Source organism: Crocodylus siamensis, chromosome 1 (genome assembly GCF_052110815.1).
Source record: "Crocodylus siamensis isolate JL-2025a chromosome 1, ASM5211081v1, whole genome shotgun sequence".
NCBI lineage: Eukaryota > Metazoa > Chordata > Crocodylia > Crocodylidae > Crocodylus > Crocodylus siamensis.
In genome coordinates, this window is record NC_143395.1 from 45,464,047 (window position 1) to 45,608,225 (window position 144,179).

Sequence of the window (144,179 nt, forward strand, 5' to 3'; positions counted from 1 at the left end):
ATAACACATGATTTATCAGAATCTGCAGGTCATGTGACTGCAGAGGAGCCAGTAACAGATGCTACTTTGTAATTCTCAAATGGTTCATTTGTAATTCAAGTACCACTTGACAATATTTTTACTATGCACAGTTGAATGTAAGAACAGAAAAGTCACTACAGATTGGAAAAAACTACATTTAAATGGTTCTGGCTTCAGCGGAATCACATTTAGAATGAATGACTATTCAGGATAAATGTTTAAAAACATGTTATTGGGATCATCAGCACAGAGACCTATGGGTAAAAAACTAAAATCATCTTTGTCTGCTGCAAAACTTATTGACCTAAATTAGTATTCCAAGAATTAGGTGCCAGGAAAAAGAACAGAAGAAATATTGACAGGGAATACTACAATTAGTCCTACTTCAAGTTAGACAAGTGAGATTACAAATCAAAAGCAGCTAACAGCCTACAAAAGTAGCAACTGTATGTTAGCACCAGTGTAACATAATTTGGGAGGAAAAAACTAAAATTATTTTTGTCTGCATCAAAACTTATTGACCTAAATTAGTATTCTAAGAATTAGGTGCCAAGAAAAAGAATAGAAGAAATATTGACAGGGAATACCACAATTAGGCCTACTTCAGGTTAGATATGTTAGATTACAAATAAAAAGCAGCTAACAGCTTACAAAAGTAGCAACTGTATGTTAGCACCAGTGTAGCATAATTTAGGGATTGCCATTGTATGATACAGTTATACAGCACTTAACATGACCCCCAAATTTGGTTGGGGGTTTTATAAAAGTTATTAAATAATGTACCTTATATAGCCACAATATGGGACAATTCTGCAAAAGAAAAAAAAGACATTCAAGCAAAGCCAAAGGACACAGTGATTGTTTCCTACAGATATTTTAGCTATCTGACAGAGTTTGCACGTGGACAGCGGCTACCTAGGAACTAGTAGTAAAGTAGAGGAGGTACAGCAAACACAGGCTGAAGATGGGAAATCAGCTTCAGCATCCAAAGAGGCAACTGCAGAAACAATTATTTTGAGAACATGATTAGATAACCAGCCTTCTTCAGGAATAGAATTTACCGCTAGACGTTCAGTAAAGAGGCTGAAAAATTATCATATTGATTGGTGTCATCCATCTCAACATCCATTTATTAATGTATCATTATGTAGCTCTTGTTTTCAGTCAATATTCTGTTTTATATGGATTTGATTTTTACAAAATGGTGCAACACTGGAATATAATCTCAATTTACACAGGGTGATGCAGCTAAGAAATAAAAGTTCAGGTCTTCTAGAAATAAACTGAAGTCCCTTAATTATGCATACAGTTGTATTATTATCTGGATGTAATATTAGCTCTATGATTAACATAAAGATGATCTGACTGATAAAAAAGAAATTAATTTAATAGAAATATAGTACTTTTTACTCTTTTTGTGTTTAGATCTTTGAGATTCTGGACAGCCAGTGCTGACATATCCCCTTTCCCTCCTAAACCCTAGTCTGTAAAGATGAAGAAAGCTTCAGGCTATTAAAACTTGATAAAGCTCCCTACTGAATCCCAAATAGGAATAAAATAATCTTAGTGATTTTCTCACAAAAATGTTACATAAATATCTTTAAAACTTACGGAAATGTGAGAAGTGTTATATTAGCTACTATAGAAAGAAGGTGTTTTAAAACGCAAAGGGACGTGTATACTTTTTTGGCACATATGAAAATATTGTTTGTCAACTGTTCCTTCACTGCAAGACACTAAAATCTTTTAAGAAATTTCTGGAACATTTTGTTTCATCCTTCCTTTTTCTGACCCAAGTTTTAATAGTTAATAGAGAGTTGTATAACCTGAATATACATTGCATATGGTTCTGCTAAATATTATGCCTTTAAAGTAATAAAAAGAAAATAATTTTGCAACAAATGTCTCTAGTAAAAGATGTGAAATACAGCAAAGGCTACCCACATTGTCACATTCTTTTTCTTTCTGGCTTTATAAAAATACAAATTTGATATTCTATTACTCTGTGGCTCAGAATCAAAAACCATGAGATAATAAACTAGTATTACAAGTTTATTATATCTTCAAATATAGAAATATATTCCAACAGCAAATTTTAAAGAATAATATAATATTCAGTTTCTTGTTCTTAAAATGGTACACCATTATTCAAAATATATTACTTAATGTACCCAAAATTCAGTTTCCATCAAATTCTATTTAGAATAAATTGGATTTAAAACAACATAATCATCTACCTCATCCATAAACAAACCCAAAATTTTTCTGAAGGAATTACTTTTGCAATTTAAGTGCAATTATCTAATGGCCCAAACAGTAATTTACTGGAGAAATTTCATGAATATACATTATTATATGTACATTACAATTAGGCATAGGTATGGAAGCAAATTAAGTATAAAATAATAATTGACATGTAATGATTTGAGGAAATATTTGAATGAAAAAAACCTTTCAGTTTTTCAAAAAGTAAATGGACATTTAACAAAAAACTTAAGGAAATTTTCCAACAGTAAGATAAAATAAATTAATTTGTGGAAAGGAAGGAAGGAAGACAAAAAAACAAAAATGCACACCCACACACATGCACACACATAATCACTGGTTCTGTGGGCTATGTGTTAAATAACCACAGCAAAACTGGATTTACTTGAACAGACATAATATGGTATGAACTGGATGTTTCCTAGTAATTTAAATAACACTCTAAGAACTTTTTTAATATAGTAGTTTTTCTATTGAGCTGATTCATGATAAAGCCTATAAAATAATGAATGGTGTCAAGAAGGCAGATTAGTAGCTTCTATTGTCCCTATCTTATAACACTAAAAAATGACACATTAATAAAATGAAAAGGTGGTAATTTCAAAAACTATAAATGGAAAAAAAATATCATACAATGTGTAATTGTGAAACTGTTACAGGATGTTGCATGCAAAAAGTAAGCAAGATTCAAAAACGGACTTCATAGTTATATAAGTAGTAAGAATATACCAGTTACGATAGTTCACTCTAAACAAATTAGGAACAACTGTTAAATCTCATACCTCTGGGTTTTAAACTGCTCTCTAACTACAGTAGACCCCTGATTTACACGAATCCGACTTATGCGTGTCTCACGTTTACTTGATTTTTTATTAGTGTCTGGACTGGAAAATGCCCCTCAAGATGTGCAAGATTTGCATATATATGCATATATATGCAAATGCATCACAAGATTTGCAGGCAGAGTCAAACAGAGCTGTGCTTCCATTGTGCTGCCATTGTGGTAGCAGCATCTGAAGATGCATAAGTGAGACACTAGATGCGCCTCCTACAGGCGATTCCACCAAGAAAAGGGGAAAAAAAGCTACAACTAAGGTATTTCTGGGGTATGCAACCTCTCACTATTCTATTATTTCCTATGGGGAAAGTCGTCCCGACTTATGTTAATTCGACTTGCACAAAATGCTCCCGGAATGCAATACTCGCATAAATTGGGGGTCTACTGTAGTAGAAATCATACCAGGAAGAAAAACTATCCCACAACGGCCTAATGGCAACAGGGGCTTTATTCAACTTCCTGTGAAACATCTGAGGCCATTAGCAAAGATAAATTACTAGGGCTAGGAAGACAAACATTCAAAAAGCCTGAGCCTGAATTGATTCAGTCTTTGCAAGTCAGTTTACCTATCTGGCCAGGCTAAATCACTTTGTAATTTCACATATATCTCAGACATGCAGGCACATGCCTGCAGTGGCTCAGGCTAGAAGCTGGGGGGCACTACAGCAGCCTTCCTTTCCCTTCCCTTCACAGAGCTGAGCTGAGGGGGCATGGCCAAGCCTCAGCACGATTAGGGAGAGCACCCCACCCCTTGATAACGGAGCATTTATAAGCTCTGTTATCAGCATTTATCACCCCATCAGAAAATAAACAGCCTCTATCATTATTTCAAGTTTTTCTTAAACAAAGGAAGGGAAGGAGATTACCAGCTGAGCTGTTTATTAACTTCAAAAAGCCCTAAGCTGACACTGCTGTCTGCCACACCATGGACTGTAGCCAGCATGTGGTCTGCTAGGTAATGCTGAGGTGTTTGTGTAAGGCAGAAGGGACAGGGGATCTCTGCTTAGCAGGGAGTGGTGAGGGGAGGGGGAGAGCAGAAGAAAGCCAGACAGATGCTGCTGTGCCTGCAAGTCTCTACCAGAGCTCCAGCCAGGGAGCAGAGGGGAGGGGCCAGCCCTGCTGGGGAGCAGAGAGCCCCACCAAGCCCAGAGAGTGTGACTGGATGCTGGGGGTTTCTGATTTAACTTAAACCAGTAGGGGTTTTGGACAGACATTGCATAAACCAATTTGAGCCAAATCGGTTACATATGATACTACATTCAACCAGGTTTATCTCAAACTGGTTTTAGCCATTTTCAACCCAGTTTATGTGCACTAAACATTTGTTCTGCTACAGGTTTAAACCTGTTTCTGATCACTTAAACTGGTTTATGTGTAATGTCAGTTGCTAGCCTAGATGAATGGATATGTTTTTGGCCTCAGCTGATGTAGGACATCAGTATGTTTTCTATCTTTCTAAATGTCTCTCAGGGCACCAAATTAGTAAACTCAGCAAGAAAGGGGATCTAAAAAGAACCAATTCCTTCATGACTATTCTCCTTTACATCTTACACATACAGTGACTCTTACCTGTATTGTAGGGTGACTCACATGTTTCTTTATTTTGTGCCATTGTTAAGTAAGAAAATATCTGTTGTGTTACATATAATAGGTCAACATGATGTCTTTGAGGTAAGAAGGTTATACTTCAGCTTTTTCTACTGTTGACTTCGAAAGTTATAGATAAAGGCTATCCACAGAACTCCTGAAGCTTTGAGCCTTTTGCAAAATTACAGCCTGCAAGCCAAGAAGTAACATGCTCCTCCAGTTGCACTGATTTTGTTAAAGAAAATAGTTATAAGAATTATATGCAGTCTTCCAGTTCCTATGTTCTATCTGCCATTTGTTTATTCAAACACTGTTCAACATTTCACTTTATCTAATAGAGCAGAACTTCTATAATAAAAATTATGTTTAGTCAAGCATTCTATTTAGGTTTCTTTTTTCTCTGTGACTTTTCTAAATAAATATCCCACCATAGTTTTCATTGGCACAACTTAACCAAATGTATTCAATTTCCTTTAACAATATAAAACAGTCACAAGAGTTCTGGAGTTTCTAACTTTAAAAAAAACACTATACAAAGGTTTTCCCTTAAAACATTGCAATGGAATGAAATAGATCCCAGCATGATCAATTGAAAATATGCTTTGGAAGTTCTACTGCATAAGTAAGGTGACTCATAAAATAAACTGTTTTGAAATTTTGCTCATACAAAAGAAACTATATACCTTTAAATAAATAAAAGCTACTATATACATTAAACTGTACATTTAAATGAGAGATGACATGAAATTGAATAAGTTTAGGGCTGGCTTTTCAGCAGCAAGGATGATATCCTGACTTTACTATAATTCTGAATAAACTCTGGTTTTGACTTTTTTTTTCATTCTAGTGGCAGCCACATGAACGAACCACCATATTTCTGTATTTTTTCAAAATAACATTAGAACTGTCATCAAAGTAAAGCACTGAGATTGCATTCAGTTTTGTAGGTGCACAGCAGGGCTTGGGTACATGATCAGGAAACATCAGATGAACCTGAAAAATAAGAAAAAACAGCTCATATATCAAATAGAAAGGTGCTGTGCCAAAATCCATGCAAAATCTCTCTCTCTCAACTATCAGCATTTTAAAGTTTTAGTTATAGCTATTTTCATACAATGCTTACCTCCAAGAATGCTCCACTGATTTCAAAAGTGCAGTGAGAGCCATGCAATAACAGGAGATGGAGGGATAAGTTAGGAGGATCAGCCAAGAGACAAATTTGCTTTTCATATGATATTTGAAAAGAGTTGGAGTTAGACTCAGGAAGCATTTAAACATATGGGTAATGCCATCTCTACTCAGGACAGCACTTGCATGCTTAACCCTGAACCACGTGCTTAAGTCCCTGACTTAAATAGGACTTAAGCACATGCTAAAGTACTTTCCTGAAAGAGATGCTTTCTTGAATCAAAGCCTTGATAAAGGAAGAACATATGAAATTTATTTCAGACAGCAAATGCCATGGAAGTGAAGGTTCTCACACACAGGCTAAGCACAGACACTCAAAAACCCTGAGGTGAAGCAATCTAAGTTTTGCACTTTACTCTAAGCACCTGCGGTTAGGTCAGAAGTGAACAGAACAGATGTTTGCCCTTCAATGGGGGAAGGAAGCTTGCAAACTGCCTGTACTGGCCAAAGCCAGAAGGCTGGGGGTGCTTCTGCACACTGCTCAACAGGCTGTTGGGAAATGCCAAAGCCAACTGAGAAGCCAAGCACCTGGTTGGCCAGCGTGGCCCCTCTCCCCAGCCCTGCCACCCCTGCCAACAGCCAGGTGTCAGTGGCAGCAGGGGCAGGAGCAGAGGCCTCTGCCCCAGCCCCTTCCACAGACCCAAACTAGCACAGCTGAGGGGTGAGGGGGCTGCACCAGGGGCCTCCATTTCCCCATCCATTCTGCCTCCCCTGTCACAGGCAGGATGTGGGGCTGGGGACAGAGGAGGCAGGGCCAGCTAAGTTTTTCGCAGGAGCAGCTGAACATGAGCCAAGTTCCAGCACACTGCTGTGCAAGGGGTCGAAGGAAGAGGGGACCGCAAATGTACCTGGGATGCCAGTGGACTGCAACCCAACTTGAGTCACTAGGGGACCTAGTACAGAGGTTTGATAGACCAGTCTAACATAAATCATTTAAGTCTGACACCACATTGATCCAGGTGTATCTTAGACCAGGTTCTACCATTTTTAAACCAGTCTACATGCATTGAACTTTGTTCAGTTACAGGTATTAACTGGTTTCTGAGCACCTATACCAGCTTATGTGTAATGTCTGTACCTGGCCAGAGTGTCTTGATTCTGAAAAGGGACTAAGAACAAGATTCTTCTTCAGCATCTTTACCATGTTATCTTGCTAATTATGGTCCTAATTCTGCTCTCATTAAAGCCCAGAGCATTTTTTTCACTGATTTTAGAAGGAGCAGAGTCAAGTCATGAAATGGGTGCAAGATGTAGGGATAGATGGATAATGCTTTCTATGAGTTAGGCTGGAGTAGGTCAACAGGAGGTTAAACAGAAAGAAAGCAGTTTGGAACAGTATCCCAGCACTAACACAGATCTAGTGGAAATATCTGAGAATGGGGAAAACAAGTTCTTTGTACTTGAAAGAAGATTGGAAGTAATATTTTGCACAAGCTAAAGGGCTGATAACTGGGGAGGCCAGAAAGAAGGGAATTATAATAGAAAGGGCAAGAGATTATTGAGGCATGGGTGAAGACTTCAACAGTAATAGGTTTCATTTGTATGTTAGGTCTTTCTAAATCTGTTATAGCCATCTGCCTAGCAGTGATATAAGCCTGTAGTCTTTGCCAAACAACAGAGAACAGTCAATCAGGAAACAAATTTTATATAACTGTTACCATGAGAAGATTTTTTAAAATAAGCAATAATAAATCCTGAAGCAGCAGTTTAGGAAGGGCTTAAACACATATATTTCAAAATTGCTTAACAAATGAAAGCAAAATATTGACAGAAGAGAGATTTTTCCTCTTCTAAGCAGACTTTCACTCTGCATAATCCTCTGGATTCTACTAACCCCACACCCACGAGCTCTCCAGTTTTAGGAACCATATATATTTGTCAGGGATACATTCAGTTTTTACAAAGTACAATTTCCAGCCCTCTCTATAATGAGGACAGGTTTACACATACAAACTATGCACAAGAATTCTCTGTCTCCCCTCATTCCCTCCTCAGACCCATGCCTAGAGCCCTTTAATCATGTAGCTGACATTTCCATTACTTTTTAGGAGATGTGCTATTGCTGATAGCTAAGATGCTAGGGCCTCTATAAGCTGTGTCCTGGATATTTGCCAGTGAGACTGCTCCTCTTCTAAACAGCTTTTATAGATTCTGACCAGTCTGGGTCACAGGATCAAGTTGACAGCTCAGTGATATGAGGAGCAGCTGGATGTGGTGGATTAAGTCACATGGGAGCTCCTGAAGCTGAATCCCGGTTTTAACACTGACTCTATCTGTGATCTCAGTCAAGTCACATGATCATTCTGCCAAAACAAATCCTTAGATCCAAACACACCTGCACTCCATGAAGTGCTGATAAAATTTTTACAGTCTCTAATAAATGTGATACTAGCATATGGAAATAGGTTGAGATTTTCAAAATCCTTCTGCATCAGCCTACCTCTGGTTTCCCAGAAATCAGTGGGAGTGTATCCATTTACTCACTGACTTCAGTAAAAAAGATACATCTATTCAAATTATTTTATTTGGGAAAGTTTTTACTATTGTAGGCAACTTAGATCTATTTCCCAGGAAAAAACAAGTGGTGGACCAAAGGCTTCCCCCATGCTTCTTTTAAAAAGGCAGGTAAATTTGAAGAGGTACTGAGGAAATAGCACTTCCCAACCCAAAGAGGAGTCCTTTTCAAAATGATGTAATCACCATGGGTGGGGATTGATTACATTTGTGTTTGGGTGGGGTGCATGAATAACTATTTCCCAAACCATCCCCATATGCACACCTTGAGTAATTCTAGATTTTGTAAAATTAAAAACAGAAAGCTTTCAGCTACTGTTATCCCAACTAATTTATGTGCAGTTAAAATTCCATTAGGCGCATGGACTTTTGGCTACACAATGGGATGCATGTGTAGAACAGGCAAAGGGGTATACAGTTCCTAAAAGGCCACAAAAAGGAGGGAAAATTAAAGCATCTGATTTTAAACAAAGAAATCTGAAAAAAGATTCTACAAAGTAAGTCTGGTAGATTCTTGAAAAAATTAAATGCCCAAAAGAAAGAAGCCTTGTATGGCTGTATCTTATATGATACATGATTATATAAGAGACATTTTACCTAAGGTCTCGTTGGCTTTGGTAGGTTTTCTGGGCAATGTTTACATAATGATAAATGGTTATTGACCTACTTCTCTTCAGTTATTTATTGCAGATATATGATTATCTTCAGCATCATAAACCCATTGGTATATTCCTTGCCAAGTAATACACACTTTCACGTCTTTTACACCACACCTCTTGCTTATTTCTAACCTGTGTCTTCTTCCCTTCTTCTACCCTCCCTCCCTGTGTTTCAGTTCTTGCTCAACTGACTGTCAGGATGGAGGATACAAGATCAGTGAAGTTTTGGCTGGGGCTCACTGAGGTTGAATGGGAGGAAGGGGAAATAAGACATTTTAAGCATTTTTCTGATAACAGCTGAAAACAGTCACTGTACATTAATATAATGTATTCATGTTAATAAGGAAGTCAAAAGTTGTATAAAATACTTGGAAATTGGATGGGAATACTCTTTTGCTTCTTGCTATGACAGTATTTTCATGTATTATTGTATTTTAAATGGAATGTAAACCTATCGCACGGCATTCTGGACATTTCATCCACTTGCCATTGCAATCATTGAAGCATGTCTTTGTAATGGGTTGTAATTTAAACAAAAATAATCCAAACCTAATACTTATAAACAAAGAAGAAGATGCAGCCATTGCACAAGGATTCTATGTGCTCAAAAAATGATATAACATAGACATAAACATACCAAAGTCTGAACAATGGCATGGTTGGTAGCATTCATGTGGGCATTGAGGGGGAAAGAACATTCTCCATCACAATAAAAGGCAGCATAACCCTCTGGAGCAATAATCCAATCCTGAGAGAGAGAGGAGAGAGATGAAGTAGATGAAAAAGCACTTAATCCTTTCTAATTCAAATGTGTATCAACCAAAATTAGGTCTGTGTATCATATGGTCCAGGAAAAAAATGAACCTTAATATAAGGTATATATATTTTTTCAGAAATAGTCCTAATCTCCTTTCCTAGAAAACAAAAATAAAAATTATGTTAAATCTAGAATTATATATTGAATATTCTGGGTAACCAAACTCTGAGGGAGTTCAGGGAACTGTATGTACAAACAAGCCTTTAAAACATGTTTCCTCCTTCAAATTCTTGCACACTTTCTGGTTGAGTGTAAATATGCAAAATCCACCACTTTCCACCATACCCAATATCATTGATGCTATGATTTGCATAAAACTAAAAATATTTATGGTCACTGAAACTGCATGTGACCATACACATTAGGGATATCACAGGATAAACCATTCTGATGCCTTTACTGAACCAGAAAGCATCTGAGAATTATTCACAGAGAATGAAAAGTATTTTATTAGTTTAGTTATTCTCCCTTAGCCTGGCAGAGGTGATGGTGGTTTGGGGACAGAGTATTAAGTACAGATTGTTGAGGTTAACCCTATTTTCACTTTAGCCAGATTCAGTTTTAGTTTCACTGATCTAATTCTGAACAGTTTTACTTAGTTAAGTGTTCACATTAAGAAAGATTATGCCATATTACATTGCCAAGACTTTCAGAATGCCTTACAAAACTATGGGCCAGATTCTATCTATGAGTAGAAAAACCTAGAGAACTGAAGGTACTTGGGAAACTTTGCCTAGTAAAAAAAATGGTGACATGGTTAGGGCTTGAGATAGGGAAATCTGAATTCAAGTCTCTGACCTGCAACAGATAGTTGTATGATTTAAGAAAGCCATTTATTCTTTCTGTGCCTCAGAATCTCTTCCTTGCCTCACTGAAGGATTGTGAGGGTAAATACATAAAATATAAGATATTACAGTATTTCATAAGGCAATATGAGTAGCTAAAATAGAAAATGTAGAATTCTTGAGAGACCACTGAGAGAGTTACACTTTAACTCTGTAGAGTAAGCAGGGAGCTCTAGTCCTGCAGATGCCCCATAATCTACATACAAACTATGCAGGAAACCATAGAAAACAGAGGCGGTTGGGCAAGTGCCTACTACACCATCTCTGCTACCTGAACACAGAGTAAAACAGCTTTCATTGGCTGGGAATGACCTAATCATTATTCCTGAAAATAAAGATGTTCCTCTACTGAGCTTTTCTTCCCTCTGATAAAAGTAAAATTGAGGCTTTCCTGGGCTTTGTTGCCTTCATGGCTACATTTTACAATCAGGCATGTTGAGTTCATTTTGGAATATATCAATGCCACTTATCCGGAAAAAGGGGTTGCAGCTGGATAGCATGGACCATCCTGTGTGCCTCTGTATCTCTAAGAGTAAGTCCCCACAATATCCTGTTCACAGCTGTCATTATGTGGCACTTGTAGAGGGCCAAATTCAGATTTCAAACATTCCTGTACCTTTGAGATGATCAGAGCTGGAATTGTGGTTTCTCAAATACTGAAAAAGGCTTGAATGGCACTACTGATGAACCCCAAAACAAAATACAGAGGATGTTCTAATCTAGTATAATGGGAGCCCATCTCTAATGAAATGTATGTTTTTTTCCAGGCTGTTAATGTTTGAAGGATTTGTCACATACCAGTCAATCATTTCCTTGCAGAGATCTATGAGCTAGAAAAAAGTAAACAGTTCTAGAGCTATTGCCAAAGGCAAACATATAGTTTAACAGATAACTGCAAAATGATTGCTCCACCTGCCCCTTTTAATTTAGTTCCAGTTATCATCAGGAAAAATCCCAGTACAACTACTGGATGAGTCTAAAAAGAAATAGCACAAATTAAAATGTATAGCCTTTGTTTTCATACCTGCCATCCCAAGTCACGGAAGCTCACGTACAGTTCATGTTTTTTACAGGCTTGTTTTTGTTCACTTGTGTTATAATCTACAGAAAACAAAAGCAAAAAAAAACCCAACACGTTTAGCAATACTGACTTAAGTATTAGTTATGTTAAGTTTTCAGCAAAACCATAAAGAGGAATGGAACAGAAAAAAATGTCTATTATTTTGTTAAAGATGATTAAAAAAATCAACATAAAACTTTGAGGTTCAGAATCCCACATCTCAGGCTGGTATGATTTCAGGATATAGTAGAAACTATACCTCTAGTACTATCAGAAAATTTTTACCCACTACCTACTTACTGAGTAGCTTTGTAGGTCTGATAATATTGCAGAATTAATTCTACAAGCTGGAAGATGGACATAAGGGGCCTGATCAAAACTTACTGAACTCAAGTGCATTGATTTAATTAGCTTTTGCCCTCAAATGCCAGACAAATAGACTGGAAGCCCAATTTCAAATTAAAAATAAAATGTTTTCAAAATTGTTTTTAAGTAATACAGGTTTATTAATTACAGTTATTTAAATATTGCTGCATTTTGTAGTGTTATATTTTAAACATTTTCTAATTTACATAAATAGATATATTTTCACCAAGAACCTTCAATTGTTAACAAGGTAAACAAGTAGCAAAACAGATGCTTTTCAAAGACTTGAATCACTGCCAGAGATTTCGAAGGCTGGAGGAAAACAGAAAGCTTTCTCTGAACTCCCTTGTTAGGGAAGAGCATACTTTCTAGGGAAGTGAGAAGACTGCTTCTCTATTGCCTCCAACAGGATGAGAAGACAGAGAGGTAGGACAAATGACCTCATGCTATCCAGGCACCACCTGTGGAGTTCATAGGATCATAGGATAGTAAATGCTGGAAGAGACCTTATAAGGTCATGTAGTCCAGCCCCATGCTCCCTGACTAAACTATTTCAGACAACTGCCTGCTCTAGCTCTGCAGTTGTCATTCCTGTTAATACAACCCAGTGTGCTGTTAGCTCATACACAGTTTATGGTCTACTATAAACCCCAGGTTCTTCTTTGCAGTGCTGCAGCCTAAGCCAGCCATTCCCCAATCTGTATTTGTGCATGCAATTATTGCATCCCAAGTACAGGACTTTGCACTTGTCCATGCTGAATCTCATCTCATTGATTGGAAACTATTTTTCTATTCTATCCTGGTTATTCTGGATCCTAGCCCTTCCCTCCAGAGTGTGCATCTAAAGCTATCTAAAGCAGTGTTATCCATTAATTTGCTATGCGTGTACTCAATCCATTATCATTAATAAATCATGAATTAAAATGCTGAACAATACAGGCCCCAGGATAGACCACTGTGGTACCTCATTTGGTAACTCCTCCCAACTAGGAATTATGTTTAAAAATCATTTAAAAAAACTCAAAGAAAAACAGAAACTGAAAAGCAAAAGTGTGTGTGTGTGTGTAAATTTTAAGTTTTTAAAAAGAGTTTTGGTTTTCTTATTCTAATTTCTAAAGTTCTTATTCTGCTTTATAAGCTGATTTCTAGGTTTTGTTATTTAAAAAAAAGTTTCAAAAAACAGTTTCAAAAAAAGTTTGCTTGGAAAATTTAGAGGTGGATTTTTGTTCAACTTTTGATGAAAAATAATTGGCATTTTTCTGTTAGTACTCTCCAAATATTGTAAAATGAAGTGAACAGCTTTTTATGTTGCCTCTGGAACATACAGTAAGTTCCTTAGAGAAATTGTCACTGGCAGTTCTTGTTAGAAGTTGGACCTTCATCCTACAAGCTTTCTTCAGCTCATTATAGGAAAATTCTGAAATATGTGCCTAACTTTTGTTAAAAACGTAACAACATAAATAAATAATTTCATCATTATCTTAAATTTTTGAACAAAGAAATCAGAGAAATACAGACCATCTAGTTTTTTCCTTTGCTGTGAGATCAAATTAAGTGTACTTAGTTCATCTCTGACAAGACACAGACTTTTGTCAAATCTATTCTTAAAACTTCTGAGGAAGGGAATTCAACAACTTTCGCAAATACCTAAAGTAAATCTTCTAAGTTAATTACTTTTTGTCCCACCCCAGTGGATATGGAGAACAATAGATCATTGTTCTCTTTATAAACATTTGACTTATTTGAAGATAGTTATCCTCTTGCTCCCTAAGTCTTCTCCTGATCAGACTAAACAAACTCCATTCTTTCAACCTTCCTAATACGTCATGCTCTCCAAACCTCTTATTTTTGCCCTGCTCCTTTGGACTCTCTCCAAGGTATCTGGATTGTTTTTAAAGCATGGTACCCAAAACTAGACGATGTATTCCACCTGAGGCATCACCAGCACCAAGTATAATGGAAAATTCCTTCCAATGTCTTGTATATGAGAATTCTGTTAATTCAGTCTCAAATGAGATCTGCTTTTTTTTTCTTATCATACTACTACATTGCTGATTCATATTTCATTTGTTATCCACTATAACCCCTGAATCCTTTCAAACCATATTGCTGCTCAGCCAGTTATTTCCCATGTTGTACTTGTGAATTTGATTTCCATTTTCTAAATATAGTACTCTGAATTTGTCACAACTGAATTTTATTTTATTGATATTGGACCGCTTCTTCAATTTATCAAGATTGTTAGGAATGCTAGTCCTCTCTTCCAGAGTACTTGTTATCTCTCCCAGTTTGATATCATCTGCAAATGCTATATGTGTAGTCTCTAATTCATTATCCAAATAATGAATGGAAATATTGAAGGACTTTACTTGAAATGGTAGTGTTGAGGTGATATTGTTGGCATGATGGTCCAAGAAATATGTGACAGTCAAGAATTTTTGTGGAAGATATTTTTTATTGGAACAACGGTGTCGTCAATTAGGGTATAAAATAGGCAAGCTTCTGCGTATCATAACACCCTTCCTCAGGCCTTCTCAATTTGACAGTAAATCATTTATAATGCTTCTCTAATGACAGCTTTTTCAATCCCATTTGTGCCTCTATCTTATAATAATTTCAGATAGGTCATATTTCCCTAGGTTGCTTATAAAAGCTTCATATGAGAAAGTGCTAAAATCTTTACAGCCACCCAGATATATTGCATTTACTACTTCTCCTTTATCTTCTAGACAAGTTTACCCTGCCAAAGAAAAACTAAATTGGTTTGACATGACTGTCCCTGCTGAATCAATGGTGGCTTTCTTATGACCTTATGAACCATATTCTTTCATAATTTACTTCAGTGTATTCCTGGGTATTTAAGGTAATGAACAGAAATAACAATTGTATCAATATTATACAATACCTATGTAGGCAGTTACAGCCTAACTATTAGGGCTGTGTATTTTTGTAGCAACACAAGTATAGCAACACCATTGTAACTTTAACCTTGTTTCTTCAGGGTTAAAATTACAGTAATCTGACTAACATGTATAACTACAGGGGTATGTAGATGTAACAGTTACATCATAACAGCTGATTTGCACTCCCAAGTTGAAGTTTTCCTTCCTTTTTTAAAGACATTAAAAGATATGTTTGCCCTATGGCCAAAGTTAGGGTAACTAGTTTATCATTCCCTAGATCCTCCTTTCCCCCTTCTTAAACACCGATATTATGTTTGCCCTTCTTCAGTCCTCTGAAACGTCCCTTCTCCTCCAGGAGTTTATGACAATAATTGTTAATAGTGCAGAAATTGCTTGGGCTACTTGCCTTTAAGTACCTTAGAGTGAATTTCATCAGACCCTGCCAACCTGAGTACATTCAAATCATCCAAATATTCCTTAACCTGTTCTTTTCCTATTCTGGCCTGTGGCCCATTCTACCTTTTAAATGAAAAATATTACATTTCTTGTCCCAGTTAAACATTTTTTTTCTAAAGACTGAAGAAAAAAGCCCGCTGCATACTTCAGCCTTCTCTCTGTCCGTGATCTGCTCCTCCATCCCATTAAATAATGAACTACATTATTTTTTATCATCATTTTATTTCTAACATATTTATAGGACTTGCTCAATTATTTTGCTGCAGTGGGCTTTAGAATCCACCACTGTGCAATACTGAATCCTTAGTTAATAATGCTTACAAGCCAAGTACTATATTTTAACTTCTTAAAAGTTTTCTTTGCTAATTTTACATGAATATTAATGTGCTTGACTTCTACCAGCATTGATTCTCACTGAGAGTAAATTTTGAACTCATGTGCGCCGGCTCCCAAAGTAAATTCTAAATGAATATTCTATGAAAATATACACAAGATTGGTTATATGAATAACAGTCACAAAGTGAAGAAATGGAAACAATGCCAAAAGTCATTTCAAATTTTGGTCACAGAGTTTAGAGTAAGAAGTTATAGCATAAACAAGGTTTATGGAATATATTCCCAAGAAAAACACAATCACAAAGCAGTGAAATTTGAAGTATAAATTGTTCTTTATCAAGTTTTTCCTCAGCCAATAGCTTTTTACTTTTAGATACAAACAGAACATTTTTATCACCAAAAATATAACAGAATGGGCATGAGGCTTGTGGAAGTATATATATTTGGAACCATAAGGCTCATGCCCATTCTGTTATAGTTTTGGTTATAAAGGGTGTGTGTTTTACAGAAAGGTATGTATCCAGTGCATAACCTTACATAAATAACCTAGGATAACACAGTTTTAATACATTTTTCAAATAATTTCCAGGATATTCAGCCATACTTATACATATTTACGTATACATACATATATATACATATATACACATGCATATATATATATACGTACACATATACATATATATGTGTGTGTATGTGTGTGTGTATACACACACATACACACACACACATATATACATGGCTGAATATATTATTTGAAATTATATTAAACCTGTGTTATCCTACATTATTGTTATGATGTTATGCATTGGATACATATCTTTTGGTAAAACAGCTAAACCACACACCTATTTAGAATGCTAAATAACTAAAGCAAATCCATATTCCTTCTCAAAATTCTGCCATTTATATGAGACAAGTGTTGTGTATAATGTAACATTGCATAAAAGTGTCCAGGGTGACATTTACAATAAGATCTGATGCCAAGGATTGCATTTCGCATAGTGTAGCTTCAAGGTCCATATGCTTATTTTGTCAGGAATCAAAACCATGGGATATTGTGACTAAATAAACTTTCTACTTAAGCCATTCAGGGATTGCAGTTAAGTTCCAAATCCATATGTGACAGAAAAGTCTTTGGAAAAAGGGCAAGAAAATCAAATGTGTTATTCATAAAAAATGCAGGGCAGTCAGGAAGATTTTTTTTTCAAGGAGATAGGCTCAATTATATTTACTTCTGCCTGAATGTGCAATCACAAAGCACTATATGTTCAGTTAATTAGTGTGCCATCCACCAATAAAATCTAGGAAAGGCACAGTTAAGTTTCCTATTCTTATAATGTTGTAAACAAAATGTCCACAGCCATGCTTTGGACTTTCTGGGTATAAGAATTTTTTCAAGATTTAATTACACATCTTGTTTTAAGCTGTTTATTCTTTTTTTGTCTTTTCTGACAAGATTCAGTAGAATTTAATGCTGGCCGCTTTATACCAAAAAAACCCCCTTTTTATCCATTTCAGTGACATCTTTAAAAACCAAAAGTAACCTTTTCTGTGACGAAAATGGGAACAGTGGCTAAGTAGAAACAAACAAGTACTACATATTCCAAGCCATTGTGTATACTTGCAAATGGGTACTAAAAGGATAAATTCAGGACTCTGCAAAATCAAAGCCCTAAAACTGGGAGGTGTCAAAACTGACCTGTCAACATTATGAAAAACATTTGACCAACTACTACAGTAACTAATATATAAATATTTTTTGTTCTTAATCACATTAGAAATGTTTGTGTGCATGTGCTTGCCTTTAAAAAAAATGTAATTCCTAGTTTTAATTTGCTAGAAGGGAGAAAAAAACAGCATGACACATGACAAGGGGGAATGTCCTAATCTGGTGAGGATGAAATTAAGTTTGTTTCACTTGTGGGAATATATACACAAAACAACAAAAAAGAGAAAAGAATGCTTGGATTCGAGTCAGGATAGGAAGTTCCCACACTAATTTCTTCTGCAACAGAAAGAAAGAAGTTCCTAAATCCTGCAAAGAACTGACCATATCACCTTACAGAACAGTACACCCAACCTAACCTATTGGAAATCAAGACTTTACTCTGAATGCATTAGATCCAGAGTTACTCAGGAGGTCATGAGACAGTGGACCAACCTGCAATGACTTACAACCTTTACAATACCATATCTTACAATGGTAATTCACAGAGGTTATAACTAAGAATATAATTTAGCCTGCTGATGTGACATTATTGCCTGCAAAATCCTTTGCTATTTATGACCAGAATAATTTTTGTATGTGATTTATTTATTAAAGGACTTAATTGTAGTTTTTAGCTCCTAGCCATTGCTAGCAGCTTCACCTTTGCATTCTAAGAAAATGTGCTGCCTTCTATACCCCCTGGAAAGTGGTATAGCATATAGCTTCTGAATATGCAAAGGTGGCCGCTGAATAGGAGAGGGGGGGAAGTTATCCTGCCTAGATCAGCTGGGCAGAACCTAGTCCTGAGGTGGTAGCTATTGGCATCTTCATTTGTTGACTTTGATAATTACATTTGTTAAAATAAAAACTTCTTGAAATATTTATACTGTACAAACCACGTCACTGATCCTTAGCAACATCCAAGTACCATAGACTAGTTTACTTACCCAAGAAATGGATGACTATTGCAGCAAGGAGCAAAGCAATGGTATGGCAAGTTGGCTTGCTGTAGTTAAGTAGGTGGCAATGCTCACACCTCTGAACATTTTAGCCAGATTCAGACATGCAGGCACATGCTTTTTGTGGCATTGCAAACCTTTTTGTGGCACTCTAAACCATACACCCAGCAGGTTAAACTGTGCTAGGCACTGCTAATTTGCAGCACCAAGGTGAAATTTGCTAGTGGGATTTCCTAGTAGGGAACAACAACAAAAAACCCTGAATAAAAAAAGAGACTCAAAGCTACCAAAGTGACATGTGCTGGGACAAACACTGAGGAGGGGGAGCAAGCAGCCCAGGGCTGCCTACTACTCAAACTCTGTGCACGACGGAGCCCCCTACTGAGGCACCCTGTGCTCCAGCGGGCTTTTCTAGCTGGTGGGGGTGCAGTGTGCCTCAAGACAGGGGAGCAGGCACCTCTGGGCTCACTGTTCCCCTGTCTCTGTGTGCCTTAGTGTGCAGGCTTCACTGTGGAGCCCGCACACTGAAGCACATGGAGCCCCTGTCTCAAACCTTACTGTGCCCCAGCTAGCCCCCACTTCAGCACATGAAACAGCAGGGCAATGTCCCCCACTGCAAAGCCCACACGCAGGGACATGCACTGCAGCACAAAGTAGAAGCCCAAATTTGTGCCCCTACTATTTGTGCTGCTGCAAACACATGTCCCTGCTTATGTGGATGCAACCTTTGTTGTGGATGGCACCATTTTATTCTCTATCTTACCGCACTACTTAACATGTGACAGCAAATTCCAGAGAACTTGTTTTGCTTGTCAGCAGCTTAAGGTGCCGTTTCCCAGAAACCCCTGCATCTATCCCCTTGAAACATGGTAGGCTTTTTGGCTTCAGCAAGAGCTACCACCCCTGCAGTTTTCTCCCCACTGTAGCTTAACACAGACACGTGACATGAGTTTTGCTTTCAGGACTTTGAGGTGCAGTTTACCAGAAACCCCTGCACCTATCATCTTAAAACTTGGCAGGCTTCATGCCCTCAGTAGTGGCTAACAGCTCTGAACTACTCATCTGGTAAAAAACAACAAATTTATATATAGTTAATTGATTTCCCATTATACCCTACGGCCGAATCTCCGAATCACCAAATCTTTTCCGACTCGATTCAGCCAAATCAGTTCAGAAAAGTGATTTGAATCTCCAAATCAAATTGGCCAAATCCAAATCAGCCAAATCTGAATTGAATAAGCTGACTATTCACCCAGGCCTAGTGTTCATCCCTGTTTGTTAAATTGGTTTTACTATGACTTCACTGCTGTGGGGCACACACACAATATACTTGTGCTCTGAGATTGAGCAGAAGAATTGTTTTTAGATGCCTGGCTGGTGTGTCTTTTCTTGCTGGCATTCTCAGGTTTGTATTCATCACCAGGTTTAAAGGGATTTTATTTTAGTCTCCAGAGGACTGGAATCATTGCAAACAGAAGTTGAATACAGAGACTATCTAATGAAACTAAGGTTATGGATAGGCATTCATATCTAGCACTGCACATTTCTGGGACATTTCTGGAAACTTGGAAGCACTAGAAATCTTAGTAAGGGAGGAATGTAGAGGCATCCCAGCCTGCACCCATGCATTTCCCCCTGTTCCCCACATTCCCAGATGGGGTGACTGGTAAAGGTTGCTCCACTCAGCAGAGACCTCTGCTCCCCCCATATTTCCCAGACCTGTCTGACATTTTTCTACTGTTTTTACCACTGCCTTCTCCCTAACAGGGGTCACCCTGGCCTGAGGAACTTGGGTGGGGGGTATTTCCCTAAGAGTTGGGGAGGAGCAGAAATGTACAGGTATTCACTCCTGAGCAAGAAACTTAGATACAGGCAATATTTTCCTTGTTGAGGAAGGAAGATCTTTATCCCGGATCTAGCCTGTTTCCTTCAGGAGAAATTGCACAAATGCCTCTGTGCTACCCATTTCTACTGTAGTTTCTTATTGGAAAGTGCAATAGGATCCTACTTAACAGAACTATTGAGCTTTTTAATTTTACGTACTATTCAAACCAGGCTTGGGTAGTGATTTATACGGTGTATAAAATAATGCTGCCTACTGTTTAATCAGTACAAAATGTACTACATTCAGTATTTAAAGTAGCTTTCTTAAAGTTACTAAAACAACCACAGAATGTTCACTGCTGCAGCAATTTGAAACAAGCTTGGGATGTTAGTCAAAAAAAAACAAAACACCAGGCAAAGTATACAATGTTATAGCTTCCTTTTCACCATTACAATTCTAGTCAGCCTACCTCTAATTATAAACTTAGTTTCTTCAGAGAGGGGCCTGGGATTGAAATACATAATTACAGGGGAATGGAATTAGCTGCATTTACCTGCATGCCTAGAATATCACTGTCAGAATCAGTGGAGGATTTGTAGGAAATATGCAATTGTGGTTTTTATATGTAATTTATGCAAGGAAAATATTCAGCCTAAAGATCAGAGATTGTTCTTTTGGAGGCAATCCAGTGAATGTGTCTGAGTGTGTTTCCTTAAAAAGAAAAAACAAAAAAAGACTATTATACCACCTAATTCAAAGCCATTTTATAAAAAAGAAAATGCATCTTTCATTGGCAGACATTATGCAAGGAAAAAAAATGTTCTTTAGACCCAGTCTTGGTTGTTTAACAATTAAAAGCACTTTCAGGCATGGCAATCAGTTGCGATTTTTCAACCAAAGGCAATGACTTTGACAAAATCAGATGCGGTGTAAGCAGTCACATTGACATTGACTTTGACACACAGAGTTTACACTTGAATTAGAACATGCATAGAAGATTTTAAATATCAATATAGTTCTCCTTTTTTAAATTCTAAGAGCATTTAGATCCTTAATTAAGAATGATTTCTTAAGAAGAGTCATGTTTGAAGCAATCAAACAGGATTTTCTGGTATAAAGTAACTATGACTTGCTTTTTTTTTTTTTTCCACTAGTAATGATTTTAACTGTCCAGTATGACTTATATTATTATCATTGTTCCCCTGCCTAATTCCTTGTTGTGTTATAAAGTGCTCTTGTAGGTGAGTTGTTCTAGGGATCAGTCAAACAGTAAATGAGGGAATTTTACAATGCCCAAAAGAGACAGGTAAAAGAGCAATTATAAGGAAAGTACCACTGCTTCTAACAACTTGCAGGTGCTTTTCAATATATATACAGCAAGCTTTTTAAAGGCTGTGTTTTGGAGACTACAGCCCCCAACAGCAATGGAAAAATATGTTTGGTATCTCTGATGCTTGGCTCATGGGATAATTTGTGCTACATTTCTCAGTACTGAGTGGGACACAGAAGAATGGCTATGATTTTGGTTTTTTTTAAATCATACATATACATTATATGTAAATCTCAGCCACCATGACTTAAATGTATTAATAATAGTTCTATTTATTGCATTTTTTTCTTTCTGTTCCTTTTTCTGGAATTTTCTGAGTTTTCATATTTATTTTTACCCTAAAAGCAGAGCTTTGCCACAGATTATCAGATAAATTCTCAAAAACCATGTAATTCTCTCTCATAGACAGACTACAGTAGATGATTCAAAAAGACCATCACTTTGTGTATCAATTTAGTAGTAATTCATCCTTACTAAGGATGAAATTACCATATTTTCTTGCATACAATATGAATCTTTTCCCCAAAAAAACAGCTGCAAGAAATTGAAGCACACCTATGAGAGAAATACAGCAAGAGCAAATTCAGCCACTTACTGGGTGAAACCAAAAGTAAAACCTGCAGTGATCCACAGGAACAGAACAACAAGCCGGCAATGAGCTGCTGCTACTCAGTTACTTACCACAAGGAATGATCATTTTTACCCTCATCCTGCCTTTCAAAAATAAGATATGTACTATATTGTTATACATGAAAAAAATTAGTAATCCCTGTGCAGAATGCTAGCACAATGTTTTACACTGTTTAAGACCCATTTAAGCTGCTATTTTGTGGTTTTGAATAGGATTTCATAAGTCTTAAAATACTAGTTCTCCACAAATAGCTGGTATTAACCAAAAGTTGAATTCTGTTTACAACAGGACATTCAGACGGCATTAATTATTTAATTCCTGATGCACTAGAAGTGTAAACAACCGTAGCATTTTCTAACAGTATGTATATTTATATACAAGTGTGCTCTCTCCAGAAATAAGAAAAGCCTGTTCAAAAATGGAATTCAAACAAATTCTTCATACTTCTTGATGTCAAAGAAATAATTCTGAACACAATGAATTGAAGTCACTGAAACCAACAACCACTACAAGCATCTTCATATATATTAACACTCAGCTATACACATTTTTAAAGACATTTCAGATGACTAAGAGTTCAGGTTGCAGAAGGCACACAGTCAAGGATAAAATATGGAAACAGGGCTCCTTGCAGGCTGAATCTGGACCAGGGGCTATTTGCAGGCTGGATTCAGAAAGATCAATGGTGATGAGTACAATGGCAATAGCAACAATAGCCAATGCGTGCCCCCCACTGCCAGCACAAGTCACCAGTGGGGCTCCATGCCCCAGGTTTAAGCAGCAGACACCAAATGGTTAGCCCTTCTCACAACAAAACTCTGTAGACCAGATACAGCTTACACATGGTACATTTGATACCCATAGCTTACTCTTTTGGATTGACTGATGCTGACTCTCCAGACTTCCATGAAGCTTAAAAACATCTTTTGCTAAAATTCCAGCTGGGTAGGTATTCTGGGGTTACTGATTTACTCTACAGGAAAATGTGATAGATGTAAACAAACAAACACATAGCAACAGGATATGCACAAAGTTTCTGAAGACACCATTAGTCCTCCCTTAATGATACAATAATTATACATATGTTAAAAAAACATACTAAATTGTGCGTACATTTCCCTATATCAGTTTTCTCGTCATTCTGGGGGATTCCTAGGCTGGGACCTTACAGACTTGTCCAGGATTTTTCTAGGTCAAACCTCTGTATTTTCAACCCACCCTGCCTTGTGTGAATTAGGTAGATCACTACACTGGGCCTTCTAATCTGAAAGCCTATTCATCACTTCTCATCTCTTGACACCACTTCTCATTTTCTGTCTCTTGTCCCAACCTTTTATGTGATGACTTGTGATACTTTATATATATTCCCTTACTAGCACATTTTGTTTTTTATTGTGTCTTTCTAAACTGGAGCACCCTGTAAAAAGGTAAGTGAAAACTGGTTCTTCTGTGCAGAAGCTCTTTTTTATGCCAGCTGTTTTCATCTCAATAGCTGCTCATTAAGAGTTAATGACAGACTATTACCCCTGATATGACAGAGACAAGAGGCCTTGTCATTGCTAAAGAGACGTTCTCAATACGGCAATTTTCATAGTAACCTCGGCATAACTTCATAATATCACCCAGAATTCATAAGCCAGACAAAGGTTTCCCAATTCCCAACAAGGGTTTTCTTTTCTTTGAAGGGTAAGAAATAGAAAACATATTTCAGTTAGAGCATTTAAATGCTGTCAGTATTTATGAAAGCAATCGAATTCACCGTACTTAGAATAAGAAGTGTTGCAATTATCTGCATACCAGGTGCATTGCTGTTTTGAAAACCGGGTGTTTGAACCACAGTATTAAAAGCATTGAAAAAGTATCTGTGCTAAGTTATCTGATTACCCCTTAACATATTAAAGGTGCATACTGTCCAGTATATACTTATTCCAGAAGAACAAGTACATTAGTCCTAGCCAACAATTGTATTTTGTTTTCTCACTTCAGACAATTTCATTTTTTTGAATGAGATTTCTCCAGTTTTGTATCAAAAGGCATGGCTGAACCAATTAGCAACCAGGAAAATGGAGACTGCTGAATAATCACTGCATTATTCTATAGATCAAATAATCTAAGCATACAGAAAAAAAATATTCACAGCATCTGACCTTTATTATGTGCAAAATTAAATATGTGTTTATTCATGGATTACAGGTGTATCTATTACAGCATTGCTTCATCTTACTTACCCCCAGCACTGGGCATCCTGGAAGAATCTTGATGGCTACCAGATTTGTTGCGATTCTGATTTTTCTTTTTATTGTTGGCTGCTCGGACAGATCGAAAAAGCACTTCACTCGCCTTGAAGAATGCAACCATGAATGGCTGCTTTGATTGAGGCCCATGTCTTCCTATCAGACCAGCTGATTTAACATTGATACTCCGACCTATGAAGTAATGCAAACATTCTATTATACCATAAATTAAATACATGAGGTGAATGAAGGCACTAATGAAGTCAATGGGAGTTTTGCCACTGCCTTTCTAATATTATAACTCCATAACCCTGGAGTTACAATATTAGAAATCCTAACCTAGTTTTGTTCCTGTAACTTAAAAGGCAGATAATTCCAGATTCATTTGCAAAGCTTTCAACAACTTTACAAGCTGTCTTCCACAGCATGAAAACTCTATCTTCATATGCTACAGCCTTATACAAATTACTGATAGAACAGGCTAGTGTTATGTATGTATTTATAGCAAAGAAATTAAATCAATCTCACTAAGCTCTGTACACTATGGAAAATATAACACAATGTAGTCATCTTATTCTGTATCACAAGAATGTTAAATCTGAAACCCTATATCCCCAAAAGCAAATCAAGAGCAATGAGAAGTGTAGGCAATAAATAAATTTATGTTTTAAATAATAAATAATGTAAAACATTACTCAAAGCTCATGTGAAGTTCCTTCTACAGGTATGGGGGCACTCAGTCTTTCAAACAAAATATATAATAGAGTTTGAAATATGTACATTATTGACTCTGGTTCTGTTCCTAAGGGATGTACATATTTCTTTAAAGTATTTGTTCAGTCAGGACTGCATATAACCTCACTATATTATAGCATCTGACCCTCCTAGAAGAAAAGAATGTAAAACAAGTCACTGAAACTGAATCAGTGACATTTTAACAAATAAACCCTTACTCTTAACAGAATTTATTTTGGCAGCATAAACACTTCTGTGTGTACATGTATTATGCAGAGCCCTTCAACCGTCAGAAAATGAGACAGTGTCATGTGAAGCTATGCAGCTGTGCAAGAGTGAAGGGACACAGAGGTCCTCTAAATGGGAAGGTATTGGTGATGAAATGGTGTAGGTTGTAATCTGGGCAGCATAAGGGTGCTTACTTATTGTTCTAATACACACTGGGAAAATGTGTGAACAAGGACAACAAAGGAGCATCTGCCTCCTCAAATGCAGAATGCCACTAAATTTGATCTTAGGAGAAAAGAACTTACAAATAATCATAGGAGTAAACCCTTAAACAAATAAGCATATAGGTTTTCCTTTTAAATGCAAACTTACAGTGGCTGCATGCCAGAGTCTATATTTCTTAGAAAAACTCTATCACTGGCATAAATGAAAGAGGCAGTTTGATTTGTGGTTAAAGCAGTTTCCATTCTACTTCCACTGTAACAAATGTATTAATTCAGCTCAGACTTCCTCCTTCTGGCAGCCCTTTTGCAGTAAAAGAGAAATTAGAAGTTCCAGCCAAATACCATACCTTGAACTGACCCACTTCAATACATAAACACTTTTACAACATGTTTATTCAGGTGTAGCACTTTAAATTGGTTTAAGATGTTTCCAGTGACAGAGAGCCTAGCAGAGGCAAAAAGAAGAGCTGAGAAAGTTAGCAGTTATGGAGCAGAGTAATTGGCAACATATTATGAACAATTTTCATAATTACTTTTTTGACTGCAAGGGAAAAATATATTTGTTGAAGCTTCTGATTTCATTTTTAAATGGCTTGTTAATCTAGTGTTTATCTAATGCTTTTCATATATTTATTTTAATTACTATTAAATAATACAGTAAAATTAATTTCCCAATGTTTAAATCCTCTCTAGAAAGTCAGATACAAAACAGTGTAAAGACTATTCTCTTCTGTATTCACTGTACCATGCCACTTACCAAAGTCTCAAGTTTCCCTTAGCTTTCTAAAGGGGTAAGTGGCTTAAATGTATAGATAATGAAAATTCTGTAAGTCATTGGAATATATATATATTCCATATCTATCTATCTATCTATCTATCCTGAAAGTCATTATATTAGACTAGATAGATAGATAGATAGATAGATAGATAGATAGAGGGAATATAATGACTTTCAGGATTCTCATTTTATCTGTAAAAGATTAATACCTTACTGGCAGATCTTTTAAGAATCTTGCTAGATTTATGTACTGAGGGCTATAAAGATGTGCATAGGTTCTCTGAATTTTAAATCTAGGTTTTCTGAATTTACAAAGGTGGATATTGTGTGAGCTGCAAAATACCCTTCAAACCAATGTGAACTCCCTTTAAAATAACTTTTAATATTATTAAGTTTCCTTTTGGTTTCCTTTAAACTTCAGCAATGAGATGACTATTAAGATTCCACAAGTTAAGGTTTACTTAGTTATTCAAAGTATAGCGATATACCATAAAAAATTAAACCCATAAACCACACTCTCTTCAGATACAGAAGCAGTTTCTGTAGCTTTATACTTTCTGTTTACTTGATCTTTTAACCAGCCAAACTATATTTTTTTAGAAAAAAAATTCTGCTCTCACGTAGGATAAGGGCCCAATTCTGTCTCAACTGAAGTGAGCAGTAAATCTCCCATTGACTTACTCTCTAGCAGTTACAAATTTTATACATAAACTGCTATAAGGAATCAGAAACCAATCTAAATCCATAACAGAACAGAAGTTTGGGGCACATAGCCTGGTTTAAAAATGTCAGAATCTCTTCTAAGACAGGCCTGGACTGATATGGTATCAGACATAATCAGTTTAGGTTAGACCAGTCTATTGAATTTCTGTACCAGATTCCCTCCCGACTCCACTTAGGTCATTGTCCGCCAGCATCTCAGGCTGTTTTGTAGAATAACCCAATGGAAAATGGCTCACGGTCTACTGCTCCAACCCAGCATCTAGCTGGCCCTTCCCCAAGGCTCCCAAAAAGCCAGGACTGCACAGCCACTCTGCCTAGCCACAGCTCCTGGCTCCAGGTTCTTGGCTCCCAGCTACCTACTCCTGGCTTCAGCCAAGATTCAGCTGGGAGCAGGAAGGGGAATGGGGGAGATCACAGAGGCTTCTTCCATGGTCCTGTCCCTGCATTGTTCTCACAGAAGCAGGACCACACAGAATCCCTGCGCAGCCCTAGCTCCCAGCTCCCGGCTCTGCCTGTTTGGGCTGCCAGCTTACTGGCTGCCGTACTAAATTACCTTTCATAGATGCACAGATTCATAGACGAAGGGTCAGAAAGGACCTTGTAGATCATCAAGTCCTACCCCCTGACCTGGGCAGAAGAGAAAACCGGGTTCAAATGACCCCAGTCAGGTAGATGTCAAGCCTCCTCTTAAAGACCCCCAGGGTAGGAGCCATCACCACTTCCCTTGGAAGTTGGTTCCAGATCCTAGCCACCCTGACTGCGAAGTAGGGCCTTCGGATGTGTAATCTAAACCTAATAACTTGTGGCTGTTATTCCTTGTTACCCTGGGGAGTGCTAGGGGGAACAAAGTCTCTCCAAACCCCTGCTGATCCGTCCTAGTGAGTTTATAGATGGCCACCAGGTCCCCCCTCAGCCTTCTTTTGTGAAGGCTGAACAGGTTCAGGTCCCGTAGCCTCTCTTCATAGGGTCTGCCCTGCTGCCCCCTGATCATGCAGGTGGCCCTCCTCTGGACCCTCTCAAAGCTGTCCATATCCCTCCTGAAGTGCAGTGCCCAGCACTGAACACAGTACTCCAACTGCAGCCTGACCAATCTCACACAGAGGGGGACGATCACCTCCTTGGCCCTGCTTGAGATGCATCTGTGGATGCATGACAAGGTACGGTTAGCCCTACTGACCATGACCTCACATTGTCGGCCCACGTTCATCTTGGAGTCAACCATGACTCCAAGATCTCTTTCTGTCACTGTGTTGCCACATTGTTAGGTCCCTTCCAGCCCCACTTTCTAGGATTTTCTAGGGTCCACAGAAAGCATCCATTAGCCTTTAGGAGCCTATTATGAATACTGGTTTACAAAAATGCTAAAGCTTTATTATAATTTTCAGAAAATGATAATATCTAAATGTTCATAGAATGTATATAGAAAATGCCAGATTTTCATTTTTACATGTTCTTTTTTTTACTACAGAAAAATAATACAGCAATTATTTTGTTGCAAAGAGCTCAGAAATTGTATGGCAGGCCAGCATATTTTTAACACTAGGAATTAGTATTGGAAATCTCTGAGTTTATCCTGTGAATCATTTGTACATCTAAAAGTTTTAACATTGCCTTGAAATGATTTCAAAGCACTACAGGGTGCTGCTGTACCTTGGTTGACTGTAGGCTCTAAGTTATGTGTCATTCTGTCTTGATTTTAGGTATAAAAAGGACTGGAAAAATCTGAGTTGGCATTTACAGAGATTCCGCAAGACTGTACAAGAAGAAGGATCCCCTTTAGACCAAGGACCAGTAGTGTGTCCCTGAACCTATGAACTCTTCAAAGCCTGTGGATTCTCTATGGGTCTTAATTGCCTTCAGCTCACAGCCTCTGCAAAATCCTTTTTATCACAAAGTCTTAAAGGGCTGGTGACTATTGTGCCACTCCTCGCAGCCAAAGTGTATGTTTTTCATCTATTTTTAACACAACTTCCTTTTGACTTCAGTGAGAGGACTGCAATTTCAGATTCTTTTAATACACAATGTTCTATGTTGTGGTATAAAAACTACTGCATCACTCATCCTGACTTGGTTATTTTCATTAGCTTTTTCAGGTTCATAAGCCAGCACAGTTTGCAGAACAGCCGAGTATATTTGTCCAGAAACTATTAAGCTGGGTTCTATTGGTCTTCAGAGGTGTGCATCAGAGCAGAATGTGGTCATATATAGTTCCATTTCTATCATGCCTTTTAATCCTGAAGGATTTTAAAGCACATTTCTTCTGTATTAGAAGTACACACAAAATCAATAAAATGCCATAATCAGTGAAGTTAGAAGACAGTGGGCAGACAGACATGCTGGGCATATCTACAGAAGATACTACTGCATGATGGATACTACGCATTTATTTAGTACTTGAATAGTTAAGTACTAAATAAATGCATATGTATAGTAACCAGAGTTACTGCATAGTAGTGCCAGCAAATGTCTTTTTAGTGACACTACTGCACAGTAGCCTAATAAGACAGTGAAGTACCATATTAGCACTGTTGGTGCTGTGATGCGCTACTGAGCACTATTATTCAGCCACTTCACAGTTCATGTCTCATGTAGACATGTCCAGCAAGCCCAGCAAGCAGACAATCCAGCTCACAGAACTAGGGCACTGGGAAAAATCCTACTCCTAAATTTAAAAAAAAAATAAGGATTTACACTTCATGTTAAAGATCCAGAGAATCCCTAAAGTCTACTCACTCCTAACATATCAATCAGTTATGATAATTCATTATCTATTTCCTACTTTGAAAGGTAAATTTGGAGGCAAAGGTTTACTTAAAACATTATGTTCACAATCTGTTGAACTCCTTACTCTTTATTCATACAATTTGGAGTATTTGGCAGGGTTTATTTGTTTGGCTTGGCATTTAAACTTATTTTTAGCTTTTATTCCATTTGATAGGAAAGAGCTCTTAGCAGTCTGCATAAAGGGTAGTGTTTAAGTGTAGGCTTGACTGATTGAATTGAATGATTACTAGCTTTCATTTTTCATCTAGTCCCACTATAATTAGGAATAACTCCTTTTAAAAATGCTTAGGAAACACAGAAATGCAGGAGAGGTGCTGTATCTGCACTACTACAAATATAACTCCTCTCTTTATCCACAGAACTGGTATAATGCATAAGAACATAAAAAGGGACCACCTGAATCTAAACTTCTGAAAGTCACACAGCTACATCATACAATGCCTTTCACAAACTTATCAACCTCCATCTTAAAAGCAGTTAGTCATAGTTCGTTTTTATTTATTTATTTTGCCCCCAGGTACTCCAGCTGGAAATGTGGCAGCACTTCAAGCTTCTCCACCACAATGTTCCTCACAACCCTGACCTGGAGAAATGGCCTAATTTTTCATGCTTTTCAAGCTTTTCTGCTAAGCTTGCCAGTGTAGATGCCAACTCAGGTAGAAAATTTTGTGATTTTTCTCTCTCAGTGTTATACCTAAGACTTTTTAGTCACGTAAGACATCAAACAGGCAGTTTAGCAAGAATTTTCAACCTCTATCCATGTTGGCTAGATTTATACTGGCAACCTATGACAATGAATGATTCTGAAGTCCATTATTTTGTCCTGAGTCACCCAACTGCAGCAAACCATCTGTCTTGTTTTAAGAAACAAGCATTTATTTACTTTTAAAAGTACTCAACAAGCCACAAAACACATTATACAGCTTAACAAGAGCATTGGGGTCAGGGTTGCAAAATATATTTTGTTACATATTCAGCTTAAATTGGGAAGAAAAACACCAGTGAAGGTATAAAGTACCATCTTTTCTTGCATACAGCATAGGGTTACCATGCGTCTGGGTTTTCCTGGACATGTCCTCTTTTTTGGCCCCCTGTCCTCGTGTCCAGGTGGGTTTTTTAAATGGGAGCAAATGTGTGGATTTTTGCTCTTCCTCTGCTTTCCTGGGCACTAGCAGCTTGGGACTGCTTGGGGCTGGGAGCAGCGGCAAGATGATTGGCTTTTGGGGGTCACGTGCTCTGCATGCAGGCTCTGGCAAACTCCCAGGAGAGAGAGAGACAGAGTGTGTGCAGTGTGTATGTGCATGTGTGTGGGAGCTACGTGGACAGCATGGCTGTGGGTCGGGAGTGAGGGGTACCAGCAGGGCTGGCAGGGGCAGGGGCTTATGAGTGAGGGGCAGAGGCAGAGCACAGGCATATCGCTGCCCTCCCCACAATCATATACCCCTCCAGCTTCTCCATCCCCTTCTCCCAGCTCCTTCCCCCCACAGGCCTCTTTATTTATACTGGAAATATGGTAACCTTACAACATACATATTCCCCTCTTTCTACCTTAACTGGATGTGTGTATATGAATCAGGGAAGCTGATTTTCTGAGCAGTATAGAAGCACCCTGATTTGATTGTTTCCTGCTCCACGGTGCTATTTATGCACCTGAGGGAATCAATTGACTTAAGGGCTCATTGTTCTTCACTCTAGAGAAGTTAATCATTGTCTCTTTTTTTTAATGGTCTTGACATTCCACTAATCAAGGTAAATTTTGCTGTCTGCTAGGCCTCTGTCCTCTGTTTGCCCTGAAGACTCTTTAACTGTTTTCAGAATCATAGATCCACCCGTGGAGATCAGTCTTTAGCAGCAGCTAGAGTATTCATCATAGTTAAGCAAGAAAGGGAGGGTGATCCAGCTGAAGATTAGGTCTGTCCCTGCTTTACATAGCTCTGGAAGAATCTGCCTTTCATTCTGCCTTTCAACAATAAGATGTGCTTTCTATTCTGTGGTATATCATATGTAAGAAAGTAAGGTAGTTTTTGGTTTCAAGAAAATAATTTTTATGACACATCTACACTTTATTTCCTACAGGAGTAATATATAGAAGGAGGAACTGGAACTGTTGTGAAAGACAAATGCAAATACAAGGCCAGGATTGTCAGCTTATTGAAGCAAAAAATCTATTGAACCAAAACATCCAAAAGATGTTTTGCAAAATCAAACCTGTACAGTCTATGCTTATAAGGCACCTTATGGTTGAGTAATTACATCAACCTTAATGGAATTTCATAAAAGCAGTCTATACATTTTGGATCAAAATTTGTGATGAACATCAAATGAAGATTGAACCAAAAAAAGCTGAACAGCATAATTATCTTTTTCTCCAGTTCATGAAGCACAAAAAATATTTTAGCACAATAAATTTCCTGTATTGCATGGGCTTTTACACATACTGCTCCAAATAATTTGAATATTTTCACATTACGGCAAACATGCAACTATACACATATGAAGCGTATGTTGCAATTATCTTAAGTGTTTGATTTAACCCCTGCTGGCAAGGAACTGTAACCACTCCTAAAATAGTGGGTGATCTTGAACTATCTCTGTTCTGCACTGTCTACCTCAACAGTATCATTCCAAGAGGAAGCCTTTGCCATAATTTTTAATATCCTTCCTTCTGTAGTAAAATAAGATCAGTAAAATTAACCTAGTTCCTTGTGGTTTATCTATGCGTGTTGAAATTGGGATTGGAAAATCTCTTTAAGGAAAGCACCTTGTATGACTGATGCACAATGATGCCATGATCCACTGGATTCTACTATCGTGTATTATTTAAAAGAAATGTATTTTGTAGTTGTATAAGCATATAATTACATTGTGTTTAACATTTTCATTATGATTAATGCATTTAAACTGTGAATGCTATGTGGAGAGCCTTACAGCTTTATGAAATAATTACTCAAAAGATGATAAAACAGGGAGATTCTTTGATTAAGAGTGTTAAAAAAAGGAACTACATCTTCTAAAATAAGGTAACATCCTGGCTTTGTACTTGGAATCTGGAACCTACTTGTGGAATGATGTGTGCCTGATTCTGCACTCATGCGATTACTTCAGTGCAAACACATTATGAATTCATTCCAATATCCCCTCATATAAAGGCCAAAATTCCAAAATGTCCATGGAGCAGAATCCAAACTCAGACACCACGTTCCATATATACTGCATAGGCTGGGCACTTCACAATGGAATTCACAATAGGTAGCATGCTGAGCAAGCTAACTATGGAAATACTAAGGAGAGAATGCATCTGAAATCTCACCACTCTCCAACTTGTAATGATTCTCAGTCTATTAAGAATCTGAGGTTAATTTACACCTCACCCCTGCTTTGTCTCAGGGAACTCAAATATACATGTTTCATTCACAGTAGATTCCCCTAATCACCCAGGAATGGAGTAGACTGGATTGATGGGACTTTCCATACATGCTATGGATATTAGCCAAGATTAGCCATACAGCCAAGATTCATTGAGGTAGAAACAAAGAAAAATAAGCATAATGTTCTAGCTCAGGGATTACACAGCTCATTTTGTTGGGTGGCATTCAATAGTCTGTTCTCTGACTTGTTTAGGCATCTCACCATGGACAGCCAATGGATAATAGGAATAAACAGCCCTTGGAGCAGGAATCATAGTGTCCCCCTCTCATACTAAGGAGGGAAGTGGATCCAGGCCTCACACTTCTTGGGAAAATTCTCTAATCACTAAGTTAATATATCTTTTAGCCTATAATATATATATTGCATTTAATTTGCGTATAACAGCACCACAGCCACTTCCTCTCTTGTTGATTTGCAATACAGTGACCATGGTTACCATATTTTTGGGATTCACTTAATATTGTCAATGTATATGCTAGGAATGCTCAGACTATACTTACTGGAGTGGGTCCTGAAAAGTTACTTAGATAGAGGCATCTAAATTGAGGATCCCAAATAGGCTTAGGCATGAGATAGATGCAGAGATGTTCAGTCTTGCTAACAGGGTGACAATTCTGGACATGTGCAAAAGAACTCACAGCCATGAAACAGCTTTATCCAACAAAATGTTATCACTGCCCAAAAATGTTGCCAACCCCAGGTACAGACATTGTTCTAAGTGACTGAAGACATGGACCAAGTGTTTTTATTGAGCATGTGTTTGGTGCCATTCAGGCAACACAACATATGTTCCTTGCTTTAAGGAGCTTATAATCTAATTTATATAAACAGAGAAGCATATACTGAAGGGGCGGTATCCAAATGCATCTATTCAGACCAAGATATAGATTAGCACAGATGTATATATCTGTCTGTGTATATATTACTATATAGTATTCAGTGAACAATTCACAACACAAGCTCTCCACCCTTGACAGGCTTTAAAAAAACTTTTTTTAAAGAAAGGATTTAGAGAAAAAAAAGGTTGCTGACGGCCACACGAGATTGAGGGAGTTCAAACTGTCGGGACATCCTCCACATAAAATAGTGCACCTCACTCAGAGCTTCAAGCATCACCACTCTGATCTTTATAGAGGGAAACTGCAGTATCTTTACAAGCAGTCTTGCAACCTCTCCTCTGAAAACCTCTGCCACCTCCATTGTTTCCAGGAAGCCCCTGGTGTTCTGCAGGAGAGGGCCTTGGCCTACTGACATATCTATTCGTTGTTTCAGGAAATTCCACTCAGATTTGACTGAGATATAAAGTCTGGAAAAAAACATTTCTACCATTCTGATCCCATCAAGAACACTAAATATTCCAAAGCCAGGTCTGTGCTGTTGTGAGAACAACAACCGCACTGCCACCATCATACATTGCACTGAAAATACCCAGGACTTACCGGAACAAAGATAAGGAGGCAGAGGGGCATCCAGGTATCATGTCATAAGTCCCAACTCACCATGTGGTCTCAGTGACCACAGAGGGGTAGAGAAGCTCTGAGGCAAGAAGAAAAGGAATGGGTCTGGGCCCAGTGGTGGTGGCGGCTGCTCGGCGCCAAGCCAAGCCCGGCAATTTCAGCTATACACAATTTCAACTATACGTGCTGATCTGGGAATGTAACCGCTGTGTAAGTTGCAATTGTAATGTACTTCCTGTCAGTAAAGTGGCAGGACACTCACAGTGCCCTCATCTCCTTTTTCCTCTGGCAAGTTAAAGGATATGTGATGTCTTGGCCATTATTTATTTGGGTAGCTATGAATCATGATTGTTACAAAAGTTGTTTAGAACAGGTAAGAAACACCAGCCTAGGATGGCTTTAGACAATGAAGTTTCTGCCTTGGGCAGTGGTTGGACTAATTCACCCACCCCTGGTGCTAGCCCTGCACAGGGCCAGGGGAATTCCCACCTCTCTGTGCACCCCTTCTCCCCACCCCCCTCACAATGCCTGCATACCAGATCCAGCCTCTGCAGCACCCACTCCAGTTAGTCCAAGGCTGTGCTGCACATAGCACCTACTCTGCCCGGTCTTGGACACCAGTTCCAGGCAATCCAGGGTAAGGTGGTGTGTGCAGCTCAAAACCCAGACCAGCTGAAGAGAGCACTGCATGCAGTGGTGTCCCACATTGGCCAGACTAGGCACTGGATCCCATGTGATTGATGAGTTTGACACCCTTAGACTATATGACTTCCTGAGGTCCCTTTCAGCCCTGCTTTTCCATAATTCTATGAATTTGTGCTTGGATCTATGGCTCTGGAATATGATTTTCCTTGAGAGTTACAGAATTACATCTTTCTCTTTTCCATTTAGGAATTAATAGACCAAGTTTTCTTCAGTTTGAAAAACATGAGCAAAATGAATAATAATACTTTTCTTCTGTGATTTCTATACTCTTGCAATAAAAATGATGGGCAAAGTGTTGCTGACTTCCACTTGTTAGCATTAAAACAAAGGTTCTGATTCTTGAAATATTTTTATAGATAGATAGATAGATAGATAGATAAACAGTTTGAATACATTTGTGTCTATATAAGTATAACCTCATGAATCCAGCATGCTCAGGACTGAGGACCTGCCAGAAATATGAAAATTCCAGATTTTTTAAAATGGATCAGCGGCCAGTCATGGAACAGCTGGTGAGGGCAAGTGGGTAGCGGCAACCAGTCCCAGAGCAGCAGCCACACACACAGTGGAGGTGTGGGGTGGTGGATGGTGGCAGCAGCCCCTGCGTGCTAGCTTCCCGCTCTGCTGCTCCGTTACTGACCACTGCTACTCCACGATGGTGTGTAGTTTTAAAAAGTACCTGATTTTTGATAATTCCAGATTTTTTATATCCATATTTACGCGGTTATACTGTAACCTCAAACAAATACACACAATCTGTGGTCACTTTCTTATACATGTGGGGAAAGCATCACAAATATATTCAAATTGCTTCTATAGCCGCATATATAATATGTTGTAATTCACTTACTACTCCCCTCCTGAATAAATAAGAATGTGATCCCCTCTAATTTTAATTGAAGCTTTTGGTGTCAAAAGAGTGGAATCGTTCCAAAATGGACTCAACAAACTGTTGAATAGATAGACATTAAAAGAGATAATTTAAAAAATATGATCCTCAATTTATCACTGGCTCAGCAAAACAGTAAATTATATGCTGACTACTTCCATATGTTACGCAACTTGGTACTCCTATTATTCAATATAAAATATACCATTAAGAGACAAAGTCTACATTTCATATGAATGTGATTCCTATGATACTAAATACCATCCTATAGAAAAAGCACATTCCAATGTCATGTGGCCTTTTGTACTTTCTCAGCATTTTTAAGGGAAAAAATATGAGCTGCAATAACCAGACCTTTCCCCCAGTTGTTATTCACACATTGTTTTAAATAGGGAAGTTTCTTATTGTTAATTTAAACATGACTGTTCATACATCACTTTTAGTGATGACTCAAGAAAATATGCCCATGCACTAATTCTCTGAAAAGTCAACCAAAGATGACAGTCAGAAAATGATTGATATGACCACCCATTTATAATATAGTAACATCCAGAAGGCACAGTCATGATTTAGGACCCATTATCCAAGTGTCATAAAATGCATACAAAAATATAGTACTATGTTTAAATTTACCATCCAGGATCCCAATTCTGCATGACTAACTGAAGTGGCACAGCACAGCTCCCCCCTATAACTTGAAAATCTCCAGTTGCAAAAATGCCTGTAGATGGGCTGTCCTCCAGAAAACGCAAAAAAGATAAGGAGAGGAACTCCCTCCCAAAACAACCAGCTTCATTTAACTAAAGGAAACCAAAATACAAATGAATTAGGCCATAAGTCAATGTAAAGCTGCCTGTATCACCAGAAGCTAAAAAGAACATTACATTTTTTCTGGTCTAGGATAAGACATGGCAATGTAAGTTCAACTGTTATTTTACAATTTCCTAAATGTACTAGTCAAAAGGTTTCTTTCTTGTTATGTACTGAACAAAGGCATTTTTTAGTCTAGTACCAATACATTATTTTCACTCTCTTTCTGAATGGGCCTCCTATGGTATCAAGGGCATTTAACAAATATGCGAACCTTCTGAAAAGAAGCAGGAATAGATTTTCTACTGAACAACAAATACTTTGCTTTATATCCATTATCACACACAAGCAACTATATTAAATGAATGTTAAGACTCCAAAGTCAAACATATAAAGATAGAAATGCCAGTATTAAGGTTGCACAGGCAACCTTCATTTACCCTCCTTATCTGTGTTCATTATGATACCTTCTTGAAATATATGATTGCAAAATACCTTTTTCCACAGCAGCCTGGAGCTGCACTTGCAGAAAAAGTCCTGATCAACCTTGCAGCCCAGGGCTGAAGTATATGCAGTGAAAATCTATGTTTCAGATTTAGCTAACTCACGAGTCTCTATCAAGAATGTGCAAATCAAAATTTTTCAAAGGCTTATTTTTCAGATAAATGTGGGTAGAATTTTACAGGAACAGCCAAAAGCACATTCCTGTCTTCTCACTCTTTTCAGTTTCACCCTCTTGCTCTGTGGAGGCACTATGGTATCTTTTGTCTTAATTTTTCCCCGGAGACAGCTGAATATATTTTGATAAAGCTTTTTTTTTTTTTTTTTGCAAAATGGGACAAGAATATACATTCCACGTGTACCCTAAATTAAATTATTAGAATAGTTAAGATGATAAGTGGCTTATAAAACAGGCTACATCAGGTACATCAGGAAAGCAAATGGAAGCAGGAGGCCGCTGCTTAACACCTCGGGACAGCTGGTAATGCCCATTTTGCTTTGGTATTTCACTGTAGTAAGGGGAAAAACAAGTGAGATAAGAATCACAGGGCACATGCTGGGAATGATAGCCTTCCCACTGTGGATGCTGAGCTGGTACAAAACTAACTAGAAAAGCTAGACATTTTCAAGACAGCAGGACTGAATGGACTTTATCCGAGAGTGCTGAAGGAGCTGGCCAAGGTTATTGTGGAACCCCTGGCAAAACTCTTTCAGAAATCGTGGTACACAGGGGAGATCTGTGAGGATTGGAAGAGAGCTAACATTGTGCCCATATTCAAGGAGGGGAAGAGGAAGGACCCTGGCAACTATAGGCCAGTCGGCCTAACCTCCATCCCAAGGAAAATCCTGGAAAAGCTCATTAAAGAATCTATGTGCGATACGCTCGTTAAGGGTAAGATTCTGAATGAAAGCCAGCATTGCTTCGTCACAGGTAGATCTTGTTTTACAAATCTCATCTTCAGAAGTCTGTGGGCCAACGAGAGGTAAAGCACTCCTCAACCTGGTACTGGCAACTGGGGATGACCTAATCGGTAACCTAACAATCGATGGGAAGCTGGGTGACAGCGACAGCTGATCACCTTCACCATCTGCCGTAAAGCTGGCAAGACAGTCAGCAATACAGAGATCCTTGACTTTAGGAAAGCTGACTTTGACAAGCTCAGGAGACTTGTCAGTGAGGTCCTAAGGGACCACAACCCAAAGGGGAGGGGAGTTCATGAAGAGTGGTTGCTCCTCAAGGGAGCATTCCTTGATGCACAAACTAATGCTATTCCATCTTGGACGAAAAGCAGCAAAAAGGCACAGTAGCCCCCTTAGCTCTCCAGGGAACCAGCAGACCTCCTGCAGCTAAAAAGAAAGACCTACAAAGGGTGGAGGACAGGATCCACCTCCAGGGAGGAATATTCTGCACTGGTCCAGACCTGCAGGGAGCAAACAAGGAAAGCCAAGGCTGTGACTGAATTCCAACTAGCTACAAGTATCAAAGATAATAAAAGGTCCTTTTTTAGATATGTGGGGAGCTGGAGGAAAAGCAAGGGCAACATTGGACCCCTGCTAAACCAGAAGCGACAACTGACAACCGATGCCCAGGAAAAAGCCAATTTGCTAAATGGGTACTTTGCATTGGTCATTCATCAATCCTATGGGACGCCCCTGCCCATTACAGGACAGGGAGGCCCAGATGAGGGAGATTCCTTGCCCTCCATCAATGCTGACCTTGTGAAGAAACACCTTGAGAGGCTCAAAACCTTCAAGTCCAGCCCTGACGGTTTACACCTGAGGGTACTCAAGAAGCTGGCTAGCATCATAGCTCAGCCCCTAGCATGGATCTCTGAGAACTCCTGGAACTCTGGTGAAGTGCCCAAAGATTAGAAGAAGGTGGTGCCTATCTTCAAGAAAGGGACGAAAGTGGATCTGACAAACTACAGGCCCATCAGCCAACCTCTTTCCCAGGGAAGGTCTTAGAAAAAATCATTCTCAATGGACTGGCTGATGGCAACATCCTGAGGTATAGCCAGCATGGGTTTGTTGTGGGTAGGTCTTGCTTGACCAATCTCATTTCCTTTTATGACCAGGTGACCTATCACCTGGACAAGTGAGAGGAGGTTGATGTTGTTGAGTTTAACTTTAAAAAAGCCTTCGATCTGGTATCCCTTGAAACTGGACAACAGCAGCCTTGGGTCCACCATATTCTGCTGGCTCCATGGTCGGGCCCAGAGGGTGGTGGTTGATGGAGGTCAATCATCATGGTGCCCTGTGACCAGTGGGCTCTGTCCTTGGGCCTATATTGTTCAACATCTTCATTAATTATGTGGACATTGGCATCTGAAGTGGACTGGCCAAGTTCGCCAATGATACCAAACTTTGGGATAAAGTATCCACACCTGAGGACAGGAGGGTGATCCAGGCTGTCCTTGACAGGCTCAGGAAATGAGCGGATGAGAACCTAATGGTGTTTAACACCAAAAAATACAAGGTTCTCCACCTAGGGAGGAAAAACCTGCAGCATCCTTATAAAAGCTTGGCAGTGCTATGCTGGCTAGCACTACGGATGAAAGGGACTTGGGGGTCATGACTGACCACAAGATGAATTTGAGCCTTCAATGTGGTGCTGTGGCTAGTAAAGTGAACAAAACGCTGGCTTGCATCCATAGATGCTTCTCAAGCAAATCCCATGGTGTCATTCTCCCATTGTACTCGGCCTCGTTGAGGCCGCAGCTGGAGTACTGCATCCAGTTTTGGGCTTCACAATTCAAGAAGGATGCAGAGAAGCTTAAGAGAGTCCAGAGGAGAGCCATGCGCATGATCAGAGGTCAGGAAAACAGACCTTACAATGACAAGCTGAGAGCTATGGGACTTTTAGCCTGGAAAAGCGCAGGCTCAGGCAATCTGATGGCCACCTGTAAGTTTATCAGGGGTGTTCACCAGGATCTGGGGGAACGATTGTTCACCAGATCCCCCCAAGGGATGACAAGGTCAAATGGTTATACACTCCTGCAACACTGTTTCAGGCCGGAGATAAGGAAGAATTACTTTACTGTCCGAGCCCCCTAGGTCTGGAATAGCTTGCCACTGGATGGTTCAAGCACCTACTCTGAATGCCTTCAAGAGAAAATTGGATGTTTATCTTGCTGGGATCCTGTGACCCGAGCTGACTTCCTGCCCCTGGGGCAGGGGGCTGGACTCAATGATCTTCCTTGGTTTCTTATAGCCCTAATGTCTATAAGTCTATGGAATCTATGAACAGGTCTCTTGCCACCTGGACACAGGTGAGAAGGTCAACATTATATACTTAGACTTTCAAAAGGCTTTTGAGCTACTATCCCACAATATCCTTGTGGAAAAACTGGAAGATTGTGGGCTTAACTGCTCAACAGTTCAGTGGGTGGGAAACTGGCTGCATGGTAGGACCCAGAGAGTTCTCATGAATGGATCTGTGTTGTCCTGGCAAGAAGTAGCCAGTAGTTTCCTGCAGGGGTCCGTGCTTGGACCAATGCTTTTCAACATCTTTATCAATGATTTGGACGTGGAGGTGCAAAGCTCACTGGAGGATGACACCAAGTTATGGAGGAGCGTGGTCATGCCAGAAGATAGGTTGCAGATACAGGTGGACCCGGAGAGGCTGCAGAGCTGGGCAGACGAGAATCAGATGAAGTTCAACACTTAGAAATGTAAGGTGCTCCACCTGGGGGCAAAAAATCCCCAACATACCTACAGGCTTGGTGGTGACAATTTGATTTGCACCATGGCCAAAAGGGACCTAGGGATAGTGATTAACCATTGGGAGTGTGATGCAGACTGTGGGGGCAGGGGTGGGGGGGATTGTTTAAAGGCTAGGGAACTAGATTTTCTACACTGGGCAAGGAGGGTTGTTGCTCATATGTGGTGAGTGACACTGGGGAGGGGGGCACCTGCCTGTGCAGAATGAGGCCCCTTGGTCTGTGGTCTTCTTTCTAGAGCTGTTTTTAGCTCAGAAGTTGAAAAGTTCTGCTTTATCAGACTACTGCTATATGTTTTTTGCTGGGGGGGAAGGGAGTTTGTTGTTGTTTTGGGGATTTTTTAGGGGGGTTTTGGTTTTTGTTAGCTGGTAGATTTGCTCATTTGGTTTGTTTAAGTAGCTCATTCTCATAGAAAGGAAATACAAAATAATTTCAGCTGAATGGAAATGAATGGCAAAATCAGTTTCCACAACAGCAATTATACCTCAGTATTCTTTCTGGGGGAAAAATGGACAATTATTACTTAGGCCTAGATCCACAAAGAGATCTTAGGCATAATGTTGTGACAACACGCCTTTCTGGCACTTGGTTACCTAGGGGAATCCAAAGGTCTGAGCTAGGCATTCAGATTCCATATACAATGCATGTATAGGTGTTGAGTGCCACAGACTGCAAAAGTCAGCATGCTGAAGTATCCAAGCTAGCCAGAAGGAAACAATGAAGACAGGAATGTGGCTTAAATCTTATCTCTTAGAGTTGGATCCTTCACTCCAGGCTGAAGGAATGTGCCTCCCTCCACCTGGGATGAACTCATTTCCAGAGACAAACGCTAAGATAGTTCATTTCTTTAACACAAAAGAGAGTAAGGAGATAGGTCCTTTTCCCACTGCTCTCACATCCTGGGTGAATGCCCTAGCAACCAGCTCATAGAGTTACTCTCCCTCTTTCCAATGAATGTCCTTGCTCATTGTATAATTATTTATACAGAGTAAAATATCTTCACCAGGAAACCTGAGAAAAATCCACTGGTTAGGGTGGTATCCTCTGAGGTAGGACATATGGGGCACCTACACATGTGCCTGACACCTGCTCTAATGTGTTCTAATTAGCATGCGTCAGAGCAGACTCATCGAATCGAGTCTGCTGGAGCATGGTAATGACTGCACTCAAGCAGCCTCGGCATCATGTGTATTCAGGGTCCCCACACTTCAAAATGGCAGCAGGAGTCCTTTAAAGCTCATTAAAGCTCAACTTAAAGCTCCTCTGCCACCAGTTTGAAGCATGGGACACTGAATTCACAAGATGTTGTGGGCATTTTAATTATAGCAGCTCCCGAGATCTGCTCTAATTAAAGCACCTCCCCTCTCCCCACCCCTGAGCACATGTAAACACATCCATGGGTTTTAAATGCAGACAAAGAGATTGATTTCATGGAGAGTGTTCTAACAGCTGAATCAATGGGTAAAATCACATACATCCTGAATAACAGTGTTTTCCAATCTGAAAAGCACATATTGAAAATAACCAAAACAGAGTGTGGATTACCTAGTTGATGAATCCCATGAAGTTTTAGACATCAGAACTGGATGGTTGTGTACAAACCCAACAGCAGAATTGTAGACACCTATGGGACTTTAAGGGGGTAAATTAAATACCTAATGTAGGTTTCTCTAGGATTAGCCCCTGTCCTGAAAAATGGTGGCGGGGGCACTTTAAGTAAAACTCATTCTATGAGCTTTAGTTCAAAGTGCCCCACCACCATTTTTCAGCATGGGGATGCTGATACACATGATGCTTGGGGTGCTTTTAATTAACATGCTAATTAAAGCCCCCCCCCATCCACACGTCTCCCAGAGCACATCTATAAATGCTCTTAGGTCCCTTTGGATTAACCCTTAGTTCTTTACTACCTAGTACCAATGTGTGGTTATCATCTTAAGCCCCTAATCTACAAATATTTACAAATGGATAAATACTTTCCATCAAAGGTATTCCTACTGATAACTCTTACACACTTACTGTGTTTGTAGTATCGTATAATAGCAACCAAGCCTAGTTTACAGAAGATTTTCTTCTCTTTTTAACTGCTGAATCAAATAAGTCTCATTTACTTAAGATTGCTGTATTTATTGAACACATCTTCTTCTACAACAAATTTAGGAAAGGAACTCCTAGATCAGAATAAAAAGGAATAATAGCTTTATAAGGCAAAAGTCTAGACTTGGAAAGAGACATGCAGGAGTGATTGAGAGTCTAACTTTCTAAGACTGAAAATGATCAGAGGAAAAAACCCCAAAAATATAAATCCTGACCCCAATAGTTCTTCTTCTCCATATTAACTTTATGTCATTGAATTGATATCATAGATCAGTTTATCTCTGGCACAAATAGCTGACAAGGCAAAAGTTACATCCAAGTATTTTTTGTGAGGTAGTATGTACTACTTAAATCTTTTCAGAGATCTAGCATGATTACGAGCTTTTAGAGAGTTGTCAATGATGTATAAGCTATAGCCAAATTTTCTTTTACAGGAATATGCACTATACTACATGTGTTAAAGACGCATGCTTTTTAATGACTAAGCGGGTTATTTCTACATTTTCCATCCAAGAAAAAAAATCTCAGCCACTTTTTTTTTTTGAGCCCATCACTCCTAATCATGAAACCTTAAAAATTGTGTACAGACAACCATAGAATAAACTGCTGGTGTACAATATAACTGTACGGATATGAGGGAGGATTTGATATGGGGTAACAGGAGTCTGGTTTCTCATTTTTTGTTCAGCAGCATGTTGGAATTATACTCTACCCATTTCTAACCCTGAAGCTAATAAAGGAAGAATGTCATTATAAAAAGGGGGGCATTATTCTCCCAACTTTCTATACCAGGTTCAAGGATTTTCTTTGGAATTTGGCCAATTAAACACTTTTTTTTGCTGGAGAATGTTGCTGGAAAATGCTGATTAAATCAAAACTGTCTGCAGGAAATAATTTGTTTCAAAAAAATTCCATATAAAAATCTTTGGTAAAAGTTTGAAAGTTCTTGGATACCCCATTTTGACATTTTAATCCAGGTTAAGGTTCTTCTAAGCAATTGTTTATTTTAAAATTCTAGTTCAAAATTTTAAAATTTAAATGCATGCTAAAAAACCTTAGTATGGCATAGTAGTATGCCATACTAGATTTTATATTAGATTTTAAAAAACCCATTTATTCAATGTTAATATGTGTTAGGATTTTCTGTTCAAGGAAATGTTCAGGATTTCAAATTTTCATCCCAGTTGAGGATCAGTCAAATTGTTGAAATTTCAAATATTCTTCAAGGATGAAGAAACATTCCCCAATCAACTCAGATTCTTTTCTTTACTCCTCTATATCAGCAGCCAGATAGCAGTTTGTGGAGAACAGTATAAAGGCAGTACTGCAAATGGTTTTGAAGATACAGTGGGTGCCTAAAAACTCTAAACACTCAGGATTTTCAGCAAAGGGTGACTGAGATAATCTTTCCTTGGCTGGAAAATGCAGAAATGTCCCACCGGGATAAAATGTATTTATTTATTTTTAAACAAAACCCTGTCTAAATATCAAGGAAGTATATCTTATATGTAATCACCAGTGCAAGTGCCATACAATAAGCCTTACTTAAACCTTAGTTTTATATAACTAGGTTCACTTCAGCTTGTATAATCACCACGCTCTCTACCACTAAAAACAATCTAAATTATGGCAAATATGGGACTGACAGGAAAAATTAACATTCTCATCTCATAAGTAAATGCAATACTCACCCATTAAAGTTAAAATGTGCCCTGCACAAAACTGGCTTACAGAATTAGACCCTCAATACAAAATTAGTTATTATCTATAACTTACCATCTCCAGTTTCAGCGCAGAGTTGCAAACCTAAATTGTTCTGTGGGTTAATCACCCAATGATTGCTGGTCACTGTGATATCAAATACAAGCCAGCCCACATCCAGAGCTTGAGCCTTTCTTGTGTCTAACAGGAACAGGTCTGCATCCCTAATTTAAAAACAAACGGCTGAAGGTTAGGACATAACAAAATCATTGTTTCCTGTGCTTCCTCACAGCAATCTCTCAGAATACAAATGGGCAGGGAGGCTTAGCTCTTTGATGGGCCTTTCTTGTAACTGTATTGGTATATCAGAGGGTTACTCATGGATATGGACTGTCTGAAATGCTGACTGATAAGGCCAAATTTCATTTATCTTTATATGCCTCAGTGCTACTTATACATCAAAATGTATCCAAGTGTTATTTCATTACGTATGCAGATTTCAGGGTCATTTGCTGTTCTGGTTTTGCACTTGTCCTTCTCAGCATGCTCAGGAGACTCACCATGGACATATGTGGTCTGTGAGGGGCTATGATTGCTCAGGTAGGTATGTAACTGTGTGCAATTTCCTGAAAGTGTGGTTGGAGAAAAAACACAACTAGCAACTGTTTAACGCTGGAGGAGAAAAGAGGCCCTCAACCTTTTAGCTCAACAGCCTAGTGGCTAGGGTACTTTCCCAGGGTCTGGCAGACCCAAGTTGTAGGCTTTTCCCGCCTATAAGAGGTTTGGATCTTCTTTTCTTACTTTTCAGCAAATTACTCTAATCACAAGGCCATAGCCAGAGCACCCTCCAACCCACTTCTTGAAGCTGTTCCACTGAGCAGTCAAAAGGGAAAATATGCAAGGTCAGGGCAGACCCAGTGATAGGGAGAAGGGGCTGGGGAGGAGACATCCCTCTGAGCACAGAGGGTAAGAGACAGGGAGAACTCTTTGTTACTTCAGGGACTTACAAAAAGTTTCCAGCTGCTGCTCCTGCAGCATTGACTGAAAGGAGTCAATTTGCCCTTGAGTCAGTAGGAGGAAGGTAAGCCAGAGGGAAAGTGGCTCAGTAAAAGCAACAGTGCCCTGGAAAGCAGGGCATCCTGGGCTTTTGCTCTAGGCCTTCCCCCTACTCCAGTGTTGCTTATCCATTTTTTCAAATAAATATTAATGGCTGGTACAGAAAATCCCATGAGTACAAGATGGCTTTTCTGCACTTTACATACAATAGGAGATATGGGCTGGAACACCTCCCTTCCAGCATCTTCAGGCATACCAGAGTGCTCTGTGCACACTAGGTCCCAAAGCAGAACCTATGTAGTGAAGTCTGCACAACACCAGGGCAGGCTAAGTACCACTACTAAGTTACAGTGCCAATTAGCCTGCTCCCAGCACAGTGCAGAGATGGTTAAATAATTTTTGAGTTCCAGTTTTAGATCCTCTTTCCAATGTTTGAGGACAATTTTGCCATTGTGGTTCAGCGGCAGTCTTTGTCTGCCATGTAGGAGACCTGGACATCCAAAAAACTATAGCCATGGAGGCACTGAATATCTGGACTTGGTCTGGCCTTTGGATAGTGTTTCAGTGGTCTAAAGGGTGAATGAAAGATCTGGACAGCCTCCAATCTTGCATACTCCTGCCTAGGTGTACATGTTGAAGATCCTGGTGACCTGTTATGCATGCACCATAATCCTGAAAGACTGACAGCTGTGCACTACTATTATCTATTAATAGATACTGCTACTATCTTAACATGACCAAAGTGTTTAGCTAGATAGTCCTGGTAACTTCAGGGAAACATTTTTTGTAACTCTTCAGCATGGATCACCTTTTTGTTCTGTGTTAATAAAGGGCCTAGCATAATAGGGGTCCAATCCATGACTAGCACTCCAAAACACTACTGTAATATAGATAATATGATCATATACAAGTTTCATAGTTTCATAGTAGCTAGAGTCGGAAGGGACCTAGGTAGATCATCTAGTCCGACCCCCTGCCTTGGCAGGAAAGAGCACCGGGGTCAGATGACCCCGGCAAGGTGCTCATCTAACTTCCTTTTAAAAATCCCCAGGCTAGGAGCCTGCACCACTTCCCCTGGAAGCTGGTTCCAGGCCCTAGCCGCCCTGACTGTGAAGTAGCGCCTCCTAATATCTAATCTAAACTTACCCTCCGCCAGTTTGTGACCGTTATTCCTGGTCACTCCTGGCAGCGCACGGGGGAACAGGGACTCCCCCAATACCTGCTGATCCCCCCTGACCAGTTTGTAGCAGGCCACAAGGTCCCCCCTTAACCTTCTCTTGTGGAGGCTAAACAGGTTCAGGTCCCGTAGCCTCTCCTCATAAGGCCTGCCCTGCTGACCCCTGATCATACGAGTGGCCCTCCTCTGAACTCTTTCCATATTGTCCACGTCCCTCTTGAAGTGTGGCGCCCAGAACTGGACGCAGTACTCCAGCTGCGGCCTGACCAGTGCCGCATAGAGGGGGAGGATCACCTCCCTGGACCTGCTCGAGATGCATCTGTGGATGCATGACAGGGTACGATTGGCCTTCTTGACTGCCTCCCCACACTGCCGGCCCATGTTCATCGTGGAGTCAATGACGACTCCAAGATCCTTTTCCGTCTCCGTGCTGGCAAGAGGGGAGTTCCCCAACCTGTAAGTGTGGTGCCGGTTCTTCCTCCCCATGTGCAACACCTTGCACTTATCAGTGTTAAACCCCATCCTATTCTCATCCGCCCACCGTTGCAACCTGTCAAGGTCAGCTTGTAGCCTATTGCACCCTTCTAGTGCACCCACATCCCCCCACATCTTAGTGTCATCAGCAAACTTGAACAGGGTGCTTTCTACCCCCTCATCCAAGTCACTGATGAAGATGTTGAACAGTGCGGGCCCGAGGACCGAGCCCTGCGGAACCCCACTGCCCACATCCTTCCAGGTCGAGAAGAACCCATCCACTACCACCCTCTGGGTGCGGCCCTCCAACCAGTTGGCGACCCATTTGACCGTGTGGGCATCGACACCACAGTCTCCCAGCTTTTTGATGAGGACAGGGTGAGAGACAGTGTCGAAAGCCTTCCGGAAGTCCAAAAAGACTACATCCACAGCAACCCCTGCGTCTAATGATTTGGTGACCTGATCGTAAAAGGCCACCAGGTTGGTCTGACAAGACCTGCCACTGATGAACCCATGTTGGTTGCCCCTGAGCATGCATTCCCCCGCAAGGCCCTCCTGGATGTGTGCCAGGATAATTTTTTCAAAGAGCTTACCCAGGATTGAGGTCAGACTAACTGGCCTGTAATTTCCCGGGTCCTCTTTTTTTCCCTTTTTGAAGATAGGGACCACATTGGCCCTCTTCCAGTCCTCCGGCACCTCGCCAGAGCACCACGAGTTTACGTTCTTCAAAGCGGTGCGCTTGTTCTTATCAAACTTTCTTCTCTCTGTTTATTCTTGTTACTAATAATCTTCAGCATACGAAATGAATTGATGTTTTCTGCCATCATTAGTCACCAAAACATCATTTAAAAAAAAACATTTTATTTAAAATATCAGTTGTTTCACAATGGTAAATGAGTCACAGCAGGCTTGACCCATTCCTCTATATTGCTGCATCAGAACAAACTATATTGTTAAGCACAGAACAAACATAGGTTTTAGGAAAATAGGTTACAGTTGACAATGAGCTTATAAAACAAACCCACTAAAATGATGGTGGCCTCAGGCAAGTGCTACTGCATCCTTCATGCACAAAGATGTTACAATGGCAGTGTAAATAGTAACTACCCATGACTCGCTGCTCATTTTTAGATGTAAATGCAGGCTTGGATCCTACAAATGCTTACACATGTGAGTAATTTCTGCATCTGTGATCCTCAGTTTTTAAGCCCCTGCAGCACTTGTAGTAGTCAATGGGATCAACAAGTTTCAGCAACTCTGAACATCAGACTGACTGAGCTTAAAGAAACTACATACACATGTATTCTAGTGTGCAAATGTTCAAAGGATTAGAGCTAGAAAAATGTGATTATGGTAAAGAAATTGCCATTTGAAAACAAAAAAACACTTAATTACATTTTGTAATTCTCCCCATTGTCTCTGTTAAGTTAGACTTGCAGTGGTGACATTTTTGTACTATGTTCCTAACTAATCTATTATAGTGGAAATGTGTTAATGGCCACACAAGAAGAAAATGTACTGCTCCCTCTGGGTATAACTAACATGAAAACAATCATACAATTCAAGAGACCCTGACCTGCTACTCAAGAACTGAACAAATTAACAACGCACCACAAGCTCATAAACAGTATCCTCTAGAGCCAATTTTTTTCTCTAATAAGCAGTTTTACCAGAACTTTAAAAGTTAAAAGTCTAGCTGTAAATGGGATACTCATTTAAGATGATTATTTATCAATAATTCGTTATCCTTCAGTAACAAATGCGCCCAAAGGAACATTTATGTAAACTCATTTGGAGGACAGATATTTTATATTCTACGGCGTTTTAATTTTGGGGCAAGAGATGGGGGAGCAGAGATTGGACAAGATGACCCAGGAGCAACTTATGGGAACCTAAGCAATGAGTGCGGAAGCTGCTCTGACACACTGGAAATCCTGAGCGTCGGAGCTTATTTGATTAATTGAGTCTTCCGGAGTGTGGCAATTACTTCCTGTGCCTCATGTACCAGCATCCCCATGCTTAAAAATGGTGGTAGGAGCACTTGAACTAAAGCTCATTGAGCAAGCTTTAATTCAAGTGTCTCTGCTGCCAGTTTTAAGTGCAGGTATGCTGATACAAGAGACATAGCCCCACCAGGGGAGACGCCTTGTTGGACCTGGTGCTGGCCATGGGTGACAACCTGGTGAGGGGGCTGCGGGTGATGGGCCACCTGGGAGACAGTGATCATCGCTTGCTGGAATTCACCATCCAGCGTAAGGTGGCAAAGGGCTGCAGCAAGGCAACAGCCCTAGACTTTAGGAGGGCTGACTTCAACAAGCTAAGGAGGATAGTTGGGGAAGCGCTGAGGACCCAGAGGGGAAGGGAGCCAGATGTCCAAGGTGAGTGGTTGCTCCTTAAGGAGACGATCCTCCATGCCCAAAGGGAGGTAATCCCAACAAGGGTCAAAGGGAGCAGGAGGGCACATAAACCCCCATGGCTCACTAGGAGCATCTGGGAATGTCTTCTTGCTAAAAGGGAGGCATACACCCAATGGAGGGATGGGGTCATCACCAAGAAGGACTATGTTACAGTCGCCCAAGGATGTAGGGGGGCAGTCAGGAAGGCCAAGGCAGAGATGGAGATAGGACTAGCTTCCCGGATTAAGGACAATAAGAAGTCCTTCTTCAAATACATAGGGGGTAAAAAGAGGGTCCCGGGTAATGTGGGGCCCCTGCAGGACACGATGGGCAACTTAGTCGTCATGCCAGATGACAAAGCTAACATATTTAACGATTTCTTTGCCTCCGTCTTCCTAAGTAGGGACCAGTTCAGCCACCTCCCTGCTGGGCCCCCCTCGGGCCCCAGGAGAGACACGCCTGGGCCAGGGGTTAGCGAGGAGTTAGTTAGGGTACTTCTGGAGAGGCTGGACGTGTTCAAGTCCGCTGGTCTGGACGATCTTCACCCTAGGGTTCTACAGGAACTGGCCGAGGTCATTGCGGGACCCCTGGCGTGGCTCTATGAGCACTCGTGGTGCTCTGGTGAGGTGCCGGAGGACTGGAAGAGGGCCAGTGTGGTCCCTATCTTCAAAAAGGGAAAAAAAGAGGACCCGGGAAATTACAGGCCAGTTAGTCTGACCTCAATCCCGGGTAAGCTCTTTGAAAAAATTATCCTGGCACACATCCAGGAGGGCCTTGCGGGGGAATGCATGCTCAGGGGCAACCAACATGGGTTCATCAGTGGCAGGTCTTGTCAGACCAACCTGGTGGCCTTTTACGATCAGGTCACCAAATCATTAGACGCAGGGGTTGCTGTGGATGTAGTCTTTCTGGACTTCCGGAAGGCTTTCGACACTGTCTCTCACCCTGTCCTCATCAAAAAGCTGGGAGACTGTGGTGTCGATGCCCACACAGTCAAATGGGTCGCTAACTGGTTGGAGGGCCGCACCCAGAGGGTGGTAGTGGATGGGTTCTTCTCGACCTGGAAGGACGTGGGCAGTGGGGCTGCGCAGGGCTCGGTCCTCGGGCCCGCACTGTTCAACATCTTCATCAGTGACTTGGATGAGGGGGTAGAAAGCACCCTGTTCAAGTTTGCTGATGACACTAAGATGTGGGGGGATGTGGGTGCACTAGAAGGGTGCAATAGGCTACAAGCTGACCTTGACAGGTTGCAACGGTGGGCGGATGAGAATAGGATGGGGTTTAACACTGATAAGTGCAAGGTGTTGCACATGGGGAGGAAGAACCGGCACCACACTTACAGGTTGGGGAACTCCCCTCTTGCCAGCACGGAGACGGAAAAGGATCTTGGAGTCGTCATTGACTCCACGATGAACATGGGCCAGCAGTGTGGGGAGGCAGTCAAGAAGGCCAACCGTACCCTGTCATGCATCCACAGATGCATCTCGAGCAGGTCCAGGGAGGTGATCCTCCCCCTCTATGCGGCACTGGTCAGGCCGCAGCTGGAGTACTGCATCCAGTTCTGGGCGCCACACTTCAAGAGGGACGTGGACGATATGGAAAGAGTTCAGAGGAGGGCCACTCGTATGATCAGGGGTCAGCAGGGCAGGCCTTATGAGGAGAGGCTACGGGACCTGAACCTGTTTAGCCTCCACAAGAGAAGGTTAAGGGGGGACCTTGTGGCCTGCTACAAACTGGTCAGGGGGGATCAGCAGGTATTGGGGGAGTCCCTGTTCCCCCGTGTGCTGCCAGGAGTGACCAGGAATAACGGTCACAAGCTGGCGGAGGGTAGGTTTAGATTAGATATTAGGAGGCGCTACTTCACAGTCAGGGCGGCTAGGGCCTGGAACCGGCTTCCAGGGGAAGTGGTGCAGGCTCCTAGCCTGGGGATTTTTAAAAGGAAGTTAGATGAGCACCTTGCCGGGGTCATCTGACCCCGGTGCTCTTTCCTGCCAAGGCAGGGGGTCGGACTAGATGATCTACCTAGGTCCCTTCCAACTCTAGCTACTATGAAACTATGAGACTATAGCAGCACTTCCCCTCACCCCCACTACACATGTAAAAGTACCCTATAATAAATTACTCAACACAGTAAACATGTAAACAGGAAAAACATTTAGTGAAAAAGGGTTTTATAGTAAGTTTTAAAAACAAACAAATTTGAAACAACTTTAAACTGATAATAAATGTCCCAGTAGTTTCAGACAGACTTCATACAAAGGAGTATATGTTATAACGACTGTTAAAAATGTTTTTCTTTAGAACTCACACTAGCATTCAAATTTGCTGTCCTTGCAAAAAGGTCCATTGTACAGGGTTTGGACTTCACCTTTTATCTTTGCAACATTGCTCATTGTATATTTGTATTTTTACTGTCTGATCCTCAAAGCTGATGGCTTCTATACTAATGATGAAATAAAATCCCAGCTTTGGACTGGTACCAGAAAAAATCCAAAACATGTCCTCAGATACATCCCTTCAAATGTCAATTTGATCAGTGCCTTTTTATACAGGAAGAAAATAAGGTCTTATAATGGGTCTAGACCCCAGATCATTATTAGGGGCAAATTTTCCAAAAAGAGTTTTGGCCCAGGAGCAGTTTCAGAGTTAGACAATTTAACTTATTCTGCTTATACCACTGCAACAGACATGAACACAGCTACTCTTTGGGATTGGTATTTCAACCTTTCCTCATGCAAGGTGATCAAGTAATGTAACTGGATCCAACAGATTGATTATTCTTCCCCTTTGGTTTGGCAGATGAACAAATAATTCATTTTAGGAAACTACAGAAAACTAGAAATGATGTCTCAAGGGTCTGGTAATAAGATATAGAGCCTTTCACTTCTGGATCTCTGTTAGGAATGTAGCCCAGGTCAACAGAACTTCCTAAAGAACTGCAAAATATTTACAATGAAAAAGGAGGTTACTTATAACTTGATTTTTTTCTCAGTTTGTTACAAATTCAGGATGATATCCTGTATTCCAGTGAAGTCACTGGGAAGGCTGCCATTAATTTACATGGGGCCAGGATTTCACCCTTCACTTGAGACCACTGAACCCAACTGTGCACCACATTTTTTATTAATTTTCTACCTCAAAATGCTCCATTATTGACTGAAAAGCAACATTGGGTGCATTGTGAATGAAAGGCAGAATTGGAATGCAGCTCCAAATATGTAAAATTCATGTTTCCTATAAAAGAGTAGCTAACCATATGTAAAGAAAAAATTAAATGATATGAAGTAGCCTGAAATGGAAACTTAACATCTTTATGCAGAATTTAAGTGAAAAAAAAAGGTTGCCATATTAATGTATCTCCAGGAACTGCAGAAGGATTTTCCCTGCGTAAAGACTATTGATTATCTACATGAAATGAGTTTCGTGGTCTTAGTCCACTCCCTTGGAGTCAGCTGTCCACAACAAAAAAACCAATAAACCCAGGAATCTCAGGAAAAAATGTATGCAGCTCCATATCTTATGACTTTGCTCAGCAAAAAGCTTGGTTGGGGAGATAAAGGCAGTAAAAAAGCTGTCTTTTACTTTCTTACCCCTTGATTCTGGAAAAGATCTGTTCCAAACCAGATCATGACCACTTTGAAATTACACAGAGCTGTCTTCCAAGTGCTCCTTTATCTCCAGCTTCACACCATCATTTGAAGGAGCTGCCATGGCATTCTTATGCTGTCTGAGAATTCCCTAATGCAAGATGAATTAAGCTGAGTTAAGATGATGGCTGTCTGCTAGCAGACTCTGACTAAGGAGGTATTCCGTATAAATGTGACTTCCAGAACTAGAAACAGCCAATCCACCTCAGGCTAGGGCACATTGGCAGGAATGCATAGGACAGTTTGCATTGCCATTGGTTCTGCTTCACATATTCTTGGATTAAATAGAGACATCAATGTCTACTGCTGTCATTCAGCAAACTCCAAGAGAATTCAATTCACTTATGTTAGTGGCACACAGCCATTGACAGAATAATATCTGAGACTACAAATAAACATTCCTGAGCAACTAAAATCTAGAAGATCTCACTTCTCATGGTCAAAAGGTATGAGATGTCCCAGAATTTAGGACCCTTTATCAAACATCCCCCCACCCCCCATCACTTTCCAAGCTGAAATAGAAGTCACTCTGCTGACTCCAGATGACGCAATATAACACAAGAAGACAGGTTTTTGAGGTCAGCAAGAGTCAGTCTGAGGCCCTGTGTGTCAATAACCATGTCTAGCTTCACTCAGAAACTAACTGATCAATGTAGCTACTGCATATTAAGCAATAAGCAACTGCAATTATCTTTATAACAAGTAGTCCCATATGACCAGTACAACCTTTAGATGGTAGAATAATGAATCACTCTAATGAGGTCTACACTCAAAAACAAAGGATATACATTTTTTTGCCAAGCACAAATGATAAAAACATTTTGGGCAACTGTTGCGACCTGGACATCTAGAAGCAGGTGAGAGACCAACAAACTCTCCAGGTTTCAAACCTAAGTAATGTACATCAGCCAAGATGAACTTTGGATGTAGCATGTGAACCTTCCCCAATTCTACTGTCCAGCTTGTCCCCCTGAGACATCTGCCTGTACACAATTAAACATTCAAGACTAGCAAGACCATCAGCATCAAGAGTTTGTATGTTCATGAACCTAACATAAGTGAAGACTTTGAAATTTATATGGCGCATCTACATGTTGCCCTACAGTGATGTTGTTATGGCGCCGTGATTTAGTACTTCCTTTTGAACTAAGGATGTACTAAAGCATGGTGCAGTAACTGCCTGTACTGTTCCGTGCGCACAACACATTGTTAGTTTTCGCTGCTACTTTGCCATAGCAGCACACTGGAACAGGGGTGCATGCCACTACAGCAAAGTAGCTGCCAATCATGTGTAGACTCACATGATCACTACATCATGACATCACTGTAATATGTTGTACAGTGACATAGGGCAACATGTAGATACGCCCAGAGATCAGCAGACTATCATACACTGTAGCTATTATATAGGGCGTATGCTTATTCTCACAGTAGCAGGTTTGGGTACTTGTTAGACATTCAGATTAATCTCAGAGCACTAGAAGTTTTTCCTCTCTCAGTGGAGTAATTTGTTAGGAAACAGTTACTGAAAAAGTCCAGAACATCAAAAGGTTAGAAAATTACCCCTTACCATTACTTCACAATCTTTTTGGGTTAGAGACAAAGACCTTATTTCATTGACACCTTGATATATATCTACTTAAAAGATACCCTTCCCTTAGGCTCTCTACCGCTTCACAGCCTCTTTTCAGAGCCTATTGTTGCAGTTCTTTCAAATGGTTTTGCAAGTTGGATCCCCATTCATGTAGTGTGGCCCTAGAAGGGCTGTTCTGGATTAAGTTGCTTTTAATCTCTTTTGACTTGAAATAAACTTGATATAAAATCCCTAAATATTCACAGGGCCAGCAGGAGAAAGTACAAATATCTTTAAAGCCTAGTGGTTAAGCTTCCCTGTAGGAGAATAAAAGAAGAAGAAATCCCATCAAGCAGAGATGGGATTTGAACCCTGTCTTGCCACATCCTGGATAAATGCCTAACTCCTGTGGTATTTGGTAAAAGGTGGGACTTTCACCAGGTATTCTCCTCCTTGCTGGGTTTATTTTTTGGGAGTGGGGTGGGGAGGAGCTTGTTTATTTGTTTTGGGTTTTCTGTCAGTCCAACTTAAAATGTAGGTCTTAGTTTACACTATTTTGCTTTTTTATTTTAATGGCCAGAAAGGACATGATTTCTTTAATGTTTAATTTGTCCCACACAAAATTGAGGTGGGGAGGGTTCTTCTTTCTGGTGGTAAAAAAACCCCAGATCATTAATCTGGCATTGTTCTTTTTTTTCTTCTTTTTATAATTTTATTGTTTGGTGTCTCAATTGAAAAATCTTTTATTTGCACAGCTTTACTTGGTAGCATCTTGGGTCTGCTGCTGATTCTAATGGGATGCTTTGGATGCTGAGGTCCTTTGAAAACCTGTTTTAGTGGTGTATATCTTGAAAACTTCTTCCACAGAGCTTTCTGTAAACTTAGAATATTGCCTCGTCCACTTGTAATTGCTGTCTTCCCATTCACTTTTAGCTTATGTGCAATATCTTATTATAAAGTGTATACATGACCTAATCTAAGTTAATTATACATATTAGTCCTGGACAGTTAAAAATGAATACAGCTTTTGCTTCTGCAAAAATAAATGAAGTTGAACCATAAAGTGTGTCCTTTTAAATTTCACAGTGACACTTGGCTTGTGGTGTTCCCTATTTCAATGAGGGATATATTTTCTTGGACACTTAAATTGTGCATGTGATTCCATCTTTGTTCATCCAGAACTGTGAACTTAATCTAGCTACATGCCTGCACACAGAAAAAGGGACAGTGGATATGCAGATTAGATAATCAGTTGGGAAAATTTAAGGTTCTGTGACACTGAAATCGTTTCATGCCAGGTATTTTTTTTCTAGCCCGGTCTTTGTTATTGTTTTCTAGGAAATAACATCTGTAAAATTAACTGACAAGAAACAAGATCTTGCAGAAGGTGCATTCCTGAAAGCTGACTGGGTATTATTCCTCCATTTTAGAGAGTGCAAACATGAGAAATTATTTGAAATGTAATACACACACACTCACACAAAGAGTACCTGTTTGGGTATTCCTTGATGATCTGATATATGCTAATCTGAATGGTTTCATTCTCAAACCGACTGCTGCTTCGGTCCTTGTAAATCCGGAATTCAGCTGCTGTCACTGCTTCTCCATGTGGGATTTGAGTCAGGTCAAACCGAAATTCTTTGTAATGCCTTCGCTGATGAGAAAAGTCCTTGTCTCTTTCAACTATTAAAAAAATGTAATTACATTAAAGCAATAAAATTATACATTTCCCATGATTAACTGAACATTCGCTATGCTTAGAAATGAAAACCAAACAAACAGGATGATAGAAAACTGTGCAAATAATAAAACCACAAACCCAGACATACTTCCAGTTAAAGGAAACTTCACAAGCCAAGTGTCTTCAGTTCAAAAGGAAAAAACCTCAGTGGTTTTATACAAATTACAGAGGCCAGAGTGGAAAGAACATCAATAAAGCTGAAAGGGGGCATGTTGTAAAGAAATATGGACAAAATGAAAGTTGCAGAAGGATCAGAGACTATACATACAGAAGCAATTATTTGGGAGCCATAGATGAGTTTGGAGTACAATATTGAAGTAATAATCAGAAGAGAAAAGAGAGAGAGTGGACCACTCCTGTCTGAGGCAATAAATTCTGATGTTAAATATGTAACAGTTATAGTACACTTAAGAAGCAGCTACTGCAATATAAATTAACACATGCTGTCATCTTATGGTGTAAGTGTCCTCTTGTCGGTGGTCTGAGCAAGAGAACCACCGGTCAGAGCTAAGTGGTTTTGGCACTCACACTGCAAATAAAGCATTTAAATACATTTATTCTCTGTCTTTTCTCTAGTTATGCCTTGTACTTGCTATACAATTCCAGCAGAGGCTAAATCTAACATGGTAATTAGTTGATCAGGACAGTAAGGATAGTAAGCCAGATCTTCCAGAAAAGTAAATCAGGATGAATCATCTGACACTGGCTGAACTTTTCCCCTAGTTTCAGGAATGAACATTTTTGGCAGACTAAGGGCTAAATACTATTTTGCTTTACACACCTAAATCACATGTACACAGCCACATAACTATATTTGTGAAGTAAAATTCCCCCATGTGTATGCCTGCTGGAATTAAAATAGAGGAGGAAACAAAGAAGAGGAGCCCTCCAAACTTTTAGCCCAATAGATTAGTCATTTAAGCACTTATCCAGGAGCAAGGGGCCAGGTTCTAGACTCACTTCATCAAAAGGGGTTTGAACTGGTGCCTGACCCACTGCACCTTGCATTTAAAAGTCATTGGATAAAATGGATAAACAGCATTGGGAAAGTTTCTGCCCCATATTAGAGGATCACCTGCCCCTGAAGGCAGCTGCCATGTTACTGAGCCACCCTCTGGCTTATTCTCTCCCTTCTGGCCTCTCTTTTAGCTGACTAGTGTGATAGTTTCAAAGGGAAGCCTGGAGGGAAGACTGGGTAATGCTGAGTCTGGGGTCTGGAGGTTAGAGCATTTCTCTCAGATGCTAAAACACAAATTTCAAACCTCTTGTTGAGGTGGACCTAGAAGCCACTCCCGGATAACTGCCATAGCCACTAGGCTATTGGGCTAAAAGGTTGAAGGAAATTTCTCCTCTTTGTAATGCTCACTAGTTCTAGTTTTTTACTAATAAAATGATTTGGTTTACTCAGCTTCACACATGTGATTAAACTGATCCTAATTCACTGTGCAGAAACTCAGTTAAAAGGCAGGACTGTTGTGCATTCATTGGGAGTGTGCATAATAGGGCTGAACTTAAAACTGTGCCTAAGTACCAGGAACTGTAGTTTTATGGTTTGAATGTGCCATTTGGGCACCTAAAATAAAATAGGATTTAGCAATAAGGCTAGGAATGTACATAGCATTTGTCTCTGAATTAGTTGTACCTGTGTTAGTTCTGGAACAGAAATTTCCTGGTGTGTATGCACATCAGCCTTCTAATCAGGATTTAGTGAACAGCTGAATGCACTGCTGCTTTTCTGCCACTGATTCAATTATCCTATCCTAGGATAACCATTTGGATGCAATTTCAGGTGTCCCAAGATAAACTGTTTGTACTTTTTATCCCATTAACCTTTTTTTAGGATTTATCCTAGGAAAATGGATGTCTGAACAATGCACTTTATCCTAGGATAAAATGGTTTATCCTAGGATAAACATCTGTAGCTTAAGTGTAAGTATCAAAATATATAAAGAAAAAACTCATTTTCTGGAAATTAGAGGTAATGATTTATGATTAATTTTACTCTAAAAGCTTTTTTCTAATACATGCGCACACAAGTGCATGTGTCTGTGTACAGTTCCCATGGGGCATTAGGTGCAGCAGATCCCTGCCACATTCATGTTCTGTACCTGAATGGATTTGAGATGTGCAAAGCTATTTTATCTACCCCACCAAGCAGGCAGCATTTGTTTACTAGTGATGGATGCAGACCCAAATGTTCAGAGTTGGGTCTCAGTTTGGACAAACATATACATGTCAAGCTCTGTTCAGCCCCGCTACGATCTTTCTACCTTCTCCTTTTATTTTGTGGATCTAGCTTAGACTCTGGATATAAAAGGGAAAGTAGGCTAGATGTCTGTGAGTGCATACATAGTAAGTACATATTCAGAATGTAGGGTTGGGAAACTGCCCCTGAAAAAAAAGCTTTGAACCTCCTTTCAGATGTTAGTTACATCACCTATGGTCACTTCTGATGAAAGTATAGTTAGGGACTAAATAGTCGCTCCATCAAAAATGTTAATCAGAAAGACTTTCAGTTATATGGAATTGCTTAAAACATGCAAATCTGATGACAATTTTGTCTTAATCACTGTCATGTGCAAAATATATTATCTGTAAGAGTGTCTTTACTGGAGTAAAGATGAAATTACTTTACTGACACAGAATGATACAACTCCTCTTTAAGGTTTAGTTTGTTCAAACCCATATTTAGATGTGAACAATTTGTGATTTTAAAAGCCTAGCAGAGAAAGTCAAGAGAGAAAAAAGGCAGAAGTATGAAAACTGGCCACTCATAGCTCAAGATGAATGGGCTGCCACTGAGGAGAAACAGGATGCAGTCTATTTAGTAGCTCCATTGCTAGCTCCTTAACTGCAAGATGTATACTGAGAGTAAACCTGTTTCTGAAGAAAAGAACATTTATATCCTTTCTTTACTAAGGATATAGCAAGAATGAAGGTATGCAAATGCCTTAGCAAAGAAAAAGTTACTCGTGGTTGGTTTGTTTTCTCTATGACTACTTTGTTGTAAGCTTTTAATAACTGAACATTTCTGGAAGACTATATGGATACAGATGTGCCAAAGTTTTTGTCCATACAATCATTTAAAAATAACATTAAATCAGGACCCGGTTCAGTATTTCTGGTTACTACTTATTCAATCAGGAGCTTTTATTTAAGGACTAATCACTGTCACTGAGAACGTCATATTGCATTCTAAATGGGGATTTTGGCCTACTTTTGCCTAGTTGCTTGACAGTATATTCTAATTAATAACATTTGTTTGGAAACACTTAAGCAACTTGGACACAAATAACAATGCACTTCAAGTTACAGTATTAATTGTATTCTCTCATGAGCACACACAACTGCTGAAAGAGTACTGATAATTATTTGCTGTTTAGTGAAAAAATAATTAAAGCATGGCTCATGGAGATATTACTGATCTAGGTTGCATCTAGTTCCAAAGAAAAGTCAGTGTTGCCATATGGAAAGCGCACACAGGCTTAGTTGCTATAATGCATCCCCCGAGGACTAATCTTCAGCCAGAACAGAATTTAAAATTAGATAAGTTGCAATCACCAAGGATAAATTCCACAAAAAAACAAGAGTAGTTAAATAAAGAGCTGGATGAAGAGATCAGCTGAAAATACAATTTCTGGGTGAAATCCCAACCTCACTGAGTTTAGGATTGACTTCATGGGGCCAGCATTTTAACTTGTAAATTCAGTATACCTTCTGAAACTGTGGGTGGAACAGAATAAGATTACTCCAATTAATATTTGATTAGAAAATCAAGGCCAATGCTGACTATTGCAAAAATGTCTGAAGAGGTCCTTGGTTGTAATAATTAACCAGACTCAGATTTCTAAGTTTCAACTTAAAGCACATCTCCAATATAAATGTTTAATACTGTATCAGGACAATTCATTCAGCAACAGTACAAAGGACTCTTGAAACATATGACTGCTCTTTTACCATCTGCTCATATTTTGCCACCCATCAATATGACCAATGAAACACTCAAGCTCATAATGTATTCAGATTATACTTCATTATAAACAAAAACACACACAAAAGTAGGTTATCATTTATATATATTTTAAAAAGACTGGTATAAGTTCACCACTTGTATGAATTTATGAGGCTCCATTGCAAATCAATGGAACTCTGCTGGTTTGTAACACCAAAGGACTTGATCTCCTGAAAAAATCAAACAACCTCCCTTTCGTCCCCTCAACACACACACATACATGGATTATTTAAAAAAGAAAAAGAAAGAAAAAAATGATATCCAATTCAACGTAAGTTCTAACAAGGTATAGAACAAGTTTGAGTATGTATAATGTACCAACAGCCATTAATAACTGACTTAAAGGGACAATCTACAGCATAATGTGGCATGTTACATACGCTATTTTTTAATTTGATTATTGGGGGGGGGTTTTTTAGCAAACTGTTGAACAAAAATTAAGATTTAACAGTTTTATTTTATAAACTCTATTGTAAGGGCCAAGATCCCAATTTAACATAAAGATATTACAGTTATGAAACTTGACTAATCAGGTTCTTGTCATTTTTAGCTGTTGCAAATATCTAAAAGCAAACTTATGACCATTGCAGATCATGTGACTGTAAGATGCCATTTATACTAATCTCACTAAATTTCACCATTTGACTCTGAATTCTTCTCATAGCATGAAAGTAAACCAGTCAGTTTTAACCACTTCAAGGTGATAGAGGTTACAGTAAACTGATACACTACAAACTACACTCGTTTACATCTTGAATACAATGAAATGATAGTTTATCTATAGTGAATACTTGTGGTTATCTGACAAAAACAGGTCAAAGGTTCCAGGAGTTTTCTTCTGAAATTACTCAGTGCTGCTTCTAATGACTGATAATTAGAAGCAGAGGCTGGAAATATCAAATGTGGTAGGTGACAGATAAGCAACAGATTAATGCAAATACTCTGTTACAGGACACTGAAAGGTCAGAGGCCCCAGGAATTAGCTATTTGGCTACTGTGAAAAGACAGACATCAAACAGCTATTTACCCCCTTCTTGCTCTTCTCCCCAAAAATTCAAATACCAAGAATCCATTTGTCTTTCCTTTACTTAAATTTTTAAAATATAACACCATATTTAACAAAAAATGGCAACAAACTGAAAGGCATGTAGGTGGCAGATTGATATGCTCTAAGGAGAAAGATAAAACCATTTACTCTAACATACAAATATTTTCAATTAAATATATCAGGAATTAAGAGCCAGAGCCACATTTAGCAAAACAATCGTATTTCATATGTCAAATACACGTGGATGTGTTACCATGTCCTGCTTGTATGTTAAAAGCTTTGTGTATTCGCACAGGCTTACACAGGTTCTCAATTTTAGAAGCTAGTATTAGACCTAACTAAACAAATACATATTTTATTGCTGCACTGCAAAAACCCTAAAACTGCAGGACCTGATCCAAAGCTTGTTGAAGTCAATATGCCTTCAGCAACATGTAGATAAGGAGCACTATCTTCTAAAAGATAAAAGCATTTTAGTTAAATGGAATTCTTAGGAAGAACTATTATGAAGTACACTTTAAAAATCAAAGTAATTAAGAGCATCTTCTAATAGAAAACCTAAATGTGTATGTAACAGTTCAGCTTTTGGATTACTAAATTTAATCTGCCTGATCGAATTCTATGGACCACTTTTCCAGACCCTACTCAGAAATAATCAGTACTGAAAACAGTGAAAATTGTGAGTTAGAAAAGAGAGTTAAATGTACAGCAATATTAAATTTTCATTGCAGTGCTTATGGTCCTAGAAGAGCTTTATTGATGTACTGTATATTTGAGTGATTCTGTATTTATTATTACTGAGCTTGTTTTATTTAAAATAATTAGGGGTCTCCAGATGTGGTTTTGAAAGAGCAATATAAATAGTGTTTATGTATAATAATCTTTTTATTAAATTACAAAACAGAAAACATGTTGGGTAACATTCTGATGCCAGTTGCATTGATGAAAGTGAGGGGTCATTTCACAAGAACTGGAGTCAACAAGGTTAATCAGCTACCCGCTCAGCTGAATAGAATTTGGCAGGTCTGAAATTTAGAATTCTTTCTAAAGGTTGAGAACTGGCTTGACAAAATGTTGTGCTTTTCATGCCAGCTTCAGTAAAAGAGAAATCAACTCAATAATATCTTCATAAGCACTCAGAATTATTGAAGTTTATGACTTAAGGCCCAATCCAAAGTTGAGTGCAGTTAATTAGAAAGCTTTCATTCACTGGATCCATTCTGGATCCAGTGAATGAAACCTTGGAGTGGTAGGCTATAATTAAGATTTTTTTTAGAACCCACCTGGGCATAGCATCAGTATTGTATTTTGTTGAATTTTTATAAATGTGAATATATTTTAATTGCTTATGGTTAAGTTTAAATAACCTATTGCAGTATTCAGTATTTCATAAAATAATAACTTTTAGTATTCAGGGATCTAAGTCTAGTCTATTAAATCTTCACTCTGTATCTTTAGTTTTATCACTGAAAACTAAAGGGATACCACCAGAAATGTTAGCTTTTATGGGTTCACAAAATATACATTTGAAAACTTCTAGTTATTGGTTACTAGTTTTTATAGTGGTAAGATACCTGTATTCTACTACTCTCAAAATCTCAATGTAATATAATCAACTTTAAGAAATAGCAGACACCAGTTATGTATAAAGGAGAAAAGGGAAATTGGAGGCAGGAATGAAAGGTAGCAGGGTGTATGGCAAGGGTGCTAACTGTCCTTAAATTTATGGCCAATCAGTAAAAGTCGGGATAAAAAAACCTGTTCAGGAAATCTGGAAATAAATTTGAACTGTCTGTAAAAATGCAACTACTAGTCTGCTTTACTCAAGAACCCTCAGAAAAAAACCTGACTGAGTGCTGAAGGCCAGGCAGAGAAGAACAATGTCACCTGGTTTCTGGGTGGAAGCACAGCACCCTGCAGGAAGCTTATAAAGTAGTGTTTCTCAACCCATATCCTAATCATCATGGTGCTCTGGCCCATTGTTTTAAAAAACAAAACATTTTTCCAATGGATGCACAGGAAATTAGTTGTGTGGGTGCAGCCCAGACAACACATTAAAAGCTGCAAGGTTGAGAACCACTGCTCTAACCACCGCCACCACACCTCCCCCGCAACCATATGCTGCCACTGCTGCTTTCTATCCTGCAATATTTCTGGGATGTAGGTAGGTTTCTTTGGTGCCTGTGCAGGGACCCCCTTCCATTTGGTGGGGGGAAGGATAAGAGGTGGGCAGCAGGATATGAAGGTGATTAGGAGACCCCTGGGCAGCATAGTGTAAAACCATTGCTTCAGTCAACCAGGTTTGCCACCAAAGAAAATGCTTTTTACTAAATACTTTTTAATGACAACCAAACTTTTTAAAAAATGTTTTTACTATGTTTGGTATTAAACCCCTAAATGTGAACCCAACCCTTCTGACTAGGGATTAGCATCAGAGCAGGACCTGGCAGAAGATTTATATTTACATTGTGTAAAATTTATATCAGTAAAATATGTGATAGAAGAAAAGTTTGGATGTTAGTAAAAATGTTCAGATTGTCAATGAAAAATTGTCTTGGATTAGAACCCTGATATGTGATAAAATATACTTTTTCATCTTTTTTGGAAATATACTTTTTCCTCTTTTAAATATACTTTAAAAAGCTCGAGGATTACCTCCTTCATCATTTCTCCTGGGATTTGCCTTCTCCAGAGTGGAAAGGTATCTTCCACAATACTCCCGAGAGTTCCCAGGTATGTTACAATACCTGTCTTTTACATAAACTCTAACATTCACTACTGTCAGAAAGACACAGTGGAGTCCTCTATTACCATGGGTAAACTTCTAACATAATCCGCCTGTAATGAGTCAACCTGCAGTATCTTTCATTCCTTTTTATAGTCTAAACTAATTATATTAAATGTATATTTATATATATATAGAAAACGACTAGCCTCATTAGCTAACAGTTTGATGAAAAAGTTAGCTTATAAACATGTGTTATTCATTCAACTTACATTTCTCTACATCTTCCAAGTTATGTGCACTTGCTCTACAAGTCAAAACAAGTGTGAGACTGTAGGTGTTCCAATACTTATTAAATTCTGGCAGGTTTGTAGTTGATATTGTAAGGGGGAAAATGACAACATGCCTTTCCTATGCTAGTTAAATCCTTGCCAATAAAGTAAGAAGGATAAATAAGAGAGAGAGAGAGAGAGAGAGAGAAAAGGATAGGCTATTTCCTGCTATGACATAGTTCTGGAAGTGCAAAGCACTTATCACATGCTAAGTAACTGCATTATCATCATCACAAAAAAAGCAAGAAAGAACCAACAAAGTAGAACAAAAATTGTTTTTTTTTTTCTTCCTTTCTTTACATGTTGAGCCTTATCCTTTTGGGACTTAAGAGGCAACACTTCAAATGAATCCCATGGCCAAGATCCTTGGATGCACAAAGCACAATACAAAGTAGTGGTTACAGTGCCTGTTAGCTATTTGTTTTAGCCAAATTCAGGACCAATTTGTGCCATTGGTATGCCATTAAATGATCTCATTCAAGAAACAGTCTCATCCAAAAGATAGTGAATTTTTGTTTGTTTGGGGATGGGTCCAACAAATCAGGACCCTTATTTAGTACAGCAGTATGTTATATATCAACAGCCTCATTCATATTGGCATACCTATTACAGAGGAGGCTGACATTACATTCCTACAAAGAAAACCAAGTCTTTAAAAAGCTAATAGAATATTAGTGTAGATATAGACAAAATACAGTAGAGCTCCCATTTCAAGCAGGTAAGTCAAATTTTATATATTATTTCAATCCTTTTAGAAGGCTCATTTCAACTATGCAATTGCAAATAAAGGCACAAAAGAACTTATTCTGATACCTCAACAACCTCAGCATTAACTTTTTCATGGGTTGGTTTTTTTTTCAATTAAGTTATCTATTTGTCCTGATTGAATTTGAAAAATCTACTACATAATAATATAGTCCATTTCCCACCTGATATTTAGCTGTAGTTTTCTTTCACAGAAAATGTTACAATGATAAAAGAAAGATTACAATCGTAACCAGGTTTCTCCCCTAAAGATCAGTTTGTCAAACCAACGTAGCCTTCAGGTTAGTGAACCAGAAGTGGACAAAAACCCTTATGAGAACTCACTGCCTAGTAAAACCTTCTAAATTTTCGTTGACGTTTGACATGTCAGATTACATTTCAAAACTAATTCTTGGGCCAAGTCTATAATATATGTAAGAGTGAAAGGACCAAAGACATTTTGGTTTCTAATTGTTGAACTTTCATGGATAAATTCTCCCTTGACATACTGCAATCTTGTTCAATTTTAATTTTAGGTTCATACTGAAAACTGCATAAGGAGTCAGATGGTAAGGAAATGGTGGGGACTGCGGTGAGCTGCAACTGTTTTTGCAATTGAAGAGTTTGCAGTTGAAGCATAATTTGTGAGAAGGCTGAGGAGCATTTTACCAGAGGCAATGGACCAGAGAGCTTAGGCTGCAGCACATCTGTCTTCCCAAACCTTGCTAAGCCCTACTTTTCTACCTAATGGAGGCGATTCATAGTTGTTAGGGGCTGGAAGGGACCTTACAGATCAATAGGTCCAGCCCCCCTGCACATGGGCAGGAAAAAACACTGGGATTACCTTTTGCACATTTTTGACTAACTTCATCTAATGTTTAATTCCATCTTTTAAAAACACCTTTTAAAGCATGCCCAAATCTATAGGGGATGCTGATATTTTAATACTGTTGTGTTTTAATGTTATTACGCTACCAATCAAAGCCAAAATTATCAATGAGTCACATTTTACTTGATATAATATAAGACTAGTTTAAAACATGGAAACAATTTCTGATTAGGCAAAACAAGAATGGTTTAACTTTTCAAATAGCTGGGGATGAATAAACAACCATGTTACAGTTACTAATAACTGTGCTGCATTTAGGTTTCATTTAAAATGCTGTATTTTAATTTTGACTAAACATTCAATAAAATCAATCCAGCTGTTACAAGGATGAAAAAACTATCCAAAATATCTAATTTAGAGAACACAGAGAAAAAGGCTTATTATGTCTGAGCATTTCAAAATTACTTCAACACATTATATAATATATATTCCTAGCAAGACATTTTAAATACACTGAAATATAGATACACAAAATACTTTGGACAAAATACACAGCTAGCGTAAGTCCATGTAACTCCACTAAGTCAGGAGCAGCAGTGATTTATATACTTTTTGGATAAGGATGCATGTGACAGGCAATTATATGACAAAATAGCCACATAAAAAAAAACCCTTCACATATTCAATCTGAGCTATAGCACTCTAGGTCTGCAACTTACGTAATGATTTAGTTAAATTTATTATTATAAAACTCAAAGGAAATACAGAACTGCAGTTTATTTAAACCCTTCAAGAATCTGTAAACCCATGAATGCATTCAGCTTGATAATAACCTTGCATCATGCATGCTTGTAATAGAAATCAGAGTGGCTGTACTGAGTGCAGAACGTGTTTGAGACATGCTTTCCTCTGCCAAAATCATGAGTTTCTGGGAACAAATAACGCATTTCTTATGTACTCTAATATTCTCTCACATTGAGTGCTACAGCACAGTATTTTCACAGGATGGTCTACTGTGACACCCAGAACTTTTTCTTGAATGACCCAAGTTAATTTAGAACTCACCCAAATCTATGAATGCTTTAATTATTTTCCAGGAGGTAATAGCTTACAATTTTTAAAAGTTAGAAGAGAAACACACTGGCTTCTAATTCCATCCCCCTACGTCTTGTTCCTTAGAACCAATATGAAGTTTAGGATGTAGCAACAAAGATGTCTTCAGGTATATACAACTTTTACATTTAGATTGACCTAACTAGGTGAACTAAATTAGACCTGGAACTAGTTAACCAAATCTATCGAAAGCCTGTATGATTTCAGAGTTTAGTCCCAGTGCCAGGAATAGCCAGTTGCTCACTCAAGCCCCAGGGCTCTGCTCTTCCTATCCCCCAAGCCTGACCTGGCTATTTCTAGCCCCCTAACCCCTGCACTCCTAGATGGATAACCCTACCTTCCCCACAGATCTGCCAGCCCCCCTTGTTCCTGCCAACCCTCCTAGACCTGCCAAACCCTACAGCAGACCTGCTAGCCCCACCCTCCCTTGCAATCCTGCCTGCCTCTGCCCCCAACCCGTTACTTACACCAGGTTCCCTATGCAGTTCCCTGCATTAGCACATGGTTGCATGTGCTTCATAAATGTAAACTGGGTACAGTGAACAGCTGTACACACCCTTCAAAGCCAATAGACAGCATAACTTTTTGGTGGTATGGACAGTCTGGGCACATCAGTTTTTATGCTAGTGGAGATCTCAGCTCAGGTAGCATCACAGTGGGTGCCTACCCCTTAGCAACAGGTAGCTTTCCATTATTGTGGAGACACACACAAAGGAGACCCCAAATAATGTACAAGCAAAATAAAAGGAATGGAAAAATAGAAATAAGAAATAATATGGTATCAAAATGAAATAGGGAGGAGAGAAGAGAAAGAAAGAAAAGCACAAATGTGAGGGAGAAAAAATGGCTAGGATTGAGATAGGACAGCAGCTGTGGAATAGCACAAAGGTATTCTGTGGTCAGTATGGCACTATGGAACCATATACACCAGAAGTAGTACAGCCAGCTTACTGTGGCACTGAGCTGAGCAGACTACATTAAGCTTTGTTTCCACACTAATCTATGCTACTTTTAGGGAGGCTTTTGCTACAGTCCCACAACATTCTGACAGGCAAGCTAAGGAACTGCGAGCTGGATGAATGGGTTGTAAGATGGATAGAAAACTGGCTGGATAATCAGACTCAGAGTGTTGTAATCAATTGCTCGGTATCAAATGAAGAGCCCCAGGGCTGGTTTTGTTCAATATCTTCATCAAAGACCTGGAAGATGGCATAGAGTGCACCCTCAGCAAGTTTGCAGATGACGTCAAGCTAGGGGGAGTAGTAAATACACCGGAGGGTAGGGCTAGGATTCAGAGTGACCTACAATAATTGGAGGACTAGGCCAAAATAAATCTCATGAGATTCAACAAGGACAAGTGCAAAGTCCTGCACTTAAGATGGAACAATCCCATGCACTGGTACAGGCTGGGTGGTGACTGGCTGGGCATAAACTTTGCAGAAGAGGTCCTGAGAGTTACAGTGGACAATAAGCTGAATATGAGCCAACAGTGTGCCCTTGTTGCCAAAAACACTAATAGAATACTGGCCTGTGCTGGTAGGACCATTGCCAGCAAGGCAAGGGAAGTGATTATTCCCCTCTATTCAGCACTGGTGAGGCCACATCTGGAGTTGACTGTGTTCAGTTTTTGGCCCCCCACTACAAAAAGGATGTGGAAAAATTGGAGAGAGTCCAAGAGAGGGGAATGAAAATGGTTCAGAGGCTAAGGCATATGACTTATGAGGAGAAACTTAGGGAACTGGGCTTATTTAGTCTAGAGAAGAGAAAACTGAGGGGGGATTTAATAGCAGCCTTCAACTACCTGAAGGGAGGGAGGGGGGGTTGAAAGACAATGGAGCTAAACTGTTCTCAGTGGTGGCACATGACAGATCAAGGAGCAACAGTCTCAAGTTGCAGGAAGGGAAGCTCAGGTTAAATATTAGGAAGAATTTTTCCGCCAGAAGGGTATTAAAACCCTGGAACAGGTTACCAACAGAAGTTGTGGACTCTCCGTCCTTGGAGATTTTTAAGACCCTGCTAAACAAAGGATTGGGTGGGATGATCTAGCTGGGGATGGTCCTGCTTTGAGCATGTGGTTGGACTAGATGACCTCCTGAGTTCCCTTCCAACCCTAATTTTCTATGATTCTGGTTCCAAAATAGTGCATCCTGAGCAGGCAGGTCATGTTGCTGTTCACAGATCCCTTGTGTCATGCCATGGTGGAAGGCAGGGTAGATTTGATACTCCTTGTGTGGTCAGAGATACAGTTGGTCACTAATCATCTTAGAGATTATTTTCTTTTCTGTGATCCTTTCTTCATCCCTGCCTTTCAATTGCTTTTTCATCTAAGTCTCCACTTCTCTTGTGCATTTAGACATTAAGTTTCACTGAAATATAAGCCCCTCATCAGTTCTTCAACAAATCACTCACAATAATTGCAGTTATCCATAAACACAATTCACCTCTGAAACAACTAAAACAACATCTTTAAAATATATTTTATATGAAACAATTTTGGCTGTTCAGCCACTAACTCCAGAAACAAAGATATTTTTGTTTGGTAAATTAGCCATTAGTACTGAGCATTTTGAATTCAAATGGGATGAAGTTAGGGCCAGGACTACGAAGAAATCTGGCATTTACAATCCAGTGTAGGATCAACCTCTACCTCCACAGATGTTTACACTAAATCCCTGTTACTCCTAAGGCTAGAAATGACTAGTAATCTAATATTTAGTCTATTTTTAAAGAAAAACAAACCTATGTGTCCATTCCACATACAGAAAACCTCATGGACTGCTCCTTTTTGGATTGCCATTGGGCGTTTATATACATGCTCCAGGATGCTTTAATTAGAGCGGCTCTGAGAGCTGCGCTAATTAAAGCACCCAGGACATCACATGTGTTCGCAGACTGAAAAATGGCGGTGTGGGTACTTTAACTAATAAGCTCATCAAATGAGCTTTAGTTAAGGTACCCTTGCCACCATTTTTCAGCACAGGGGCACGGATACGCATGACACTGGAGTCTGCTGGAGCATGTTAATTACCACACTCCGGCAGACATGATTAATCATGTAATTACAGCATGTCAAAACAGCTTTGCTGCACATGTATAGGTGCCCTTTGTTTCCCAATTTGCTCAATGCAACCTTTTCTCCTGAAGCAAACTGAAACAATGTGGTTGTGTGCAGGCCACAGTATATTCCAACAGGTGTCATGGCATGTTAACTAAAGACATTTCTTTCAAATAGTGCAGCAGGTTGCACTCTAAACACAAGATTAACACACAAGTCTGAAATGTTTTCATACCATATTTGGCTATTGTATGCAATGCATACAGTAAAGCTATCATTCAAGCTTTATCCCAGTTTAAGTATTCAAATCCCACCCCTCACCCCAGTGCTTGCATATTGTGACCTCTATATCGTATGTTCACATTGTAACATGGGCTACCTTGGATTTTCCAAGATAAAAGTAAAGAAAATTAGGTCATTATACATTAACCATTATAACATTTGGTTATTTAGCCACTTTATAAACTCATTTCTACTCTGATGTGATTAGAAGCGAACACACATGCATTCCCAGATTCATATACAGTGCTTTGACATGATACCTTGAAAAATAAAATGGCTACATCCTAAAATGTTACCTAAATTGATTCACTCTAAAAAATACTGTTAACTTGTCTTATGATACTAGTCGAAGAAATCTCTCCTAAAGTTACAATTCCTTTATTAAGATTTCAGTTTCATTTTTGGGTGGCTGATACTGCAGGGTATGCATAATTTTTGCTTTTTTGAATAGATTATTGTATTATTCAGCTTTTGTTATGTTTTGCTTTTTAACCTACCGTGCTCATAATAACACCTACTTTGTTAAGATGGATGATGTCTTATACAAATAAATATAAACAGCTATAGCTAACCTGTAGATTTTGTTTTGGCTACCTCTAATACTTAGTGTTCAAGAATGTTGTTCTTATTGGGTGGCCAGGTTCACCAATAGTACCATATTTGCCTAAATGTGTATATTTTAGTGTTAACCAACTTCTAAATTCCAGCAACAACATGACAAATATTGGATAACATGGATTTTTATACAAGTTTCCACAACTAATGTTAATTCTTCATGAAACTCTTAGAAAAAGAAATGTTTCTTTCTTAAAATCTTTCCTTCTTTTTCAGATTTATTTTCTTAAAATCTTGGGGTCAAACCCAGCATTGCTCTACTGGGCCAGGTAGAGACATTATACTTTTACCAGTAGAACTGATCAGAAACCAGTCTATACTTGTAACAAAAAAGAAATTTGGCACACAAAACCAACCTATACCCATAACAGAATAGAAGTTCGACACAAAGACTGGCTTAAAAATGGCAGAACCTGATCTAAGAGTTACCCTGCTGCCCTCCTGCCCCTGCCAAGGTGCAGGTGTACGTTCTGCTCACTGTTGTTCCGAACTATGCCACTTATAAAAACCTTACTTCATTACTTAGACTGATTCTGCCTTAGGCTTTTTGAATGTCTTTACCTAGCCCTGAAGTTAAGAGCTGTATTAATTAAGCTAGCTGAAGATGTAGTCATCTCAATTTCATTGTATTGTTTATTTTCCTTTTTGTCTTCACTTATTTCAGAACAGATAGTCATCTGACTTGTTATCTCATCCTCTTTCTTGATAGAACTAGAGTAGAGCAACCTTTTCCGGTTATGGACCAGAATGCTTCAGCCTGGTTCAGAGGTGAGTGGGCAGACTGGCAGCTACTGGATGTGGCCACCAGCAAAACTTGTCTCTCTGACAAGCCAGGAAAAGCAACTGCAGTCAAAGTCCCCTGTTGCCCAAGCCCTACATCCACTGGCCAGATCCAATGGTTTAGCAGGCCGCAAGTTGCTAACCCCTGATTTAGGGGAGCTCTTATAATACAGTTTCCAGTAGAAAGACAAGCTGTCCAGTCCAAGAGTATGTCTACATTGTCAAAAGATCATGCTACAAAGCTCTGCTCTGCATAAAGAACACCTCAAACATCTGTAATATACCTATTCTTAGTGCAGCACTGGGCCCCTACAAAATTTAGAAAATTAATATTTATTTTCCCCCAGCTGCCTATCATGCAGCCCTCAATGGCTTGTCAAAACTCAGTAAGTGGCCCTCCGCCCACTTACAATTGCCCACCCCTGCCCTAACCCCTGTTACTGGAGAGACAGAAGCTGAATGCAGAGCTGTAAGGTTGATTGCAGAGAGGCAAGTGGGAGGTGGAGGCCACAGAGAGGCAGGCTTCAAAAAACCCACATTAATTAGTAAAGCAAGAAACCCCTGTACCCACATGAGAAGTCCTTATCAGGTGACTTGAAGGGAAGGAGCTAAGCAAGGGATTTAAACAGTGCTCTTAGGCTGAAGAGTCAGTTTTGACCCAGACTAGGCTCACAGAAAGAGTTCTTCTGCACATCAGAGATAAGAAAATGAGTCTGCCTATGGTTTTCTTTCAAGGTTTGCATTTTCTGTGAGACATGGGGTGGCTTTAAGATGCCCAGAGAGAAGGTGTAGTGGGGCAGGCGTGGTTTTGCAGGCCCTAAGTGTCGGGTGAACAAGCACCAGAAAGACATATTGGGCCAGACAGAGTAACCCAATGAAAAGCAGGGTAAAGTGGAGCACTCCAACACTCACTCTGCTATTCTGAGGCAGTCTCCCAAATTTATATAATCAAAAGTGTGGCAGGTGGGGGAGTACCCTAGTGAAACCAGGGTAAGAGATAGGACTAGTGTGACTGCAAGGGTGTGTTACAGTTACCTGTACAGGTGGGGTCCTGTTACTGTCCCACACTGCACTAATGGTAACTACACTACATGTGTGGGGATGCAGCAGATGCAGAGCAGTGCTGCTCTCCTCCTCTGTTATGCTTCTTGGTCCAGTGCTTAGCTGAAGAAGCGACAACTGTTAGAAGAAGATGAGTCACAACAATTGGCTTAAACATCATTCTACTCTGAAAAAAAGTACATTTTGGAGTCTTTTCTTTGCCTTCTCATTTTTGAGCATTTCAAGTTTGCTTCTGCAACCACGAAGGTCGAAAAACTTTTTTTAAAATGAAAGCAGACCTTCTCACAAATTACAGGATTCCAAGAAAATTATGGAATATCAGAAGACTCACAATAAGCTCATAAGAACTGGCAACACTAAAGAAAAGTGACTACAAAGTCTTAGAGAATGAGAGCAAGATCTCTCATGGGAACAGAGGCATGGTTCTCATGTTTTCCTCTGTAAAATCCAGTCTGTGCTGGTGATAAACAGGATATAGGCTCCTTACTGATTTTGAGGGCTTTAAAAAGCTCCAAAGCTGAGGAACAGAGAGAAGAAGCCATTAGCAGAAAGCAAAAAAAGAAAAAGGATTACTTTTTCTGTTTTTCTCCGACATACCTATCTATGAAAAAGAGGAGTTTAAAGGAATAATTCTTCAAAGTATGGAGCACTGTTCATCTCTCACTGAACTAAATAACAGGTAACCCACCCCCTCACTATAATCTCCAATGCTGTTGTTAGTCTTTACTCTGCCAAACAGATCCATAAACTTCCGTCCTTATTTCAAAATGTGACAAAGGTGGCAATTAAGTACAATTAACAAGGGGTCAAACAATCACCTGATAAACTTTGGTGCAAGCAGACAGCCTGGAAAGGCCAGGGCTACTAAGGCTAAATATTACTCATGAGAAAGTATAGTATGATTTATTCTGATATTTTATTAAATAAAAAATAATCACAATGCCTAAAATCATAAGAGATATGTGATATCTACACACACAATATACATACTTTTTATATTACAATTAGGCAAATTCTATGTTCATTAAACAAAAACTAAGTAGCCGAAACAACAGCTGTGTGGATTAGATAAAATCCCTATAATTTCATTATGACTTTTACTGATTTACTCTTAATTATTCCTTGTTCCATTTATACAACTACCTGCCTTAACTGGTCTTCATAATGATCAACCAAAGCAATCTACTGACACCACTTTTCAAAACAACACTTTCCACTCCCCACGAGGAATGCACAATAGGGCCGCATCCTCACAAGCACAGATGTTTGTTGCTCGGGGACAACTAGCAGCACACCTTGTGCCACTGCTACTTGTCCCTGGGGAATACCGATGCCACATGCTCTCTGGTGTATAGCAGGTTACCCTCAGTGTGGCAGGAGAGGCTGGGACCAGCAACTGTATTGACCCCAGCAAATTTACCTGGGGCCCGAGGGGCCTCAGAGAGCTGCAGCCACAGTGCTCCTGCAGCTGGGAGCCTGGCTAGAAGCTGGAGTGTTGCTCTGGCCAGCCAGGCTCTGGTTTGGGTGGCGTGAGCTGCTGCCATGTGCTCCACTCCACTTGTTTCAGTGTGGGTTTTTTTGACCCCAGGATTTTTCAGTGTGGGGTTTTTTTTACCCCAGGACAGTGCAGGGAACACCTGTGTGCATGGTATCTGGCATAAACTGTTGCTAGCAGTGCTCTGTGCACTGGACTTTTCTCCTTTTCTCCAACATCTGCTCTTCCATCATGCATTTTTAGTAACTCTACCATTACTCCTTTTTTATACATATTTTTTCAGACTGTGATGTGTATAGCTGCAAAGTTCTTGATATCTGGGGTGAGTGGGTACCTTTTCCTGCCTGTTCTAAAGAAACTCACAATGTTTATTATCACCACACACTCTCTTCCTAGAGCTTGGCTTTATTAGCATGAAAATCATGACCCATATAAAAAAAAATCAGCGCAAGATGTTTCCACAGGTAAGTCATGTCATTTGTAAATTACTGATTTTTCCGTCTAGATCAGAAATATCTGAAAATGTTTTAAAAATAATTCTGCAAGTATATGTGAAATAATTTTAAGAAACAATGTTAACAAATCAGTTGAATACATACATTTCCTTTTTCTGCCCTGACTGAGAGTTGAAAGGCCTTTCCTTCACAGGTAATTTAAGAAAAAATGTAAATGATTTAATGTATAGGAATTGCATGGGCCATTGAGGTTTACAGTATTTTCCACAAGACACTTTCCTTCATGTTGCTACAATTAAATGTCAGGGTCTTTAAAAAAACAACACCAACATTGTGTCCAAAGAAATCTAGTTCATTTGAAATGAAATTCATGGGCCAAAACCCTTTGCCAAAAACCAATATGCCCAGCCCTTAATCTGCCATGAAGGATATGTATCTCCATCTCCACACTCCAATTTTGTCACTGTGGGGTAATTTTGTCAGTGAGAGGTGACAGGCAGGGAAGGACACAGCCAGTGTCTTAATCTAGTTAACTGTACTATTGCTCAAAATGGCTGGAAACTATTGCTCCATTTTCACTACAGGAGCATTAATCGGTATATGTTATGCTTGAAAAAACCCTGGCTGAAGGTAGGACTATAATACTGCTACTTGTGGTACCCATTTGACAGTTGTTTTGAGAGGGAGAGGGGGCTGCACAGAAATGAATTCAAAATCTAATAAAAAATATCATCCAACTTCTGGCCCTACAAACCCCACTACCAAAATGAACAGTTGTCATTTGTGAGGCTTGACAGATTCTCCCTGCTGTAGCACTTGTGTGTTTTATAGAAATTTTTAACCAAGGGTGTTATTTTAAGAGATGAGCAAATGGGGAAACCCCACAGCCTTGCCAATAAAATATGAACTTTAGGTGCAATGAAGCACTCATAAATATGACTCAGAACAAGGGGATTCATTGTTCTTCCTGACCCCATTTAGCTGCTCCTCTGATCTCAGCCTCTCTGTGTGCGTCATGGCAGTCCTCATCCTTTAACCTGTGGTTTTTAAAAGCTCGCTACTATGTTATTTATGACTGTAAATGTTAGTAGCCTGTCTGTGTACTCCTTACATGCACAAATTCTGAAGTGGGGTTTTTTGTGTTTTATTTTGCTAGGATGAAAAGATTTGCCTCTGGAGCCAAATGCTTTGGGGTTGTTGAAGTAGTTGCTTCACCATGAGGGAGCCTGAAGAATCCCATTCCCTCCCTCCACCTGCATTTAAAAACCTCCTCACTCACTCGAACATTTTTTCTAGAAGTTCTCTAACTTCATTCTCAAATTTAATATGTCATGTTCCAGATCATCATTTCCACACTGGGAATGAGACACGTTCTCAAATCACCCTGCTCTCATTCTCTTTTCTGTCACTTTGATCTCATTCACTTTTCTAGTCCATTCTTTCCCCTTCTCCTGTGCCATCTTCTGTCCTTACAGCTTTTACCTCCTTTCATTTTCTCCAAGGAAAGATAAAAATAAACATAAAATTAAAGCGCAGAGACTTGCTTTGGCTGATGTGCATAGTTGTAATATAAACAGGGAAGAAGACAAGGAGGGGATGGGAAAAGTATGAGAAATCATTAAAGTCTGGTAGCAGCCAGAGAGCCCTTCTGAAACCCTGAGGAAGTTTTATTTAGTAGGGCTAGGGATAGAAATTGCACATAAGGTGATATAAGTCATAGGAAACTGGTTCAAATATGTAACACAGCAGAAATTCAGTTCACATAAACCACTTGCAAAATGGCCCAAACTGGTTTAAAATAAACCTGGATGGATGTAGTATCAGACTTAACTGATTTAGGTTAAATCAGTTTATTGAACTTCTGTCCCAGATCCCCTCCAGATTCAAGTTAACTCATAGTCCTTTCACCTCCCCTGCAAGCCCCCACCCTGCTTCCTCACAGGGTGGGCAAGCTGTCTGCTCCAGCTGAGCAGGGGGATGTGCTGTAGCACCCCCCAGCTTCTAGCCTGGGCCACTGCAAGCATGTGGCTGCATTTCAGGAGTCAAAAGTGAATGTCTGTTCATTTGCTTTATTGGTTCAATCTCCACAGTTTCGACTAAGCTACAAAGATTGAATTGATTCAATCTTGGATTTGTCTGTACTTAGCTCAGGATGCTGCAACTGGCACTTCATAAACTGATCATTCTCAGTCTGGTGGAAACACCAGAAAACATCTACAATGACTATACCATAATCAATCAATTTGCTATTTCCTATTAAACTGAGTTCACCTGTGGGCCCAAGAAAACAAAGCAAAAAGAATTTCCATAGTCTGAAAAAGAAAGGAGCTGTTCATGCCACAGATACTTCAGTTAGTCAGCCAGCAGATGGGTGGCAGTGCTAAAACTCTTTACACCTTATTATGTTTAGAGTAAGTAATAATAGCAGCAATAAATGTAAGAAACCACATATATGCCAAAATTGGCCTGTTATCTGGCAGTTTATAGAGAGACTGGGAATAAGGAAAGGGGCTGAAGCATAAAAGTCAGGGCAGCACCTTTACATCCCCATGGGAGACTTATTTTTCCTCTGAGAAGTTCCACAGAAAACAAGTCCCGACTAGCCTCTCTGTTCCTCTCTAACAGCCAGCACACAATGAGTTTGTATTTTCCTGGGAAACTATGTACAGTACAATATGTACAACCCCTGTATCCCCACCCAAAGTCTGTGTTTAGTCTGGAAAAGCAACACATATTAAAGAAGCAATGAAACCGGGTCAGCAATTCTTCCCAATGGGAAAAATATGAATAACAATAATAACATATACATATATATGTAGCCCTTCACCATGCACTTCTAACCATCTGCTAAACCAGTTTTCTTCAGTTTATCTGCAATTTTTTTCAAATCTGTCGGCAAGGGAAGTAGGACAGTTTTATGCTCCAGTTAATGGAGAGCTTGACATTTTTTTGGCTGAGTTGGTATAATAACTTACTTGGATTTAAAGTGTTAACTTTGGCAAAAGAAATTAATTGACAGTTATAAAAACATTAGTTTGTTAGATGATATTTATGAAACACACAAAAATCTATCCAGAGGTATGTCTATATAGTTCATAAAGTTAATATAGTATGAAAGATTTCAAAGGGCATATAAAATAGATATATATAACAAACAAAATAGTATAAGTTCTGCAAAAGTAAGACAGATAGCATTTCTCTCCTGGAATCAAACTCAAGTGCTAACTAAACTGAGTGAGGAGGTTATAGTGAATAATTTTTCAGTTATAACTAATTATTTTTTATATTTGATTGCACACCTAAGTCACAATGGATTGTTTCTGCTTATTAATTGGATGAGTTGAAATTGTATTAAGAGGAAGAATAAAAAGATGTAATATGCCATCAAGGATTTTATTTGGATGAGTATAAATAAAATTAACTTTGTACACCATTTCTTGCTAAACTTACTCCTTTGAATTTTCATATAAAGAGATCAGTGATTTGAGAGTATTTATTTAACACATCTCATAACTATACTTTTACACCAATAATAAAGGTTTCTGGCTGTGCTGCTTTTTAACACTTGATTTCTGTAATAGCACTTCGGTATAACACAAGATTATAATAGCACCATCATACCAGATGAAGTTGTGTCAACATTTCTGCTAAAAGCCTATATATTTTTTAGAAGTACATACAGTAGAATAGTCAAAGAAATCTACTCAGAGCTAAATTAAGTCTAGATCATCTGAACCTGACTTCTTAAAAAGAAAAAATGGTTTCTGATGAGGGATGGGATTTATCAACATATATCAACAGTAGTTGGGGGAGGGGTTTCATCATCTCAGACATTTTATAAATTAGTACTTCTCACTAATGATTGGTTACTCTAGAGTGGAAGGTTATATCACATTAAATAATTTTGTTTAAGAAATTCATCCCTCTGAGTAATACCTAAGTATGAATAAGAGCTCCTGCTTTTTGTATATAATTTAATAAACCAATAGATCTGGAAGTAGATTATGGACCACAAGATAATGATTCTGCAAAAGTAGAGCTTTACTATGTTTGTAGCATTGAATGAGCACAGTAAGTTGTATAGATTCCATATGTATACATTTGGTCAGAAAAACAACATTTTTAAAATAACCATAAATAATATCGTCAAAACACAATACAAACTCCAAGGGGAGAAGAAAATAAGTAAGCGGTATTTCATGCTTGTCCAGGAAAATCTCCATTTGATTCAAAAATTTGATTCAATAATCAATTCCAAGGGCATGGCACATTTTTATTATAAGTGAAAGATTAGCAGAAAAAGTTCTTACACGAGAATAACGTCTGTTTAGATGCTTTAGCTGCCTTTTAAAGCTGAATATGACAGTCTTTCCCTTCTTTAGCATACAAGGCTCAGGCTCAAAAATTTAATAATGACCTTCTACAGTTGCAGTTTTTTTCATTTTGTGTTTTAATGTAAACCATTTTCCTATTGAGGAAAAAGAATAATTGAAAACACAGATTTTATTATTTTACCACCCATGTAATATAAAAATGGCTAAATCTATTGAAACCAAATATAGAAAAGGAAAAAAAAGAAAAAAAATCAGCTTAGTAACTTCAAATATCTTCTCAGAGCAAATGTTGCAGATGAGTTGAAAACAAAGGAAATGCAGGACATTTTAATAGCAATGTGCAGAAACCCTTAAGTATAGTAGTGTTAGTGGTCATTGTGATATTATATGGAAAACTCAGTTCTTTTTACTGGAAATGCGTAAACACAATTGTTAAAGTCCTTGCTGTTTCTTTGGTCCAAAACCTCAACCATATTTCTGCTTTGATTCAATCTTATTGTTTGGCAGAAAATAACTTGTACTTTTGTTTGGGGTTTTTTTTTAAGCTAGTTGTTCCTCCTGCAAAATTCTGAGTATAGAAGAAAAATATATGCCTATACAAGTATTATAAGACTTGCCCCTTCTCTTGTAAATAGGGTATTCTACATGTGATTTTGGAGATTAGCCAAAAAGAAGATGCCAGAACTATAAACGACAGTCAGTTATTTGTAACAGCCTGGGTCAAAGTATAACAACGTGGGGGGGAGGAAAATAATCCCATGGACAAACAAAACAAAGAAGCCTTGAAGTTGTAGGCGATATGATATGATCACATCATTGGAAATTCTGGGGTGAATTTTTTGGGGGATTTATTCTTTGTCCGCTGGGACCAACCCCATTTAACTCTCCTGTTATGGTCATCCATATTTATGGAGAGCTGCCAATGCACATAGCATTGTACACAATTATGCAAAAGTACCTAATCGCTGTTCTGTCCTATCTTTTAAGGAAGAAGGGGCCATAAATCATTATAAGCAGCATGTGCTTACTATTTTAACTTTAAATGACGTAAAATATGTTCATTTTTTTTCTCTCTTGCTTTCTTGAAGGTTGTCAGAACCGAAATTCCTGTACTGGTGTTTTTTAAATTTGCTCGAAAGATGAGAAGTTTAGAACTCTATTTCCCACTGTTTTTTTTATTAAAATTATCATGTAGACACAGTGTTTTTTTCTTTCATTTGTCTTTTTATTTAATTTTTAAGTGTTTCTCACAAGGAGGATTTTATTTTCTGAAGCTTGAGTTTAATATTATGCTTTACATCATATTTACTCTCATATATTTATTATTTTACCATATGTGCATTAAACAATTATAATTGGAAATACAGTGGTATAAATTTAAAATGCCATGGTGATTAATAAAGTTGTACAATCCCAGATTGTATTCACATACTGTATTAAATTAAAGTTCTGCTATTAACATGGTAAATTTTGCTTTCAAAGCAGATTATTTTGATAGAAGTTGACAGCTGTTTCAAATCTAAAATCACTTGAGTTATTACTATGATACATCAGCTTTTATTGATTTTAAGGTTGAGTGTGTTAGCATTCACTTATCACTGCATATTCTCTTCTCATTGCATGTTAATAGAGTTTGCCTTTATCTGTCAGGGTCTTAAATCGTATTAAATGATACCTGCTTCAATGATATATTTAGTTATTATGTTAATTATTCTGAAAAATAGGATTGTTTAATAAAAATGTTAAAGCTAATGTATATTAGTCATCAATATGTGTTATAAATGTTAAAAGGAGAGTGTGCCATAAACCACAATTATACAGAATACATGACAAGGAAGGGCATTTAGACTGATTTAAGAGTTCATTTTAATTTAGGGTCAAGATACACTTTAGCAATCTGTGGAGACCAAACAAAACATGGCATTCTTCATATTTTCATCCAGTCTAATAATTGTAAACAAGCAAAAGCCCTTTCCTGTAAGCATCCACCATTTAAAATATAAAATAAGTATACAATATCACTGCTCAAAGGTACCTCTTAAATGAATAGAACAGAATAATAGACATATTTTTACAATTCTAATAGATAAAAGACATGTTTTTTGGAACAAAATTTGAGTTCACCTCAGTGGGAATTGCCTGCATAAATACCGCAGGATCAAACTAGTGCCGATTTAATGCCCATCCTGCAGACTTCCGCACAAGTTTAACATTTCACAGTAAGAAGTCCCATTGAAATCAAAGAGCAATTACAGAGCCAGACGCTACATGAATGCACTTCAGTGACTGATGGACCTGTCCTGAGATATACCAGCTGAGAATCTGTCCCATAGTGTGTACAGTTAAGTACATACACAAACTTTTGCAGGGTCAAGGCCTCGACTATAACTTAAGCTATCTGTTTCCAATTATTTTTTTAGAATTAGCATTTTAATTCAAATTCAGTAAGTACTATGGGTGAATTGTATCACACAATTAATGTTTTCTAAAACCAATATGTAGCCATGTGCAATTATATATCCATATGCAATTATAACATTGAGGGGGGAAAAACAGGAAGGAAATTACCTTTAAAATAATATCATTATTTTATGAACTTGTTAATTTCTAAGGTCCTAAACAAAAAGAAGAAAGTCCCAAATATAATTGTTCCTTTTAAAAACTAAGATCTGAAAATTAAACTCACTCTAATCTGCCAAATAATCAATGAATTGTAATTTTATTGTTATGATGACCAAACTCTAGGGTGTCATTTTCTAGAAATCCTGGTCGTTAAGGTTAGTGATTGGAAACATTTTAATCCAGCTGTAAGGATTAGAGAGGTGGCAGACATAAAAGCCATAAAATGTGTGTGATAATCTAAAGGTATTTCAGAACATGTGCCAATGTTTAAAAATTTACCATAGAAAGTATTATTCTGGAAAGCAAGATTTTATCAGATCTTGTACAACACTTGTTGAAAACCTTTAGCTTTTCAATTAAACTCCTTTGCTTTTAGGGTCAGATTAGCAGTTACGTAGGTAGTGCTGTCAGTCTTACAGTACATCATGATTTTAATTTAAAATTGTAAAAATAGTAAGTAAAACAATATTCTTAATGAAATGGAAGTTTACTTTTCTATTAAAGAAATTTTAAACTGATTTTTTCATTGAATTGAGTAATGATAACTAATGGATATGTATCTACTCAAGATTCAATTTAATTAAGTTTTATCTCTATATATGTTTAATTGTCTTTTTTTAAATGCTTAGGAATTATTTACTAGACCTTTTTTTGCAAGTTTCTGATATTAAATATTATATCTGTTACTTGTGTTTGTTTATAACACAAAATAAGACTCAACCCAGTCTCTTAAGCATGCCAGCAAAATTTTAAAAATACAGTCAACAGTTTATAAAACAGAAGCAATGTACAAATAACAGCAGATAGCAAAAAAGCATCCATGAAGCTGAAAAGATAAGAAATCTGTCAGAAAGGGCTTGATTTGTTTCTTCTCTTGTATTATTTAAGACGTTAATATATTTCAATCAGATGTTTGTTCATGTTTAACCTCCACAAAAAACTGTGACGGAAATAACCCAGCAATACACATAAGTGTTTGAGTTTTTGAGTATCAAGAAAAAAATGAAGCTGGCCTAAGGCTAAAACTTTCATTAGATCAATGAAAGAAAGAAAACAGAAGCCAGCAGAGGGGAGTTATAGAAACTGACTTTATATAAACAATTGGAGAAATCTTTTTTCCATGGCCACCTACAATGTTGCTACTTTACCATTAGTACAGCTTCTGTTTTACTAATAGTACAACGTCTAGTGCCCAATCCTGTAACTTTTACACAGCTCCAACTTGCAAGATTTACCCTGCACAGGCTGCAGGATCAGGCCCCCAGTTTGTCAAACAGATTAGAAACAAAAAATGTTCAACATACCTAAATTGACAAAGCTCATGACCATGTCAGCATCATTCAGAAAGTTGGTATCGTGTAGGCTGGCTAAAGGAGGACTCTGTGTGGTCATGGGAGTCATGCGAGACAACTGTATTCTCCGAGAATATCCATTTGGAGATGCAGGGTATCCTTTTCTTATCCCTCTGCTCTCACTTCCCAATGATCCCCTTAGTGAATACTCCATCTCCTCAGTATCCTCTTCATTTGTCATGGCATTGTACAGGTCCAGCATGAAGAGGGGTGCAGAAGAAGCTTGCTTTCCTGGTGAAAACGGTCTGGGTCTGTGAGGTAAACCCAGGATAGAGAGAATCTCTCTCTGGATCTCCCTTCTCTCATGGTTCCGCAGCCTCCTGTAAATAAAACTTGAATGGACATGGTTGTCTCCTAAACCTCCCTGTGCATGACCCAGCAGAACCCAGCAATTCCAGAGCAAGCCCACAAAAGCTTTGAGCACAGTTAGGTTCATCCTTGAAAGGAAAAAAAAAAGATAAAAATCTTTCTCCTACTTGTGGTGAGCTCCTATGAGGTCTGCTTTCCCAGTGGCTGAAAAATAAAATTTACCTATTTTTCATGTCAATGTCATCTCTAAACACAACATTTTCGGTGATTCCCCCCTCCCTGTTTAAATATTATGGAATGTGTCAGGTTGCAGTTATTTCTAAGAAAGCTGAAATTCAGACTTCCAATTTTCCACTGTTGTTATCGTTTTTTCTGCATTTATGGAGCAGAAGAACAGAACTTTGTCAGCTGACCTAGGCATTCCTATATAAACTTTAGCTAACCGGGTCTTTAGTGGGGAGCTGTATTAGCAAGAGTTGATCTTCTGGTACACTGTAGTTCCCCGAGTTATCTTCCTTTGTTATTTTGTCTTCGTACACCTTGCGCTCTTTCCAAAATAAAGTCCTGAATCAAAGATTCGTCTTGATCTGCACCTTGGTGATGTAACATATATTTGTCCAGCAGCCTGGTGATAACTTTAACATCTTTTGAATTGCCTTAATGTAAATTAATTCTAAAGCATGTACTAATCAAATGTATGTGTTTCCCTGAATTCACTTGGAAAAAACCCCCCTGTAAATCCATGCAACTCTTTTCGGCTTCTTAACTGTTATTTCCAACTCTAGCAAGCACAAATATAACAGCTCTCTTCAAGAGAGATCTAAAGACTAATGTAAGCACAACCCTGCTGGGAAAGAAGAGGCTTCTCATTGTAATTTGAAACGGGTAAAGCAAAAAAGTGGTTAACCCTTCTGTTGCCAGACAAAGCTTCATTTCCCCCTTACTTTACAGTAATATATATAATTTGACTACCTACCACATTTTACAGACCACTTCCAAAAAGAATCAAGTACCAAAAAGTAAGTTTAACACATTTAGGATGTGTAGTTGAAATTATGTTGTCATAATACAAAAGATCTTCAAGTCTGCATTTTAGTAAGTTTGAATATGAAAATCTTGTGACAAGCTAAACTAGGATCCCATTATTCTGAGAAATGTTTATAATTTAAAGTCATTTAAGTAAATAAATATTACCTTTTCTTTTAAGTGCTGTAAGAAAGTATCTATTAAGCTGGTTCTTTCCTGAAAACTGAAAATTGAATTAAAACAAATTGGTTCAGCAAGCAGTAGATCCAACATGTCAAAAGTTAACAGTGTAATTATAATTATACTGTACAACCTACATGGATTGCAATTTGCAGAGATAATTTTTTCAAAGTGTATTTGGAGTTCTAAAACTTACCACACTGCATGTCCTAGTAAAGTCAAGCCTCAGATTTAATCTTAAAAGTTGTTATTAATAAACTAAATAGGAGGAAAATAGTTTGACTAATAGCTGAACATAAGTATTAAAATAAAATGCTCTTCAAGAAAACAAAGGTTCTCTTATGGATTTTGTTACAGGCTACTCTCTGGTTTTTTCAGCATTTAAACAAAACCACAGTGTTCTGTGTCAGTATTCTGTCTCCTGAAATTTAGTTTAAGAGTTGGGGAAACTGTTCCCCTCCCTCTCCTGATGAGGGCATTTGAAGAAATTTGGAGGCAGAGGGAAGAAGGGAATAAAAGTTGAAATGCATGACACTAGGAGTGTAGGGGAGGGGGAGGGACAACTTCCATTGATGTCATTAGCACCTACTCAGCAGATGACCAGCTCCAGTTGAATTTAGGAGAGACTATAATCCCATCCTGATAACCCAGATTTTAAGAACAATTGCTCTAAAATATTAAAGAAAAACAAACTTTTCTTCTATGTTGCGGTCCATGGTCTAGATAGAGAACTAGATATGAATAGTTCCTTATTTTATTTGTCGAACTTACCACACACTGTTGGCTAAAATCTTCAAAGAATAAAATACTTTAACAAGCTTTAATCAAAACAAACATGACATCCTTCCATAATAAAACTAAGTCCCATAGACAGAGACACTATAGAAAACTCACATCTATGGAACTAGAGTACTTAACTCCAAAAATGAAAATATCTGTTCATTGAGGTAAGGAGGAGACCTGCCTTAACAGGTGACAAAATTACCCTTTTCTTATCTTTCCTGTAGGCAGATGACTTCCAGAGGTAAATATCACAAACAGCTCTAGCATATTAATATTTAGTATTGGGTAGAAAATCAATTCTGAAGAAGGTGAGGACTGAATTTTGGTTTAGGTTAAAGGTTGGCTTCAAATTGGAGCTCGGATTTAAGGTTTTCAACAGCTTTTTACATGAAATTCTATGACCCCAGCTGACTTACTGCCCTTTGGGCAGGGGGCTGGACTCGATGATCTCCTGAGGTCCCTTCCAGCCCTAATGTCTATGAAATCTATGAAATCTATGAAATCTATGAAATTAAAGTATACCAGTAATGGGAATTGGAAGAAACCAACTGATTTCACATGACTTTTACACATATTCACATCAGAATAACTAGCAAGGCCCCTTCAAGGTTTGTATATGGTTCAAAATACAAAAAAGGCCCCCCCCAAAACTGCTTTCATCCAGGATTTGAATCCACACTTGAGAATTTCAAGTTCTAATTTTTGCTCATTTTTGAAGTTGACTATCCTTTTGAAAAATGAAGGCATGTAGATTTACCTTATATATCCATATATTAAGCTTGGATTCCACATAAGCAAGCACATGAGTATCATTCTATTGGGCACTACAACTGGTAACATTAGCATCAACTGTGTGTTGAAAATACATTACAACTATTGTAAGTTCATGAGAACCAGGAAATCACCACCCCAAGATTCATATTTGACCATAGCATTTCTACAGGCATAACTTCTCAACTACACACTGAGTAACTGCAATCACTACATTGTCTTACTTTTTTATAATGCGGAAGCTGTTAGCTGCTTAGATACATATGCAGCAGGTAGCTGCATAGGGGAATGCTTACAGCCTTTCTCTGTCACATCTGTTTATTATTAGTGAACAATTTTGAATCTGCATTTTGTAATGTGCAAAAATAGGTATAGTCATGGATTGTTCCCTAAAATGCCTATAGTCTTAATCAGATGCCAGCAATACAGGTGAGGAGCCAAAACATCTGTTCACACAACTAATGGCCTAGATCTGGGACCCAGATTTATATTATACAAAAGCTGAAGGTCCAGACTTAAACCTATGCAAGTTTACTTATTGTTAGTGCCCTTGTCATCTCTCTGTTGGATTATGGAAAGATTCCACAAGTTTTATGGAAAGATTTCATGAACATAGGGCAAGAAATGGTAAGCCACTTTAGTCTGGCAGAAGGTAGGGCACGTTGCATCTTGGAACTCAAGTAGTTCAGAAAGCATAAGCTTTTGTGTCAGATGCTAGCTCTGTCTGACTAAGTAGGTTGTTGTCTCCTACAGCTCATGCTTCTCTAAACCCTGCCCTACCTTCTGACTAACAAGGGAGAAAAAAGTTAGTACCCAAAGGAAAAAATTAAGATTTCTAAGAACAAATAGGAGCTGAATTATTACACAGAATGAAGGGACAGTACAGTCAATAGAGAAGAATTTGTATGTGTTATACCAGCATTGTTCAAGTCAAACATTCAGTGGCCCAACACTGCATGTCTGTGTGTGTTTAAACAATTTAGTTGACTTGGAATGAGTAATAAAATACATATCTTTGTATTCATTTAGACAGAAATTTGTAATTTTGTTTTCTGTTGAGACAGTTATAGAAGTTAAGTTGTATTTTTTATCTACCACTATAGAGCCATCTACTTCAATCTGTACATGGAACTCCATAAAACATAAAAGGGAATAACACTGACAGAGGGAAAGCATGAGCAATACATTGATTGTATTCCTTCACATAAAACATACCCCAGAATATAATATGCACTATTTTTTTGAAATGCAGAATGAAGAAAAAAAGATTTTTCCAGAGATATGGCTGCACAGAGCAAGGACAGAACTTATCTTCAGCAACTCACCCCTCCCTTTCCTTTTTAAGAACAGCTGAAATTCTAGCTGCTGCTGAAACTTTGTCTCCATGATCTTGAAAACTTGTCTCCAAGGCTGTGAAATATGACAATAAAGAACAGAAGCAGTTAGCAGACAGCAAAATTGTCCTAAGAAAGGTTTGCTTGATTAGTGGAACATCAAGACTATTGAAAAGGAGAGATGATCATTAACGGTTGTGGAGTGAAGGAGAATGAACCATTAAGTCAACTGATTCCCTCAGCTGCCTGAACAGTAATGCCACAGGTGCTACACTGTGACGCACAAATCAAAGAATGCTTCTATCCCAGTCAGCTTCCCCGGAATTTCACAGGAATTGACTCTTGGAGGCAAATAAAATAACTAATAGTATCTGAAATGCAGCAGATCCCTACAACCAACTTTCATCCAACTACATCGTAGTTTGTAATACTTTTGTCTGCCACTGAAACATAACATCTTCTGGAATGAGATATAGAAGTAGCTTATCTGAACAGTTTAAAGCAGGAATAAAAAATACTACATACTTAATTTTAACCACAGAGAAAATTTAGGGAAAGGTGTGAAATGTTGTTGACCTATTGCTATACTGCAGTTGAGGAAGATCAGGGACCATGGCACACCCCAAAACAGAGCATGAGCTTTTCCTGCTTACCCCAGGGGAAAGGCAAGCATATGAGGAGGCACCAGGCAGTGAGCAATGTTACCAGAGTGCTCCTTGTTCACTGGCCAGCGTAGAAGCCCAGTGGGTACATCTGGCCCTGGAGAGGGGCAGCCAGGGAGAGTTTCCAGCAGTGCTAGAGGCAGGATGCTAGGACAGCTTTTCAGTCAGCACAAGCCAATGGAGAGGCAGAAGGTGGAGGTGCTCAGCGAGCAAGGTGGGCGATTGGAATATTGCTGATAGAGGAAGTTCAGCCGACCAGGGCTCAGGGCTGCATCCAGGAACCTGAGGAGAGCTTCTGCAGGATCAGCTGGAGGGAAGTTACTGTGTGGGGAGGGTCCCCCCACTCCCCTTCTTACAGAGACAATTGGTGGATTCCTGGAGGAACTTGGGTGGACCACCAGGGATGGACTTTTTCTTTTCCTCATTAAGTTCTATGAACACGTGCTGAGTTTTGTTTTTTTCCTTTTGGGATTTCTGCACAGTCCCAGGGGAGCTGGGACTGTGCGAGCAGCTGGCCCTGCAGGGTACATGATCTCTGAGGGCCCAGGGGAAGTGAGCACCCAGGGCTGGAAGACTTTTCTTTTTTTGCAGTCAGAAACAGCAGGCCGGGGCCTAGGGACAAAGTGGTAAGCGGGGTCTCATACCTTTGTTTTCCCTTCTATTTGTTTTCTGCCAGGTTTTTTCCCTATGGCATGGGACATTTAAGGAAGGCCAAAAGACTACAGTAAAGGCATTTCTTCAGTCTCACAGTGAAACCTGCGGCTAGTTTGCTGCTGTTGTGAGTGAACAAAGTTTAAGTCTGATGGGCGCTTGTGATGGTAAGGTGAAGGAGAAGGAGGCCTACAATGAGCCCTTCATGCCATCACATGGAGCTGGCATAACCCTCTTGGCATGATAAGATCCTTCCCAGTTCTGCAAACATCAAGTCATGGCAGGAGAGAATCACTGAGGTGGATATCAGGTGGAAGGAAGAACTAGCACCCGGTGCTTTAACACCAGGTGAAATTCAAAGAGATGGAAGGCCCCTACATATACCAATAATTCTGTTCTTCCAAGTACCATCTAAAGGATCCAAAAGAAAGGCCTGTTTCTTCCAAATTAAATACTAAGTACTCACTGAAAAACTTGTCAGTATGATACATTCTTGAGCTTACTAGCGCACTGTGGTATAAGTTTTGGAAGATGTAAGAAAATACCATTTTGTAAAGTGAAGAAATGAACCTCTTCCTTCAACGTATTTTGTTTGATGGTTGGAAACCTCCTTTCACAAATGTTCTTTGCAATATTGGAAAGACAGGACATATATTTAATAATAATATCTGTCAGCATAGCATTTCTGTTTGCATATTTTTACCAACTAAAAGAGCTTTTCTGTAATCCCCTTTTGTTTACAAGAAGTCTCTAAATTAGCAAAGAGAACTACACAGTGGCAAATGCAAAAGTCTTGGACATGGAAAACATTTGTAAGTAGCAATGCCCAGCATTTTTTAGAAGATTATTCTTGGCTTAGCCTTTTAAAAAAAATCTGCAACCCAGTACCTGTTAGACTCATTGTTCTCTTGCTAGAAGTTTTCCATAAGCACTTTCTGTTGTTCCAGTGCTGTCTTTATTTCTCTTTCAGGGACCTCCTCTATTTTAGTGACTGACTTTCTTTGCTTTTACATTTTTATTGTATAGTATTTTAGACAGCTGCATTTATGCATCTTTAAGTGTCTGCATCACACTACTGCTGCTTCTTTGAAATCATTTACTTCATTTCTCTAAAATTCCAGATTCTCCCTAACTATGCCTTTATCAACTCTTCTGGAAATACACTGCTCTGAGAGTCTCATTCTGTTTAGGACTGTGGGTTTTCAGTCTTATTTTTTCTGTATCTTGCTTTTACAGCCTCTTACTTTCCTTCCTTATAGCTTCTCCCATTATGCCTCTTTTTTGAAATATTAAACTATTACTCATTTGAAATTACAAAAATCATGTGTTTATTTCTTTACTCCTTTTTTAAACCAGATCCACAACCCATTCACACCATTTCCCTCTTTCTCCTTCTTTGTGACTCAGCTATTCTTACCAACCCCACATCTTTGAAAGAAAGACATTATTTTCCTTATTGAAAACTATTTCCCTTTTCCTTTGCTTAGCAACCTGTTCCTCCTCTTTTTGTAATTTCTCTCAGTATAGGAGTGGCTGCACCAGTCTGAGTAATACAGCCATTAAGAGCCTAATTTTTTTATGTGGCTCAAAATACATTGGAAAAAAGAAAAAGATGTGTACAAAATACATAAGATTTCTGGTACATTACATATTCCATAAAATCTTTGAGTTCTGCTGATTTATCCAAGTTTACTGGCAATTCACATCCAGGTCAGGAAGAGACACAACTACAAAATGCTATGAATCATCTCCACTACATTAGTATCAAGACAATAGAAAAAGGCAGCACCATCCAAGAAACCACAATAGGATATCCACCCTGTGAGATGTCTGTTAGCAACATAAAAAAGTGTTCTCTGGGTTGTTTCTAACTCAGGAAGGATGGATTTATTATTACTAATTTTTTGTACATGAGACTAGAGTCTATTCATGTGTATGTGAATTTAGAAGCTTAAGTGCAATTCTACTCTAATTCTTCTAGAGTTTCTGAATAATCACTAATAGAAAAGGTGGGTGGGTGGGTTCTCCATCTCTGCAGTGCTTTTTTGTGACTTGATCTTAAGGATTAGATGATGGTATGTTACAAATGGATTTGTCCACTAATGGATTTTCTTGGGCTTGAACAGGGTGGAATAGGCACGAAAGTTCACTTCCTTGCCTAATAGGTGAAATAAAATGTTGCCCTATGTTAATAATTAGGAGCCAAACCAAATTCACAACTAAACTCCACTGTGACAGATGCCACCACACTTTGAGCACTCCAAAATAGGTACCATCTAATCAGACAAAACATACCAAGGTGTGAAGTATCTTGCCCAGGGCTGCACTTCAGGTAAAAGGAAGAATTGAGAATGAAAGACAGGGTTCTTGATCTGTAGATCATACTTCTCAGAATATAATATATTCACACTGATGGATGATAACATGTAACATTTATTTCATCATTGTCAGGTGGCTGTTGCTAAAATTCATTATTATTACCTTGCCCAGTTGGGTCTATGCCAGCACTTTTAGTAGTTTTTAAAGTGCAGCACAAGAAGTCAAGAGGCCTGTGTTCACTTCTTTTCTAGTCTATTGGCTTCTGAAATGCATTCTTAGTAATTTGGTTTATAATAATAGGAAATATACTTACCAACATATGTAACGTTGTTTGAAGACCTCGGATCAAAGTACAAAGATTATTTTTGTTATTGTTCCTCCATTCATATAGCAGTATTTTGAAGATAAGATTTGCATGGCCTACAGCAGAGTGATCTTTGTCTTTCCGCAACCATTCAAGATATGGAAAGGTTACAGATTAACAAATTTTGTCTTCCCAGGATGTCAGGGAAATTACACATTTACAAGCCTTTAATATAATTAAAGAGTGATCCAAATTTCCATATTTAAAACTACATATTTTAAATATCACATAGTTTGCATGGATCTAGCTCTCTAACTTTGGTAACTTGAGTGAACATTCTGTACTTTCATTTGGTAAGGCTTGTGCTGCATCGTGGAAGAATTCCAGTGTTTAATTACAGAAATAAAATAAAACAAACCCTAGATTAGTGAGATGTTAGAAACATTTCTACTTAGAAAGGTGACCATGTAAGTATGGCTTCATGGTTTTCTCCTTTTTTTTCATTGATTCTAAATCAAATCTAGTCAGCAAGAAATCTTGACTAGCCTGTTAATTGTCTGCTGGCAAACACAGCCCTGATCTGAAAATCAAATTAAGTTCTATCTGTTTGTGTTTCACCAATAATAAAGGTTTTGTAGTGAGTATTTAATTATCAGTTCTACTGATAATGTATAACAGGCATAGTTCACTGCCTCACAGCAATGTTTGGGTGAGCAAGAAATTATGGGTATGCATCAGCCTAATTTTTACCAGAAGTCACTTGTGAGAGCAGAAGCAAACTATCAGTATTTTCTTGGGCGGTATATTCTCGTTCTGCGTGAAATGTGCACAGAGACACATTAATGAAAACATTCCATGGGACTATAACACAGACCTTCTTATACCGCTGTGTAGCTTCTTCATGGATGAATAAAATCTTGGGCCTAGAGAATAAATGGAAGCAAGGCATCTGTAAGAGATGCTGGGCTAAAACTCTACATTAGTAACAGGCTTCTTCAGTCTACATACCTCTTACACCCTACTCCGATAGTGGAAGCAAAATTTGCTTGCAGCCCTTAGGCTATCGGTTTTTGGAAAGCTACAGAGGAAGTCCTGGATCAGAATTCTCCTCTCTCCCAGTCACAGGTTCAGACAGACAACACTGTCTTGCTTAAATTTCAAGTTACTACAGATTATGCAATTTCCTGTACATGTGACATACTTCCTAGCCTATCCAGGGAAAACAACATGATGAGTTAGTGGCATTTGGTGCAGCATTAGCTCAAAACCTGTACTCTGATCCCCACTAGTGTGCATCATGATGACACCCATTTGTCTAGTTTCCCCTTCTGTAAAGCAGCCATAGTCATGCTTCACCATTCATCAAGAGAGGCTTACTTTCAAGTATTTATGGATCTCTGAAGAGCTTAAATTGTATGTAAGTATTGAGCTTCAAAGCACTGAAGAACACTGATCCCATTTAGAAAAGAAACTATGTTTATGTTATAGAATGGCTAGAAAGCTTCTGAAAACATAAAATTCCTGGTTTGTTTAGTGTGCTGCTCAACACACAAAGATGACCAAACAGTTTATTTGTGGCAAAAAAAAAAAGAAAATTGAAAATTTCTTGGCCTGAGACCTTTTATACCAAATTTAAGCATCTATTATTATTATTTTTTTTTTTTACATCTGAGTTATAAATTGCTTAAAAATGGGGTTTATAATGGAAACGGTGACAGACTTAACTATGGCGGCAGTAGCAGGCGCCAGTATAATTACAGTCTTCTCAGGACATAAGTTATTACAGGCTACACTGCAGAGTCAGTTTTTTGTATTTTAATTAAGAAACCTGGATTTTGTTTGTAATAATTGACTGTTATGCCGCCCCTCTAGCCAGGACATTCTTGTAAAAAAGATTCTTGCCTCAAGTAGACTTTCCTAGTTAAATATTTAAAATACATTTTGTATTGTTGATTGCATGTATTTTATAGCTCATGAGTAGCTGTCTTTTGGTGACTTTCAATTGTTCAGTGTTTCTTTTGGTGGAGGTATTCATTCTGTTCTTGTGTGATGAGAAAATGTTTTCAGTGTATGTCTTTAAATAGTAAAATACTTCTGCACACATGTATTTGTCTCATTCTCTATCAAACAAGCCTTAAATAGGAAAATAAATCCTTTGACTCCTCACTATTTGTAAATGTGTTACAAAATATGTTACCTCTTTATAGGTAGCGAACAGGAGGGCAATTAAAAAATCCTGTTAATAAAGAAACATAACAACATACCGACACTGCTTTGGAATATGCATCCTGCTATATCCTGCTCTGTGTTATCTATCAAGTACAATGAATGTTTTCCCTTTCTTGGGCTGACCCATATTTACTACTTGTACACCGTGTAATTTACAACAGATCATTCAAAAAAGAATCCAGAACTGTGCAATTGAATAATAATCATTTAGTATAAGAACTGTTTTATAAGAATAACCAATTCTCTACTGATATTGTATGGAATGCTGCCACCTTTTGGTCAAACCAGCTATTCACATGATATTAACATTACGTTCCTGCTAGTTGCCTGCTAGTGCCCGAGTTAAAATATATTTTCATTTACTTTGGTTATTGTCATTGGCAGTCCCTCAATGCAAGGATGACAATCCCTCAGCAAGCCTGGAAGTTATTGCTGAGTTCCTAGATGATTGAGGGGGCTGATACAAGAGTCACAAATTTTATTGAAGACATGGCAAATAGTTTTGGAAGGAAGGAATATTGGCAATATCAGATCACACCTCTTTCATTTTGTCTTCCTCATCTATGAGCCTCCATATTGACATGAGTTTGCTCAAAATGGTTAATGCCTTGTCATACATCATGGTGCATTGGGATGACTCAATGGTTGAATCTCCCAGGTATTAACGTTAATACTGCATTTCTTTAGACTGGCCACAAGTCTCTTCTTTGGCACACCTCTAGAGCACTGACCATTGATGAGTTTGAGTACAAGACATGTTTTGGGAGCTGGATATCAGACACCATTATAACATGTCCTGTCTATTTGTGGTTATACATTGTAATTTGGTAGAATTAAAGCCTGCTCCTTAATATATTTGATAATTTATTGTTGGTGTGCATCTCCTTCTTTAGCCATCAAGTGCTCAGTTGTTAATTTTTAATGTGATTACTTTAAATTCTGCAAGTTTGAACTTACCAGTTAAACTATGAAATAGTGTCACAGATAGATCTTTGGAAGACCAAAATCAGTAAGAGATTGATGATGTGGGATGGAGATTAAAAGGACAAAGTGAACTGTAGAGAAAATGAGACAGTATCAATTATAATTTTACAGTAGAAAATAGCATAGGAAGTAATTTAATACTTTTACTGTTACTACAAACATTATCAGACAGGAACTATGAAGGTTGGGAATGTACCTCTTAATATCTTTTTGCTAAAAATGGCACTCAGTAATTGCCATCCACTTTTTGATAGCTTCATTCCACAAGCTATTTTCCATTGCCATCTTTTCTGAAATACTGCATGTTCTCAGGTCTTCTTCAATACATTTATATCACATCTTCGTAGATCTTGCCCTCTTTCTTCTGTCCCCTCCCCTGCCCCCAGCTTCCCTCAACCCCCCACCTTCCAGGCCTGAACATTTTTGACCACACAGTCCGCATCCAGATGAGCACAGACATTTCTGTCCCTGGGGGAAAGCAACAAGGGCACACCTTGTGCCTCTGCTTCTTGTCCCTGGGAAACACCTGTGCCACATGCATTCAGTGCGCAACAGATTACCCCAGGTGAGGCAAGGAAAGCTGGGGCCAGCAGCTGTGCTGGCCCTAGCAGCCTTACCTGGGGTTCAGGGGGCCTTGTGAAACTACAGCTGTGGCACTTCTGCAGCTGGGAGCCTGGCCAGCAGCTGGAGCATGGGCAGGCTCCAGTTTTGGACAATGCATGATGCTGCTGTGTGCATTGCCCTGCTTTTTTTTTTGGTGTGGAGTTTTTGACCCCAGAATCTCCCAGGGTCAAGTCCCCCCTCCCCCATGCTGCAAGGTTGCCTGAATGTACTGTGTGTGGCACACAGGCAGGTCTGCAGCATCACATACCACATGTCCACATTCATGTGGTATGGCCACATACACTTCAGGCTCTGTAGCTACATGCTCCAACCATGTCAGCCTGTTCTTGTTCAACTTTCCCTCTTCTGTCATTAGATTTGATTCCACAAATCGACCTTAGCATCCTTATTGGACAGTGTATGGACAATATAGTTCTTCATTGCTCATGAACTCCAACCCATCCAGTAACACCATCTTGTAGATTTTTCCCTTCAGACAAATTGACATTTTCCTTTCACAGACTCCACTTACTTCTATCCCTTTTGTCTATGCCTTATTTATTCTATAGATAATTGCTTCATCTTTCTCTCACAAGCAGTGCAAAACGTAATTTTTATTTAAATTAAAAAAGGAAGCAGCCTGGGACTACACAACTATGGGTCAGACTCTCTGCCATTTTAGCTTCCATGAGAACACTTCAGGCTCTGTTTCTTACTATTTGGCCCCTCAGTGGAGCTCCTATAATATATATCCACCGTCTCTGATCCTTTAGGGACTCTTCTGTATCCAGGAAATAAAAGAATATTATGGCCCTGTTTTCCCCCTCCACCCACCCATCACAACAGGGAGAGTATGATAGATTCATAGAACATTGAGGTTGGAAGGGACCTCAGGAGGTCATCTAGTCCAACCCCCTGCTCAAAGCAGGATCATCCCCAACTAGATCATCCCAGCAAAATCTTTGTCTAGCCAGGTCTTAAAAACCTACAAGGATGGAGAGTCCACAACCTCTCTGGGTAACCTGTTCCAATATTTTACAACCCTCCTACTAAGAAGTTTATTCCTAATATCTAACCTAAACTTCCCTCGCTACAACTTAAGACCGTTGGTCCTTGTTCTGTCATCTGTTACCACTGAAAACAGTCTGACTCTGTCCTCTTTTGAACCCCACTTCAGGTGACTGATTCCTCCTGTGTCTGGTGGGGGCACCTGGAGTCCCCCCCACGGCTGATTGCCAAGATTTAGATTTGGCCAAATCGAATCTGGGACAGTGATCTGAATCAATGAATCAAATCACTGTCCCTGATTAATGCCAAATCTGAATCTAATCGAGTAGGGCCTGCTTTACACACCCCTACTGTAAACCTCTTAAGTATTAGAAAACAAGCAAAAAGGCATAGGTCATCAAGGAAGATTTCACCAAGTCAAACACCATGGCCTTTTGGTTGTGAACAGCAAAATACTATGGCTCCTGTGGATTCTTTCCCGTGATGCAGATTTCCAGCACACAATTATGAGAAAAAAACATTTTTAAGGTAAGACTTAAAGCATAGCTGTGACTCATTTTTCAGAGAGTTCCAGGCAGATGATGCAATATCAATGAAAAAACACTCTTCAGCTGAGGGGAGGAGACAGAAGAGAGCCAAGACTGGTGGAACAAGCTGAGGAGGAAGTGGATAGGAAGTCAAACAAATAGGGTGGAGTAAGTCCACAGAGACTTTTAAAAGCCAATAAAGTTGACTTGGAGACTGATTATGAAGAATTATAAGTTCATTGCCACTGTCTGTTCCGTTTCATTAAGGGATTTTTTTTCTTTTTCTTTTATTTTTCCTGGATTACACCAGAATGGCTTTTTATCTGAGCAAAGAAATATGGCCCAGGTATTATTTCAATATGCTCTCTGGGATGGAAAGGAAATGAAAGGCTGTGATAGTGATGAGAAAGAGAGAAAGCGAGATCATCAACCTCCAGATCTGATTCCTTCAGCAACAATTATTTTAGACAGACATAATTAATCAACTATGTAAAGTTTATCAATTTAATGTGTTTTAAAAATCCCTACAAAAGAAAGCCTGTGAAGGTGATGGCAGAAGCTTATATAGTCTGTCTTTCACAGTTTAAACAGACAATAGTCAAGATATGAAGTAGCTAAGGCAGGGGCGGAAAATTATTTTGGGCGGAGGGCCGCTTACCCAGTTTTAGCAAACTGTTGAGGGCCGCATGAGTAGCCCTGCCCCTTGACAGGTGCCCCACACCCTGATCACTGTCTTGAGACCAATGTCCTAATGTCTTGGGACCAATGTCCCGGGGCCAGCACTGGTGGGACTCAGAGCGGGATACAGGATGGCAGAGGTCTGTTGAGCTGGGTTGGGCTGCACCAGCAGGGAGAGGGGAGAGCTGGCCCGGCTCCATAGAGCCCCTGCCGGCCAGGACCCTGTACTCCTCCCACCTTGCTCTGGGCCCTACTGACGCTGGCCCCAGGACACTGGTGCAGGCCCCATGCTCCCACTGACTCCCACACCCACTAACTCCCAGTGCCCCCAAACCCCACACCCCCTGCTCACTGGCAGGGAAGGAGCTGGTGCTGAGTGCAGGGAAAAGTGACCCCTCCCCCACCTCATGCCTGGCACTCCTCGCTGCAGCCACTCGCAGCCCACATGGGTCATCCTGAGCAGGCACAAGCACCCCCACGCAGGCTGCAAGCAGCTGCAGTGTGGGGTGCCAGTAACGGGGTAAAGGAGGGGCCACTTTTCCCTGTGCTCAGCACCAGCTTGTAATCCACCCCCGCTGCCAGCCTGTGCCCCACGTCAGCTTCCGGGCTTGCCCGCTGGGGCTATGCTGCAGCAGCAGCAGCTGCTCGGAGTGGAGGAAAGTGGCCCACCCACTTCCTACACCAGGCAGTGTTTGTGACCACCACCTCTGTCCTGCCAAGTGCACGAGCTCCAGGTGGGTAGCAGCAGCAAATGCTGCCCCACGTGGCAAGCAAGGGGGCCACTTTCCTCCATGTCAAGCAGCTGCTGCCACCACAGCACAGCCCCAGTGGGAGAGCCCAGAGCCAGTGCAGGGCCCAGGCTGGCAGTGAGGGAGGGTTACAAGCTAGTGCTGAGCACAGGGAAAAGTGGCCCCTCCCCTGCCTCATGGCCGGCACCACATGCTGCAGCTGCTCACAGCCTGTACAGGGCTGCATGTGCCTACTTAGGACAGCCCTGCACTGGCTGCAAGCAGCTGCAGCATGGGGTGCTGGCCACAGGGCAGGGAAGGGTCCGCTTTTCCCCGCACTTAGCACCAGCTTCTTCCCTGCCCAGGGTCCTCCCCTGCCCTCTCCCCCCCCCCCCTTACCTGAGTTTCCAGCACCGGAAGAGCCATGAGGAACTACATGGTCCCAAGCCAGAAACCCCTGCTGGGGCTTCCAACTGAGTGGGGAGGGAAGGGGACAGGGACAGGCAGGCTCTGCTGTTGAAGGAGCCCACTGGAGTTTCCCCTGCATTCTACTGCCCCTGGCTCCTGTCATTTTTGACAAGAACCAAGGACAGATAAATATTCATTTTCTAAATTTTTTAGGGGCCTCACGGGTGGATAGAATGGATTTGTGGGCCGTATTTTGCCCACCCCTGAGCTAAGGCCTAATGAACAGGGATTCTAAAATCCATAACAAAGGATGCTGTTTACCCAAAACCAAAAACTTCAGTCTCAGAAGTAGAGACTGAAATCATGCAGACTTTATTTAAACAATGCACCTACACCAGTGAGAGTTTTTCCTTCTCTTTAAGCAGACTGTGATATTTGGGCATTTTATTATTCAATCTCAGATTCTAATTCTGTAGCCTTTACTGTATCACATTGGAGAGATGGTTCAACTACTGTCTGCTTCTCCACAATGCACTGTTTCACTATTTGGTAGCAAACTGCAGAAGACTCTCAGCGCACATCCACACATGCAACACATGGAAGCACGTGTGCTTACAGCTGCTAAAATAGCTAACAGTACAAATTTGAGCCAGGGTTTTTTGCCTCAGTGCATGTGCTCAGACATGCACTTTATTGAGGAGCAAATTGTGCCACTTGGGGCAAAATAACCTGCTTGGCTCCTCCCAGATCTGCAGCCAGGAGGAGCTAGAGCCCAGGGCCAGTACCTATGCTATCCCCATCCATACAAAAAGCTGCCCTGGCAAGCAGCTCAGGGCTACTTGCTCTCAGGAGCTTCTGGGGCCCAGCCAATTGGTACCCCTTGTGCCAACTGGACTGCTGCAGCAGCATCCCAAATCCATTTTTAAAAATACCCTAAAATCTATGTTCTTCCACAATTAAAACAAAAGACCACTCTACACACACACACACACACACACACACACACACCCCTATAGAGAGACAGCGAGATAGCAATCAGTTGAGCAATGCTTTATTGGTATATTTACAATGTTAAAGCAATTTGGAAGCCTACCAGTATCTCTACCAGCATGATAAAATAAATTCTAAATACCTATAGGTGTTGATGTGTGCTTTTGGTTTTCTTCGCACCTGATGGGTGTGTGATGAGGGGGATGTGGTGTTTGCAGGAAGGGGGTGGAAAGGGGTGGGGGAAGGCACGTGGGTGGGTGGGTATGTGTGGAGGGATGTGGGTTGGTGTGTGGGTAGGTGTGGGGCAATAGCTGGGGGGACTGTGGGTGTGGGAGACCTTGTGGGGGGTGGGCCTCCTGGCCCCCACAGGGCACATCCCTCCCCACACAGCACATGGAATGCCCCCCCAGATAGGACCCCAGCTCCCTGCTGGAGGACCACAGTCCCTATCCCCCACAGACCCCCAGCCCCACTGTCCAGGGTCCCAGGTACCCTGGAGGTCCCCAGCCCCACCCCAGGGTCTCAGCTCCCCACTGGAGGGCCACAGCCCTCCCGCCCAGGCCCATAACTTATCTTTCACAGCAGCAGAGGGAGCAGTGCTCTGAGCCTATTGCTGACAGCTCCCAGCTCTTGGAGCCCATGTTCTGGGTCCTGCTGGCCCTAGGGCCCCTCTGCCTTCTGGCCAGGACCAGCCCAGCTGGGCAGAAGAAGGGCCCTAGGGCCAGCAGGACCCGGCTAGACCTGGCACATGGTTCCCACTTGCCATGCCAGGTCCTGCCACCATGGGACTAGCCCAGCCAGTCAGCAGAGGGGCCCCAGGGCCAGCAGGACCCTGCTGGGCTCAGCCAGCAGTCCCTGTATGCTGTGCCTGGTCCCACCTCTGCCCTGCTGTGCCTGTGAGGAGGTGGTGTGTGGCAGGACCTGGTCCAGCCCCATGTGGCTTACTAGTCTGGCTTTGCACTGGAGTGGGTCACACAGCTCTGGGAAGCACGGCTCCTGTGTGCACCTCCCAGAGCCGTGGAACATTCTCATTAAAAAATTAGCTGACTGTAGTGTCAATCCCTGCACAGTTGGATGGGTCACTAATTGGCTGGAAGGCCATATCCAGAGGGTGGTGGTAGATGGGTCTTTTTCAACCTGGAAGGATGTGGGCAGTGGGGTTCCGCAGGGCTCGGTCCTCAGGCCTGTGCTGTTCAACATCTTCATCAGCAACTTGCACTAGAGGGTGAGTAGCACTTTGGTCAAATTCACAGATGACACTAAAATGTGGGGGGAGGTAGGCACTCTAGAGGGGAGGGACAAGCTGAAATCAGATCTGGACAGGTTACAGAGGTGGGCAGATGAGATTAGGACATCCCCCCCACCACTCCCCAACCCCCCCAACACCCACCCACACCCATGAACCCCTCATCCCCATTCCCCCACTTACGTCGGACAGTGGCAGGGGCCAGGGGCAGCAGGAGCACCAAAGAGATGCTCTGGCCAAAACCAGAGTGTCTTTTCTGGAGGACAGACTCCCTGCTGGCTCTGGGCACAGTCTGGGACCATGACTTGCTCTGCTGTTCTGCAGAGAAGTTTTTTTTTGACCCCTAGATATCCAGGGGTCTAATTTTCTCCAAACAGGGAACATTTTTGTCGTTTCCGCAAGTGCTCTTGTCCCATCTCAAAGGGGTTTGAGACAGGGCAAGAGGCACATGCACGCTCATCTGGACGCACCCTCAGAGGCTTTGTTTTTATTAGGATGTAAAGGCATATTGTTACAATGTGTTGATTAGCACAGTAGAGTTAATACATTAGGGTATTCTTTTCCCAATCCAGGAAAGCTTTTAAACACATGTTTAGCACAATTAAAAATACGACTCAAGATGGGACAGAGGTGCACCTTATAGACTAACTCAAATTAAAAGTATCCTTCAGTACTTTAGTGTATCATGTCCAAAACATAGACAATATTAGACTGGCTTGAACTTAACCAGAGGCTAAAAAAAGGTAAAATTAGACTTAAAGTGGGTTGAAAAGAGTTGGAGTTCTGTAGCGTATTATTTTGATATTTTGCTCTTGCTTAATCTTAAACAAAGTCCAACTCCACATACTAAACACCTAAGTATGCTCAAGAACCCACATATGATCTTGTTCCATCCTGCTTGGGTCTCTAAATAATTTAGGAATAAAAAGGAAGTGGGTCCTCTTCCTGCTCACTGCTTTTTTGTGACTGAGTTTAAAGCTTTGTGTTATACAAATAGATACATTAAAGCTGAATACATTAATGGATGTTTAGAGACTTGAACAGGCTGGAATAGAATTTTACTTAGGCTCATAAGTCAACTTAAGTGCCTAATGGATGGGGATGCCTTTTCAAATGCCTTGTTGAAGTACTGGCTTAGGAGTTCTTTGAGAATCTTCAGTCTCTGATAGCCAAAAGTAACCATTTTATTTTTACATAATTAAGATCTGAATCTAGTCCAGGGAACCTCTGGATCCAGCCCAGAGCTGGCAGGGCTTCACCCACATTGTGTCACGCCACAATGTAGCTGGGACCTTTGGCTGGGCAGTGGGAGGAAGCAGTGGGGAAAAGTGGCAGCCACAGTAGCAGCCTACTTCTAACTGAAGCTGGGGCATTCTGGCCAATTACTGGAAAAACATTGCCGACATCTGTCCTAAAGACTTATATTGCTTTTCAAATTACTAGCCCACATTTCCAAGCCTGTATCTTCCTGGTTGTTCATGGAATGGTCTCCTTAATCAGAGGGAATTCCTGATTGTGGCAGAAGACAACTACAGCCAGATTTTCAAAAGACTATGAATAATTCCTGAAGCTTATTTTTGTTCTGCTACTGATAATGTTGGATATGTGGTGGCAAGGTGTCTTGAAAAATCAGGATCTTCTACTGGTGTCTGATTATCTCATTTTGTAAAGGATTACATGTAGTCCACAATGGAACTACATACTGTGTTAATTATATCAATATTTGACCAAAGTACTTACAATAAATTCAGTGTCATTTCACCAACTGCGATTTAGTGCGCCATTGTTCTTGGTCCTGGCACTGTTTAATTGCCACTTCTCAAGTCTTGATAATTGGTCACTACTGGAGTATTCTTCATTATTTGTATAATAGTGTATATTATACAAATAATGGAGAATAGTGAATTAACCAGTGTTCACTGTACTTCTTTTGCAGCCTTTTTGTTTTCCCTATGCTCCCACCTACAGCACTTCACTGACTTAATTCTTAAAAGTACCTCTTTTATGCTGTGAAAAGAAGTTGTATGGGTTTTAAGCTCTGAAAGGAACCATGTTGATGATGGCTGTAGACAAGCCTAATTACAGGTACACAAACTGATAAATAGGTTATCTCCAGTTATGTAGAACTGAGAGCAGTAGTTAGCCTTGTTATTGACTGGAAATTGACTGGTCCCAAAGCAAAAAAAATACCCTTGTTTGTTGCCTAAAAGGCTTTCAAGTACATAAAGTCCTAGATAATAACTATTCCATGAATTAATGAATTATTCAAAGCAATCTTTGCAGAAACCTAATTCAGTGCCAACTTCCGTCTGAATCCTATTTATTTTCTGTCATTTAGTAAAATGAGATTTCAAACATTCTGTTTGTCTTCTGTTTGACAGCTCTAGCATTCAATTGACAAAAGTTTTTAGCAGTCACTTTTAAAAAGAAGTTCCATAGCTCTTTCATTCATAGTATAAAGGCAGTCAATAATGGGAACAAGTTTGCTTGTCTGCTCCTGGTCATACCTTTCAAAAGTTAATGAATAAAAAGTTAAGACACTGTAGCAGGACTATTGAGTTGCCTGCTACTGAAGATAGGGAATGGCTTAGCTGCCAGTTATTAAGGCAGCAGGTGCTAGTTGTTGGGACCTGATTAGATCAGCTGACCGCCAGGGGGCGAGGCCTGGCCTTCATAAGCAGGGAAGGCTGAGGCCAGATGCAGTTCCCCTCTGGCAGGGGCAGGGGCAGGGGCAGGGGCAGGGGCAGGGGCAGGGGCAGGGGCAGGGGCAGGGGCAGGGGCAGGGGCAGGGGCAGGGGCAGGGGCAGGGGCAGGGGCAGGGGCAGGGGCAGGGGCAGGGGCAGGGGCAGGGGCTCTGTGGGTGAGCTGAGCAGCCTGAGTCAGTGGTTGCGGCCTGACCACTCTGACCGGCTGCAATGATGCAGAGGTAGAGAGAACCCTGACAGAGGTATGTGAGAGAGCCAGCATAGTTTTTCGGAGTTGTCATTATTACACCGGAGGACCGGGTGAGGCTGTAGGGGTGGAGGAGGCCTCAGCAGGAGCTCCCCAGTAAGGTGGGGGAGTTCCTGATGCCACAGAGGGTGCCGCATTGTGGGGTTGTCCCGACCCCAGCCCATTGGGGCGACTTCGGGAAGAGCCTAGTAGAGGCAGAAGCCCAGTAGGGCATGGACCCAGGAAGGTGGGTCTAAGCAGTGGGGGGTCCTGACCCCAGCCCAGCGTGGGCATTACCAGGACAGGCCCCAATTGGAAGCCCCAATTGGGAAGAGCCCCAGTGGGGTGTAGGCCCGAGTCAGGCGTAGACAGGCCCGAGTGCGGGCGGGGAGCTCAAGGGGCATGACCGCAGGCCCGAGTGTGGGCAGGGAGCGCAAGAGGCGTGACCAAGGGCCCCAGTGGGGGCATAGAAGGCCCGAGTGCGGGCGGGGAGCGCAAGAGGCGCGACCAAGGGCCCCAGTGGGGGCATAAAAGGCCCAAGTGCAGGCGGGGAGCGCAAGAGGCGCGACCAAGGGCCCCAGTGGGGGCATAGAAGGCCCGAGTGCGGGCGGGGAGCGCAAGGGGCGCGACCAAGGGCCCCAGTGGGGGCATAAAAGGCCCAAGTGCAGGCGGGGAGCGCAAGAGGCGCGACCAAGGGCCCCAGTGGGGGCATAGAAGGCCTGAGTGCGGGCGGGGAGCGCAAGAGGCGCGACCAAGGGCCCCAGTGGGGGCATAGAAGGCCCGAGTGCGGGCGGGGAGCGCAAGAGGCGCGACCAAGGGCCCCAGTGGGGGCATAGAAGGCCCGAGTGCGGGCGGGGAGCGCAAGAGGCGCGACCAAGGGCCCCAGTGGGGGCATAGAAGGCCTGAGTGCGGGCGGGGAGCGCAAGAGGCGCGACCAAGGGCCCCAGTGGGGGCATAAAAGGCCCAAGTGCGGGCGGGGAGTGCAAGAGGCGCGACCAAGGGCCCCAGTGGGGGCATAGAAGGCCCGAGTGCGGGCAGGGAGCGCAAGAGGCGCGACCAAGGGCCCCAGTGGGGGCATAAAAGGCCCAAGTGCGGGCGGGGAGCGCAAGAGGCGCGACCAAGGGCCCCAGTGGGGGCATAGAAGGCCCGAGTGCGGGCGGGGAGCGCAAGAGGCGCGACCAAGGGCCCCAGTGGGGGCATAAAAGGCCCAAGTGCAGGCGGGGAGCGGAAGAGGCATGACCAAGGGCCCCAGTGGGGGCATAGAAGGCCCGAGTGCGGGTGGGGAGTGCAAGGGGCGCGACCAAGGGCCCCAGTGGGGGCATAGAAGGCCTGAGTGCGGGCGGGGAGCGCAAGAGGCGCGACCAAGGGCCCCAGTGGGGGCATAGAAGGCCCGAGTGCGGGCAGCAGAGCTTGAGAGGTGACTACAAGCTTGAGTGCGGGCATCGAGACCGCGGGGAGCGCGGGGCGCAGGCCAGCACGCAAGTGACCGCGGACCGTAAGGGAGGCAGGCTCGAGTGGGGCGCTGCCTGTGAGATACAAAGCCCAGGAAGGAGGCGCGTGTATTGAGTAGGCCCCGGGAGAACCAGCCCAGGAACTAGAACCAAAGTCCCGGTACAGTAAGATCAGCCCCATGCCAAGAAGGGTAGGAAGGCAGCCTCCACTGACAATACTAAGATCAAAGACGTGGCGGGCGAGATAGAGGGTGCATTCAAAGCCCAGGTTGGCACGCTAGGCAAGGGCACGAGGGGAGGTCATGGCACCCCTAGGGGCCATCCTGCCACAGACACCCACACACAAAGTTGATAAACCTAATAATAACAATAGAAAAATAATCATTTAGCTTTATGTGACAGCTATTCATTTGAATGAGGCTTGCCTACATTTAATTTTATTTAATTTTTTTCATTTTTCCTCCCATTAGTAGCAACTTGAAATAGCTGACATTTTAATTATATTATCACTAGTAGAACTAAAATAAGCCTCAGGCAATGTTCATAATTTACATCTTCTCCCACTTCACATGGAAGTGGCTGAAATAATTTAAAGGTGATCTCTCTGAGGATTATTCCTTTTAGCTACATTATTACACATCCAGATTCATTTCATGGCAGCAGTAAAATTTCCTGCTAACAACGATGCAGAACTTTCTCATGGTTTATGCTGATGCCTCATTTGTAATAGCTGATACTAACTTATTTTTGGTAAGGTAAAGAGAAATTTCCTTGTATGGGAAAGTTTCCTTGTAAACTGGGAGGTGACTTCATACCCACTTCAAATTCCAAATCTGGCCCCTAAAATTCTGTTATGATAGAGGACAGAAAGTCGAAGAAACATTCTGCGCTTGAACTGCGTGTGCTACAGAGCACCCGAACTTGGAAGCAAGGTTACTGTAAAAGAGCTCCACTTCTCTTACCTGTTTACAGAGAGTGCTTGAGGTAAAAAAAACTCTCTCGGTTCGTTTTCTTTGGAGGCTCATTGAATAACAAATCCTTAGGCACACATTGTTGGTGAGACAAAAGGTATATATTTGCAAATAGGGTCAGAGGGAGAAGACAAAAGATCAAAACCCTCTGCCCCTGAGTACAATCATTAGCAGGCTTTTATCCCCTCTTTTCTGGCACGTGTACAGAAACAGGAACTCTTACAACTCATTTCCGGTTCATACAAACATGCATGAGAATACGTCAGATCATGCATCCCATGTGTATTATAATTAGTTACTTAAGTATGCGGGGCGGATAGGCTTAATATGTATTAGGTTATTGCGCTTGCCCAGAAAGCACTGGAGGTTATGGAGGGTTTAACCTCAAGGCTAAGATGGCAATTATTCTTATCTTAGCCTAAGAGCCGTGGGAGCCATGAAAGAAAGTGTGATTTAGTGTAACAAAGAGATAGTAAATTTGCAGAACAAAGAGAGCTCTTGGAGTTTTTCCTTCAGTTTCCAACCCCCCCCTTCCCTCTCTCATTAAGGAGACAAGGAGGGCTGGCAGCCTTGCTTATTCAAAGGACAACACTATTGATGGGAGCTAACAGCTATTGATAATGCATTTTTAATAATATTTCTAACATGCTGATGACTGGACATTTGGAAAGAAGAGATACAATCTTTCTTCCATTGGGGATTTTCTGTACAAGACAAACTCCAACATATTCCTTGAAAAACATTTCAGAAAGGAAGTGTCCTTCTTTACACTGCTCCCCCCCAAAAAATAAAATTTCAAAATACTTCCTATCTGAAATTTGACTCATACCACAAAAATAAAACAATACTGTTCCCCAAATGCCCTGTGGCCTTTATATTTGCATGCATGTACATATTCTAATTAATCTATAAGACAAGCTGTACACAAAGATAGATCTCTATTTTATGTACAGTTCTCTAGAGAGAACTGAAATCTACCAATACTAATGACCTGCAACTGTAGAAAAATATAACCATCTGAGCCTATCAAGTGGTCCCTATATTGTTCCAATGGAAACTCCTGATATCATGTTGCTATTTAGTTTTCATTGTCTAAAAATTCATGAACAGATCACAAGACACAACTCCTTTCTCAGCTAGATTTAACATGGTTGGGAACAGTGGAGAAATATAGGATGTGGGATAGTAGTGAAAATATTTATTTAAAATGGTCTCAATAAATTAACTGAACAAACTGTTTGTTCAAAGCCTATTAAAATTACCTTCATAACTTGCCTGAAGGATGGGAAAATATTTAAATACTGCAAGTGAAACTGGTTAGAAGATAAATAAGTATTTAATGAATATTTTTCAACCAGTTGTAAGATTTTTAACAGTATTTTTCTTAGTTTATTTCAAAATTTACTGTAAAAGGTGACTGAAATGCTGGGCTTTTCTTGATATTTAAGCTTAGGTGGCATTGCTGCTTACAGCTTGGTGCAGATGCTAGATAGCAGCTAGACAGCCAAACAACAATCTTATTTGTGAGGCTAGTCAGATTGTGGACAAATATAATAAAGGAGTAAATCAAACACTAAGATGATTCTCTGAGGAAACTTACTTCATTTGGGGGGGAAATTAAGTTTCACCAGTAACCATAGTGAGTTCCTATTATTGCTGTTGTTTTTGTAAGTTGTTTCCATGACTTTTTTTTACTTTTGGGCTAGATTTGACTCAAAACACAACAGATGGCTATAATTATGCATCTGTAACTTTTTAACTTTTTTTTCCTAGAATAACTAAACAGAACTCAATAAAATAAACAGGCTTATATTCCAAAGAGACTCTCTTAGTTTAAGAGAACTATACATGGTTATTAAAAAAAACTGATGCTCCATAAGGTATGAATGAAGAATAAATTAGAACTTAGTTTTGCAAAAATGCTGTGGATATTTGGAAATGATTCACATTCATATAATATGATTTTTGGATGAACAACCTCATGAGCTCTGATTAGAATGAAGAATGTTATAATTTTGTAATTATTTAGGACCCAGTACTGCATTCCTTTAATCAGACAAAACACCCACTGCAATCAGTGAGTGTCTTGCCTGAACATGAATTATCAGGACAGGCTTAGTTTTATTGGATTAAATTAAAAATAGTAAAATCGCATTGTTATGTGTGTGGCTTCATAGCAGTATTTTTTTTTTAAATAAATTCTTCAGTATTTTTAATGACATTAATATATTTCAGTTTCTATATCAGGCAGCTAGAATATTTAAGAAGGAAAAAAGGCACTGGCTAAGAAGCACCAGGGTACATAGAAATCATGCTGACATCACGTCTTCTCATAACTGGCAACATGCAAAGTATGTTAAGAAACCGCCATATCCCATATCCATCTTACTGTTCTGTGTCACAGAGGCAAGGATATTTTTTGGCATGACCAACTATATGGATGAGAGAGATTTCAGACAAGCTACTGAGCACACAGGCTGCATCCAGATGAGTGCAGACATGTGGCACCACACACCACACATGCAGATGTTCTTCTCACTGCTAGCTTGCAGTGCAGGGGGTGGGGGGCGTTCCCCAAGGACAAGTAGCAGCAGCTTAATTCCTACTCATCTGGACATGGCCAGATAGGTCATTTTACCATAGGTGTGATTTAAGCTATTTAAGCAACCTGAATAGTAGCACTTGTTAAAATAAAAGGAAAAGAAGATGGGTCTGACATGACATTCCAGCTTGGACTTTGAACTTCCTATTTGTGTATATATTTTGGTTATTTTCTTATTATTGCATTTAATCATGTGCTCTTAACTGCATGTTCTCTTAAGCCGTATTAAAAATATATAAATAGATTGGCATGGAATTGGCCAAATCCTCATACAAATGCAAGTCATTGAGCTAAAAAATGGAGTGGCCTGTGAGGAATTCTCCTACCCTCACATGATAGGCTACTGAGTTAACCCAATACCAATACAGCAGAATCCCACAATTTCTTCTGAAAGTCCACAGCTATGGAAGAGGTGCAAAACTATGTTGTTGAAGTACTGACAAATAGGGCTGTGCAAAGCTTCAGTCCCTAATTTGATTCGGCAGAGATTCGGCCCAATTTGGTGGCTGAATCACTGAATCCAAATTGGATCAAAGGACCCTTTAATCTCTCTGAATCAAATCAGAGAGATTCGGAAAGTTTCAGTGATTTGAACATAGACACAGCTTTATATGCTTTTTCTACATACCTCTAAGAAGCAGGCAGCTCATAAGTGCTGCAATGCTGGGGTGGATGGAGCATTCTGCAGGAGTGCGGGGGGCTCCCCAGCGTGCTCCGCAGCAGACCTGGAAGTGGACCAGAAGCACTTCTGGTCCACTTCTGGGTCTGCCGGAAAGCACACTGTGTGGCCCCCCTGTGTGCCCCGGCTCAGCAACTGGTACCTCCTGTATCTGAGGGGGCACCCTGCGTCCCCCCATGGCTGATCAATGAGCCAGGGAGATATTGGGGGGAGGGGCAGCGCACGCCCTTCCAGACCTGGAAGTGGAACGGAAGTACTTCTGGTCCTCTTCCGGGTTCACTGCCAAGCACATGGAGGACCCCCCCACACACACTTCTGTGGGACGCTCCATGCACCCCAGCATTGCAGTGATCACGAGCCATGCTGGTACCTTGAGGTATGTAGAAAAACATTTAAAGCTGTGTCTATGTCCAAATATTCAGATTCAGCCAAATCGAATCAGGGACAGTGATCCAAATCAACTAATTGAATCACTATCCCTGATTCGGGCCGAATCTGAAACCGAATAAAATAGGGCCCACTTTGTACACTCCTGCTGACAAAACTGATTAATATAGATCCCCTAGTAAATTTATGCTGATATCTGGAAAAATCATGGCCCAGCAGCCTCTTTACTGCTGTTTTCAAAGTAGCATTTTCTAGCCAACAATTCCACTATAGACTATGAAGAGACAAAATGCAAGACCCTATTCCAACTTCCCACATTATGCATATGCAGCCTTTGGGCTCTCCTTTGTTTTATGGAAAGAGTCTGTGACTTGCCCAAATGCATTTCCACAGACACTTGGATCTGCAATGATGATGTCAGGAAAAGCAATTCACAGGGGCTTTTTGCATCATTTGTTTTGAGGGGAATGGCGAGGGTTGATTTCTCATTCCTTAGCTAATTTCCACCAGAATCCTAGTCACTGAAAAGAGATTATGTTGAAGGGAGCAAGTCTGAGATGATGTTGGCATTATGTTAAAGACAGCAAGCCAGTTTGATGTAAACTACTACCTTACTTTGCAGGGAATGAAAGCAGTGTTATCAGTTCAGTCTTTCCATTCACACAGCGGGTCCAATTAATCTCTGCATATCTTCCTCCTTTGCCTTTTCTAGAAATCAGAAATTGTTTAAAAAGAAAACAAAAGTGACAAGCACAACTTAAAAGGTGATAAAGCCATGTCAAAATCACAAGACACCAACAGAATAATAAGTGTTCCCATTAAGTACAGTCTCCCTTATTTAGCTTTGGGTTTATTTCCCCCTCATCGCTTCCCCTCCCTTCCCTTCTCTACCCTTTGTTTTTCCTAATTTCCACCTATTTACATACTCATTGACATCTTGTCACACTTTTAACTTCTTTCATTCCTTGGAGATCTCAGAACAACAGAGACTTCCCATGCCTGACAAAGGGTCACTGTGCCTGAAGGTTTGCAAAAAACTTTTTTCCAACTATTTAGTTGGTCTAATAAAAGATGTCACATCTACCCAAAAAAGCTTTCCTGCCTATGTCCTTAGACCCATTAAACAAAGCACTCTAGCATGTGATAAGCTTAAACACAAGCTGAAATTCTATTGAATTCAGTGCAACTTCAGCGTATTCCTAAACTTTCACCAAACTGCGGAAGACAGAAAGCCCCAAACATCATGCCTGGTGGAATAGGATTGCACTTAGGTCCCTTAGCAGTAAAATAAGGTTTGAGTCTTTCTGTCTTCCACAGTTTGGTGAGGGTTGAAACAAAGGCAAAACTGCCCATGGCAGTCTGACTGTGGGGTGAATTTCCTTCCTGATCCCAAATATAATAATAAGTCTGACCCAGAGGGGGAAACAAAACCCGCTAGCCAGGAACCTCTAGGATTTTTAATGCCCAGAAGGAAAATTGTCACAACCCCATCAAAATCTCCAGCCAGGACTGTAGTCAACACCTAATGCTTCTGAGAAAGAAAAGAAATAAAACCATCCTGATACCTCTAGCAACAGAATGGGGGGAAAATCCCTTCCAAGCCCCGAGTGGCCACAAGCAAAGCCCCAAAGCATGGGATAACCAAACACCCTTCATTCTGCACTGCAACCTGGGGACCACACACACAACTGCGCACATCACACACTAGCTGGAGAGCCAGAATTCCTTTATCATTCTATCCCCTCCGTAAATTTATTTCTGCTCCTTTAATCTTCTTATAAAACCAAATTATGGAGCCCTGCTTCATTCTCCTGGTGTTGAGCATGGTCCACCAAATCTAGACCGCAGAGCAATTCTTATGATCTCTAAGCAATTTGTAATAGGGAGGGAAAGAGAGGAAAGGGGGATCTCTTGAATTCCAGTTCTTGCTCTTCACAGCACACTCCAGGCGTTACTACTAAACAATGCTCATCCTCTTCTTGAAAAGCCTCTAAGGAAAGACATTCCACAGCTTCCCCAGGAAACCTATTCTGGTACTCACTGTTCTAACAGTAAAGTTTGTCTAGATATTCAACATAAACCTTCTGTTCTGCAACTACAACTTATTGCTATGCAGCATCGCTCTACAGCCAGGGAAAACACGTGTTCTGTTCTGCCTCTTCTTTATGGCAGTCCTTCAGATATTTGAAGACGGTTATTATGCCCCCAGCCCACTTAATCACCCTTTTCCCAAACAAAACATGCTCAATTCTCCCATAGTATGGCTTACCTTCCAAACCTTTTTAACAGTTTTGTCACATGCCTTTGTACTCCTTCCTATTTCTCCATGTCCCTTTTAAAATGTACAGCCCCAATTTGCATACAATACTCTAAATGAGGCCCAGCCAGCACTGAATAGAGTGGCACTATTGCCTCCCATGTCTTACGCCTAAAACTCCTGCTGATGTAGCCCAAAACTGCATTCATCTTTTTTTTCAGCTTAATATTGACTTGTAATTTTGTTCAATACATGCTGTCATTGCCTCTATCCTAGGAAGTAATTTTCTTCTGTTGTCACTGGCTTATTACAACTACAGCCAGGGACATGTGGCATCCTAGTTAGATGCAGCATCATCCTATGCAGTTGAGAGATAATGCTTGAACCCCACAGAATCCCAAAATAGAATATTATTTTCTCATAAATGGACAAAATTGAAAGAAGTTAACACAATAGATAATTCATCTTTTACAACAAAGCAAGTATTTAAATAGGAGTCAACAGAGGTGCATGCTTTCTTCGTCTGCAGCAAAAAATTAAGCTGACCTAGCTGAATCCAACAAAAATTAGATTGTTTTAAGTATGTGATTTAATGTGAAGCAGTTTGGTTTTGACTCATTCTACCGTTTAGAGAAATGAACATACTGAATTGGAACTAGGAAGCCAGTTATGTGCACAGTGTCAATTTTGACACTGCCTTAGTACTTGGGCTTCTTTCTCCTAAAAGACTCCTAATGGAGGAGTTTTCTACAACTTGCTCAAACACTTCATGGAAAGGAGATTAGTTTGGCTTTAATTTAACCAACTAAATTGAGTGTTATTACTGGAAACAGCTCTAAGCTTTTCAATTCCCCTAATGAGGTCCAAACGTTTATGGATGCTATCACCTGAGACTACTGTAATGTTTTATTTGGATTTAAATCTGTGACTTGGCAGCAGTGTTGTGTCTCCATGGACACCTTTCATTTTAGTTTTATATTCTCCCAGGTGGTTGATTACTTATCCCGGTAACAGGACCCCTTTTCATACTGAACAGGGTTCTGACCTCTATGCCAGTATAGTATTGGCATTTTATCAGACATAGGATGCTGTCTTTATTTGTTTTGTTCTGTTATCAGGGCCAAACAATTGGTGCATATTTTATAAGATTTTTTTAAAGCACCTTAAATCTGAAATTGCTACGCTGTTTTGATTCTTCATGTAACTTGCAACTGATCTCTCTTGCTAATACAAAAGCAATCTGAGAGCCAAGACTTTTATGATAGGCAGGAAACACATATTTAAAATAGTGCTCCAGTATCTTTTATAGTGACAATTATGGGAATATAGACACAGAGTTACGAAGGATAAAGCTGAATGTGTTTTTCAACTAGTTTTCAAGCTCAGCTCTTCTTCAGCTGAATATATAGTCTCAAAGGCATAAAACCTGCTTACAACCACAACATCATTAAAATTAAAACATCCCAGAATGCTCTTATTGTCAATCCAATAAGAGATATCTGAATGAAAAATTAACTGATCTCAAATCAAGTGGATGTCTCAAGAGAAGTGTATCTCTGACAGTAATTCCCTGAATGCCTATAAAAACTGCTTTGACGGTCAGTGATAGAAGCCAGGGTAGATCTGAGCCAGCCTCATCTAGATAATTAGTTTCAACTAATCTTTTAGGAAAATAAAAAAGAACTGTTGAGAACCAGTATTTTGGTCTCTTTCACATAAAACATGGTATAAAGTTGCACCATAGAGACCAAGTAAATCAGAAACGAATAAGCTTTCATAACAGCTTGCTTCCTCAGATGTTTTGAAGGGACTACATGAAGTTCCTAACAAAATGAGTTGTTGCTTACAGAAGTTTATGTATTTCTGATTTAGTTAGTTTATAATGTCCAATTCTACCCTGCTTTCTGTTTGACTTCAAACTAACACAGGTAAAAACTACCCTCTGCTCTCCGCATAAACCAGTCCTACTAAAGCCCCATGTAATTCTCAATGGGTAGGCCCACACAAGACACTTGTGACACATCTACACAAGACTAATCTAATGCACAGTAAAGCGTCACCATCTACATATGCGCAGCAATTACTGCATAGTGGATTAATCTAATACACCATTTTTTAGTACCTGTAGATATGGGTACTAGAAATCAGTGCATTAGACTAATTTGCCAAAGCATACATGTAGATGCTAACCAGGAGGAAATTACTCCCTGACAGCCTAGGCAGCAGGGAGTCATAGGGTGTGGGGAGAGCTGTCTCAGCTCAGTGGGGCACTGCCTGCCAGCCATGTAGAGATCAAGACCAGTCCTGATCTCTGCATGTCAGAAAGAGCTGTCCTGGCTGTCAGGCAGCTTCCTCCCAACCCCACAGAGATTGGGGCTGTGCAGAAAATTCAGGCACATTTATTGTACATGAAGACGCATGCAGTGCATGCAAGTGCCTCTTATTCCAAGTGAAAGTCTTCATTAAAAGGCTCATTACTGATATGAGTTCTTAGGAAGTAAATGTAATTTTGTGATCAATGAACTCTATTTGGTTCAGTTTGTCTTTTGGATTGTTGTCTACAAATGCATTCCTATTTATCTCAGGTCATTTGGAATTCCTATGACCAAAAATACACATAGCAATGTAAATCTAGTTTCATTATTTTTCTAATAAAAGTATATACCTGAAAAATGTTGCCTTCACAAGTGAGTTTCTGCATTTTTCGCCCTTTACCTCCAGTCCAGGTCTCATCAAGATCTTTATCCCACTCTATTCCTTCCAGCTCCCTGATTCAACTTTCATCTTCTCTTTATTTGAATCACACAGCCCTTCCATGTTACCTGAGTAGTAACAGAGAGACTATAAAGGGCATATCCAGATGAGTGTGAACGTGCCTCTTGCAACGTCTCAAAGCCCTTGGAGACACTGCAAGAGGCACGTGTAGGAACAAAAAACCTTCCCCACACTGCAAATTTGCAGCATGGGGGCAAAATTAGACCCCTGGATATCCAGGGGGAAAAAACTCCCCAGGTGAAAAAAGCGGGGCAGGGCACAGTCCTGGATGGTGCCCTGGATGAGGCAATTGGAGGTAGGGCACAGTCCTGGATGAGGCAACTGGAGGCTCCACAAAAACACTGTGGCAGCCAGCCGGAGCATCCCTATGACAGGCCCCTCACCCCAGTGCTGAAGCACACTGCCTGCCCATGCAGGGCTGGCAGTGTGCCAACCATAGGGAACTGGACCCAGGCTGGACCATAGGGAACTTACCATGCCGGTAAGTAGGGGATGTGAGGGGCTGGAGAAGTGGGAGGATACCATGGGGGGACCTTCACCAGCCCCATCCTCTGCCCGCTCCCTGAGCCCCTTGGATCGCTGCCCTACCCAGCCTCCACCCCCACCTGCCCACAAGCCCCCCCCAGTCACTGCTGTGCCAGGCACCATCCCCTGCCTGCCCCCTGATTGCTACCCCACCCAGCTCCATCCCCTGCCCACTACCCAAGCTCCCCTGATTGCTGCCCCACCTGGTCCCACCCCCTGCCTGCCCACTGAGCCCCTGATCATTATCCCTCCTGGCCCCATCCCCCTCTGGCTCCTGCAAGCCCCCCATGGCTGCCCTGTCCAGCCCCAGCATCCTGGCAATTTAAAAAAAAAAAGCCCCACACTCACCGGCAGTAGCAGCTGCCATCAGGATTACTAAGGCCTCTTGGCAGAGTCCACCCACAAAGCATGGAGCAGCCAGGGGCAGCGGGGACCAGCCCTGGCCACCTGGCACCTGCACTGTCACTGCCCCATTGTGCCAGCCTATGGCACCCAGGCTTGGGAAGTACAGGGCTCCCAGGCAACTGGTGCAAGGGGCTCACTGCCTCCCTACCCTCTCCATAAGGGGAAGCATCACAAAGCTTCTGCCCCCCACCCCTGCAGTGCCACTGCCTGCTGCATGTGCCTTAGGTGGTGTGCAATGAGCTGTTTATGCAGGTAGAGGCCTGAGCCACTGCACTCTGCTGATGATGATCCTTCTGATGCCCCAGGCACACCTCCACTCTTGTTTCAGGACCCTGAGCTACAACAGCGTGGGCAAGCCTGGACTACCCCACAACCTCCGTCACCACCTGAAGGGCTACCTGTGGCAGCACTACACATCCCTGCCCCCTACTGCTTAGGAGGACATCATTGCCAGTGTCAATGCCTTCGTTGGTGTGTGAGAGACCTGTGCCTGCCTAGCTGTGGGGACACAGGCTGCTCAAAAAAGTTTTGAACTGTGTCCCACCTCTCTGTGTGCTGTGGGGAGGGGGAGTGTGGGTTGGCCAGGGGAGTGTTAGGGCCAGGGGAGTGTGAGTTGGCCAAAGAGTGGGGGCAGGAGTCAGGGCCAGGGGCAGGGTGTGGTAGGGCCCTGCCCCAGTGAAGGACTTACTACATGTCCAGGACTGGAAAGACTGGCACTTCAGCATGGGCCTCTCCATCAGCAAGGCCAGCCAGCTGTGTCTGGTGTCCATGGCCCACAGTGTACAGCAGGGCCAGTTCACTGTCACCCACCCCCTTCTCCCAAGAAGGAGCTGGTGTTTTCGGTGGCCGGTGGTGGCATGGATGGTCTTTCCTCATGGCTGGGTCTGGGGTTTCACCAAGGGTGAATCAGCCACTGGACAGGGCTCCCCAAGCTGCCAGTGAATGCAGCAGTCAAGGAGAAAGGGCGGGGCAGGGCACTGAAGGCCCAAGTTCCCCTCTTCCAGTGACATGTCACCAGAGGCATCAGGGCAGAGGGCTCAGGCAGGCCACCCCTGCTGGTGGCACTTGCAAAGGTGCAGCCTGGCTCCCAGGGTACCAAAGTGTGGGTAGCTCCTGCATAAAGGCCATGGACTTTTGGGCATGACCAGACCGATGACTGAAGTTAGTCACAGCAAACTACTGTGCCCACAGGGCCTTGATCTTTATGCAGTCCTGTCTCACTGACCAAGAGTGTCCTCAATCCTGCATCCCACCTGACAGGGAGTCATAAAAAAGGGCATTTGAGTGCCCTCCTTCTGCAAACTGCCTCTGCATGTTGGCATAGCCCCAAAATACTATGAGGTCGCGCACATCCTCCCGGGACCAGTTGGGGGCCTTGGCAGTTGGCAGAGGTATGCACACATGGGTGGGGCCAGTGCTCAATGGGAGAAGGACAACATTCTTGTCCCATGCCAGCTCTCTGCCAGCAGCAACTAGCCAAGGCCACAGACTAGGAACCACACTGCAGAGGCACTTCACCACAGGACCTGGAAACACAGGAGGCAACTCGGGATGAGCAGCATCAGGAAGCAGGTGTTGGCCAGAGACAACCAGGGAGCAGCCCTGTGGGGTCAGGACCCTGAGTTACAACACCAAGCTACAGCCCTTTGCAACACTCACATGTAGTCAAGCAGCAGTTCTGGAGGGGGACAGGCCTGGCAGGGACATCCTGTGGCCTGTCCAGGAGGGCACATGGGGCCTGCTGTACTCTTGCAGAGAAAAACAGTCTTGTCCAGGCTCCTGGTGTGTGTGCCCCAAGGTACAAAATGGCTGCAGGCATTTATAGCTGGCAGCACAGCCTTGGGGGAAAGAGACAAGCAGCCAGGAGCCCCAGGGCTGGGTTCAGGCTGGCCTCCTAGTGGCTGAAGAAACTCAGCACTAAAGTTAATGCCAGGTTGCATCTACACATGCATTACTGTGCATTAACTAATCATGACTAAACTTGATACCTGCATTTGCAGGTATTAAATTTAGGCATGATTAGCCTAATTTCACAATTTTTACTGTGCAGTAAGGGCACACATGTGTAGATGCATGCCCATACTGCACAGTAAATTAGGCTAATATGTATTAATTTGTCTTGTGTAGATGCTCCCACACACACATGCTCCTCTTGCAGTTTCAACAAGTTATTCTCCCACTTCTTTCTGAACCTTTGAACATGCATATCTATCTTTACCATGCCAGACAACAACAACTTTCTTGCCTGTACAAACTATATCTATCTGTATCAATATTCCAGTCATGTGAACTGCATATCCAAGTCTCAGTTGTTCCAATTAGATTATAATTTTGAATGTGCATTAAACCTTCCAATTCTTCCTTCTTATTTTCCGTACTTCATGCATTGGTCTTATATGGCTAACTGATTACTTGCTAAATTCCTTCTTATTACCTTGTTAAAATTTCCCATATTTCCTCCTATTCCTGGCTTTTTTCCAGGTTACCCTGCTCTCTGCTTATCTCTGGGATTTTGCTTCCAATCCCACTTAATTTAATATAAAGTCCTTGCCATCAAGTTAGTCTGTCTACGAGTAAAGATGCTTTTCCCCTCTATTGTTAGACTGATCCCATTGCAATTCTGCAAACCATTTTTGGAATACAACCACATTATCAAAGAAGCCAAATCCTGCAGGTCATGCCATCTACACAGCTATGTGTTGATCTCCAGGATGCACCTGCTCCTGCTCAGTTTTAATTTTTTTGTTGCAGATGTACATCTACAGTAAAACCAAAAGGGAGGGAAACTACATAATTAATTAAAATATTTCATGTCATTATTTAAGTCTGAAGATGTAGGAGTAAACATTCCACCGTAATCCCATAAATTTCAGCTTTTTTTAATAAATTGTACATTATGGGTTATTTTCTTGTCCAAAGTAGTGTGTGCCATCTAGTGGACAAGTGCTTTTATACTTTGTAGATATGAGAAGTAAATTGAGAAAAGGGGGACATGCATGCATACACCCTTTAGCCTGAAGCCTCGAAAGCAGGGACCCCTGTTGGTGAACAGGAAAAAGCAGCCTAGGGAAACTAATAATTTCAGCTGGACAGGGATGCTGTGGGAAGAAAGCCCTCTATTGACACGTGTTGGTGAGCAAGGGGAAAAGGGGAAGAGACTTTTCCCCTAGTGACCAGAATTAGGGATAACAAAAAGTCCTTTTTCAAATACATCGGGAATAAGAAGGCACTGGGGAACATGGGGCCCCTACAGGCTTGGCAATCCGGTGATTGCAGCTAATGAAAAAAACTGACCTCTAACAAATTCTTTACTTCTGTATTCCTGAACAGGGACCAGACCATTTCCCTCACTAGGATTATGGACAGACCTAAGGGAGGCACCACCACGCCTAGGGTCAGGGATGACCTAGTTAAGGAATTGTTGGAGGGCCTGGATGTGTTCAAATCAGTAGGTCTAGATGCTCTTCACCCAAGGGTGCTGAGGGAATTGGCTGGGGTCATAGCGGGGTGCTTGGCACAGCTTAATGAATGCTCATGGGGCTCTGGCCAGGTACCAGAGGAAAAGGGCCAATGTGGTCCCCATTTACAGGAAAGGGAGAAAGGAGGACCTGGGTAACTACAGGCCAGTTAGTCTCACCTTGGTCCTTGGGAAGACCTTTGAAAAAATTACCAAGGATCACATCTGCAAGGGCCCAGCAGGGGAGGTAATGCTCAGGGGCAACCAACATGGGTTCACTGAGGGCAGATCCTGCCTAACTAACCTGGTTTCCTTTTATGATCAGGTCACAAAGTCCCTGGACAAGAGTGTTGAGGTGGATGTCATCTTCCTGGACTTTAAGAAGGCCTTTGACACTGTTTCCCACCGCATTCTCTCAAAAAAACTAGGTGACTGTGGCATTGATGCCTACACAGTCAAATGAGTAGCAAATTGGCTGGATGCTTGTACCAGAGAGTGGTGGTGGATGGGTCATTTTTGACCTGGAGGGATGTAGGCAGTGGAGTCCCCCAGGGCTCTATCCTGATGCCTGTACTGTTCAACATTCAGTGATCTGGATGTGGGTGTGGAAAGCATGCTGTCCAAATTCACTGATATCACCAAGATGTGGGGCGAGGTGGGCATGCTGGTGGGGAGGGATAGAATCCAGCTAGATCTAGACACGTTACAGAGGTGGGCAGATGAAAATAGGATGTAATTCAACACAGACAAGTACAAGGTACTGCATTTAGGGAGAAGGAACCAGCAACACACCTATAGGCTGAGGAACACCCCTCTTGTCAAAACAGTGGCAGAAAGGGATCTTGGAGTCATCGTTGACTCCAGGATGAATGTGAGCCACCAATACGAGGAAGCAGTCAGTAAGGCTAACCACACCTTGTTGAGCATCTACAGATACATCACAAGCAGATCCAGGGAGGTAATCCTTTCCCTCTATGTGGCATTGGTGCCACAGTTGGAGTACTGTGTCCAGTTCTGGGTGCCACACTTCAAGAGGGATGTGGCTAGCATTGAGAGGGTCCAAAGGAGAGCCACTCACACAATCAGGGGGCAGCAGGGCAGGCCCTATGAGGGGAGGCTAAGGGACCTGAACCTGTTCAGCCTCCACAACAGCAGGCTGAGAGGGGATCTAGTGGCCTGTTACAAACTAGTCAGAGGGGACCAGCATGCATTGGGAGAGTCCCTGTTCCCCCAGGCACTACCAGGAGTGACTAGAAATAACAGTCACAAGCTGGCAGAGGGTAAATTCAGATTAGACATCAGGAGGCACTACTTCACTGTCAGGGCGGCTAGGATCGGGAACCAACTTCCAAGTGAAGTGGTGCTGGCTCCTACGCTGGGGGTCTTTAAGAGGAGGCTGGACAATCAACTTGCTGGGCAGGGGGTAGGACTTGATGACCCTACTAACTATGAAAATATGAAACTATAAGAGAAGCTGAAGGGCCTGAATCTATTCAGCCACCACAAGAGAAGGCTGAGAGGGGATCTGGTGGCCATTTACAAACTCAGGGGGGACCAGCGGGAATTGGGTGAGGCTCTTTTCCCCTGGGTACCACCAGGGGTTACTAGGAATAATGGCCACAGATAGTTAGAGAGAAGGTTCAGGCTGGATATCAGAAGATGTAACTTTACAGTCAGAGCTGCCAGGTTCTGGAATGGGCTCCCAAGGGACATGGTGCTCTTTCCTACCTTGGGGGTCTTCAAGAGAAGGCTGGATAGATATTTTACTGGGGTGTTATGACTGTGCACTCATTCCTGCTTGGGGCAGGGGGGTTGGATCTGATGATCTGTTTAGGTTCCTTCTGACCCTAAGCACTATGAAACTATGAAACTTTATGGGCCAAGACAACTTTTGTATTTTTTGGTATGTCGCAGTTTGGAAGAATTTGTTAAATTACAATTTTAAGTGCTTATATTACAATAGAAAAAAAAAAAGAACTGTTGTTGTGTGACAACATGGCTTATAATAAATGAACAAGAGAACTATGACCAATGTGCCCAAAGCAAAAAATCACCTTAGTCAACACTGCTGCCTAAAGAAGTGGGTGAAAGAAATGTAGTAAGGAAGATAGGATAGAGACTCCATATAGGTGTATTTCCTTTTCAGGTAAGGAGGGACAGAGGGTGGGATCCTGATTTCTCCCTAAAAAAAATGAAACCATTTGCCCAGTGCTGTGAGCAAATTTAATTATATGGTAGGATACCATGACTGTGATTGTTTCAGCTGGGAAGCAGGACTGCTCAAAACTGAAATATCACTTATGAGGCTGAACTACCCAAAACTTAGATTCTTTAAAACCTGGACTAGAAAATGCTAGTAAGGTGTAACAAGGGAAGGAAGTAATGACTAACTACGCCCCCCCCCCCCCTCAGCAAGAGTCTTCCTTCTCTCTCAAAGCTGTGGGGAACACTATTGCTAAGGTACCTTGTCAGTAGTAGTCTCTCCTAGCACTGATTTATTTATTACTCAGTTTACCCGCCCCCAAGTGGCTTTTTTTTTTCTATTTCCTTTGCCTCCACAATAAAGTTTTAATTGCTTAAGCTTACAGTTTACTGTTTGTGAGTGGAGAAATGTTAGGTTGTAAATAGAGTGCTCAGATATTGAAAGATGCTAAGGGAATGTGAGTGTACTAAAGAAATGTGCATTAGCCTGACCTAATGCACAGTAGGGAAAGCGTATGCTTTTTTAGTGATACTTACTGCACAGTAGCCTATTTTTACTATGCATTAGTGTATTAGTATAGTTTTTATATGACTCTTTAATTCACTGTAAAATAGGCTACTGTATAGACATACCCAGTTTTGACAGACTCACCTGACAAAGCTCCGATGCATCTTGGGGCTCAGGAATTCACACTTCTGATTGCTGGAGCCAAGCCACCAATCAGAAACAAGCTGGGGAAAGTGGATGCTGCCCCTTTTCCCAAGGGGAAGGGGAGAGGAGCTCCCCAACCTGATTGTGAACTGTGGCACAGCAGGTCTGCAGGACTTCAGGGGTGGGACCCCTGAAGCGTATAAAAGGAGAGTGTGCTCGGCACACTGGGAGGTGTGGTGAGGGGACTTAAGAAAAGTCGAGCTGAGAAAAGGTGGGGATCTCCTCCCCAGTGGGCAATAGGCCCCAGGCTCCTAAAGCTGTCATATATTTGAAGTTTTAAAAAGCCTTTGATCTGGTGTCCCATGATCTCCTCATGGAAAAATTGGCCAACTGCAGCCTCAGCTATATCTGATGACTGGAGAATTGGCTCTGAGGTCAGACACAGAGAGTGGTAGTTGACGGAAGTGAATCATTATGGTGCTCCGTGACCAGTGGTGTCCCCCAAGGCTCCATCCTTGGACTTATACTGTTTAACATCTTTATTAACTATGTGGACATTGGTGTCAAAAGTGGGCTGGCCAAGTTCGCCGATGACACCAAACTTTGAGGTAAATAGTCCACACCTGAGGAAAGGCTGGTGATCCAGGCCAACCTTGACAGGCTCAGAAAATGGGTGGTTAAAAACCTGATGGCATTCAATACCAAAAAGCGCAAGGTGCTCCACCTCGGGGGGGGAAAAAAAACCCCACATACAGGCTTGGCAGTGCTACACTTGCTAGCACCATGGCTGAAAGGGACTCGGAGGTCATGACTGACCATAAGACGAACATGAGCCACCAATGTGATGTTGCAGCTGGTAAAGTGAACAAAACTCTGGCTTGTATCCATAGATGCTTTTCTAGCAAATCCCAGGATGTCATCCTCCACTGTATTCAGCCTTGGTGAGGCCACAGCTGGAGTAATACAACCAATTATGGGCTCCACAATTTAAAAAGGATGTGGGAAAGCTTGAGAGATTCCAGAAGAGAGCCACACGCATGATCAGAGGGCAGGAGAACAGGCCTTATGATGAGAGGCAGAGCCATGGGACTCTTAAGCCTGGAAAACCACAGGCTCAGAGGTGACTTAGTGGCTGCCTATAAGTATATGAAGGACATACATCAGGATCTGGGGGAACACCTGTTCACCAGAGTGCCCCAAGGGATTACAAGGTCAAAAGGTCACAAACTCCTCTAAGACCATTTTAGGCTAGACATAAGGAAAAACTTCTTTACTGTCCAAGCACCCAAGGCCTGGAATAGACTGCCACCAGAGGTGGTGCAAGCACCTACTCTGGACTCTTTTAAGAAACATTTGGACGTCTGTCTTGCTGGGATCCTTTGACCCTAGCTGACTTCTTGCCCCTGGGGCAGGGGGTTGGCCTCAATGATCTTCTGAGGTCCCTTTCAGGACTAATGTCTACAAAGTCTATGAAATCAATACACCATATTGCTTGTTTCAGTCATTACATATAGGGACAAAATAGGACTTGGAATAGTCTTTGAAAATTAGTTTATGACCATTGTGCTTCTGGGTTTGGGCAGAACTTTGATGTTATCTGCTTAATCATATTAAAAGAAAATGATGTGCTGTAATGCATACAAAAGAAGAAGCAAAGTTAATGTTGTGCATTTAAGTTTAACTTTTGTGTTCCTTGACTTCAGTATTTACATCCATAGTTTAAATTGTCTTTTAATATAGTTTTGAAATTTGAATTTCCTAAAATGGAAAGCAATATAATGTGTCCTTCAAAAAATTCAGATAAGAATTCAGATAAGAATTAGCTTCTACTAATCCGTGCATCCCCCTGCATCACAGCCCCCCTGACCCCTCTTCCTTATAAATTTTAAGGAGATGCATTTTGGAAATGATTAACAAATTTGGCTTTGAATCAATTTTCTCAAAGAATAACTAAGATATGTCCAGACCATGGAACAAGCTCCCTCCAGAGGTGATATAATCACCTACCCTGGAAGTCTTCAAGAGGAGACTAGACAGGCACCTTTCTGGGGTCACCCGACCCCAGTTGTCTTTCGCACTTGGTGCAGGGAGCTGGACCTGATGATCTTCTGAGGTCCATTCCAGCCTTACAATCTATGAATCTATGTTTCCAAGCCTTGTAGTTGTGTAGCCTGATAGTGGTCCCCACTTCAATGCTAGATAATAGACTCCTTGGAATAGCAACTGCCTTTGTTTAGGTCATTTAGTGCCAAGGCAATATGTGCAGTGTTTATGAAAGAGGTTTGTAGGCTGTAATGCACATACTAATAATATAGATTGACCTTTGAGGCTCTAAGACAGTAACACTGAACAATAGAAAAATAAAGAATTATAGTTTTAAATGTGTATTGAAAAGAATTAAATATTTTTCAAGTAGTGCTGAGTCTCACAAACATCTTTATAAACTACCCTACACTAGATTAAACTGTGCATTGCAGAGTATTTTTCATGTAACCTTACAAAAAACAGTTACCAAAAGTTACTCAGTCCAGCATGGAAATAAAGCTAAACAAATCTGAGCACCGAAATTAAAGAAAAAAGAGTTTATTGTTAGAGGGACTGGAGACTGACCCAATAAACCAGCGTGCTTTTCCAGACTCCATGAAAAGAGAAAAAGAGATCCTCCAGATTCCAATATAAGACATATCATTATTATTATTACTACAACTATGACCTACTACCCCCACCAGCATAGTAGTAGTAGTAGTAGTAATATTATTCATGTTTAAGGACTGATGTTGGACATTGTGCTAGAGACTGTATGGAAACAAAGTAGTAGACAGTCAGTCACTAATAGATCAACTGTGACAAGAAGCCACTATATCAGTCTACCTGGGTACTGAATTACCCTAAAAGAAATATATCAATTGCTTGTTGGAAAAAAATAGGGCCAATGTCTCCTAGTCTGAAGATGAAAGATTAATGTTTCTATATCTTTAAATTAGAGATGGTCCTGAACTGGAATTGGTATTTGTGGCTAAGTATAGAGGCTCAAAAAGCCTGAGGTGGAAGTGCTCTAAGTTTTGTACTTTTCTCCAAGTGCCTTAGGTTAGGTCGGGAGGGAACAAAACAGACATTCGCCTTTCCATTGGGAGGGGGCAGGGGGAGAAGGGTGCCTACACTGACTGAAGCCAGCAGACTAGCACACCTCCCAGCAGCTGGGCCACTCCTTATTGGCCAGCCCAGCCCTCTCCTGAGCCCTTCCCCCCACAGCTGTGCTAGTTGGCTCATGGAGGGGGGCTGGGGTTGTGCAACAGGAATATCTGCTCTTCCAACAGTGCACCATGGCCAGTGAAAAACCCCTAAGTCCTAAGGATCATGGCTTCTGTGATCCCTTGGGCTTGGGGGTGTGAAAACCCTGGACTCTAGGGATCATAGCTGCAGTGATACCTAGGACTTGAGGGGGTGGTGAAACCCCCAGGGCTGAAGGATCAGTGCAGGGGTGATCCCACCACCCCAGGGGGGCAGGGCTGAGGAGAGAGATCACAGTGGCCATGCAGGCGTGGCAGCAAGGAAAAGGCTAAGCCTCTGCTGTGGCCCCACCCCACTTCATGAGCCCCTCCCCCACCCCCTTCTATCTGTGGGAGGGGGTGAAGCAAGAGCAGGATCAGGGCCTCCATTCCCCCCAGCCTGGCTGTGCAGGCAGGAGAAAGAGGCTTTTCTGCCTCCTGCCTGTGCCAGGGACAGGGCTGGCCGGTGCTCACCTGGAGCTCACCAAGGCTAGGATGCTTCCCTGTGTGGGGCACCTGGGATACTGGAGGAGAGAGAATGTATATGATTCACTACAGAATCTAGGACAGATGTTCAATAAACCAGTTTACCCTAAATCAGTTAAATCTGACACTACATCAATCCAGGTCTGTCTTATACCAAGTTCTGCCATTTTGAAACGGGTCTGTGTGCCTCAAACTTCAGTTCTGTTATAGGTTTAGACTGGTTTCCAACCACCTGAGCTGGAAAAAAGGTAACACCTGCACCTATCCCCTGTTTGGAACCATCTTTATAAAAAGAATACCCTGTCTTGATTTCTTATACAGTTCTGTTTTCACAGTTAATCCATTTATAAGAGGAGGTACTGTGGAGCTCTTCAATTGTTTCCAATTCATAAATATCTATCTCTAGCCAGAGAAACTCTAGATGGTTGTCAACATCACATTCCAGCAAATTATTGATTTAGCCAACTTACCCTTTGCTATAATTGTTTCTTACTGCATGGTCCCATAAGACATGATGTAAGGATCCCTTGTAACTCCGGGGTTACTGACATTTACAAGAGACTGATTGAAAGTGGCTTCCCCATATAACAGTCATAACTATTTTACATCTACGTCCAAAAAATAAAAATAAAAATCAGATGTTGTGGGCCATACTTTCAACTGATGTCAGTCAATGTAGAACCATCAAAGTCAACATCTCATTATAGGGTCTGAGGATCTGCTTCATATTGTTAACTGTCACCATTCCTGATGTGCAGAAAACTGGTGATAATGAACCCCAGATTGGTGCCCTCCAGCCCATGTGCCATCTCCATCATTTCTAAAAGCATGCTTCAGGATAATTACACCTTGCAGAATTCTTTGCACCTTTCTCTTACAATATAAATATAACAAAGAGACTGTTTTCATTCATGCAAGGATCCTATTTAGTTTTAAAGAAAAAAATAACTGTTCAGTTTTATGGCTATTTAGCTTATTTCATAATTTAGATTCACAAGGCTTTAGTGCACCTTCATTCCTTGCAATCTACAGTAGATATGAGCAACTTAAGGTTAAAAGGTGAAAAATATCCTGCTTAGGAACAATAGCCTTCAAGTAAGAAAAATATGAAGCATGGAAGTTTGTACACCAGAGGGCAATATATTCTTAAAAATGGCTATTTGAGCTGTATTTTCTAGAAATGTTAAGAGCTGGTTGACCTTGAAAAGGCAGAATATTCTAAAGTAACTTTTAGTTGTTGCTACTTATTTCTGAGTGATTCTTTTTAAAAAGGGACTGACTGATTGATTAATGCAGAATTGGAAGTGAGGTCAAAACTGAGCACTTGTGCCAAACAGCCTTGGTCTTTGAGCAGATCTGGGTTTAGACCCAAACTTCTCAGTACAAGCTCATTTTTCTAGGAGGGATTCTAGCATCTGATCAAGCACTGGAGATCTAACATCTAGTCTGGGAACAACTAGATAGACTATTGAGAGCTGATACTTACAAAGTCAGACCACTTGAATTTCAGACTTCAAATCATTTGTGTTGTAAGTTTTTTTGTGCTGTAAACCTGAGAGAAAGGATATTCAGGACTAAGAAAAGCATTACAATAGAATTGTCAGCTCAGCCAAAAGTAATTTACCATAGTTCATTAGGCTTTATTTGTCTGGACTGAATTTTGTAATTCCTTAAAATTCATCCTTGCCAACTCCATCATCTCACTTACATAGGAGATGAAAGGGACAAGGTGCGTGCATGCAAAACCCTATAAAATTCTAACCAAGTGCATGGAGATCGCATCTCTTCATCAATTTTTTAGGTCTCAATTAATGGCACTCCAGCTAACAGGTGTACACTGCTGCCATTAGTCTGCATTGTCAGCTGTGCCTGTATGGTCCCACTACATTTTAGAAAGCTAGATATGAGGAAGCTTAAAGCTGAAAACCACTTAATTAGTTCATTTGGTACACTGACACATTTCTCACAGGATGGTTTCATAGGATTCATACTTCTTTCCCAGGATGTATTTCTTCTGATTCAGCTTTTCTTAGCCAGATCATAGTTAGCATTTGACTGGAAGAAGTTTAAAATTAGCCCTCTGGCTAAGTGAACAGAACCTCACTCATTCCATAGAGAAACAAATCCAAATACATGCTTCTAAACACCAGTTCTTCTTTAATGGCTAGAAAATGGTATTTAGAGGTTTGCTTTTTGAAATTGGCTTATATGTAAAGTAGATGTGCATTAGACTAATGATCCAGGGCAACAGCAAGGGTTATTTATATCTAAAAAGCCCGTCTGTGACAAATTTTCTTCAAGGCCCACAGTGTCTCACAGGCAAGTAACGAGCAGACACGCAGGCTGGGAAACTGAAGCCATGTACTACACTGTTCCATAACATAAGATAAGGTGACACCAGGTCACAGTGCCCAACTGCAGGGCCCGTGGGCTTCACAGTTTTAGGGGAACAGATCAAATTAGGAGAAAACTGGTAAATCCCAAATTAGGATGTGTGCATGTGATGGGTTTGTGAAAAAAGGAATATGCTGACAGGACAGAATGTGGACCATATAACGACCACAGAAAAACCCATCAGTGATGGCCAGAGATGAAGATTCATCACAGGAGGAGAAAAGATACAAAAGGATGGATTTTAGAGGGGAACCCAAGGCCACCATGGGCAAAGGGCATACCACCCGCCTGTCTCATCCACCCCACTGGTGGAGGGATGGGCCTCAGCCTCCAACCTACAGGTTGCTGACATCTGACATTCAAGAGAGAACCTCTGGATGAAGCTCACATACTGGCCAGCCATACCTTGACTCTGATGATAGCTCTAGGTCTGGTAGCTACAGAACTGCTTGCATTATTCTTATCTGCTATCACTGTGTATCAATAAAATTTGCCTATTATCTAATGGAAAGGCCATGGTTGGTCTGAGGGTTAGGGTCTGCCCAGAACAAGGTATCTGGGTCATAAATCTAATGCCAACATTTTCCATCTGCCCTTTTCTTAGAATCTATCCTGCCTGTGTCTTTATGTGGAAAGTATTTTTCAAATCCAATATCCAGCATCCCTCCGGGTGGTATACAGGATTTGCTCATGTTCAGCACTGAACAAGGAGTACCACCAGGCTTGCCTTGTAACTTCTCTAACAGGGCCAGCATTTAACCATAAAGCAGCTGCTCTCTGACCACTGCCCTCAAGAAACAATGACCCTTCAAAAAGGCTTCTCCTATCGGTTGAGAGTTTCATTGTTACAAAGAAATGCAGTTATAGAAAGTTAGGGGCACTGAGGAAATAACATTCTTTCTGGCTAAAGCCAGTCTCATAAAGGGCTTTGTGAATTAGAGCAGACAGCTTTGAGATATAGAGAAATCACAAATAATAGTGGTTTCAATAACAGGATAAGCTGTTACTCAATGTACCACTGGTAGAATATTTTGGAGACTGAGGTGCTTGACTACAGGAAAAACATTTCTAGTGTCCATGGGACAAAAGAGTAAAGCTTGGTCACTGACCAGCTTTTCAGTTCAGGGTGTGAACTGAATATTTCTTTTAATTCATTACCTTCATGTTGGCATGAAGCATATTTTTAATCACAGATTTCAGCATAGAACATAAAAGTTGTAGCAAATGAAACCTTTTTTTAAAACCCAATATAAATAATTTGATTTGGGGTGTATTTTAACAAATATATAGATCTGGGTTTACAACAGCAAAAAGAAGGAGGTGACTTCCATATACTGCAATCTAATAATTAGGGCTCTCACCTCACAACTAAGAGATGCAAATTAAAATCCCTGTATGGATTGTTCAGAATGTGGATTTCACTTGAGTTGTTCTATTTCCCTGAAGAGGCTCTTAACTAGACACCTAAAGAGATCGCTCCAGGATACCTTGTTCTGCTATACATAAAATACTGGGATATCAAATGACTGTTGGCTAGTGATTAGATCATTTTAATTAGGAGGTAGAAACCCTGGATTCCAATCACTGCTCCGGGGAATGCTAAACTGTTTGACTCAAAGTGGAACAGCTGCAATGGGACAGACCTACTCTTATACCTAGAGGAAAGGGTGCTCTTCTGAGAGGTGGGAAACCTTAATTCAAATCCTTGATTTGAACCTGGCTGAGGGAGGAATTGAATCCTGGTCTGCTACAGTGAGTGCTCCAGCTATAGTAGTAGCCTTAAACTACCTGAAGAGGGTTACAAAAGGATAGAGCTAGACTGTTCGAAGTGGTGACTGATGAGAGAACAAGGAGTAACAGCCTCAAGTTGCAGTAAGAGAAGTTTAGGTTAGATATTAGGAAGAATTTCCTCACCAGAAGGGTAGTAAAACACTGGAACAGATTACCCAGAGAGTAGGCCTGTGCAGTTCGTAGGCCCAGCTCTGAAAAATGGTTTGTACATTCAAACAAGCACCTAACCTCATCACCAGAACTGAAGCCAACTTCCTACAGCTCAAAACACAAAACCTGCCATATCTCCATCTATCTCTATCTCCAATACTCCCACAAACTGCATGCCAGAATCTATCAAAGACAACAAAGCCCAACTATCTGTGGGGGCACATTTCTCACCAAAAAAACCCCACTCTGCCTCCAGTCTCTCAGGCCTGATCCTGAGAGGGAGCAAATTACCATGCAAACCACTTTTCAGAGCTGGGCCCATGAACTGCACTTTAGCAGCCTCCTGCTAGGTTGCAGGTACAGAAACTCATGAACTCAATATAGACAGTGGAGTTCTGGCACACTGTGACCTGCCAGACATCTGACGCCCCAGGCACCTCTGCACTTTTACCTGTGCTGCTACATCCCCTTTTCCTCCCTACCCCCCACCCCAGCCTGTCCCCCCTCTTCCCCCCACCACCCCGATGCCTCCATTTCTATTTTCACTAACTGACTTTCTTGCCTGCATTGCAGGCCAGGCCAGCCTCTGGCTACTTTACTATTCCTTCCATCCAGGACCAACAGCAGGTACTTCCTCAGCCTGACAAAAGAGCTTTCAACCCTAAAGCTGGCAGCTAAGCTGAGCTCACTGGGAGCCTCACAACTGCACTGCAACCAGCAAGCGTCAGGCCTGTCAAAGACATGACAGGTCTGGGCATTCCCCAGCCAGGACTTTGTGCATGCGTGCATTAGTTGGAGGTTATGGTACCTTCTACCCACCTTTCACCAGGGGATCATTGGTCCTGGCATTTACGGGGCTGCCATGCCACCAGCAGTCCCACCAGGCCTCTCTACCCTGGCAGGGTGCAGTTTTAGTGGTCATACCCAGGATCTGGGGCCTCCTCCTTCCCCATAGCCCCAATCCCATACCTCCAAGTTCATCCTGGCAGGGGAATGAGCTCATCAGGGACATGTTCTTCCCCTGCAGTCAGTGCCCCTTCCAGCTGAGAGCAGGGCATTACTCAGCTTTTAAAAAACTCAAAAAAGGAAATTGGTGCAGAAGGAGTGAGAAGGGTGGCACTCAGTCCATCTGCATGTTGCAGAAGTCTGCTATGTTTCGTTTCTCGGGAGGCGAAAGAAACTCTCAGTCACAGACACACTCCATTAGCAATACAAAAGGTATATATTTGCAAATAGGGTCAGAGAGAGAGACAAAAAATCAAACACTCTGCCCGCGGGGAACACTTCTCAGCAGGCTTTTATCCCCTCTATCCTGAGCACGTGTACAGAAGCAGGAACTCTTACAACTCATTTCCGGTTCATACAAACATGTATGTGAATACGTCACATCATACATCGCATGTGTATTATAATTAACTACTTAAGTATGCGGGGCGGATAGGCTTATATGCATTAGCTTATTACGCGTGCTTAGAAAGAACTTCAGGTTACAAAAGGTTCAAGCTCAAGGCTAAGATGGCAATTATTTTTATCTAGCCTAAGAAATGTGGGAGCCATGAAAGAAAGTGTGATTTAGTGTAACAAAGAGATAGTAAATTTGCAGAACAAAGAGAGAGTGATACCTTAGTACATAGAGCCCTTAGTAGCTTTTTTCCTTCAATCTCCAACCCCCCCCCCTTCCACCAAGGAGACAAGGAGAGCTAGCAGCTGTGTTTTTCTAACAACACTATTAATAATGCATTTTTAATAATATTTCTAACAATATCCCCCCTCAAGATGCTTTCTGCTCTTTACTTCATTTGGGCATATCAAGATAATTACGAGGAATTTTTCTGAGGACCATGACTTTTGCTACAGTCTGTGCTTTCAAAGGGACTGCTGCGACCTGCATTCCTTCTACTGTGGTGGTTATCAATCTAGGGAGACAAGGAATAAGGCAAGGGATAAAAATCAAACCAGTCAGAGCACACAAAAGCACAAATCCTACTTTTTTCCACCAGGGTCCTCCAAATAATTGAAACCACCAGTCCTTATTCCATGTGGTTTCCCACGTTTGTATTGGTACATGGGCTATTTTCCTAATCTCTTTGGCAATCTCTAAGACCGCTTTTCCGTTGTCATCTATTTGGAGGCAACAATTAGAAAGGTTGAGCTTTCCGCAGACTCCGCCATCCTCTGCAAGTAAATAGTCTAAGGCCATCCGATTTTGGTATATGGCTGCTCTCATCTGAGAACTCTGTCGGGCCAATAACTCGAGAGCAGTGGCAGTCTGGTTAGTAATTATTTCCAAGACTGCCTGCAACCTGATGATTCTATTTAGCATATATATTGGTGTCCGGTACCCCCAACTCCCATCATTAGCCCATGTAGCCGGTCCATAATACTCAATAATCCTCTGAGGAGGCCACTCATCCTCCTTCCACTTTTGGGAGCCACCCTGTGTCAAACTTACATCAATACTTCTCTTGGCCCTTTTCCAATCATCATACAAAGAGACTCCCAGCTTATTTCCAACCTCAGACGGTAACAAAAAGAAAGCTGGTACAATTACTCCCATATAGCAAGTTCCTGTCCACCCTTGTGGTAGTATTGTATAGGCCCGTCATCCACAAATCCAATAGTATCCTCTTAAGGCCCTATTTTCTCTATTGGTGGCATTTGGAGGGGCCCAACCATAGGGCATCTCAGGAAACCCCAAGCCTCCTTCTGGACCCAAAGGACCAGCAACTGCGTGGCCTCCTTTCATGGAACATTCCCATAGCCCATCCTGGTTTTTGTCTCTACAATCTGTCCGATCATCACTTCGATTTGTGGCACTCTAATACTTATTAAACCACACAATTGTTCCATTAGGATGCTGCCACACTAGCCGATTATACCCTGGGCTATTAGGATAATAAAGCCGTTCTAATTTTGTAAGGTTCATCCACCTTACTTTTAAAGTCCATATGCAACGGCTGTGTCCCAACCTTTTTCCTGTACCATTATTACTGATGCAATACTCTCCCAATGCCACTTGGGAAAGTTCCCAACTGTGGTTCTCATCCCATTTTTGACTAGTACTCTTAACATCTGCCTTACTACTTACTAGCCACTTCGGGGCCAAAGGAAAAGCCCTCCAAGGCCACTGGCCTCCGGCCTCCCGGAGCCCCCCACAGGCCCAGCAGTTGGTAAGATTAAAAGTACCTGCAATTCCTTCCATCATGTCAACATACAAATTTGTCCCTGGGGAAACAATTGGGGAAAGCGGGGGCATAGGCCAGCGGCTAAGGCTACGCAATCCTGCTTCTTTCATTATGCAGATAACAACAAGGCACATTAAGATTCCCACCATATTTTCCCTTTTACTTTCTTGACTAATTTTCTGAGCTCTGATTAAGCTGTCTCAGGCGCACTTGGAGATCACCAGTAGGTTCACAGCTCCACTTGCTGGCTTCTTGTTCCGAAGACAACTCAGCTTCCGGAGTGAGTTCGTCTTGGGAGTTGTTGTCCTCTGACGCTTGTGGATGTCGTTTCACACGGGTATGGTGTATCCAACGGTCATGGCCAGCAATCTTTACAGCGGTGTGGGTTGTTAGAAGTACCTGGAAAGGGCCACTCCACCTCTCAGTCAAAGGTTCCTTTTTCCACCGCTGCACCAAGACCCAGTCTCCCGGGGAGAAGTCATGTACCGGTACGTCTAAAGGCAGGAGCTGAAAGGAGGCTGCATACCTGTGAAGAGAAGACAAAACAGACTGCAAAGCAATAACGTACATATGAAGTTCACTATTACCTAATTCAAAAGTTACATTTTCTCGCATCCCAGGAGGTAAGACTCGAGGGGGCTTGCCAAACATAATTTCATATGGGGTCAATTTGAGGCCCCATCGGGGAGTGTTTCGAATGCTAGTAAGAGCGAGCGGCAGTGCTTGAGGCCACTTAAGGCGTGTTTCACTACAGATTTTGGTGAGCAGAGTCTTTAAAGTCCTATTCATGCGTTCCACTTGTCCTGAACTCTGTGGTCTCCATGGTGTGTGTAGTTTCCAAGTAACCTTGAGAGTTTGCGCGACTTCTTGAACCACTTTTCCCACGAAGTGTTGTCCTTGATCCGACTCAATGGACTCAGGCAGGGAATACCGTGGAATGATCTCCTGCAACAAATACTTCACTACTGTAGCCGCAGTGGCAGTTCTGGTGGGCCAGGCCTCGACCCAACCAGAGAGCTGATCTACCATGACAAGTAAAAACCCGTGATGTCCGGACCGTGGGAGCTCGGCAAAATCAATCTGCCATGCCTGTCCAGGGTACGCTGCCCAGGGTCTACCTCCCATTGGCACAGGGGGTTTCCTTCGAGGGTTTACTTTCTGGCATGTGATGCACTTGGTAGCAATGCGCTGAGCTTCTACATATAGCCCTGGAGCTACTGCTTGGCGGATCACTAGATCACCCATGGCCAAACCTCCCATATGGGTTCTTGCATGGAACTGTTGCAGCACCTCCCGAAGTAATGGCTTGGGTATCATGACTTTCCCTCCTGGTACTATCCACCACCCCTGGGAGTTCTTTTCTGCACAAGCTTTCTGTGCAAATTCATCTTCTTCAGGGGAATACTGTGGGACTAAATCCTGAACGTATGGCCATATGGCATGGGACATGGCCTGCTTGGATACCTCTTCCGCTTCTCCCCCAATAAATGCAGCTTCCTTTGCTGCTGCATCAGCCTTTGCATTTCCAAGCTTATGCTTTTCCTCAGCAGCCTTCCCATGGGCCCGCACATGAATGACTGCTACCTCTTTAGGCTGGTGGAGTGCCTCTAGTAGCTTGATAATCTGGGGGCCATTAGCAATCTTATTCCCAGAGGCCGTAATGAAACCCCTTTCTTTCCACAATAGTCCGTGCGCATGGACTGTAGAAAAAGCATAGCGAGAGTCAGTGTATATATTAACCCGCTGGTCTGTCCCCAGCTGTAATGCTCGGGTGAGCGCAGTGAGTTCCGCGGCCTGTGCCGACCATGAGCTCGGCAATGACTCCCTCCATACTACCTTATCCAAGGTTACCACTGCACATCCTGTTCGTCTTTTTCCATCGATGACAGAGCTGGAGCCGTCTACGAAGTATTCAACATCTGGGTCCTCAATTGGGTCCTCAGCAAGATCAGGTCGCACCTGCATAGTTTGATTCAGGACCTCAAGGCAGTCATGCGTCAGTTTCCCTGGCTCCGGCAGCAAGGTTGCAGGGTTTAAGGCTGTAGTATGTTTGAAAGTAAGTCCTGGATTAGAGAGCAAAAATATCTCATACCGTGATTGTCTGGAGGGGTTAAGAAATTTCCCTCCCTCAGTCCCTAGGATCTGGGGAACTCCATGAGGAGTGAGTATTTCCATATCCGCACCCATGACTATCTTCTGGGCTTCTTCAACAACCACTGCTGTGGCTGCCACAGCCCGAAGACAGGCTGGCCACCCGAGTGCAACTGGATCTAGAACCTTTGAGTAATATCCCACGGGTCTCCAGGTCGGGCCCGATGGCTGTGTCAGCACCCCTGATGCAACCCCTCGATTCTCATGAACATACAGTCGATATGGCTTTTTACTGTTTGGGATGGCCAGGGCAGGGGGCTGGGTTAATGCTGCCTTCAGCAGATCAAAGGCATGCTGAATTTCTTTATTCCATTTCCATTTAGTGAGACTCTCCTTAGTCAGGGATTCATACAGCAGTCTAGCCTTCCCACCATAATCTGGTATCCATAGTCGACAGAACCCAGTTAGCCCTAGGAATGCCCGCAGCTCCTTGGGTGACTTAGGTGGGGTTAGACCTTGGATTGCCTGTATGCGATCTGCACTCAGGGCTCTGACTCCTTTTGAGAGCTTATATCCCAAAAATGTGACTTCAGGCTGACATATCTGGGCTTTCTCTCTAGAGACTTTATATCCTTTTTCCCCCAGAGTGTTTAGGAGTGACCTGGTGGCTTCCTCGCAGAGCTGCAAGTTTGGGCTTGCAACTAGCAGGTCATCCACATACTGGAGGAGAGTCACTGCGGGGTGTGATCCCTTCCACTCCTCCAAATCCTTCTGAAGGGCAAGTCCAAAAATATGGGGGGCTGCTACGAATCCTTGTGGGAGAACTGTCCACATGAGTTGGGCTTTATGGAAGGTGTCTGGATCCTCCCATTCAAAAGCAAACAATTTTTGACTCTCTCGGTGAAGAGGAATAGAGAAGAAAGCATCTTTCAAATCTAGCACTGAAAATATTTCAGCTTCCCCTGGTACTTGTGTCAAAATCGTGTGAGGGTTCGGGACTACAGGATGGTCTGAAAGGACCTTCTTATTTACTGCCCGTAGGTCTTGGACCAGTCTGTATGAGACCCCATCTGCCTTCGGCACTCCAAGGATGGGGGTGTTATAGGGTGAGGACCCTTCCACTAGCCATCCGCACCTCTTGTATTTCTCTATTAACGGCTTGAGTCCAGCTCTGGCCGCTCGGCTGAGTGGATACTGCTTTACCCGAACGGGCCCCTCCCCATCCTTGAGTACGATCCTTACCGGGGAGACGAACTTAGCTCACGCAGGGGTTCCATCAGCCCATACCGAGGGGTCTACTCCAGTCATGTAATCTTCTGGACTTACTGCAGGGCGTTGGTCCTCCAGGAGAGCCATCTGATAGTTCGAGCTCTGCTTGACAGGTAGCTGGACCACCATCTGATCGTCTCTGAAAAAGATCTCAGCTTGCAATTTTGTGAGTAAGTCCCGCCCAAGGAGTGCAACCGGGCAACTTGGAGAATACACAAAGGAGTGCTCGAGCAAATGGTCCCCCACTTTGGTGAGGAGTGGTTTACAAACAGGGAGTCGGGTCTGTGTTCCCTCAATCCCTTCCACAAGTACATGCTGTTCACTAGTTCCTGCACAGGGGGGGGTTTCTGGAATCATTGAAAATGTAGCCCCAGTATCCACCAAGGCTTCAAAGTTTTTGCCACCAACCCTAATGGTTACCATGGGATCTTCTCAGGCTCCAACCCGAAGGGTAGTGGTCTTAGATCCCTGTCCCCTTCATTCTGAATCCTCACCCTTGTCTTCTGCCCGCATGAGGTGACCTCTCGGTTCCCTCTCTCTCTTCTCCTTCAACTTCGGGCATTCCCTCTTCCAGTGTCCTTTCTCTTTGCAATAAGCACAAACGTCTGCTCCCACTCTTTCTCCTTTCCCCTTCTGTATCCCAGCCTTTCCAGAGTTCCCTCCAGTTATAGCAGCTGCTAGTGCTGCCATCTGTCGCTGAGCCTTTTTATCCTCCTTGCGCTCCTGCACTTGCTCACGATTCCCATACACCTTATATGCAATTTCCACCAGCTCTGAAATCGGTTTCCCAGCACCTCCCTCAGTTTTCTGTAACTTCTTACGGATATCAGCAGCAGATTGACCAATAAACATAAGATTTACCATGCGCTGGTTATCTGGGGCTTCTGGATCCAGATCCGAAAACCTGCGAAACGCCTCATACAGCCTCCCAAGGAAAGCTGAGGGATCCTCCTCTTTTCCCTGTCTCACTTCATACAACTTAGACAGATTGGTAACCCGAGGCACTGCCTTTCCCATTGCTTCCACTATAATTCCCAGATACCGTGCACTCAGCTCTCTGCCTTCGGCAGTATGATTGTCCCATCTTGGCTCTTCTACAGGGTAGGTATCATGCAGAGTACGACCAGCAGCACCCTCTGACTCAACTCTGGCTGCCGTAATACGTTCCACTGTACCCAACACTAATCTCCTCTCCTCCGGGGTTAGGAGGGTCTGGAGCATCATCTGGACATCAGCCCAAGTGGGTCGATGAGTCTGCCCAATAGATCGAAACAGGTCCCTCATCTTTTCAGGGTCTTCACGAAAAGAGGGGCTCTGATTCTTCCAGTTAAATAAATCTGAAGTGCTAAATGGGGTGTAGACAAAAGTTGCATTGCCCCCCTCTCCAATAACCTCTCGCATCGGACAGTTCAGCACCGGCTGTGACTCTACAGGCTTGCGCAAATAATAACCCTTATTCCCTGATTCAGATGAGGCACTTGGCTGAGGCTCACGCTCTAACTCATTAGGTATGCTTTGGTACGTCGGTGGTGGTCTCTCTAAGGGAGGGGGCAGTGGTGCAGAAGGACTGGATCCCGAGGAGGCGTCTGACTCATCTTCACTACCTGACAGGGCAACCGGAGCGCGGGTCCGGTACTCAGCCAATTCAGAATCTTCCCCCCCATTAGACTCAGGGAGTACAGGCGGCCCCCCCCGAGTCTTAACAACCATCACATGAGACTTTGCTAAGTAATTCTTAATCCAAGGTGGCTGATTTTGAACCACCCACAACCAACAATCAATATAAGGAAACTGATTCCAATACCCATTCTGCATAACAATTTCATGGATAGCTATCACTTCTTTTAGCACAAAGGATCCTTTCGGGGTCCAGTGGACCCCAAATGTTGGCCACTCAAGTTGACAAAACTTAATTAAATCACCTTTTTTCATTTTTACTCCGTAATCGGCCGGCCTTGCAAATTTATTAAAATGACGTAATAAGCACCTTAGAGGGGCATCTGAATTTTCTACACGAGAGCGACTCATACCCATTTTGCCCACAAGACTGCGCCCAAGGCACACCAAATACCAAAAGACCCCTTAACAACAGATGATTTACAATGAGAGCCAAGCCTAAAGTTTCTCAGCAAACTTACACATCCTTTGTTTTGGATCCATACACCAGATTGGGCAAAGGGAATTCATATACTCACTCAGATACCCCAGAGATCTCGATCCAAATCCCAAAGTGTGTCTGGCCTCTCCAGAAACTGAGAATTTTGCACGGGATCCTTTTAACGTCCCGAATATCCCGACTTGCGCCTCAAATTCCAGGGGTGAGCCCCAAAAGTCGGCTCGGTGCGCACAACCCCTGGTACCGGAGGCGCCCTGCTGCTGGATTTCGGGGTCGTCCACGAGAAGGTCCCATCTGGGTCGCCAGGATTGTTGCAGAAGTCTGCTATGTTTCGTTTCTCGGGAGGCGAAAGAAACTCTCAGTCACAGACACACTCCATTAGCAATACAAAAGGTATATATTTGCAAATAGGGTCAGAGAGAGAGACAAAAGATCAAACACTCTGCCCGCGGGGAACACTTCTCAGCAGGCTTTTATCCCCTCTATCCTGAGCACGTGTACAGAAGCAGGAACTCTTACAACTCATTTCCGGTTCATACAAACATGTATGTGAATACGTCACATCATACATCGCATGTGTATTATAATTAACTACTTAAGTATGCGGGGCGGATAGGCTTATATGCATTAGCTTATTACGCGTGCTTAGAAAGAACTTCAGGTTACAAAAGGTTCAAGCTCAAGGCTAAGATGGCAATTATTCTTATCTAGGCTAAGAAATGTGGGAGCCATGAAAGAAAGTGTGATTTAGTGTAACAAAGAGATAGTAAATTTGCAGAACAAAGAGAGAGTGATACCTTAGTACAAAGAGCCCTTAGTAGCTTTTTTCCTTCAATCTCCAACCCCCCCCCTCTTCCACCAAGGAGACAAGGAGAGCTAGCAGCTGTGTTTTTCTAACAACACTATTAATAATGCATTTTTAATAATATTTCTAACATGCAGGTGGAGCTTGGGGAACCCCAGCATCAGGAAGTTCATCTTTAGAAACATCAGCTGCTCCACCAATGTAGGATCCAAGCAGTGGGGCATCAGAACATCCCCAGCAATGCTGAGCACCCTTTTGCTTGGAAAACTGGGCAGTGGACAGGACAGGTGTTGCCAGGCAACCGTGGCCAGATTCTGCCACATCTGGCTGTGTCTTGCCCAGTAGGCCAAGGGCTCACAGTCCAGTGGCTCTGCATCCTTGGCAAGATAGGTAGCAACTGAAGCCTTGGCACTACCTGCCCGAGGCTGGGCTCTGGTGCATTTGGACCCCAGCATTGAAGCCATGCCCATGACCTACATTGGCAGTGGCTGGTGTGGAGGAGATTGGCTGGTGCTGGTGCCAGTGCTGGTGCTGGGAGTGCTGGCATGGGAAAGTGGATCCCCCTCTTCTACATCCCCTTGCCTCTGCAATTCAGCCTCCCTGACTTTGTTCACTAGCACCTGTGTCCAGTGATCAGGGTTTTGGGGCTGCCAGTGAACATAGTTTTATAGTTTCATAGTTTCTAGGGTTGGAAGGGACCTGAGTAGATCATCTAGTCTGACCCCCTGCCATGGCAGGAAACAATACTGGGGTCAAACAACCCCAGCAAGATGTTCATCCAACCTCCTTTTAAAAACCCACAGGATAGGAGCCAGGACCACCTCTCTTGGAAGTTGGTTCCAGATCCTAGCCACCCTGACCATGAAGTAGCGCTTCCTGATATCTAGCCTAAACCTGCCCTCTGCCAGCTTGTGACCGTGTGTGAGGGGGCCAAGTCCCCAGGGGGCCAGGGTCGGGCGGGGAACACCGGAGTTCCGCCCGACTTCCGGGGCCCGACCCGGAAGTTTGGCCGGGGGCCTAACGTTTCCCGGAACTCGGACCAGGCCGGACCGGGACCGGCCCGGGAGAATAAAAGGGGACCACCTACCCCAAGCAGAGGAGGACGGAGGCTCCAGCTGGAGCCTGCATCAGGAGCTGCGGAGCCGGGAGTTGCGGAGCCGGGAGCCACGCAGCAGGAGCCAGCGGCAGCGAAGCCGGGAGCCGCGGAGCCGGGAGCGGTGGAGCCGGGAGCCACGCGGCAGGAGCCGGCGGCAGTGGCACGGGGAGCTGCGGAGCCCAGGACCGCACCGCAGGAGCCAGCGGGTCCAGGAGCTGTGGGGCCCGAGGCAGTAGTGACTCTCGACGATCCACCGGTAACAAGGGGGCCGGCGGCCGCCCCGCCGGAGGAGACCAGGACGAGAGGTTTGGAAGGAGGGACCCTTCTCCGGCGGCTGGGGGCCATTTGGCCGTGGAAGAAGACCCATGGGCAGGGAGGTAAGCCTCATAACCCCCCCCCCGGGTCTAGAGAGACAATTCATAGGGGTAAGGACACCCCAGACCTAGAGGAGCTAGCTGCACCTGGGTAGACTAGGTGTTGTAAGGACTCCTGGTGAGGGTCCGGCAGTGCAAGGGCGCCTCCCCACTGCAGGACTAGGACACGGACAGGGGAGCCCTGACGGGGGCTAACCCCTGAGGACCGGGCGAGGGTGTAGGGGAGGAGGAGCCCTCAGGACCCCTGGACCTTGGAGACGAGGTACCCCATCCGGACCGCCAGCTTCCCCGTACGGGTGAACCCCCATATTCCATCAAGGCATGGCAGGCGAGATCGGCGGAAGCAGGAACGGCCCGTCACGTACCCCCTCCTCTCCAGGGGCCATCCGGGGATAGGGGGACTCATGGTAGGTGACGCACCCCATCCCCTCACACCGTTATTCCTGGTCACTCCTGGCAGTGCTCAGGGGAACAGTGACTCCCCCAATGCCCGCTGATCCCCCCTGACTAGTTTATAACAGGCCACTAGATCCCCCCTCAGCCTTCTCTTATCAAGGCTGAACAGGTCCCGTAGCCTCTCCTCATAGGGCCTGCCCTGCTCTCCCCTGACAATATGAGTGGCCCTCCTCTGGACCCTCTCCATGTTGTCCACATCCCTCTTGAAGTGCGTGCCCAGAACTGGATGCAGTACTCCAGTTGCGGCCTGACCAGTGCCACATACAGGGGGAGGATCACTTCTTTGGACCTACTTGAGATGCATCTGTGGATGCATGACAAGGTGCGGTTGGCCTTCCTAACTGCCTCCTCACACTGCCGGCCCATGTTCATCTTGGAGTCAATGATGGCTCCAAGATTCTTTTCCGCCTCCATGCTGACAAGAGGGGAGTTCCCCAACCGGTAGGTATGGTGCCGGTTGTTCATCCCCAGGTGCATCACCTTGCACTTGTCTGTGATGAATCTCATCCTATTCTCATCCGCCCACCCTTGTAACCTGTCTAGGTCTGATTGAAGCCTGATGCTACCTTCCAGTGTGCCAACATCCCCCCACATCTTAGTGTCATCAGCAAAATTGAACAGGGTGCTTTTTACCCCCTCATCCAAATCACTGATGAAGATGTTGAACAGCTCGGGCCTGAGGACAAAGCCCTGCGGAACCCCACTGCCCACGTCCTTCCAGGTTGAGAAGGACCCCTCCACTACCACCCAATTGACTGTGCGGTCGTCGACCCCACAGTCCCCCAGTTTCTTAATGAGAACAGGGTGAGAGACAGTGTCGAAGGCCTTCCGGAAGTCCAGGAAAACTATGTCTGCTGCTACCCCCACATCTAATGATCTGGTAACCTGATTGTAGAAGGCCACCAGGTTGGTCTGACAGGAGATTGGGTTTATATAGGGAAGGGTGGAAAGAGTTGTGAACATGGATGTTGCTGCAGTATGCATGACTGGGGGCTTTTCTTAAAGCATAGGGATTGGAGGGATTGGGACTTGATGGGTTAGGGGATTCAAAAGGTGTGTTTAAGTTTCTGAGGGAAAGGGAGGTAGTTATAGATGTGACTGAATTGGAGTTGGACCAAGTGTGGAAAGGCATGGTGGGGAAGGAGTGGAAGGGGAACACAAGGCGTTAGTGTGTGGGGCAGTGAGGAAAATATTACTGGTAAGGGAAACACTGAATCAGTGGGGATTAGTTACATTACCAAAATGTCCAAGGGAAATTTGTGATATAGATGAGTCAGGTTTCATGTTTTATGGGACTGTGTTTATGCACAGAAAGTGTGGGGAAGGGTGGCTAGTTTCATGGAAAGCATGGGAAAAGGAGATGGGGTGCCTTTTGAAAATGTCTTGTATGGGCTAAGGAGAGGCACAGATGGGTCATGG

The 144,179-nt window shown here is 41.5% G+C and overlaps 1 protein-coding gene across 1 annotated transcript; it reads right to left on the reverse strand.

The window, feature by feature from the left end:
• Nucleotides 1–2,060: 2,060 nt before the first annotated feature.
• Nucleotides 2,061–85,383, reverse strand: BMP5 (bone morphogenetic protein 5). The gene is made up of 7 exons (XM_090034148.1): nucleotides 84,197–85,383; nucleotides 57,139–57,331; nucleotides 45,401–45,549; nucleotides 24,540–24,737; nucleotides 11,759–11,835; nucleotides 9,710–9,820; nucleotides 2,061–5,704 (listed from the first exon to the last, which is right to left on the reverse strand). Exons 1-7 carry the CDS (start codon nucleotides 84,678–84,680, stop codon nucleotides 5,555–5,557), a joined length of 1,362 nt encoding a protein of 453 aa, XP_089890274.1. The 5' UTR covers nucleotides 84,681–85,383; the 3' UTR covers nucleotides 2,061–5,554.
• Nucleotides 85,384–144,179: the final 58,796 nt, after the last annotated feature.

Coding starts and splice junctions, on each gene's coding strand:
- BMP5 (XM_090034148.1), bottom strand. CDS start 84,680: ATGAACCTAACTGTGCTCAAAGCTTTTGTGGGCTTGCTCTGGAATTGC. Junction 9,821..11,758: donor TCCGTGACTTGGGATGGCAG/GTATGAAAACAA, acceptor TCTCTCTCTCAG/GATTGGATTATTGCTCCAGA. Junction 5,705..9,709: donor ATGCCATTGTTCAGACTTTG/GTATGTTTATGT, acceptor CTTATTTTTCAG/GTTCATCTGATGTTTCCTGA.